This window comes from Barbus barbus (assembly GCF_936440315.1).
Source record: "Barbus barbus genome assembly, chromosome: 6".
NCBI classification, from domain to species: Eukaryota; Metazoa; Chordata; class Actinopteri; order Cypriniformes; family Cyprinidae; genus Barbus; species Barbus barbus.
In genome coordinates this window covers 36078430-36202805 of record NC_136734.1, presented here as the reverse complement: position 1 = coordinate 36202805, position 124376 = coordinate 36078430, and the positions used below count along the sequence as shown (strand labels likewise).

The 124376-nt window shown below is 37.4% G+C and overlaps 1 protein-coding gene and 1 pseudogene across 5 annotated transcripts in view; both read left to right on the top strand.

The window, feature by feature from the left end:
* LOC306871335 (ras/Rap GTPase-activating protein SynGAP-like) overlaps nt 1-16955 on the top strand; it is a 54617-nt pseudogene extending 37662 nt beyond the window's left edge. The window contains exons 3-4 of the transcript in view: nt 3817-3943; nt 16707-16955. The product of the transcript in view is annotated as a ras/Rap GTPase-activating protein SynGAP-like (transcript). The remainder of the gene's footprint in view (nt 1-3816; nt 3944-16706) is intronic.
* A 10157-nt stretch (nt 16956-27112) lies between these two features.
* Nucleotides 27113-123536, top strand: LOC306871319 (disabled homolog 2-interacting protein-like). 4 transcript variants are annotated; one of them, XM_079419141.1, is made up of 16 exons: nt 27113-27285; nt 58129-58241; nt 62868-62986; nt 85970-86123; nt 86911-87009; nt 88803-89357; nt 105106-105250; nt 107130-107274; nt 108406-108642; nt 108911-109112; nt 111406-111584; nt 115189-116074; nt 117821-117943; nt 119052-119254; nt 119762-119849; nt 121100-123536. In XM_079419141.1, exons 2-16 carry the CDS (start codon nt 58164-58166, stop codon nt 121265-121267), a joined length of 3381 nt encoding a protein of 1126 aa, XP_079275267.1. In that variant the 5' UTR covers nt 27113-27285; nt 58129-58163; the 3' UTR covers nt 121268-123536. The 4 variants fall into 4 exon arrangements, with proteins under 4 accessions (XP_079275267.1, XP_079275266.1, XP_079275269.1 ...); XM_079419140.1 differs by lacking the exon at nt 27113-27285 and adding an exon at nt 42101-42535 and having other exon boundaries at nt 121100-123535; XM_079419143.1 differs by lacking the exons at nt 27113-27285; nt 58129-58241; nt 62868-62986 and adding an exon at nt 68710-68876 and having other exon boundaries at nt 121100-123535.
* The last annotated feature ends 840 nt before the right edge of the window (nt 123537-124376 follow it).

Here is a 124376-nt window from a genome sequence, read left to right as displayed (position 1 = left end):
TGGGCCAGAATAAGCCAGTCGTTGAGGTAGTTGAGAATGCGGCTTCCCATCTGCCTTAGAGGGGAAAGGGCCGCGTCCATGCACTTCATAAAAGTGCAGGGGCCAGAGACAATCCAAAGGGGAGGACTGTGTACTGATAAGCCACTCCCTCGAAGGCGAATCTCAAGAATCGTCTGTCATATGGGGATATCTGGATGTGAAAGTATGCATGTTTCAGGTCCAGAGAAAAGAACCAGTCCCCTGTGCGAATCTGCGAGAGGATCTGCTTCAGCGTGATCATCCTGAACGACCTCCTCATGAGGGTGTGATTCAGGCGTCTGAGATCGAGGACGGGCCGGAGGCCACCATCCTTTTTGGGGACGAGGAAGTAACGGCTGTAGAAGCATGATTCGCTCTGAGCCGGAGGGACCTTTTCTATAGCTCCTTTCCCCAGGAGGTGCATCACCTCTGAGTGTAAAATGTGAGCGTTCTTGCTCTGTACCGAGGTGGAGACCACGCCGCTGAAACGCGGGGGTCTTCGAGCGAACTAGAGTGAATAACCTTGCTTTATTATCCCCATGACCCACTCTGACACTCCGGGGATGGCAAGGGCGTGGCAAGGGGTTGGATATACTCGAGAGACTGGCTGCACGGGGGCAGTGTACTCCTGAGGGATGGAAGAGGAAATTTGCTCTCTTTTTGAAAATGTTTTGTTTTATTTTTCCTACTATTACAGCAGGCAGTTGCTTGGGCGCTTGTACGGGCCCTGTATTGGCAGCAAACACATTTACCTCTTCACCCGGAGATGAATGGGGTGAGGAGAGGCTTAAGAGAGGCTGAGCGGGAATGCCCTTGTGTCTGCTGAGTCTTGGCAGGCTGAGGGGCGGGAGCGGCAGGTGCAGGCTTCACAGGCTGCTGAGTCGGCGGAAGCTTGGGGCGGCTAGAAGCAGCTGTGGAGCTAGAGCGCTTCGGCAGGAAGTGTCGCATGGCCTGCGACGACTTCTGCGCTTCCGCTCAGCAAATCCTTCCACCGCAGGTTCAAAGAGGCCGTTAGGGGAAATCGGGCATCAAGAAAGGGGACCTTGTCTGCGTCCTCGATTTCAGTTAGTGTGAGCACCACCAGGCTGGCCATGGACCTCCCTATCGCTTGGGCGGTGGTCTTGGTGGAACGCAGGGCCAGGTCTGTTGCGCTTCTCAGCTCCCTGAGAGTCGCAGGATCAGGCTCAGACTCTTCTATGGTAGAGAGGAGTTTGGCCTGATAGACCTGTAAAACCGCCATTGAATGCAGCGCTGCAGCCAAAGCATAGGAGGGTCCAGCGAGCGCCGAGGTGGTCTTGGACGGATGGACGGCCTTTGCCTTCCAGCTGATAGCAGTGGGTGGGCAGAGGTGCGCAGTCCGGTTTTGGCGGCGCTGGGCATGGGCGCAGCCAAGGGGGTGGGGTCAGTAACCAAGCCCAACAGCTCCTCTGCGTCTGAAGCTGCCAATGACATGCTGTCATCGGCCAGCTCTTTGTCACTTGCACCAAATCGAGACCAGGTCGTGCTAGCAGAGGGACGCTGGTCAGGTTGAGAAAAAAGGACGCGAGAAACCTCTCTTTGCGGCGAGAGCGAGGCACGCGGGATTTGAGCCAACATGAGCTCGCTCTCAGCCGGGCGCTGAGATCCTCTGCCCCGCTGTTATTTCCTCACTGGTCCCTGGGAGGAAGAAATCGGGAGGGCGCGAAAATCAGCTGAAAAGAAAGCTATCCGCGAGCCCAGAGAAGCAAGACTGAAATTCTCACAATGAGAACAGTCAGATCCAGCAATTTCCCCAAGCAAGAAACGCACTTGCTGTGGCCGTCATCGCCGTGCAGGGGAGACCTGCACAAGCCGCAATAACGGCGCGGGATTTGTAAAAATGCCTGGCTCTTTTAGAAAGAAAGAAAAGTAGATCGCCAGATGGCGGCAGCGAACGGTGACCGGAGCTGCTACGAAGCCGGCGCGGAGAAGGCGAATCAGCCGAGCAGGTCTAGTTGCTGGTCCAGCTGCAAGGCGTGTCAACGGCGAGTAAGGCTTCTGGGATCAGCGAAGTCGTCGTCGCTGAAGGAGAAGAAATCTGAGGATCCTATGGCGAAACGGCCGCTTATATAGCTGGATGGCTCCGTCCATTCTGGCGGGCTTTGTCGCCATAGGCTCGTGCAGCTCCGCTGCTGACCCATTGGTTCGTTTTTAACACCCCGCGCAAAACAATAGTCGTGCAGTTTCACTGCGTGATTGAATGAGGCTTCAGTTCAGGAGAAAAAAGCGTCTCCCATAAGCGTCTTTATCAAGACACAGTACGAGTGGAGTATCGACAGGGAACCAAAAATCTAGTGTTAAGAAAAAAGGGAAGAGGCAGAAGGGCAAAGTATTTTGTACTGGTACAAGCACATGAGAGCGAATAGTGTGTTAGCTGTGTGTAGTTTGTCATTGTGACGTGCAGAAGTGCGGTACATCAGCAGGCTTCCAGAGCGCACTTTTCGGCCTGGCAGTCAAGACACACGGCGCTCCACAGGGACAATCAATAGATGGCTCACACTTGCAAAGAATATATGCTGTGTACTGTGGTCGATAAAGAATTTTCCACTCGCCCATATCTCACGCTGTATGTCGAATCCTCTGTTATCAGCCAGAGAGCAGCACTGTAATAAATCTCCACTCTTCTATTACTGGCCAGGCAGAGCAGTGGTGAATGATTCTCTGCTGGAGGCAGACCAAAAGACAGATTCTCTCCTGGCAATACCAGATCTTTAATGCTTAGAGAAATTTGTTTATGTACTTACTGTACTTCTAGGATGATTTTTTTCCCCATTCATTTACCGGTATTTATAAAATCATCCTGGATGTTGCTGCATGAGCCCAACTAACGTACACTTGCCTAGAGCTCTCTTTATTTTTTTTTTTAGAGCTCTCTTTATTACTATGCATGTTAGCCAAAAGTACCATGATAAAGGTGCCTTTGGTAAGTAAAGTAAATGAAGTAATAAACAGTGTTGTCTTTGTCCACAAATAAATCAACAAATAAATAAATCTTTTGCTGGAAATGTATGTGATCAGACACAGCAATTTAATTCATACAGTATAAAGTACATTGCTGTCTTTTAATTAAATTTACTCTATGAAGAAGTAACTCTTCGCTTTTTTTATACAAGTTTTTATACAAGAGGTCAAAATATGATGTAGGTAAATATTTAGGTATTGTGTGTGTACTTAACCATTGTTTGGGAACAAATTTGTAGACATGGCTAAATCTGACAATCTCCTTTTGGGAGTAAGCACTGTAGCACAGTCTCAAGAGAATGCGCGTTCTGAAAGCTTGGTTATAACACCATGAGGGCTGAATGTGTGCTGGAAACATGATTCTGGGAAGGAACACAAGGTAATTTTGGCAGTCAGAGCTGCCCAGATCTGATGCTGAATTCCCCAGTTAAGTTGGTCTCTCTTCCTCTTTCTACTTCTGTATTCCTTTCAATAGAACTTTTTGCCATACCTACCAATAGTGAGTAAATTAAGAAAAAATAGACTGGCCATAAATATTTCTTGCTATCCATAAAAAAAGATGAAGCTTTTAGCTATTTTATTTAGCTATATGAAATAGCATAGCCATATTCAATAAGGAATTTAAGTCGCTAGAAACCCTTTCATATATTCATACTCTGTCCATCTGTGTGCTTGTTTTATTGAATTCTTTGTCTTGCTGCCTCTGATTGTCTGACTTAAATCTGTTCAATTCGGATGGAATATATTAATAATGAGATGAGAGGCAGGCGAATGTGTGCTCAGTTGTCTTTCTTTCTCTTTCTTGTGTTCCGCTGTCACATACACCCTCAGCTCCTACAGGAGAGGAGGCCTGACACCTGCAAATCCAGACTGCTGCGTCGCACCATCAGTGTTCCTGTGGAGGCGCAGTTCCCAGAATTCCTGTGTCATCTGTCAGTGGACAACGGTGAGTATACTACTGTTACTCAACATGTTTACAACTCAGCCAGAGGCCAGGGTCTCTCATGGTCATAGAAAACCTTGGAATATAAGGGGATTTAAAGCTTTTTATTATAGTTTTGTAGTTATGCTCGACGCTGAAAGTATGTCATCTGCTTGAATGAACTCTTTGTGTATTGACTGATTAAGTCTTAGTCAAAATGTTTTCTTTTCTGTTTTCTCCATCCTATACTATAAACCACCATTCATTTGTATCATTTTATTTTATTTTATATTTTAAATATGAAGTATCTGTGAATTGTTTTACACTTTTTTTTGTCACAAACTACCGTTGATACATATTTGCAGAAAAACTCATTTGTTGTGATTAAGAGAGAAAGATGTCATTTTCATTGAGGCCAGCAGGGGAGGATGTTGACTGCAATAATTTTTTCTTCTGTCAAAGGATGTTTCTTTCAGTGCCGCTTTCTTATAGTTTGGACTAACTTTTATAGTAATTGTTTTTATTTTGTTAACATTTTTACCTGTTATCTATGTTGTGTGCATACTTTATTTGGCTGATGTTGTTTTGTGCTATTTTACTGGCCTACTAATGCATCTGTTTTCCAATTAACACTATTTTCTTTCAAAGAGGAACACATAATGTTGAAACTAGAAATGCATCTTATTTCCCTCTATATCAAAACAGTTGCATACAACATACCTGTCCGAGTGCCATAAATATTATTTTTCCAAAGTTTGCGTGCATGTCATTCGTATTAAAGTTATCTTAATATCCTTTTAGACTCTGTTTCCTAATAAACTCTTCTTTATAAATATTAATTTTCAAGGCCCTATATAGTGCCAGAGATATGGGGATCTCAATGTCCAGTTTTTTGAATATCACCCATTTTCAGTGGTTGAAAAACCAAATGTTGATCCCATGCAGCTGATACTTTTGGAACGGAAATGTATGAAGAATAAATGATGTTGAAACTAGAATAGCAGCTTGTTTCTAGTGTCTACATTCTACATTATATTCCTTTTTAAAAGAAATAAGTTTCTATTTATTCTATTAAATCATTTTTCTATTTAGATCTAGTGTTTCGTGAGGGTTACATTTAGATGTATGGGGTCAGGCCAGGTGTGAGAGAATATTAATTACCTGTTGTGAAAACAATGGAAGTTTATTAGGTGACCTTATTAAAGGTGACCCATCCTGAAATTCTGACTTTTTTTTTTTTAAGTGCTATAATCAGGTCCCAGGTGCATCTACTAACCCCCCAGAAAATGTGAAAAAGAACAACCCAGTAAATTCTTTTTGTAAGCCTTTCTCTGCAAGCATGTGAACGAACACATCAGATTTTGCTCCCCCCGTGATGTAGAAAGGGGAACTTATTATAATATTACTGCCCTCATTTTCCACCCACTGTGCCGCCATTCTGTTTTTGCAAGCGAAAACGGTGTAGCAGTTCTAACACCATAACAAATGTTTGAGCAAAGCATGCTAACTATTCTGTCATTGGCTGCACTGATGAGCACAGAACACTGTTTAGAGTGGATTGATTTATATACTGAACATTACACTGCTGCAACACAGCTCTAATATAACGTGATTTATTTCCCGGCTGTTTGCCTTAACAGACATAACTGACTGTTTTTTAACTTATGTGTTTTTAACATTGTGATTTAAGCGCAATAAGCCATGAAAGAGAATTTAGTTCAGTACTCACATTACAGCCACTTTCTGTGTGCGTGCTTCAGATGTGTGCGCTCAAAAAATATATCAGAAGTTTAAACTAATATGGTTTAAAACGCATGATTTCAGTGCTGTAGACAATCAAAACCAAACAGATGTTTTTAGCAGAGTATCTGAGATATGAGCTGTAAAGGTGACGCCTTATTCTGGAAAAGGGGATGGGGAGCAGCAGCTCATTTGCATTTAAAGGGACATCATCATTTTCAAAAAAATATAATAGATGATCTGTGGGGTATTTGGAGCTGAAAATTCACAGACACATTCTGGGGACATCTGAGAATTATATTACATATAATAAAAAGGGGCATAAAATGTAGCGAACCAAATGTGTGTGTGTATGTTTGTAAAGTAAGTTTCCAGATTTATGTATACTGTATAGCTATGTTGGACATACAAGTTTATTTTTTTTTAAATGCATTATTAAGACTTGAGACAACAACACAACTGAATTTAACTAGTGCCCGTTATGAGGCAATACTACTCATTTGACTACTGATTTCATCACATGATAAATAAATAATAATTTTAAACCTTGATAACCAGGCTTTTAAAGGCTCACAAACACATGCAGTAGGGGTGATACAATGTCATGATTTTGCTAATTTTGGTATCTGATATGCTGCTATTCTAAAGTTCACTGCTATGCGGCAGTATTAGCCAAACTGAAGTGAAACAAGGCAAATGTGACAACAGAGGAACAAGCTGGGTCAAACAGATACATATTACTCTACATCATAATTGTGCTGATGATATAATCTTGATATAATATTAATGTTAACAGTAACTGTCAGATGTGATTAAGTTAGTCTGAGTACACTCAACACAGCTGAAAATGCAGGAATTTTAGTATCGCTTCTGTTTTACTGTACAGGAGAATACTGAGAATTATTTATTTTAAACGAGCAACACATTTGTTACTACAGAGTTTCATGCATGCAGTACTCCGGATATCTTTTGAGGATGCTTATTTGTCACCTATGGTATTGATTTAGTACGACACTGAGATAGCAGATTCTGGTACAGTACTGAAGCCAAAATTGTGCTGAGCCTAAAATACAGCTAACAATGAGGCAAATGAAGATTCCAATGCACATCCTCAAAGTCCTCAAGATTCTGATTCTGTTCTGCTTTTAATTGTGCTGTATTTTTGTTCTACTTGACAGGGACATTTAGATTTACTGAGAGTCTTTTTAACTTGGTAAATATTTTTGCTTTCTCAAACTCAAAGACCTGCATTTAAATATTGTCCTGTTTTTGTTCTTTATTTATTTTATTTTAATTATACAGTATTGGGACCATACAGGATGTATATAAATTCTCAATATGATATCTAATGTATAGTTTTTTTATATTGTTATAAGTCTAAATATAAATTGGGAAATATAGTTAATTATTAACTATAGGTATATTGTAAATAATATAAATAATTGTAAATTGTATCGTAAATAAACTCTTGTAAGTAAACTTGTGCTTAACAACGCCCTTCAGCCGTGATTTATTCAAGGTACAGCATGGCCTCGAGTACCTTATTGCTTTTATACCGCACAATAAAAAATGTTAAAACCAAAAATGTATGTATTGAAATGTTACTTTTTTGAAGCAAGTTCGTTAAATGCTAAAAAATAGTTCCTGACAGCAACAGTAAATGGCAAGAGAATGTTCCGAACATGCCTCTCATCTAATGGAGCTTAAAGGGGTCATATGATGCTTTTTTTTTAAAAGATCATTATTTTGCATATTTGGTGTAACAGAATGTGCTGACATGCTTTAATGTTCAAAAAACACATTTTCAAATACTGTACATTATTGTAGGTCCTCTATGCCCCGCCTCTCTCAAACGCGTCGTTTTCTACAAAGTCCTTCCTTCAGACAAGCGCAGTCTGCTCTGATTGGCCAGCTGGCACAGTGCATTGTGATTGGCCGAGCACTCACCACAAGCACTCGTCGGAAATGTAATGTTCCTTTCCATAATCGCGAGCTTCACCTTTCAAAATAAAAGTAAAAGACAGTTAATAATGTCCTTAGTTTTACCATCAGTTCAAGCCCGAAAGGGGAACAGAGTCGTGTGACAGACACAGTGATAAAGCTCGTATGTATTTGCACACAAGCCGCGGTTAAGACAGCTGACTCCACTGTGATGTGACCCGGTCTCTCTCTCTCTCTCTCTCACACTCGCTCACTCACTCACTCACTCACACGCACGCCCACACACACACACGACGCACAAAACTCCGCATTTGAACAGTCAATAGCAAATACAGTAGCTGATTCAGAAGTGCAGACTGTCATAGCAAAGTAAGAATTACCACCTCTCCTAGGTTCACGAACCGGTGGTCCATAAAATGCGTTGCTGTTCTGTTGTAAGTAATCTTAATGATTCCTAAATGCATCTAATTTCGGAAGGCCAAATAAAGTGCTTTTGCTTTTGCATAGAAATGCATAGCGTCTCCCTGACATGACTGCCTGCATCAACACTACTGCGGTTACTGAAACCACGCCTACTTTCTTTGCGTGTACATTTGGACGGCGTTACGCAAATATTTCCACATTGTGACGTAGATGTGGGGGCCGTTTTAGGGGGGCATGGCAGAGTCTTAAACTTTTATAAAGAATATCTCTTTGGTTTTGAGACATTAGTCTTTGCAACTTCAAGGATCTTATATATGCACAAACACCTTGTAACACTCCAAAGAGAAAGTAAAACTTGAAATCGCATCATATGACCCGTTTAAATAAAAACAGAGAATAGGAACTCTTCTTATCCGCTGTCATTTATTTTTTTTAACACCATATATATTTTCTCACACAGGCTACATCTGCTTATCTCTCTGCATGAGAAAAGGTCTGTTTTCTGTCCTTTAGTTTTAAAGTAGACCGATTCGTGGCACAGCGTGAGTTTGCACGCGTCATTACAGTGTAAACTGATGGGAAAATGGACATACACACCCATACCTGAAACAGAAAACGAATAAATACAGTAATATTCCCTCCTCACTTCGGAAACTGTGGACTTTCTCAGAGACGCGCACACACATCAACATATCTCTGTATGAGAAGTGTTTATTAGACCAGGAAGGGCGTGGTCTCAAAATTAAAGATGAAAGATGCAACATAACGCCATCAGGGGTCACTCATACTTCATTAAATAAATAACAAACATTTAATTTTGCCGAAATGCATAATACATGGAATGGTTTTAATGCTATATTATTTCTGTTTTTATGTTGCTAAGGGTGTTGCTCAGTGATGCACAGAACCATTGGGTGAAGAGGTCATAGCCGTGCTGTATCGTGAATAAAACATAGCTGCTGACCAATCAGAATCGAGGAGTGGAACTAACCGTTTTATAAAGTTAATTATAAACTCAGTATAGTTATACTATTGTATAATAGTATAGTTTTTGTATATTGAGTTACATTGTATATTCAGGATATGTTAATATATATTCAGGTTTATAATTTTATATCCAGTATAGTACATTATACTAAAATTCATAATACATAACATTTTCAATTTTATTCATGTATGGTCATTGGTCAGATTTATAACTGTATTTTCAGAATGGCTTTGAAAGTGTTTCTTGTTTGCCCGCACCCCATATTGAATAACTGATAGAAGATAAAAGAGAAACTGAGAACTGGAGCACCTTCTGGGGTTGAAGAGCAGAATACGTATATTGTGCCTCAATACTGCAAATTAAAAGCTTAAATAACCAAATCAATAGGGTACTCATCAGAGAGCCTTTTTAACATATAACAGCTTTTTAACAGATTCTGCACATCACTGTAGTGCTGAATACTACTGACATGTCAAAACACCTTCAAATCACCATTAGTGCATGTAGCTCACAGACAAACATCAAAGTGAGACATAGATTGTAAAGCTGTTGTCCTATTATTCATTCATGTTTAGCAAGGATGCATAGCAAGACTTATGGTATGCTGGTAGCTCATTATCGCTCATACACACTAATGTAGCCTACTAGTGTGCAGTTTGATACTTTATAGTAAATGTCATGGAGAATTTCAGAGTGAAATGTGCATGATTGTGGTTACCTTTAACAGTATAGTGTTTGTTACTTGGCTCAAATTCATTAGTGGCATAAAGTTTCCATAAATATTGGCCGTTTTATTTGTCCTTCTGTAAAGAGACTGAAGACAGAGTGAGTAAAATCTGCAAAAGTCTTGTCACTGATACTGTGTCTTTAAGAAGCATGTGAGAAGTAGGAGTTAAAGAGAGACCACAATTTACAGGAATAGTCAATCTGCATGCGTGCCACATGCATCCATTCTGGCTCTGTTTTTCTCTCTCTGTCTCTCTCTGGAGCAGTAGACAAACACAGAACAACAGTTGGAGCACAGAGCAGTTCTCTATGGATCGGGTGAGGGGAGAACCTCTTCTCTCTCTCCCTCTCTCTGTCCTCTCTTCCTTTCTCCTCCCATCTGTCTCCTTTCAGCACTGTTTTTCAGTTGTTGGACAGCAGTTTAGCACTCTGTGAAGCTATGGAGTCTGAGACGAGCCCTGAGTCGGAGGGTCAGTCCGGTAAGTGCTTGTGAAGGAAGGATGCTCTCGGCCCTTGCCTCAATATTGGTGAACTGGAGATGGATTGCTGGCATAGTGTTTAAAATTTTAAAATGAGTACACGCATGAGTTTGTTGAAAACTATAGTCCCAGGCTCAGACGGCATGCCTACAGACCACCCGTAGTCCATTCTTAACGCCTGATGCATATTGTACAGAAACTAGACAACACTTGCAGATAATCACTGAATGTGCCAAAGTTCACAGTATTAGTGGCTTCACAATCTTTGAAACTGTGGCAAACAGTTTTGCAGAGTTGTGTTTAAAGCATTTCGTAGCATGTAAATGAGATATCCTGGAGCTTGTTTTGCTGTGTTTCTGAGTTTGTGAAATGATATTTTTGGTCAGAAATTCTAAAAGATTCTAAAATTCTAAAAATTCAAACATTTTTCAGCTTTTTTTGTGCTGTCATTCTCTCTCTGTCTTTGTCTCTCTCTTTTTTATTTATCTGTGTGTGTCTGGCAGTCTGTTCTTTTTTCTGTCTATTATTGTGGTATAATAAATTTTAGGTAAACCCAGTGTTAAATGGCCCGTGTGTGTGTGTGTGTGTGAGAGAGAGAGAACTACACCTAACAGTAAATCTTTGGATTCACTATGTTCATTCTAAAGACAGAGATCCATGTAGTTCTTCAGTGTGGTCATAGGGAGACTTTTTTCTTAAGTCTTCTTCACATTGCAGCTTATTTTGTTCAGAAAACACCCACTTAGACAGGAATAGACTAGCTGATAGACGTGCAAATAAAGCCATCAACCATATATACTGTTAGGTGTAGTTCAAGCAGGTAGTGTAATACTGTTATTTTACTATTTTATTATTTTACTTTTTGTCTTTCTTTCTCTGTCCAACTCTACTTTATAGGCACTTATATTTTCTGATTTGACTATTGTATTTCTTGAAGGAGTGTGTGTGACTTGTGGATTGTGGGTGACTGGAGTGTGCTGTGCAGACTTGATTATGTTAGAGGGAGTTTCACATTTTAAAGGAATTGTGTTTCTCTAAATTGTGATTCTCTTGTGACTTTAGTTTGAGAGGGGGAGAGAGTAGATGTGTGTGTGTGTGTGTGTGTGTGTGTGTGTGTGTGTGTGTGTGTGTGTGTGTGGGAGAGAGAGAAAGGGAGACAGAGAGAAAGTGTGAGCGGACAGGACGGGAGGTTGACTTATGTACACAAATCTTTCTTTCTTTCTTCTCTCCTTCACATTCTCCCTCTTCTTTTCCGCTCGCATATTTCAATCTACCCTGTCAGAGCGCTCTAAAAATCGAATGATTAAATTATTATTTGACTATTTTTTCCATTGTCTGTATGCACAGAGATTATGGCGCAGGTCTAGGGAAGGAGCTTTGGAAGAATGTGGTTAGCTGAATGAGCCAACTGCTAAAGTATTTCAGGGAAACAGGACATTCAGGGTCCAACAGTGTCGATATGCTGGACAGAGAGAGATGGAGAGCTTGCAAAGAAAGCTAGCAAGAAAGAAAATGTAAGTCCTGCCAAGGGAACCCAAATCCATGACACAGTAGTTGAGTCCAACATCTGTCTTAAACGCAGGCCAAACCTCAAAATATCCCAGAATAGCCCTAAATAACACAGTACAACCGTCCTGCCCCGGCAGAGTAGGTGCCCTCCCATATATGTAAAAATGTACCATGCGATTCAAAGCAGTTAAACCCTTATACCAAGACCAATTCATAGACAGGACTCTTGATATACCCATAATCAGTTACAGTGTTTCTTTTGAGTATGCAATTTAACAGCCGAATGAAGGAATTAAAAGCTTTAGGATCCAATGAAGCATTTTACGTCATAATGGGATGAGAGATGCACTTATCCTTAAAGATAAATCCATTTACATCAGTGGAGCAAAAACAGCTCTGAATGTTCATACCTGTGTATCTAAACCAATTACAGGAGTTGAAGAAAGAAAACATTTTATGAAAACAGGGATGGAACCTTTCTTGGCATTTGGTGTATCTTTTGTCATCTGCTGCAGTGATGGAGTGGAGGACTATCTCAAATGTAGTGAGCATTCAGACGAGAGTAATTAAAGATAAGAGAGAGCAAGCAACCAGGGCAATGAAAAGGATAGACATCATTTGGATGCTTCTCTCCCCTACCACTCAGGGAATCTCGTCTTCTTTCCTTTATTATTACGAGTGTATGTCAGCAGGGTGCTAATTCCACCCTTTACCATTTGATTCTTAACCTACACTCTTAAAAATTAAGGTGCTTCAAAAGGTTCTTCAAGCGATGCCATAGAAGAACCATTTTTTGTTCCACAAAGAACCATTCAGTCAAAGGTTCTTTAAAGAACCAACTCTTGCTTACCTTTTGATAATCTGAAGAACCTTCTTTTGCCACAAAGAACCTTTTGTGAAACGGAAAGGTTCTTCAGATGTTAAAGGTTCTTTATGGAACCATTTAGACAAAAAGGTTATTCTATAGCATTGTGAAGCACCTTTATTTTTAAGAGTGTACAGGGGCTTATTTAATCCTTTGTGCTGTTTTAAAGTAAACATACCAGTGATCAGGATTAAAGAACTGTTTCTGCACGACCTGACACTTGAACAATATTTTTGTTTTCAGTTTGATTCAGTCATTAACTACTAATTCAGTTAATTTAGATGTTACCACAAGAAGAACATAAATGTATTTGATTTATTCAAGGCAAAAGTATTATAGCTAAATAATTCTAATTAGTTCAGGGGTTTTCAAAGTCAAAGACAGTGGGCTTTTGACACAACATACACAAGGGCACCACCTCACACCACTTTACTAATTTTCATTAGTAAAAAAATACTTTGTGATAATTGTGACATTGTGATAGTTCACAATGTATTTAATTATACAGTGCTGCTTCAAAGTTTGTGAACCCTTTAGAATTTTCTATATTTCTGCAGGAATATGACCCAAAACATCATCAGATTTTCATATAAGTCCTGAAAGTAGACAAAGATAACCGAATCAAACAAGTGAGAGAGAAATTATTTTCATTTATTTGAGAAAAGTGATCCAGTGTTATATATCTGTGCGTTGCAAAGGTATGTGAATCTTTGCTTTCAGTAACTGATGTTGACCCCCTTTTGCTGCAGTAACTGAAGGTAAAGTTTCTTGTAAATGCTGATCAGTCCTGCACAATAACATGTAGGAATTTTAGCCCATTCCTTAGTTCAAAACCACTTAAACTCTGTGATGTTGGTGGGTTTCCTCCTATGAACTGCTTGCTTAGGTCCTTCCACAACATTTTAATTGACTCAGCCATTCCAAAACATTAACTTTGTTCTTCTTTAACCATTCTTTGGTAGAATGACTTGTGTGCGTGGGCTTGTTGTCTTGCTGCATGACCCACGTTCTCTTGAGACTCTGTTCTTAAACAGATGTCCTGACATTTTCCTTTAGTATATGAATTCAGAATTCATTGTTCCATCAATGATGGCAGGCTGTCCTGGCCAAGATGCAGCAAAACAGGCCCAAGCCATGATACTACCACCACCATGTTTCACAGGTGGGATAAGATTCTTAAGCTGAAATGCAGTGTGTTCTTTCCTCCAAACATAATAGCTTCTCATTCAAACCAATAAGTTCTATTTTGGTTTCATCCATCCATTAAACCTTTCTCCAATAGTCCTCTGGCTTGTCTACATGATCTTTAGCAAGCAATTTTCTTTTTGGAGAACAGTGGCTTTCTTTCTGCAACTCTGCCATGCACACCATGGTTGCTCAGTGTTCTCCTGGTGGTGGGCTCATGAACATTAACATTAGCCAATGTGAGAAAGGCCTTTAGTTGCTTAGAAGTTACCCTGGGGACTATTACTAAAATGACATATATCATACATAATAATATACATAATAATGACAAAGAAAATATTTTTGTCTAATTTGTTTGATTGGGTTCTCTTTGTTTTTGTTTATTTTTCTCATTTGTTTGATTGGGTTCTACTTTCAGGACTTGTGTGAAAATGTGATGATGTTTTGGGTCATTTATGCAGAAATATAGAAAATTCTAAAGGGTTCACAAACTTTCCAGCAGCACTGTATAGTGTAAAAACAGAAACCGCAAAAGGAAAAAAAATATATATACATTTGTTTAAAGCAAGTTTAATGCAAAAAGCCCAAGTGAAGCTTGGACAGGAAGACAGGGAGATGGCAAAAGACTGCTAAACCAACCTTGCCTTGAATTGCATACGCTACTATACATTTACATTTACATTTACTATACAGATCCATTCAGAATCACTAAACCCTTGCACACTCTCCTATTCGGCCAGCAGCCATTATAAAAAACATTTGCAGGGCATGAATTTTGATGACTACACGAATATGTTGAAAAATTATGGTGTTGTTTATACGGTTTGTTTACGCATCAGTAATAACGGACTTCTGCATGCCTAGTATATGACTCCTTTATGTCACTGTAATCACTTTTATTTTGATTGCAGTCGTCATCTGTCAAAACTTTACTAGTGTGACACTGGTTTGCTTTATCTAACCAAGGTTTGCATATCATATGCTCATGAAGTGGTTAGCTGCCTAAACATTTTTTTTTTGTTTTTTTCAGGATTTTTTGACAAAGTTCAAAAGAACAGCATTAATTTGCTATAAAAAAAATTGATTTCATTATAAAGGTATTTATCTTTACTTTGTTAAAAAAGGTATAATGTTAAAATGCATGTAATATTTTAAAACCTTGCTTGGACTAAGAAATAGCAGGCCTTCTGCAATCTGATGTAATGGCCTAGCTAATTGAAAAAGGAAGATTTTGCAATTAGCAGTCTCCTGACTGCCCAAATCTCAGTGGTTCATCTTTATTTACAGTACCTGGTTGTGTCTCCTACAGATACAGTATTGACTTAGCATTATTGTTTGTGTTGCATGTATTTGCGTGAGAATTTTACTATGTAATAGTCCTTATCAAAGCCAGGCTCTTGGTTCATATTTTGTTGTGTTCAGCAGGCAAAACATCTGAAGTAAAGCAGTCTTGGCCCTACAGTGGTTGTCGGGAAGTTGTTGAGCAAGTGTTGTTTTTGGCGGCCTGTTTTAATTTTAGTTTTAGTCTAGTCTTTGTTTGAAGCTGTCATTTTAGTTTTTATTAGTTTTAGTCACGTTCATACTCTTTTTAGTCTAGTCTAGTTTTAGTTGACGAAAACTGATGACATTTTAGTCTAGTTTTCGTCAATGAAAATTGTATTTTAGTCTCTTTTTAGTAATGCAATTCTATTTAACCCAGTCAATATAGTATAAGTACCAGTAGTATAGACGAAACCAAAATTTTCTTTCAGCCAAACCCATTTCAAACAAGATTATATTATTGTTACCTTATAGACTCAAGTATACATCCATTCCAGACACGGAAAACGCTCTGATTTGAATTTACAACATTTATTTTACCAACTAAACATGTTAGAAGTACACACACATCTCCCAAAGACGAACCCCGGTTGGCCGGCCATCGGTCCCTTTCTCTGTGTCAGACTTAACTTTGTTTGTTGTTGTCTTCTAAGTAATGCCGCGAGTGGGGCTTGAGGAAGTGATGTCGCCTGCATCTGCGCAGTGCGACCTGAAGTGAGACACCGGAAACAGAAATACTGCAAAATAATAATAACGCGACTAAACGAGACGAAATAACGTTTATAACATTTCGTTTCGTCTCGTTTTAGTCAATGAAAATGAAGAGACATTTTAGCATAGTTTTTATTTTGTAAACCACATTTAGTCTCGTTTTTATTCGTCAACAATATTGCATTATACATTGTTATCGTCATCGTCACATGACCAGCATTTCCATCTCGTCTCGTTTTCATCACGTGATAAAGGTTCGTTAACGACGATATTTAGTCAGAATTTTCGTTGACGAAAGCAACACTACAAGTGCCATAGTGAAATTCCCTGTGTAGCACTGTAATTAAACAATTAGATCTAATTAGCTACTTTATGCAAAATCAGCTCAGGGAGTATTTGGGCTCAATGTATGGATCAGTTCTAGACACCAAGAAATCACTTGATGGCAGTTTGCTATCCTTTGTTAATGCATTTCCTATTGAAAACAAGAGTTTTAAGCTCATAACATTTGGTTCGTGGCTATGCCATGATCCAAAATTTTCTACTTTCTAGTCAGCTGTAGGTGTTATTAGTGGGAGGGACATTCTGTAGAAGGCATTTGATTGGATGAACACCTGTGTAGTGCAGGATGTATAGATCCACAATATTTCATGTCTGTTTTCCTGGAAGACTAAGACACCATTTTTAAATGGAAATATTTCCTTTGCTACTCTTCTGTGCTAAAAGCAACTAAACTCCAACCTCATTGGGTCTTTAAATCGTTTTGGGGTGAGAGTAGAGAGAGAAAGTCATTTCTTATGAGGTAGAACACAGAATCCCTGGCCCTCATTGAGATGGAAATAGGTCTGGATGTTTGTCGTCCTACTTCACTCTTCCTTTTCTTTGAGCAGGGTAGAGGAGAAGAGAGAGCAAGTGGAGCAGGAGAGGGAGGAAGGGAGGGTGAGAGGATTACTACAGTTTTCCCAAAGTGATAAACGAGAATCTCTCAGTCATTCTCTCTGAGTCACTTCTGGCCTATGGGAACTGCATACATGTCTGTTTTGACTGGAGGGGACTCTAATTATTAGACCAAAGACAAAAGAGTATGTGTATGCATGTTCCCATCTAACTGAATAGCTTGTGGGAAGAATGTCTTTATATTATCTTTAGTCTTTTGGGTGTTTGTACGCGAGAAAGTTTCATGATTCATCTTCGTGGGTTCGATACAGAAGCCCATGAATAAGCCCAACAGTAAGGGAGCAGATCAAGTTTGATGTTCTATCCTTCAGCATTTGCTAGCATCTTATTAAGACTCTTGGGGATCCTTTGCCACCATCTGCTTGTCCAGCAGCAATGTCTTTGTATGTGTGCCAAGTATGCTGGTATTTGAAACTTTCAGATATTTTTATGTGTCCATATGTCTGTCTTTATGTGTGTTGCGTGTGCATATTTGCATATGCTGTGCTGCTCGCATTTGTATTCCGAGCGTTTGAAGATCGACCTCAAAAAACTGTGTGAAACAAAAAACTTGTGCGATGTTGCTTAGTAATAAGCTGAGAGAGTGACTGAAAGGGTGAGAAAAAGAGGGGTTTAATCAACACTTCTCTGCTTGAATGTGGCAGTGCTATCTCATTCCTCTTCAGAAACAAATCTAATCTTCTTCTGGGCAACCCTCCATTTATGCAAAGCAGTTTTCATTTCTGGAGAATAACAAACTCAAATACGGGATCAGATTGCATACAATATTGATGGCGAAGCTCCGAAATAATCAAAATGCATTTTTAATAGGTGATTGTAGGATTTATTCAGTAAGAAGTGCACTTTTCACATCAATGAGAAATCCTATTAAATATCTCAGTTTAGGATGATAATTTTGGATTCTTAATGGATAATTTGAAGGGGGTTTTTTCAGTAGTAATTTAGCAAGTTTTTTTATTTTGAGTCAAAATAGTTTTCATTTTATTCAAATTTAAAAAGCGTCGCAACATTTCTGGAATTCGGGTTGTATGTTATTTAAATTCCTCCCTCTTTTGAAAAAAGTTGAATACATGAAAGATTGAGCACTACTTGTTTATGTTTATTACTTATCATTTATTTTGAATTTTCTGCTTTTAGAATCAATATGGCACTTCTGCAATTGCATAGGTCACGAAATCTGGAACTCTGAACCGTTTTGATGTCCATAGACTCTTCTCAGACCCCCACTTGCATAAATGAATGTATGCTATTATAAGATTGGTCTCTCCACATTTTTTTCCACAGCATCCTTTACAGAAACATTTTGTAATAAACCTTTCATATGTAGCCTATGGTGTACTCATATAGTCAGTGTATTTATATTGTATCATAGATGTTGATGTTATTATGAATTGTGAGTTTCAAAATGATTGAATAGATGACCTTCATTTATATTCTGTTGAATTTTAGATTGTAAAAGTTGGCATGAGTCCCAGTTTCATAGTTAGAAATAGCTTAAGAATGAGTGGTGGAAGCAGTGATATATCATTGAAGTGAATTCGAACAGACAAGTTTGTCGGAGAGAAATTTAGTTACAGAACAATGGAGGATTGTGTGTGTCACAGGCTTTTAAATGTCTAGAGGGTTTCGGCATAGAGCTTGTAGAGCTAGTCTGTTTTCTGAAGATGCTCTCTGATCTGAGCACTTATGTGTTTGTTGGTGATGGAAGCCCTGCTGTGTGAGTGGGTGTTTCTGTGTGTGAAGGAGAAGAAAGACTGAGAGTTCATAGGAGATGTGGCTGTCAGATGTTTCCTGCCTTGTATAAAGTAACATTGAGACGAAAATATCGGGAAGAAAAAAGAATACATATTGTTTTCTTTAACTTAAATCTCTGTTAAAGTGGTAACTAAAGTAAATCCAAAACTTTATGGCCTGAAACTCATTAAAATGACAAGCTGCAGCATTTACAGTATAACATCTGTGTCTCAGGATGAGTTGGTCTGTGTTGTACTCTGGCTGTTTCACGTATTCTTACAAGCAAAGTTCATCCAACAAATGTTGGATGAACTTTGAATGTCTCTGTTTTAAAGCTACAGTTCGTAAATGTTTTGGTTAAAAATGATCCGAAATCAATATTTGTGATAGTACATAACCAGCCAGTGTTCAAAACGATCGCCTTACTTTAGCCCGATTCACAACGGTTATCTTATAATAACGTTTTCTAATTTGAGTGGTACGGGTAGGTTTTCGTGGGAAATTCGAGCATGGCACTGCGTCATTACGTCACATCTGTAAACATGAAGTTGTTGTCCCGGCTAGTATGCTATCGCATGTGAGGATCCTGCAGGTGGCAGATCATTTAGCCTTTTCTCACAGCAGCTAGAACAATTAAATGTATCATTTTGTTGGCGGATTGTAATCCAGAAAGGATTGTGTTTATGAAACACATGTGAATGAAATTAAATTATATTCCAGTTTTAAATGTGCTTCTGATTACAGATAGTCTGGGATTACACAAGATTTGTAGTTGAAAGAAAGTTTGAATGGAGCATAATTTGCTTTTTGGGTTAGAAGAATTTCTTAATGAAATTAGAATGGCATGACAATTAGATTAGACGGTAATTTAAATCTACTTGTTAATACAGACTATACTCATAGTCACGCAATGCTGATGTTTATAACATTAATAATTTGAGAATAAAGTATAACAATAATAATTTGCACCGTTTGATGTGATATGAGCCAACTGATCGTTAGATTTAATCACCATTGGTAGCGCAAATTATTGTAATGCTTTTTTCCTCAGTTGGTCAGAACAAACGTGGCAGACTTGTTAGTTACTTTTTCAGATGGCAATATATTGTGAAAATTCTTGTGTCATATGTTCCAAGACGTAGGCTGGAATCTGTGATTGCGAAACACAGTAAACATCCACACTTGTGCGGTGACTGACAGCCACACATACTCCTTAAAACATTAGATTTATCCGCGCTGGAGCCGTGCCAGAGGACATCCCACGCAAGCAAGATAATTCTGCAAGTAACTGCAATTCCAGGTTTTCAAACAGAGATGGCGACAAAGAGGCAAAACTTACGCACTGCAGCTTTAAATAAATGCTGTTCATTTCTGTTCTTTGCTGTTTGTTTGTATTCATCAAAGAATCCTGAAAATGTATCATGGTTTCCACAAAAATAGTATTATTATTGTTGTTGGTACTATTATTTTAATATTGGTAATAATAGTTACTTGAGCACTAAATCAGCATATTAGAGTGATTTCTGAAGGAGACACTGAAGACTGAACAGGGCTCTACTGTGCGACTGAAAACTACTATGATAAAAATATTTAGCAGCACCAGTGCGGCTGACCCGATCAGCATATTTGTGTTTGTGCTGAGGGAGATTCAAAGGTTTCTAACGTGTTTTTGCAGCATTGAGTATTGTATCACAGACGTATTCTCTCATTATAACAAAAAAAAGTGTAGACAGTGTAAATAAGAGATTCATTGTGCAGTGTAAGGAGCTTTGTTGATTATAATGGAGTTTTGTGAGATCGCGATGAACTAAGATAAGTGACAGCTTTTAATGATTATTAAGGCAGTTTGCGAATGTGATATTAATTGTGATACAACAGTTAATTAAACAAGAAATTAATATTGTGACTTATATTGTCTGACTACAACACTATTGCCTTATTTTGCTCTATATCATCAACGAAAATAGTTTCAAACAAAGTCCCAGCCAAGCCGTTGCGCGTGTATTTAAAACATTAACCTCAACATGAATTTATGAAACCTCATTAAACATCTGAAAATACACCCACAAGCCACTTGTGTGTTCTTCTATGCCACCTCTGTAGTACAAATTTATTTCTTAAATCCTGATTTAATTTGATTGGTATCTTATTCTACTTATTTTTATTCTGTTGTTTTAATAAAAATGATAAAAAGCTATCTTTTATCATCTAAATGATAAAAAATTATATATAATTTTTATTTTTTAATGTAGTAATATTTCACAGTATTAGTGTTTTCTTTATCAAATCAATACAGCCTTGATGAGCATGAGAGATTTCTTTCACAAATATTAAAAATAATGAGCACCAAACTTTTGAATGCTTGCTTTAGTTGCAGCATATGATCAAAGGTTGAATTAAATTAGGATAATAGAAAAGGTACTTTGATCACAGGCTTTCCCATCCACATGGGATTAAAGTTCTCTGAAGAACCCAGAGTTGGCGAAAAACAGTACAAACAAGTGCTCTTAATTTTTCTGAGGTTGTGTGTAGAAACAAAGGGTTCAGTTCAGGTGATTTAAAAAGACAAAGTATATAATGAAACCCAAATTTACCTAACCTCCTCCAGGAAAGCTAGTCCCGTTAAAACAAGGCTTTACACTTTGAGCTCTGTAGCTTTGTGTGTATGCGTTTAGAAATGGCATCGCTGCAAGGGACTCTACAAATTCCAATCCGTTGTACATGTTGGGAACAAAAGGCCTGAGAAGACACTTTTGTTAAGCAGTCTAAGCACTGTTGAAAGGAGCAAGCATTGATTTGGATGCTGGTGAAAAGAACATGTATGACTGCTAAGCGCTTCCCAGATGAGAAGCTAATCACTTTTGGTAACAGCAAGCATGCAGAGTCTAAGCCATCTTTCGTCTGGCCTGTTTTCCTTTCTTGTTTAGTTGATGAAAATGCAGAGCTGAGGTGAGAGCTGAGTTACAGAAGCTCACTACTGAAGTCCTTTCATAGATCCAGTATGGAAGTGCCATTTTGCTACTACATTTTTTGACCGTGTCAAGCATGTATCATAAGCCTTGCTGGAAAATGCTAGATCTATTTTCAAATTCAAATTTAGGGTGTTTAAGTCGTGACGTATTGTCAAGTATTGGATGGTGACCCATCCAAGTGCACACACACAGCAGTGAGTAGTGAACAAATGCACACACACACATACACACACACACACCGTGAACACACACCCGGAGCAGTGGGCAGCCATGCTGCGGCGCCCGGGGAGCAGTTGGGGGTTTGGTGCCTTGCTCATGTGCACCTCAGTCGTGGTATTGAGGGTGGAGAGAGCGCTGTACATTCACTCCCCCCACCTACAATCCCTGCTGGCCGGGGACTCGAACCCGCAACCTTTCGATTACGAGTCCGACTCTCTAACCATTAGAGACTCTCCTCTTCTTTGAGGGCTTTTCTGTCTCTCAGGTGGTAAAATGAGGCGGCCTTTTCAGACTCTGGAATGTTGCACTTGTTCATTTCAAGGCAGGAATTCAGGTGCTCTGTCATTTTTCAGCTTTCAGAACAGGCACTCATGGGGACCACTGGCCTTTCTCACACAGGCTCATCCCGGACCTCCCATGAGTCATTCACAGGGAGGACTTTGTCTCTGTGGTGACAGCTGTTAAAATTCGTCCTACATGCTGTGCATGTTTTCTCCAAAACCTGCATTCTGGCTATTGTGTGAGATTTTAGCTATATTAAAATATATTTTTATTACTAAAAGGAGAGAGCAATTTTCAGCAGATTGCAATAAACAATCTTGACAATTTGAATTGTGTTTCTGAACTGTAAGCTGCTTAATTAGCACTTGGTCTAAATGTGGCACTTCGATCTAGAAATAGCTTTTACCCCATCAAAGTAAGTGATTGTGCTGTGACTGTATACTTATAAAGGTCTGTTTTAAAAGGTCTTCCACCTTTAGTGTTAACTCTGTCTGCTGCAGTTGGCATTATATGTTAATTAGTTTCGGTTCCATTACCTCAATGTCATTAAGAGGCATCGTTACAGGTTTATATAGTGTTTACTGTAATATCAAAACATGAAAAACTAAAGCTAGAGTGAAAAGAGGTGATTATTAGTGCTGAGTGCAGAGCTTCTTGAATGAGAGTATGACGTGGTTCTGTAGAAAGACTAGCTCTTTATTTTCATTGTACAGAGGCAACAAAATATTTTGAGAAATGCAGTAACTGAGGTGCAAAGTTGTAAATTAAACAGGTGTATGTTTGTCAAAATATACAAAACTAATTTAGAGTAATTAAAAAATGAAGAGCTGTGATTGTGAAATGAGTTTTATACGTAAATATTAATGCGTTAATATAAAGTTCCTTCCTGTCAATGAGAGACGGGAAATACTGTATAAGACATAACAGAATATTTATGCATGCTTCATAATATAGTCGTAACCACCACCGTCGTGGGTGACTGATTATATGACCTTTCATTTTTTCACAATATCTACTTGGACTCAAGGATGTTGCTGTTTTCTCCGAATACATTTTATTTAGTTAATTAATTGAATTTATTTAGAATTTAGTCTGAAGATACAGTTTTAGATGTTCCATGTGTCTGAATTATTGGGTTAATTTTGAGCAACAAACAAAAGTAAGAAAGACCCTATGAAATCAGATTTATTTATTTTTCTTTGTTTAATGATTTAATTAAATGTTAATCATTTAAAAAGCATGTCTAATCAATTTAAATTGTTAATCATCGTCATTATTTAAATCATTGATATTAATATGCTTAACTTGTACTATTTAATTAACCTTTTTAAATGTAATCAAATAAAAATGTAACAATTCCTTTTATTTTTGGCATAAATGTACTGTACTATAGAGGTTTACTGTTTTAATTAAAACATTGATTTAAAATTGTGTGATATTACTCCATAAATAATGTTGCAGTGATATTATTCTTATTACTTTAAATACAGTTTACTTCACAAATACTGTATATGTCTTAAATTTAAACCAAACTTTAGTTTTGGTGGTTTGTAGTGAAAACCTTTGAGTTTTTATGTGTATAGTTTTATCAAATGCTGGGGTCGACAATATAATTGGCCCGGTGGCCCGGACGTACTTTTAAAACCGTCAGGGCCACAAGATCGCTCCAACCACTAGCCCGGTGGGGCCAGTAAAAATAATGCCTCGATTAAAAAAAGTCTAATTTCACATTAATTACCTGTGGTTCTGTGTTTTGATTTCTGTTTAATCGTCTCGGTAACCACCGCTAACACGTTACGTGATCCCGACAGCCTTACGCTCCGTCTGCACCGCCTTGCTCGCTCCCGCGGTTACGCGCGCAAACTGCACACTGCTGCTCAGCACCTACCTATAGCTAGGCTACATGTTTCTGAAACCCACATCACCTGGCCAAACGCCGGGTAAAAAAGAGAAGGCAAGGAAGAGAAAATCACCAGAGGAATTGAGGGAAAGCGAAAGGGAATACGAAAAGAAAAGGCAGAGAAAGTTTCAGCCCCAGTGGCGAGACCGCTGGAATTGGCTGGGCTTAGGGGTGTGCGATATGATGATTTTTGATCGTGGATGATAAAAATGTCTCCACGATCTGCTTTTGAAGAAAAATGGTAGTATCGTGCTACAGCACACATTATGTCAAATACAGTTCTGGTGCCTCCGTCTCTATATACTGTACAACAGGACATACAGCAGTAGAGTTACTCTGACAGGACACTGCACTTATTCGCGATCGCAAAAGTACATTATTTGCACACAAGCCTTGCTGGTTAAATGTTTCATTCGCGCGCTGGTCTGACGTGCGCTTGTTCTGAGCGGATACACCTGAAGCACGCGCACTAAAAACCCTGTCTAACAGCGCCTGATTACTCAACTAACTTATTTTTTGCTCTATTACTGTCAAAACACACAAGGTTTACATACAGACTGAGTTGGTTATCTCTAAAATAAAAGTAAATAGTTAAGAGAGAAACGGATGCGTGCCTGTATATTAGATGTGTGCAGCTCTTAAAGGGACAGGACACTAAACATGCTGTCGACTGTCATTAAAGGGATAGTTCACCCTAAAATTTAATTTCTGTCATTATTTACTCACTCACATGTTGTCCCAAACCTCTATTAATTTCTTGTGCTGAACCCAAAATAAGATATTTTGAAGAATGAGGGTAACCAAACAGTTGCTGGTCTACATTGACTTTGATAGCAGGAAAGAAAAATCCTATGGAAGTCGACCACCAACTGTTTGGTTTTCCACCTTCTTCAAAATAGCATTTATGTTCAGCAGAAGAAAGAAACTCATTCAGGTTTAAAACAACTTTTGAGTAAATGATGGTATAAAAATAAAACATTATGACAGAATTGACAGACAGATGACAGAATATTTATTTTTGGGGGAACTATTCATTTAACGTTAACAAAACAACAAAACGCAAAGAGAAAAATCACTCACTATTCTTGACTGAAAATCTTTAAAACAGTTGCTTTAGGAATCAGTCTATGTAGTGTTTTATTTTTATATTTGTTCATTCAATTTTATTGAATGCTCTGCTAAATACACCTATTGTACCTGAAAATAAAGCACTGTTTGTTTTATTTGTATATTATGTGTATTTGTAATTTGTATCTTTGTTCTTATTTTTTAATAAGAAAGATAAAATGATGACAAAGATTTTTATCTTCGCCCACTTTGGCCTAAATATCTGCCATGTCTTTTTTTTTTTTTTTTTTGTTACCTTGAAAGGCTTTGTCTTTCTAGTTTGGCTGTAATGCTCAGACAACTTGTAAAACCAACATGACAAAGAATCGTGAAATTTCTAAAAAAAATCGTGATATGATATTTTTCCCATATCGCCCACCCCTAGCTGGGCTACGATCAAGAAAAAAAAAGAGGTTTACTGTGAGCTCTGCAGATCAATGCCCACATATGCAGACAAGTAAGTTAGAGAAAAGTTAACGTGTATGAAACCTATGGTATGAACATAATATAATGAATTGCTGTGTGACTACGGAGAATGAATCCTATGCAAAAGGTTTATTTGCACTTGTTTCATGTTTTTGCACAGTTTTGCTGCACTTTGCACTAAACCTACCTTAAAAAAAATAAATGTTATTCATGTTGTTCAAGCAAACTGTTCTTTTTCGTGATTATTGGGATCAATACCCGACGCGTTGACCTGGGCCAGTGAACTTCAAAAGACACTGGCCCAGAGGGCCAGTGGCAAATTTCCCTTATTGTCTACCCCTGAAATGAAATGGTGAAATGCTGGCGAAGTGACTCTCAGAGCAGCTCTGGAGATTGTTTATATGGGCCGTTCTCATATAGTGAGACGCTGAAATCACCATGAGAATCATACGAGCTTGAGTATGTGTAGTAGACAAACCTGCGCCATTCATTGGAGACCCACAGAACATGCATGCATATTTAAATGGCAGTCTTTTGCAGTATAATTTTTCAGTGCATTTGATTAAGTGTACAGAGCTGCTTTTGATTTCTTTATGCAAAATTTCCAAAGTCTGTGACATTGCATGTTGTGCTGAAAATACAATTTTTATGACTGGACTCTGCAGTCCTGTCTGCTATATAAATAAGACCCTACGAAAGGGTAAAAAAAATAATTCTAATGGTATAATAGGACCTGCATGTCTTCTCTTGCTCTTGATTTCTCACTCTCTCAAACTAAAATCCAAACGGAACCAGAGTGGACTTTAATTTCTTTATTTGCATAGAGTTTAAGTCAGTCATATTAGAACAGCGTTCAAAACATAAGACAGGTAGACTTTTTTTAGCCAACCTTGACCAAAAAATTACCATATTTCGATAGATTTTTCACCTTTTGTTAGATTAAAAATACATAATAGAAAAAAAAAAACAATTTGGGGGTCTTTAAAAAGTTTTTTGGGGCAGGCCCCACTAAAAGAAGCTTAGGTCCCCTGTCCATGAATCTCTAGTGACGTCCCTGCTTCAACTTACTGCTGTGTAGTGTCCTCCACACATTGGTTTCTTCTAAGTTTTATGAGTGTGTAATGATTTTTAATGAGAGGTTGGCTTCTGTTCTGTTCTTTGTGTAGCGCTGCTGCTTCTCGGCTAGTAGAACCCAATCCTGATGTATTTGCCTTCTCGACCACAGCCTGACGTCTGATTGGTCCAGTATCCGTCTGGAATTTTGCTTTCCCTGCTCTTGACCCCACCCTCCCTCTACCCTGAGGGCGTAAATGAACGACAGCATTCCCTTACTCAGCCGCGTGTGCATATGTGTGTGTGTTGTCTATAGTGCTAGAAGGGAAAGGGGAATACAAGTGTTTTTCTTCCTTTAAACAGACATAAATTTACTTAGTCACACCTAATGATGAAAGTTTTTTTTCTGGATATGTCTGCATGTCCTGTTTGTGTGTATATTAGTTGGACTTCTATTATTGTTCTCCACGAAGGAAAGACAATCCTTTTCCTCTTGCTCTCTCATAACATACCTACACATTCTGCCTCTCTTGCTCCTTCTCTCTCTCTCTCTCTGCTCGCATGGCTTAGATCTTGTGTAAAGGGGAGGGTCTGAACTCTGTTTGCAGTGAATGCCCCTGCCAGAGTCTAGTGCTAGCATTCACTCACTCTCACTCACACACAAAGCTGCTATTCCCGCTAGAAAGAGCGTGTGAATGAAGAAACAGGAAAGAGAGAGAGTTTGGATGTAGCTGGACTGTTACTGGACAGGGGGACGTGTAACTGTTGACTCTCCATGGTCTGATGAAGTGATGGTGTAAGGTGTTTCGGCACTGTTGAAGTGATTGAGGTAAGGATTACTTTTCATTCTCCCGCCGCTGTTTGTGGATCGCTGACAGTGTGAGAGTGTGCGTGTATATGTATATGTGGACAGGTGAAAACTTACCAGAACTTACCAGAAACTAGAGCAAGTGCTTTACCATTCTGAGGTACCATTCTATTGTTTTGTTACTGTAAAAATTATCATTCTCATTATAATTGGAAATCTGATAGCGGTAGAAACTCTCATTTTGAAAGTTTTGTATCTGATAAAGTGTTTATCCAAAACTATAACTGATTTTTTTATAAACTTCTAAACTGTGTAGAAGGTCTGCGTCCACTAGCACCAGCAGTGAGCAGTTCAGAAATGGAGATCCTGTATGAAATACATTAAGTATAATTTATAATCAATGAGGTCAATTTATTAATTTATAAAAAAAAATCAGTTTTATTAATAATTGAGTTTGGAATTAATTGCAAATGAGAATTGCTGAGAATAGATGATTCAGAGAGTTTTGGCCGATAAGTAATTTTTTACATTTGAAAAGTGTATTTGAAAGACAGCTAATGATAGAAATCTGATATAAAATGTATTTTATTTTATAGAAGGGCCTGATATTTGTTTTGTGTATCCTTTTATATATTTTAAATAATCACACTAATAGGAATGCTCAACATGTGTAACATTAGGCTTAGATATTCAAATATTTATTCATATCGATCTACGTTGGATATATAGTTTAATTTCTCCTATTTTTACATTTAGATTATCTTTTAACACTCACTTAAAATTAATCTTAAACACAAAATTTTACTGACATTGTTAAATGTAATCTTTGGCAGATTTTAAATTTAATATACATTTTTCATACTGCACTCTGTAATGTTTTGATGCTTATTCGTTTATAGCATTTAAAAAGGTTGATTTTTAGACTTTAGTGTTTAGTGAATTTTTATGTTGACCATTAATCAATATTACCATAGCTTCCCTGTATAACGGAATGTGCACATGCAAGTCTGTGTCAAACTTGAGTGACATGCTTTCAACATGTTCCTACGAATGCACCTAAAATGCAAACTAGTTTGTCGACCATTGCAAGGCACTCCATGCAGGACTGTTTTCACAGATCATTGTTGCTCTATTAATAGCCTAAGACAGGGCAGGGAGTGAGGCTGCAGCTGAAGGGAAGGAAGTGGGCCTGGAGAGCACAGGGATTACCAGGGGTCACTGCACTAGAGGCCCCACACCGGCCATTCCCTGGAACCGGGCTGTTTGGGAATGCTGGAGTGATTGGTAGCAGCCATGCTCCAAAAATGAATCACACTGCAATATTCCTTTACTTTGCATGACTACATGTCTTCAGCTAGGTTCTGTGCCCTTACTGTTATACTGTATAACAGCTGATCCCTAATCTTTGCCTGTCGTACCAGAATAAAACAAAAGAGACCGACAGGGAGCCAAGGAGAAAGAACAACAGTCTCTGTGGCATAATGCAGTACTGTCACAGCTGTGACAATATGTACAGTCAATCACGGTCTGAATAGGCGAAGGTATGAATGAAAATTAATAACTAGATCCTCAGAAAGAGAGACTAGATAAGACAGTCTCATTTCACTTGCAAAACACCCGTCTCGAGCACTTTGCGAGTTTTTTCTTCATGTGAGAGTTTTGACAGTATAGACTCTCTGGGTTTATTCAGTAGGGGACTTTACCTGTGGAATGTTAACTGGCTTCATTTCTGTCCTGTCACACACTCTTTATCCTCCCGCCGGCAAAACTCTCATCCCCTTCTCCACGCATCTGTTTTCAGCAGCGCTTCTGTCAGTCACAGCTCAACCCAGTCACAGCTCAAAAAAAACCCGGAGCTTTGACCCACACCTCTCCTGAAACTTTACTGTGGCTCTGAAGCCTTTGATTGGTCACGTATCCTGCTCCACTTAGACCCCCTTTACACCTGGTATTAATATGTGTTTCCGGTGACTGCATTACATTTTTACTTTTATCCAAAGTAACTGACACTACCGTTCAAAAGTTTGGGGTCAGTAAAAGAAATGAATACTTCAGCAAGACTGCATTCAGTTAATCAAAAGTGAAAGAAACAACTTTTGTGGTTTTTACAAATGAATGCTATTTCAAATAAATGCTGTTTTTTTTAACTTTCTATTCGTCAAGGAATCCTACTGTAGCACAACTGTTTTCAATATTGATAATATGAAATGTTTCTTGAGTCAGCATATTACAGTTATTTCTGAAGGATCATGTGATACTGAAGACTGCAGTAATGGCTGCTGAAAATTCAGTTTTCCCATCACAGGAATAATCCATATGAAAATTGATTTTACAGTATTATAGTTTTCACTGCATTTTTGATCAAATCAATGTATCCTTGGTGAACACAAGACACATCTTTCAAAAAAGATCTTACTGACCCCAGAATTTTTTATTGGTAGTGTACATTACATTCAAAATATATAGCATTGCTATTAGAAGAACTTTAGTCTTTATTGCAGCAACTTCAATCTGTACTTTTTGTTGCAGTACTTAGCTTTTCTTTGTTTTCTGCTTTCCTAATGTGAGAACAGACACTGCATGCTGTTTTGTGATGTGGTCACTCCATTTAATGAACAGTGTCCATTAATGATTTTACTGGATGACATTTCGAAAATCTCATTTCACTCCCCAAATCCTCCCCCACATCCCTCTCCCAGTGTATTTTACAAGGACGCTTAAACTTAATTTTCTCCTCTTAATCCCTTGTTAGCATCCTTTACTGTGGAAATGTTTTTGAGATGCAATGTACATGTTTTTCTCTGAAATAAAGCATTTAGAGTAGGAGATCACTTAATTTTTTTTACATTTTCTGGATGACTAATGCAACCTAATGGAAGGTGTAAAAGCAATCCGCTTAAAAATATCAAGATACTATCTGGATTTGAAGTGCATGTTAATCCTAGGTGTAAATGGGGCCATAGTTTTAATAGTTTACCAGCTGTAATATGTGTTTACATTTTTGTAGTGTGTTTAGACTCACATTGTTAATGTTGGTCGATGAAGAGAATGTGGAATTTGTCATTCTTCAAAATCACTTCTTGAACTACTTATTTAAGATGTGGCTGGAAAAGGCAGTGTGTGTGTGTGTGTGTGTGTGTGTGTGTGTGTGTAAAACAGGATGCTCATTGTTCTCTCCTCGTTACAAACAATCAGTTGGTGATCTGATCCTTTCATGATTGGTCAAACGGAATCTGTTAATGAACTGCCACTAACACACTCACATGCACGCACACAGACGCCGATGATGACAGGCGTATCTGTTTGTATTTAACAAATCATATGCTTTATGATGCGCTCTAAACTAATTTCTATCCAAAACTGTGGTTTTTTGTTGTGGTTGATGAACCCCAATTTGGACCAAAAACCGAGGGACTTTTTACAGACTTTCCCCAGCAGCTGAAGTGCAGATTGTTTGTCATTGTCATGGTAGCAGCGTGTGAGGGAGGCAGAGGAAGCTCTGATCGCTGCTGTGTTGTCATGCTGTGAGTGACGTGTGCTTGACACTTTGACCTGGGCATCCACACACACACAATGCCCAGTGTGTTTGTCCTTGAACAAAACAGGAAAGACATTCACACTTGGTTCATTCTCCTCCACAAATACATATAGCCTTCAACACATGTTTCTGACTTCTGAGTGCTGACTGTGAATTTAGTCTGCTGTTCCTCAAGGAGTGTTTGTACCTAAAAAAAAAAAAATCAAGTACAGTAGGAATTATTTAGGAAAACATACGTCTTCTCACCAAACACACACACACATTATTGTCACAAACATAGGTACTACTGCAAGCACCAGGGACAAGCTCTGACACATGTATGCTGACATATTTTACATTTTATGGCATACACACACATAAACAAAAAACTGTGTGAGGTCACAACAGGAAAACTAAAGAATGTGCATCATTTCCACTGGTGCCCTCAGACTTCCTTCATCGTAGACATACAAACACCCAAACAGGCATTCACATAGAGGCATGCGGTATGCTATGAGCTATGACAGTTACAATAGGCTGAGGAAAAAGCATGTTACTATAGTAAAACAGAGTATGTTCCAGTCGGCCGGTATTAGCCTCATGAAGCAGATTTCACAGGGTGCTTAGCCATTTCTAGTGAGATTCCAAAATGTAGAAAGCATGTATGATTAGTTCAAATGACACAGTATGAGGCGTGTATGATGTTTGACTCAAATTTACATTAAAAAATGTTGATTCATTCTACCTTAAATGTGTTTGCTAGGCAGTCAGTATAGAGGATGTTACCCCCTTTAATGGCATTATTATGATCATGGGTTGCATAGTCATTTATCATTTAATGTAAAATTTAAATTTATATTAATTTAAGCATATAAAAGCATAAAAATCAGTATTTTTATATGGAAGCAATTTTTGATAGATAGATAGACAGACAGATAGATAGATAGATAGATGCCATTCCTCCTTGCAGATCCTCTCCAGTTCTGTCAGGTTGGATGGTAAACGTTGGTGGACAGCCATTTTTAGGTCTCTCCAGAGATGCTCAATTGGGTTTAAGTCAGGGCTCTGGCTGGGCCATTCAAGAACAGTCACGGAGTTGTTGAGAGGCCACTCCTTCGTTATTTTAGCTGTGTGCTTGGGGTCATTGTCTTGTTGGAAGGTAAACCTTCGGCCCAGTCTGAGGTCCTGAGCACTCTGGAGAAGGTTTTCGTCCAGGATATCCCTCTACTTGGCCGCATTCATCTTTCCTTCGATTGCAACCAGTCGTCCTGTCCCTGCAGCTGAAAAACACCCCCACAGCATGATGCTGCCACCACCATGCTTCACTGTTGGGACTGTATTGGACAGGTGATAAGCAGTGCCTGGTTTTCTCCACACATACCGCTTAGAATTAAGGCCAACAAGTTCTATCTTGGTCTCATCAGACCAGAGAATCTTCAGGTGTTTTTTAGCAAACTCCATGCGGGCTTTCATGTGTCTTGCACTGAGGAGAGGCTTCCGTCGGGCCACTCTGCCATAAAGCCTCGACTGGTGGAGGGCTGCAGTGATGGTTGACTTTCTACAACTTTCTCCCATCTCCCGACTGCATCTCTGGAGGTCAGCCACGGTGATCTTTGGGTTCTTCTTTACCTCTCTCACCAAGGCTCTTCTCCCCCGATAGCTCAGTTTGGCCGGACGGCCAGCTCTAAGAAGGGTTCAGGTCGTCCTAAACGTCATCCATTTAAGGATTATGGATGCCACTGTGCTCTTAGGAACCTTAAGTACAGCAGAAATGTTTTTGTAACCTTGGCCAGATCTGTGCCTTGCCACAATTCTGTCTCTGAGCTCTTCAGGCAGTTCCTTTGACCTCATGATTCTCATTTGCTCTGACATGCACTGTGAGCTGTAAGGTCTTATATAGACAGGTGTGTGGCTTTCCTAATTAAGTCCAGTCAGTATAATCAAACACAACTGGACTCAAATGAAGGTGTAGAACCATCTCAAGGATGATCAGAAGAAATGGACAGCACCTGAGTTAAATATATGAGTGTCACAGCAAAGGGTCTGAATACTTAGGACCATGTGATATTTCAGTTTTTCTTTTTTAATAAATCTTCAAAAATGTCAACAATTCTGTGTTTTTCTGTCAATATGGGGTGCTGTGTGTACATTAATGAGGAAAAAAATGAACTTAAATGATTTTAGCAAATGGCTGCAATATAACAAAGAGTGAAAAATGTAAGGGGGTCTGAATACTTTCCGTACCCACTGTATGTATGTGTGTGTATATATATATATATATATATATATGTATATATATATATATATATATATATGTGTGTGTATATATATATATATATATATATATATATATATATATATATATATATATGTGTATATATATATATATATATATATATATATGTGTATATATATATATATATATATATATATATATGTGTATATATATATATATATATATATATATGTGTATATATATATATATATATATATATATGTGTGTATATATATATATGTGTGTATATATGTGTGTATATATATATGTGTGTATATACAGTCACGGCCACAAATATCGGCACCTTTGATAAATATGATCAAAGGAGGCTGTGAAAATTAATCTGCATTGTTAATTCTTTTGATTTAATCATTATTAAATAAATGTTTTTCTCTAATACACATTGGCCACAATTAACGGGACCCTTTAACAGTCTTATATAGTTTAACAGCCAGTTTAACAGCTCAAATTTTCTCCTATAATGCCAGATAATGTTAGAGAACACTTGACAAGAGATCAGAGACCATTCCTTCATCCAGAATCACTCCAGACCCTTTAGATTCCCAGCTCCGTGTTGGTGCTGCTTCTCTTCAGTTCAGTTCACCTCACTCATTTTCACACATCAAGGTGAAATATTTATATGTGGTAGAACTTTTGCTTTTTACTTTAAATAATTTGCAAGACTTTGAAATTTCCTGTGGCAAAAGACACTATATATGAATATTTATCCAAGATTCTGTCTATGATAAACAAACACGGTTGAGATCTCTTTTTCTAATTTAGTTCAAATATTAAACTTACCCAAAGCTGAAATACTTGATTAAGATTTGTGTACAGAGTGCCAAAAAGCAAAGATCATATGTGCTTATTTTTCAGAAAGTATCAGTAACTTTGTCAGTATCTGACTCTTTCATTGCTTGTTTGTGAATACTTTTAACATTGACATCAGAGATCTTGTTGCCTTCATCCATGTGACCAGAGCTCTCTTTCTGCCTGCGCTGCATCAGTGACTCCAGCATGTGACATTGCTGGTCATGAGTGACTCAGTGCTTCTATTCATTCAGTCTGTTATTGTGCAGAGTTTACAGTTCCATCATTTCAGTTTCAACACAACTGTTTCAAGTGTAGTGCAACCTGTTCCTTTTAGATCAAATGTAATTTTCAAATGTAAATTATTTTACTGGATTTTGAAACTTGCAGACAGACATATCTAATGGAAAAAGTCCTAAACATGTCTCTATAAATCTAATATTACATGATGTTAGAAACAATGCAGCAGCATTGTTGCCTGCTAAAAGCACCAAAGTTATAAACTATATTTAAACAATAGTTATAACAGGTAGAAATGGCGTGAAGTCACAAACAAAAATGCTGAACCTGCTAATCTTTTTATAGGCCAATGATACCAAGGATATAAAACTCAACACCTTTGCAACGATACTTTTTTTCTCTTTTTCTGTAATGACAATTTAATGTACTCAAGGATCTGTGTGGGTGATGCAATGTGTCTTTTTGCCTCTGACATGTTTGTATGAGCGTGTTGAGGTGCACGCGAGCGCGTGTGTCTGTGAGCACATGTACAGGATTGTTGCCGTATTGCAGAATATTGCATAACAATCTGTCAGAAATATTGATACATGACTCAGATTATCAAAGCTCTCTATCTCGTCTGCATAAAAGACAGACAGAGGAAAAAACTAAGATAAAAGAACGACTGATTTTGCTCTGGGTAGATAAGTAATTAATTACAAAAATACTGACAAGAGTGAAGGTTTTTGAATAGTGCATGTGCACATTTCATAAAGGTAGACTGCAGCTCAGTGTGTTTAATTAAAGAAGATGAAATGTGTTTGCAACTTCTTTCTCTCTTAGTTTTTTAATAGATTGTTTTCCCTTTAATGTTCCTTTCATAACAACTCTTTGAATATTGCACACATATACAGTAGTACTTCCATGACCACTGTAGACTTTCCACAAAAGTGACATTTTATAAATATGAATTTATGAAATCAATTGTATGCAAGTTTTAAATGTGAAGTGCATCATTCCAGAAAGAATAATAATGGTCAGTCCAACGAGAATAAATAAGAGCACAGTTGTTATTGGTATAACGTGAAGCTGTTTCTGCAAGAGTGTTGAAGTGCTTAGGATTTGGGAACCTAAAAATGTTAACGCCTCCTCAAAACATTGCAGAATCTTTGGGGAGACTGTGCAGGGAAAACTGGGTCAGCTGCTACTGTGAGAATGTCAGTGGATTTGGGGTTTATTGTCATTCTTTCTTTTATATAGAAACACACACATATACTAACAAATGATTACATCATGCTACAGGTTATTCTCTCTGTTTGTATGTTCTGATACACACGTTGCATATACACACGTTCAACTTTTCCTTAGGTAATGGGGATTGATAAACGGATTTGTTTCCTGCTTGACAGAGAGACAACAACAGTGAAGAAACAAACAGGATTATCAAGCAAGGAAGCACATACATCTGTTGCAGATCTCATGAATGTTAAGGAGTTCAGGAGCTCATCACATCACAAAATTGTCAAAATTTAGCAACCCTTTTTTAAAACGCTTCTGTACATCTGAAGAATGTTTGACTAATAATTGATGTCATAAGTAATGGCAACATATATTAAAGGAGACTTTTAAAATCTCTTTTAGGCTAAAGGCCATATGCACTCACTTTAAGCAAGCTGTTAAGAAGCAACAGGGTTTTAATCCATTTACCTTCCCTTTCCAAAGTTTTTTTTTTTTTTTTTTTTTTTTGGAGTCAGGTTTTGGCTTGTCAGGATTGTGCTGATCATGTGTCAAGTTTAGACTTTCTTTGTGAGAGATATACAGCATTATATGATGCAGGTGGAACCGGGATGAGTGTGAACTGATTAAAGGCACAGGTCTAAAAATAAAAGCCTGAGAAAGGAAGGGTGGATTTAAGCTTTATATAAAGGTCAAGAGCAGAGATGAAGATGATTTTTACACTGATAAATTATTCTCTATATCTGATTGTAACAGACAGGCAGTCAGGAGTGTGAAAGGGTCACCTGTGTACATCCTTAGACAAACAGACCAGGCATGCATATTTATACATATACATGCAAGTGTGTTGTAAAAATTAAATAAATAAAAATATAAAACTACTACCAGAGTTGAACCAGTAAAGTCTTAGCAGTTTTTTTATTACAACCTTAAGAGAGCACCATAACATTTAACGTTTGAGTCGAGTTGTTCTGCCTCCACGGTTCTCTCTTCGTGGTTTTGAACTGTGCTTGCCACATCAGTGTGAGTATCACTGTGGTGCTATTGGCAGCTGTTTACCACTGTAACTAGGTAACGACTCAGAAAGAGGAGACACTTGCTGGTACCTTTGTTTTTCGTTCAATAGACCACAATATTATGCTCCATGTGAACACACATTTATAATATCTGGACAAAGCTATCCATTAACATTCCCATTCATCTCAATGGCAGTTGCTCAGCTGGCCATGTCCCCCTGGAACCATACTAACCAAACTCTTGAGTCCTTGGCACACACAGACACACATTTTTCATCGTGCCCTATAGTGGTAAAAGGAACCTTCAGATAGGTGCTTGTATCGCAAGTAAATTTGTTCTAGAGAAGCATTTCACCTTTTCTTTTTAGAGAAATTGGCTTTTTTTTAGTTGTCAATGACAGATTATTAAAAGTTTAGGTATTGGGATCTGATGATACGCTCTTGAGATGAGCTGTTTCTGTAATGTATTTTTACTCTACCGTTCATAAGTTTGGGATCAGTAAGATTTATTTATTTTTTTTATGTTTTTGAAATCATTTTTTGAAAGTCTCTTAAGTCTTATGTTCACCAAGGCTGAATTTATTTGATCAAAAATGCAATAAAAATGTAACGTTGTGAAATATTATTATTAATTTACCTGTTTGAATTTCTAAAATGTACTTTATTCCTGTTATCAAAGCTGAATTTTCAGGGATTATTATTGATTCCTTATTATTATCAATGTTGAAAACAGTTATGCTGCTTTTTGTAGAAACCATAATACAGTAGGCTTACATGTTTTTCAGGATTCTTTGATAAACAGACAATTCAAAAGAACAGCATTAATCTTTTGTAACAGTATACATGCACATGTCTTTACTGTTACTTATGATTAATTTAATGCATCCTTGCTGAATTAATAATGTGTATGTGTATATAACGATAGCGCAGGTTTAGTTGATCATCATACCTGCTCATATGTTGACATAAACAAGCTGTTCAGTGCCAGTCAGAAGTTGGATCAGATCTGGATTGCTCTTGATCATCTTTAGCCTTATTTTTCATCTTCGCTCATCTTCGCTCACACTGGGTGTGTGTGTTTCTATATATGCGTGCATGAGCTAAATCTATACACATTTGAACCTATAATGTCTTGTTCTGTTTTTCATAATAAAACAAGCCAAACAATAAACAGAAAGAGTTGGGTTTAGGGCAATATAATGATGTGCAGGTGTGTTTCTGAGTGTGCATATCTGCTTTGCGTGCGTTTCTTGGCTTAATCAAACTTTTTTTTTTGTCTCCAGAAGATGGCACTGTGTGCACAGTGCAGAATTTGCCAAAATTTTCTCCAGTGATTTAATATAAATATTAAGACAAGAACACACAAACGCCTGTCTATTTAGTACACAAAGGAATGTTTATACTTGTGAGGGCATCCTCACTATTTGAAAGGCTAATGAGTCATGTTTTGCTTCAGATCTAATAATGTCAGCAGAAATGTTTGTGGATTAGTTAGTAATTGTGGTAGTGAGTTACAACCATCACCACCAGTTTGGACTAGCATGAACCTTCATGCTGGTGTAAGCTGGTCTTTCTCTGGAAAGTACGGCCACACACTGCAGCACACACAGGAAGCCATTAGCAGTCAGTGTAAGTAGATACATCCATCTTCTTTCACCTCATTTCCCCAATTCTCTATCTTTCACACTCTTTGAAGACCACATGAGTTATATGTTATCCATACCTCTCCACCACCCCTTTTTCTACCTTTGTTCTTTCCTGTGCAGCAGTTAAATAACATGGTGTGTGGAAGCCCACAGTTTCGGGCTATTTGCAGTGTGTGTGTGTTAGTTAAACGAGAGCTCTTGAAGTTGTCAGTAGAGTGTGTGCTGTTTTTCATTATGGAGTGGGGTGAGCAGAGGAATGCTCTTATAGCACTCCCCACTCTTTCAACCTCTCACCCTCTCATTGCCCCCTTGTTTCTCTCTTTGAACTTCCCCTCTTCTCCACCATCTCACATCTCCGCCTGTCTCTGTTCCTCACGTCTCGCTGTGTGTTTGTGTGCGCAGCTGTGATTTCTCAACAGTCATATCTGAACCTACAGTACATGTGAGGGAACGTGTACTACTTTACCTACAAGATGAAAAAATGCCAAACAGCCTGTTCATCAGTACAAGCATTGCCTTTACGGCAAAGGGATAGCTCACCCAAAAATTTCATACTTAACTCATTAACTATCTTTCTGCTATATTTTGAGAAATTTCAGTTTTGAGTGTGCTATCCCTTTAGTACAGATAAACAAAGTGATTTTTTTGTTTAGTCTATTTGTTCAACTTTTATATAAACATTGAAAAGAGTGAATATGAACGCTGAAGAAAGATTGTGTAAAATCAGATAAATTGAGCAAAAGTTTGAGAGAGTTTTTATCTGTTCTTTTTTCTTTATCCCAAATGTGTCCTACTTTGGATCTTTTGGTGATGTTATGCCCTTTTGTTCCTTCTGTTAGTGTGTGTGGCTGAAACAGACTGTCAATAGAAAGATAAATGGCAAATCATTTTCAGCACAGATTTGTCTTCTCTCTGTCTTCTTTTTCTTTGGTGAGGTAGATCTTTTGATTCTCTTCACATACAAGGTCACTAATCAAACTACTCAAACTTTGCTTACTTTTCTGAACAAAATCCCCTTCCTCAAACACGCACACAAGGATAATAAAGGCACATAAAAAATAAAAGAATCCCATTGACCTTCAGTGAAAAGAAATGTGATCAAAAGTGTGTTGAGTCCTGTATAGTACAGAACACACATACACCAATAAAGTCAGACAGTGTAGAGTAAATCATCGCAAAAAATATAAAATCACTAATAATAACGACTCACTAGTAATAATGTAAACTCACTAATAATAACAACAACTGACATTTAAATAATTATTCACTGATAATCTTCAGCTCCATTGAGCAGTTAGGATTTGGGGGCAGTAAGATTTTTTGTTGTTGCTGTTCTTTTAATGAATCTGGAAGACCGAAATTACTAAAATATGCTGATTTGGTGCTTAGGATTTTCTTGTAAGTGTTAAAAGCAGTTATGCTGCGGGATATGTTTTTTAGAAACCATTATGCATTTTTATGGTTGTTTGATATGTACAAAGTTTAAAAGAACAGCATTTATTTAAAATAGAAATCTTTTGATGCATTATAAATGTTAACTTATCATTTGTATAAACTGTTTTGAGGTGTTTTTTGTATCTTAACGTGGTCACAATGACCTATTGTTCTGTGAAAATTTCTACTTTCACTAACAAAATAAAATAATTATTAATAATCACATCATTTTCCTTTTTGGCCAAACTGTCCCTTTAAGAAAGTTCTCAAAGAGTCTGTCAAATAAAAGCGCGTTCTAGACATGTTGTACTTATCTGTGTGTGTGTGTGTGTGGTGTTGCTATTATGGCATCTGGAAGGGCAAGATTGAGCATGCAAGAGATACAATCCTTTAGTACTTCAGTGTCCATCACTTTTCTCTCACACTCATACTCATGTACACAATCTTAAACTGTGGTGAACGAAATCCCAAGTGTCTAAGTCTAGCAAAGTCATGAGAACAGGAAATGACCTCGATTCTGAGTTTGCCCTCCAAGTGTGACCTCAAGCAAACAGCTTGTGTTCACTGTTCAAGCAAAGAACAGTGGACCTATGTGTGGTGTTGCAAGAGTGCTACATATTTTCAATACGTCTACAGGGACACAAGGGGGGAATATCCGGCCATAATCTTCATGCTAAGGGTTTAACAAGGGCTGAATTGAAGTAATTTGATTCTCAGTTTGACTGCCTTATGGCTTGGGCTTGTTGTCACCTGGAGAGTTACAGCAGTCAAACAGAAGGGGGTTGGGTAGGGAATCATTTGAAAGCAGAGAGATTGAATGGACAACAATAGGCAAATTGAATAGAGTTGAATGTCTGTGTATCCAGATTCCCTGAAAGAGGCTTGATACTCACACAGACGCCCCAACAGGTGGTGCGACGTGTGTTGCGTTGTATTTGCAGAGACTGAGATCCTGATATTGTCTTTCCCTAGAGATGTTAAAGGGATAGTTCACCTAAAAATGAAAATTCACCCTCTTGTCTTTTAAAAATCTAACTATACAGCTTTGGGTTCATGTTTGAGGGTGACTACAGGGTGACAGAATTTTAATTTTTGATGAACCACCTCTTGTACACGCCTGCTGTTATGTCACTCCGTATGTAACCTCTCAATAACTTGTTTAATTTCACATTTTTTAGTCATAATCACTAATTGTTGTTAGTAAATCATTTGCAAATGCGTGTGCATGTGTCTTTGTGTCCATCTGTTCTGCTGTATTCCAGCTGCTTGACCCACACCCTCAGTCCTGGCTCCTGATTGGCTAATGAGACCCATGTCTGGAGAAGCTAGTCTGGGCCCCTTATGAGGATTCACATCTAAAACCTGGACTGGACTTTCTTTAAGAACTTTTCTTTATTTGTGTGTGTTAAATGAATTCAATATGGTTCAAATGGCTCATCTCAAAAATCTGTTGAACGATGCAAAGGTTAATTGGTCATTTTATTTAGAGGTAAAGTGCCCTTTTTGTACCTCTAGTATCACTCAAGGGTTCAGGGTTTGGCTGAATACCATGGCCCTGTTAGCCCCTGCTGGTAGATGCCATACTGTAGCTGAAAAATATACTAGATGGAATATTTTTTTCTCCCCAAGCAACTACTCTAATAGTAGCCGTTTTACCAGTGGGTGTTTTAGGGCTCTAAAAAGCATGAAATTTCTGTGTATTTCCACTGCCTGTCTGCTGCCTGTGCCATCATAACTCATAAATGAAGAGATTTCAGATCGCATGCTTTTGTAGGCATGGTGTCATTGAGATTAATAGGAATTATAATGGTAGGCTTCATGTTCACCTTTAAGCTTTTAAATTCAAATTTGTAGGGAAATAGAATTGGTGCAAAAAGAAAAGAGAGAGGGAAATATTTTAAAACAGAAGTCTGATGAACATCTTTTATTTTTGAATCTCACATAAATACACCTATACGAGTGAAATGTATAAAACCTTACAAACATTTCTCATTGCCAAACAAAATGTATAATTGTATTTATGAAGTTTAAATGTATCATGTATTAATAAAAATGTTTCTTGAGCAGCAAATCAGCATATTAGAATTTTTTTCCCATGGATCATGTGACACAGAAGTCTGAAGTAATGATGAAAATTCAGCATTGCCATCACAGGTGTAAATTATATTTCAGTTACATTTATTTTAAATGTAATGTTTTAAAATCTACTGTATTTTTTTATCAAATAAGTGCAGCCTTGGTAAGCAGAATTTGTTTTCTTTTTTAAAACAGACCTCTATATTTCATGGTAGTATTTATTGTACTACTATAAATTTGATGATTTAAATAAACAATAATTGTATTACAGTATCAAAAATGATACTGAAAAATGACAAATTACACAAGCTCAAAGGTAAAATGCATTATGCTAAAGAGAATTTGATGTCACAATGCAAAATAAAATTTTAGTGGTACTAAAAGTATGCTAGTTGCAATATTATTTCGTATTTGTATTTATATATATATATATTTTTTTTTTTTTACGTGACTGAGAAATGTTCTTGTCAGGTTCTTGACATCCGATTCACCCTATGTTCCACCACCTCCTGATCCAGCCCTGGTTTTCACACAAACTCTTCATACAAACTTTGTCTTCTGGCTCTCTCTCGGTCTTCAATGGCATACCTCTGCCTTCTGGCTACTTAGAGACAGAGTGTGTGTTAGAGAGAGAGAGACAGAGAGCATGTGGCACTGAAGAGCCTTTTGAGCTATTCACCTCTCAGTGAGAAATCAAGCAACAGAGAGAGAGCGAGAAATCAAACTTTCCCTCCTACAGTTGGACTTTTCCCAGACTTGAGTGCTGGAATGGATTTCCTCTGATACTTTCGCTGTCATTGCACAACTGTGGAGTTTATGCACAGAAGGGATCTTTGAAGTTTTGTTGACTAAGCGTGTGTATGTGAGGCGTGTGTGTGTGTGTGTGTGTGTGTGTGTGACGGGAGCGTGCTAAGAGCTATGTCAGGTGTTACACGGAAAGGTTCTGGGAGACCAGGATATTACTACAGACTCCTGGGTCGAACGAGGCTACAGAGACAGCGCAGCCGCTCCAGGAGTAGAAGCAGAGCCACAAACAATAGGGGTAAACATCTTGTTCTAACTTTACTGCATTGTTTCTGAAATATTTCCTCCCACCTTTTAAAATACTTTTATGTGTTGTTAATGGTGCAGTATATATATATTAATTATTCCCATAACAGTTATATTTGTCACACTTACCTGCAGTATGTTAAGTTTGTGTGTGACATTTCTGTTGTTGCCACAGTAGTAAAACATCATAACAGCCCGTCTATTAGAGTGCAACTGCCATAAACACAGTTATTACCACATTGTTTATGGCAGCACTCTTCTGAGTACTTTGCTTTTTAGAAAAGCTGCTTTTTTTTTGCTTGGGGAAAACTTTATTTTAATTCTGAATAAGAATATAATTCAATGAATGAACTCTAAGAAATATAACTCACTTTAATTTGCACTATTTTTTAGATCTAAAAAACTGGATGCAAACACTTCCCTTTTTAACAACGAACCATTTTAGAGTTGCTGTTAATGTGTTTCTGTTGGTATATTGTTTGGTTGTGTGTGTGTGTGTGTGTGTGTATTAATGAGCAAAACTGTGAGTGATGATGTTGTCTAATCATAGTTTGTCAGTTGTCAAAGTGTGAGTTTTTGCATTAGTAGTGGGATTTTTTTTGGAGATTGGAGACTGTTTTTGTGCATCTTTTAAAAGTAATTGACACGTTCACTCAGCCAATTAATTCAGAAACAACTAATTAATACAGTAACCAAGTGTCACTACTGTATGTTGCTTGGCAATGCTGAAAGACTGATTCTTGGACTTTGGAAGTTTTTTCTTTTCTTTTTTTTAATATAATATCAAATTAGACATGTATTTATTCATAACGGAGACACAGTGCTGTGATGTGAAGTAAAGTGTTTAATGTTTCATAGAAATTTTGTATAAAGCAACATCAACATGGAGAGATCATGGTGGCCTCATGTCTGTGGCCTGTGGCTGTTTTAACATTAAGTTCAAAAGCATATTGTATTTAATGCAAAATTTAATTTTGCATATCATTTCTGAATATCGTTTGTTTCCATCTGATCTTGAATAATTAGTTAAGTCCCTTGTATAAGAAACTCAGCCACGCGGTCAGTTTAGTGTTAGTTGTAACACCTTAGTATCACCGGATAAAACCGCAGAAGCCGTAAAGTTAGTTAAAGAGCCCACACACGAGCGGGTGAGGGCTCGTTAAAACTGCAGGTTTGTTGAGAAGCTGTTATTATCAGCTGTAACTTTGTGGTGTAACAAGAAGACAGGTGACCAGCGACAAGTATTGAACCTAACACGCCAAACGCGCTCTTTCTCACACAATTTTCCAAACCAGTCAAGCAGGAACTCCAGTACTTCAGTATGGCCCAACAAGCTCCAGCTCTCTCTTTCTCTCTCTCTCTCTCTCTCTCTCTCTCTCTCTCTCTCTCTCTCTCTCTCTCACACACACACACACGCTGAGTAATTTCAGATGTGATGGCTGAGAATAGCTTCTTTAAACTCTCATCCAGGTTATGCTATCTAGGCTCATTACTCAGGGGATCGACTGAGATCCCGGAGTCATCCATACTTAATTCAGTCACTGAGAGAATCGATTCATGTAGTAGATGAGTTGCTTTGTGATGGGGTTTGGTAATGGCACAGCTGTGTAACTGTAGTAAACTTTTGAAGTAAGAGGTTTGACAAAACAGAAGCAGTGATTTATAGAGAGGTTCTAACCTTTAGGATGAACTCAGTATGTTTGTTTATTTGCTTGAATGATAATCATATTTTCTGTTCAGTGACACGTGGGTTTTACTTTATCAAGATTTTAGTTTGACAGAAAGAGAATCAGGAAGTTTTCCAGTGGGATGATTGTCATAGAAGATTTTGCATGTTTTGTGGGTGTGGATCTACTTAACTGTCAAGCTGTATGTTAAAAGATCAGTTCCTGTTTACTGTTTGGCGCTTATTCCAAAGACCATAGAATCCCCAAGACGTGTCACTCGTATAGTTTTGAATGGGGAAAAATGCAACACTAAATATGGCCGCTCAATCGCAGGAAGCCCCGCCTTCTGAATGAAAGAGCCAATCACTAATCGGTAAAGTCAGCGCGTCACTGCAGCTGCCGTTAGAAGTCCCGGTTGCTATAGAAACTGTCAGCGCTTTGAGACGCGCACTCATGACTGCGCATGCGCACTGGCTGATCTAGCCTGAGAAATAAGCTTTTTATAACGCTATTTGAGCAAAAGAAACAACATTTATGACACAGTTGTTGTCCGATTTCATTGGTGATTTCAAATCTGAAATTTAATTGTAAGTTTAGTGAACAGTTTTGGAGAATTTGATGTTTCCCTATACAAAGTGATAGGAGCTGCTCTTGGATGCCCGAGAGGCATTTCAAAGATGACCGCCGAGTGACATGCCTTGTCTTAAAGAGACTTTGCTTATTCATGTTAAGTAGGGATAATACTGCAATGTCTATCTATTATTGTTGGGCGATATGCTCCATTGTCATATCGTCAGCTTGTGAGATCACGGATGCACGATATAATCGTGCTCATTTGTTTAATTATTTACTTAATTACTTTCTTAGCCGGAGGGTGAACCAATCCAGGGTATGGCTAAAAGCAGCCTAATGTTAGTGTAATCAATTAACTATACATTATATCTTTTTAGTCAAGTAGCATATGGATGTCATATTTTTTATTCATTTAAGTGAAGTGAAGTGACATACTGCCAAGTATGGTGACCCATACTCGGAATTCGTGCTCTGCATTTAACCCATCCAACGTGCACACACACACAGCAGTGAACACACACACACACCGTGAACACACACCCGGAGCAGTGGGCAGCCATTTATGCTGCAGCACCCGGGGAGCAGTTGGGGGTTCGGTGCCTTGCTCAAGGGCACCTCAGTCGTGGTATTGAGGGTGGAGAGAGCGCTGTACATTCACTCCCCCCACCTACAATCCCTGCCGGCCCGAGACTCGAACCCGCAACCTTTGGATTTGAGTCCGACTCTCTAACCATTAGGCCACGACTTCCCCGTAACATGACACATTTAACATGATCACAATATAATAAAAACATTGTAAGCTATTAATTATAATGCTTACATCTCCTCAGTTATTCAGCAGCTACAGAAAACAAGCAAAGAACATTTACATTATCAAAGAACGTCACTCACTTTTGTCTAGTGCGAATTTATGCATTTTTAAAAATCACTGCCGTTATAATCAGTATACTATCTCTTATAGTTGCATACAGTATACTATCTCTTTGTTGTTTATCTTGAGAGAATTCATACGAGAGCAGAATTCAGTCAGAAAGCACACACTCAACAACAAAACTCTAATGGCCTCTAATTGGCCAGTGCCTTCATAAACTCAACAGAATCATGTGTGATTGGTTATAATGCGCAACAATTTAAAAACGCATAAAAAGAAATATGTTGCGACAAATAAGCCCTAATATTAATTAGATACTAATACTAGCCTAATAATAATCATCATCAAGGGCATCAACCACAGGCTATTTTTCTGGCTATTGTCGATACATGATACTATTGTCTATCGGCACAACTCTATAATGTCTTTGTGTGCATGGAACATCACTGTTACTGTTACTATTATTATTGTTATTTCTTATTTATCTTGTCCTCCAGCAAGTAACCAGTATTTCAGAGAGCCGAATAATAAAAAGTAAAACATACACACTCATTATTTCTCGTGTGTCACCGGTGGAATCATGCAAATTGAGTGTACACGGAACAGAATTATGAGCTTTGTTATCTGCGCTGCTTGTTTGGGTTCTGCTGACTGATAGCTTATCAGTTCATGCATGACAGAAGATGGTGGTACTTTGGATCTGAATATTCAAATACTGCACCAGTATGAGGTAATGACGACTCCATGAGCTCACCTGAGCACAACCCTATTACACAACCAATTGCACACACACCTCACATGTGGTGGATAAACACACATACTATTATAACCCTGTTTAAGCACGTTTAAGAACATGCATAGGACTGGAGAGAAAATTGTTGCCTATGTATTTAAATCCGGCACAGCCAGCTGCATGTGAGTGTTTGTGCCATATGTTCTCTGTCTAGCTCTCCCTTCCTTCCTCCCCTCTGTTCATTTTTGATAATACAGCATTACATCACCACTGTATCAGCTGCTAAACGGACAACCTGTGAAACACACACGCACTGACACAGCTGTGTGAGCAATAACCTGTTCTGGGAACAGTTCAGCAACAGCTTTTCCCATAGTCAATGCATTTTGCTATGCTATGGTTTTTAATATCTGATTAGGAAACGCATGGGAACGTAATTAGTGGGCTTAGCAGTGACTGACAGTTGCGTGCAGCTGTGGTTTTCACATTAGTGCTCTGCATTATCTCACAGGAACGCTATGTCAGAAGATTATGGTGGCGAATGTGCTGTACTGCTGATGTAGGACCTGGTACACTGTTTCTTACTCTAGATACGACCAAGAATAAAACTGGGAAATTGGTGACTTTGTTGGAGTCATCAGTGAATCATAGTTTCTCTGTCAGAACAAACGATCGTGTCTGCGTTTGGAGTGTCTGATGCCCATATGTACAAAAACACCACTGATCCTCACAAACGTCTCCAAAACACGCTTCTTCAGCGAGCATCCGTTATAAAACACTCATTGTACGTTCATTTTGACAACTACGTGAATATACTGAACTGTGTTCAAGCAGAAATATTAGTGTGCACATACACAGATTGTTTGTGAATCAAAAATAAGATACACACGAGCCTAATTTATGATTCCTGTACTGTATGTCACTAAAATCATCTTTACCTCCATTAAAATCATCCATAACTTTACTAGCGCAACACTTGCTTGCTTTATCCAGCCAAGAGCTGTAGTTTTCATATCATATGCTCATGCAGTGGTCAGGTGTTTTAAGCCACTGTTCAGTCTATATTTCACACAGCACAATGAGAAACGGCTTACCACAGAATATGTACAGGTGGTGCTGGTATTTTTTTATTTGGTTTGTATTTATTCATGTTAATCATAAAATTAGTGAATTGAATTTTAAGTTTAATTTTTGTCCAGGAGAAATTGCCAACAGAGCAATTTTGTCTTTACTGTTCCAATTCCTATGGAGGGCACTGCATATTGAGCCTTAATGCTCATGTGGGAAATATGAGGTTGAATCCAGCTCACATTACTTTGCAATTCATACCTCTTCTCACCGTCACTTCTGTCAACCGTGGCCTAATAATTGGTGCACGTGATTTGATACATTGCACCATGGTACTAATATGTACAGTGTGAGGTTAAATCTGGCTTGCAATATTTTTGGATACCTTTCCCGTTTTTTCTCCAGTCTTTTCTATCATCTCAGAATTGTTGTCACATCTCTAGAAAACTGTAGCTTAGCAACTGGTGCATGTGATTTGAAACATTCGAAACAGTTGTGCTCTCATAGGCAACTTCCAGCTCCAGAATAAAAAAATACGCATTTATAATCAGAGACAGTTGTTGTAGCATATCAAATGTGTTTTGTGATGTGGACACACAATCTGATATGATTCACTTTCTGCACCCTCAACACGGATGAATTCATCATACTCTGTGCCGAGAAGTGAGGAAATACAGTTGCTTTGCAGAATGCTGTAGGGAATGTTGATGGGTTTGAGCCGGAATTCTGCTGGAGTTTCCATTTAAACGTCACATCTCATCTATTTATACAGGAAACTAGGGTAAATAACACTGTAAAAAAAACATGTCAAGGTTACAGTATGTCAAAGAGTGATCTGATAAAAAAAAGTTTTCATAGGGTGTGTGCATGTCTGAGTTTTACAGTTACAAGCTATAGTGTAATCCAGAGAGTGTAAACTTAACAGAAGATCTAGGTCAGTCTGGAAAGTCAAAACAGACAAAGGAAGAGAGTGAGAAAACGGAAAAAAGAGCTCGATGAAGACAAGAAAGACAGGAAATAAAGAGAACGAGGGAGGTGAAAGGACAACAGAGATAACCGTGATTAAACATGCAGGGAAACAGAATGGTCTGATAGCTGAATGCTGTGCTAGAGTCTGTAAGTCAGTCAAATGTTTTTAACTAGTTCATAGTTGTGTTAGTGATTTGCTATTGCTGGGTCTGCGTGTGTGTGTGTGTGTGTGTGTGTTTTACGTCTTGGAATGTCTGTTTTCTTCAACCTTGTGTACAAAAACAGCAACCTTCTTTTGCTGTGCTCCCCACACATATCACATGTTCACATTCACACTCTCTCGTTCACATGAATATCTGACCAAAATGTAACCAAATAGAGCTAATTTGCATGAGCTGTTTTCAACTTCTCTTTTTGTTGTTCTTTTAGTAACTATTGGCTTGAAAGAGTTGCACTTTCAGTTATCCTTTCCTCCACCGGGCTGCTAATAGAAAGGTTTGAAGTTCAGTCACTTTTTAGGGATGATCCAGGAACTGGGCAGATACTGAGATCACAATTCAGCACTGAGCAAAGCCACTAAACCAGATTCTGCTCCAGATGGATTGGCCCTGTTATTAGTGTTCTGTAAGTTGTTTCGGGCAGAAAGCATGTGGTGAGTGGTTTGTTAATTGGATTCGCTTCAATCGTGAGTAGTCTGACATACCGCAGACCCCTGTAGAGAACAGATCGAGCTCATAATGTGCCGCCTCGCTTCATCTCTGACTCTTTTACTCATTGTGCACTACTACTGTTGACTCGTTTAATCATCTGCACTGCATTGCATAGCAAATGGCCATTACACATACAACTAACCGGATGAGATGAAATCAAATACAGGTGTCTGTGTATGCTAATGCTGCATTGTTAAAATGCACACACTGGACTCTTTGGATAGATTACAACATAGATGTACAACATGTTTGGAGAAAAAAAGGAAACTGGCCTCCTGACAGACAGATGTACCGTCTCATAGTATAATGTTTTACTCTACCATTTTCTATTTTCAAAGAGCTGACAGGTGGTTATCTCTTTTGCGTATTTGCATGGCTGTTAAGTAATTCAAGCACAGTGAGCTTTAGGAGCAGATGCAGAGAGTGTTTGATTAGAAAAAAAATAACTACTGGACTGTAACCACACACCCTTTGCATACAAAAACCATCCCTATTGTTGTTGTTTTTTAAAATAAGGGTGGCACCCCTCAGATGTGCTGCCATGTTGAGAGCACATGATAATGTGCTACTCATCTCAGTAATTCTACTGTTGTTGGACTTTTCCAGTTTTATTTAGCAAGGATGCATTAAATTGGATCAAAAGACATTTGCAATAAAGACATTTATAAAGTGACTATTTCATTATAAAATCGATATACACATTAATGTATTAAATTGTATTATATCCAAATTGTATTATATTTCACAATCAGTGTTGTTTTTGGCGGCCTGTTTTAATTTTAGTTTTAGTCTAGTCTTTGTTTGAACCTGTCATTTTAGTTTTTATTAGTTTTAGTCACGTTCATACTCTTTTTAGTCTAGTCAAGTTTCAGTCAACTAAAGTCTGAGCATTTTAGTCAGAATTATCCATGACTATTTTCGTCTAGTTTTAGTCGACGAATTTGAATTCGAAGACGCTCTGATTTGAATTTACAACATTTATTTGACCAAATAAACATGTTAGAAGTACACACACATAAATTTAAATAAAAACAATAAATAAAATAAAATGGCATCACATGACAATGCCAGAAAAAAATGAATACATTAAAGTTTAACAAAGAGAAACAAGGCGCTTGAATGCTCGAGCTACAATAACATACTAAAAAGTGCAAATAAAATGTGTGTCTGTTACTTGTATTGCTTGTGAACTGAAGTCAGATTTTGCATCAAAAACTATTAAAAGATATAACACTACAAATGGTTTGGACCTTAATTTCATTATGGAATGCCTTGAGATGTCTCTTAAGGTTCGTGGTGTTTTTTCCTGTGATTTTGTGGCCGCATTTCTCCCCATCTTTTTCCACAACACATTCCGTTTTCTTTTCCACTTCTATGTAATGAAAGTTTTTCCAAATGTCGTTTCTTCTTTTTCTCCCAAAAACGAAAGGGCCATCGGTCCCTTTCTCTATGTCAGACTTAACATTGTTTGTTGTCGTCCTAAATAATGCCGTGAGTAGGGCTTGAGGAAGTGACGTCGTCTGCGTCTGCGCAGTGCGACCTGATGCAGCCCCTGAAGTGAGACACAGGAAACAGAAATACTGCAAAATAATAATAATAACGCGACTAAACTAGACAAAATAACATTATAACATTTAGTTTCGTCTTGTTTTGGTCAACGAAAATGAAGAGACATTTTAGCATAGTTTTTATTTTGTAAACCATATTTAGTCTCGTTTTTATTCGTCAACAATATTGCATTATACATTTAATTATAGTCATCGTCACATGACCAGCATTTACGTTTCAGCTCGCCTCGTTTACATCATGTGATAAAGGTTCGTTGCCGACGATATTTAATCATAATTTTAATAATCGTTGACGAAAGCAACACTATTCACAATATTACTTTTTACTGTGTTTTTGATCAAATAAATAATTATTCAAGAAAGAGAGAACATAAAATGATGACTTAAAATGGTGAAGATTACAACTCATATTTACACGTGTCGATAAATTTGTCAGGACTTTTTCCAAGGTTTGCACTTTCCAATTAAATGTACAATAATCCAGTTTGTTGGCACGTAATGGTGTGTTTCAGTTCTTAATGGAGTCAGGTTGCGTTTGATCATGTTCCATAACTTCATTCTCACTCAGGAATGTCCTCTACAGGAAAACCTGGAAACATTGTGTCCCAGCCCAAAGCTCAGGAAGTGTGTTTTCTGACCTGTGTGTGTGTGTGTGCGCACGTGTGTTGATAGTTGGTCTTGCCTCTGTAAGAGAGTATTCTAAGACTGGCTGAATTCTCAGCAGGTCTCAGATGTGGTTGCTATGGGAACAGCAGAGTAAGGCGATTGTCCTGTATGACCACTGGGAAGGTACCTGTCAATCATGATGTTGGCGAGGACAGCTGGGTCTAATGGAAACACATGTTCAGCTCAAGGAGAGAGACCGTTATGCAGGTGTTGGTGTGTGTGTGTGTGTGTGTGTGTGTGTGTGGGTGGTCACATCTTCTTGCCTTATTGCACTGTTCTTCAGAGGTTACATCATGACGCTAGTTGTAATTTTGTTTAGACAACAAAAGATATTCAACAGCAAACACCTTTTTATCAGCATCTAAGGATAAATTAAATCAATTGCTGTTTGACATCTCTGACTGAAAAACTCGACCTCTGGTGAAGGACTTTGATTTTTATTGAAGTAAAAGTAAAACTTGTACATCAATAAAGCAGAATTTTTTTTTTTTTTTTTTTTGACTAATTAGTCACTCTGAAAATTTTGAGTTTTTCTTGACATTGCACCATGGTAAAAAATTTCTAAAATTTTTTTTTTTTTTTTTTTTTATTAAATTTTAATTTAGGATTTTTCTATTTAAATAGTGCAGAAATTAATAGAAACTAATTTTAAATTCTAAAACTTATTTAAAAATAATTTTGTGCCATGTTTTGTCAAATACTTCATGGTTAAAAAAAATATATATACAGTGGGTACGGAAAGTATTCAGACCGCCTTCAATTTTTCACTCTTTGTTATATTGCAGCCATTTGCTAAAATCATTTAAGTTCTTTTTTTTTCTCATTAATGTACACACAGCACCCCATATTGACAGAAAAACACAGAATTATTGACAGTTTTGCAGATTTATTAAAAAAGAAAAACTGAAATATCACATGGTCCTAAGTATTCAGACCCTTTGCTGTGACACTCATATATTTAACTCAGGTGCTGTCCATTTCTTCTGATCATCCTTGAGATGGTTCTACACCTTCATTTGAGTCCAGCTGTGTTTGATTATACTGACTGGACTTGATTAGGAAAGCCACACACCTGTCTATATAAGACCTTACAGCTCACAGTGCATGTCAGAGCAAATGAGAATCATGAGGTCAAAGGAACTGCCTGAAGAGCTCAGAGACAGAATTGTGGCAAGGCACAGATCTGGCCAAGGTTACAAAAAAAATTCTGCTGCACTTAAAGGATTAGTTCACTTTTAAAAAAACTTTTGCTGATAATTTACTCACCCCCATGTCATCCAAGATGTCCATGTCCATGTCTTTCTTCAGTCGAAAAGAAATGAAGGTTTTTGATTAAAACATTTCTCAATATAATGAACTTCAATGGGACCCAAACGGTTCAAGGTCAAAATGACAGTTTCAGTGCAGCTTCAAAGGGCTTTAAACGATGCGCGTTCGTGACGTCACGTAATACACAATTACGTGGAAAAGGTCACGGTTGACTTAGGCGGAAGTGATGCGCGTTCGTATTACGTGACGTCACGAACGCGCATCACAGAACAGAGCAAGGCGAGCATTTGTGCTTATAAAACGTAAACTTTTTTATTTATTTTTGAAATGACCGATCGTTTCGCTAGATAAGACCCTTATTCATCGTCTGGTATCGTTTAAAGCCCTTTGAAGCTGCACTGAAACTGTCATTTGGACCTTGAACCGTTTGGGTCCCATTGAAGTTCATTATATTGAGAAATGTTTTCATCAAAAACCTTCATTTCTTTTCGACTGAAGAAAGAAAGACATGGACATCTTGGATGACATGGGGGTGAGTAAATTATCAGCAAATGTTTTTTTTAAAGTGAACTAATCCTTTAAGGTTCCTAAGAGCACAGTGGCCTCCATAATCCTTAAATGGAAGACGTTTGGGACGACCAGAACCCTTCTTAGAGCTGGCCGTCCGGCCAAACTGAGCTATCGGGGGAGAAGAGCCTTGGTGAGAGAGGTAAAGAAGAACCCAAAGATCACCGTGGCTGACCTCCAGAGATGCAGTCGGGAGATGGGAGAAAGTTGTAGAAAGTCAACCATCACTGCAGCCCTCCACCAGTCGGGGCTTTATGGCAGAGTGGCCCAACGGAAGCCTCTCCTCAGTGCAAGACACAAAAAAACACCTGAAGGACCACAAGATGGTGAGAAATAAGATTCTCTGGTTTGATGAGACCAAGATAGAACTTGTTGGCCTTAATTCTAAGCGGTGTGTGTGGAGAAAACCAGGCACTGCTCATCACCTGTCCAATACAGTCCCAACAGTGAAGCATGGTGGTGGCAGCATCATGCTGTGGGGGTGTTTTTCAGCTGCAGGGACAGGACGACTGGTTGCAATCGAAGGAAAGATGAGTGCGGCCAAGTACAGGGATATCCTGGACGAAAACCTTCTCCAGAGTGCTCAGGACCTCAGACTGGGCTGAAGGTTTACCTTCCAACAAGACAATGACCCCAAGCACACAGCTAAAATAACGAAGGAGTGGCTTCTCAACAACTCCGTGACTGTTCTTGAATGGCCCAGCCAGAGCCCTGACTTAAACCCAATTGAGCATCTCTGGAGAGACCTAAAAATGGCTGTCCACCAACGTTTACCATCCAACCTGACAGAACTGGAGAGGATCTGCAAGGAGGAATGGTAGAGGATCCCCAAATCCAGGTGTGAAAAACTTGTTGCATCTTTCCCAAAAAGACTCATGGCTGTATTAGATCAAAAGGGTGCTTCTACTAAATACTGAGCAAAGGGTCTGAATACTTAGGACCATGTGATATTTCAGTTTTTCTTTTTTAATAAATCTCCAAAAATGTCAACAATTCTGTGTTTTTCTGTCAATATGGGGTGCTGTGTGTACATTGAGGAAAAAAAAATGAACTTAAATGATTTTAGCAAATGGCTGCAATATAACAAAGAGTGAAAAATTGAAGGGGGTCTGAATACTTTCTGTACCCACTGTATATAATCATCATAAATTCTAAAATGCATAGTTTATATTTAAAAATCCTTTTGTCATATTTGTGTCGAATAATTTTAATGAAGTTTAAGGAATTCATTTTCTCGACATGGCACCATGGTAAAATAAAAAAAACTTTAATTCAATTTAAATATAGAATATTTCTATTTAAATAGTGAAAAAATATAATCATGTTTTAAATTCTAAAATGTGTATTTAAAAATAATTGTGTGCCATATTTTGTCAAGTACTTTGTGGTAAACAAACAAAATAAACAAATAAATAAATAAGAATTATAATCATATGATAAATTCCAAAATGCATATTTTATATGTATATTTTAAAAGTTATTTTTTCAAATACTTTTAATTAAATGTAATTATTGAATTAATTTTACCTTTAACAATCCTTTATGATGATAATTAGCAGCCCTGTTTGATGCACATATTCAGTCCTGAACTAAAAACATCTGAAATGTTTTGGTAAATAAATAAAAGTTATAGGTTACGAGTAAGTAAATGTTGTCTTATAAGATCGGTGTGTTTGTTGATGTGTTTGTGCATCTTTTTTTTTTTTTTTCTGAGCATACAGGTTGTTGACACTTGTAGCAGGACTTAATGAAACCTCAGTGATAGTCACACTAATCTAGAACCACACACTTAGTAGCCACGAGGACTGTTTTTTGATTTCAGTTCAAGCAGGCGCTCACTCATTCTCTCACAGCTGCGTTCCTTCACATCTTCTATCTTTATCAAGCAGACACTCACACACTGAGAGAAAGTGAAAGCCATCTCTCCCAGATCAAACTACACGGCTCCTCACTGTTGAATTCTCATTACACATCACCAGTGCCGTATCTACCATTGAGGACACCGAGGTCATGTCCTCGGTATTTTTTCCCGAAATTTCAAATTAGTCAATCCAGCAGTGATGATCAATGCCAAACACAGAACCCGGTCCGTGTCTGAATCCATATATGTCGTCTGTATTTTCTCCCAATTAAATTCACATTCTCCGTCTAATCTCTCAGGTGAAATCTCCGCCTCTATCTGTCTTTGCAGGCAGCGGCACTTGACGTCACGTTACCTAGGCTACAGATTCAGAGAGGCGGGAAAGCCGTATGTTTTTTCACGTAAGCTAGTACATCGATCGTAGTGTGGTCTTGAGCGAAATGCAGACATGAAGAGGAACTTGCATCAAACTAAATTAAGTTTTAAAAAGCCAACAACAGAAGGGCAGGGAAAGAGTAGGAGAGAAGGTGAGCCTGTGTGTGTCAGTGGCAGACTGTTCAGCACTGTCAAGCGCTAAGTTTCATTTGTCATTAGAATCCACTGATCTATAATAGAGAACTGGATAGCTCATGACGTCATAAAAGTGAAGCCACCGCACCGGTGTGTGGGGGGGGGGGGGGGGGGGGGGGGTTAGAAAAAATGACCTCGGTATTTGAAAAATCCTGGCTATGGCCCTGCACATCACCACCGGGCTCGATGGAAGCTGGTTGACTTGATTGAAGTTTAATAATCTGCTGTTGAAAGGGTTTTTAGCAGGATAATGAGACCTTTGCACTTCCACCTGCTTCTTTTTCTTTCAGTTTTGTGTTTTGCATTTTAAAATCTGTTTTAAAAGCAATCTGAGAAGATATATTAAGGCATACTAGGGTAACCAGACGTTTCTTGGGTAACATCCATTTTTTTTTGTGAAATAATACCAAGTAGCTAACAGGGCACTGCTCACTGTAGAGGTTTTGGTAACACTTTTCCACTTAATTACGGCAAGATATAATGTATTACAATGCACATTATGAATAATTATAATGCATTATTCCCATCAATAACCCTTTATAATGGATTATACGTAAGGGCTTTAAGTAAAGTGTTACCAAGGTTTTATGTTGTTACATTCGTCCTTTATTAATTATTACATATTTGTTGCTAATAGTGTATTCATTATTACTAGTTCGCCATTGAAAACTTGACTGAAGTGGTGAATGACTTTCAGGAGCAACCATCATCATCATCATCATCATCATCATGCTATCATTTATGAGAGGGTATCTCAGATTCATCTCAACAAACTTTCCTGTTCATAAATGTGACCCTGGACCGCAAAACCAGTCATAAGGGTCAATTTTTTTAAAATGAATAAATAAGCTTTCCATTGATGTTAGGATAGGGCAATATTTGACCGAGATACAGCTATTTGAAAATCTGGAGTCATAGGTTGCAAAAAAAATAATTTAGAAAATCACCTTTAAAGTTGTCCAGATTCAGTTCTTAGCAATGCATATTACTATTACTAAGTTTTTTGATATTTATGGTAGGACATTTACAAAAAATTGTCATGGAACATGTCCCATAGTATCCTAATGATTTTTGGCATTAAAGAAAAATGATAATTTTGACCTATATAATGTATTGTTGGCTATTGCTACAAATATACCCATGCTACTTATGACTGCTTTTGTGCTCCAGGGTCACAGAGCTTTCACTAAATTTACATTAGTATGACTGAGTATAATATACTGTAGTTCATAGTTGATAATTCATATTCAGTTCAATTCAAGTTTATTTGTATAGCGCTTTTCACAATACAAATTGTTGCAAAGCAGCATTTCTACATTATATTTAGTAGTAGCTTATCAGTGGTGACTGTTCATATGGCAGAAATGTACAGTAAAATTCATGCAGTTAGTTATTGACATGTATTCATATCTCATAGTTGCCATGATCAAAATACACAGAGCAACTTTTTATTTCATAGATAATAATAATAGGCAAACTTTATTCATTGACCACTGTTCTAGAAAAGTTTTTTTTGTTTTCATTTCAAAATTCTGTTTACATTAGTGTGCATTTTTCCAGAATTGTCTTGCAGTGTCACATGCTAAAGTTTGTCTAATTTTGTGTAATACTTTGTTTTGGGCTTTCAAATCTTCATGGAATATTTGTACAAATATTATAATTGTCCAAAATATTGAGCATTACAATGTATTTATCACACTACTAATATATACTGTAAGTGAACTGCAAAAAATGCAGAAAATGAAATGGTCTAATAAATAATGTAATGAATACTTTCCCTATTAATGTGAACTTACAGTAGAATCTTGCACTTGAAGAAAGTTTATGTCCACGTTATTTCCCAGGCCACACAATATACCAGATGGTTGATATTTGGGAAATTGGGTGAAACGATGCTTGAAAGGAATTCATACTCCTTTTCCCCCTCTGTGTGTGTGCGTGCGACTGAAGATTTTGCTCATGCAGTGTCTTGGAGGGGGATCAGTGTGTGATAGTGAGATCAGAGCAAAGCACTTAACATAATCTGTTTCTAGATCTATGTACCTATCCTGACACTTATTGAGTGAGGCAGTCAGTCAGGCTTCACTTTTTCCCAGCATGTCAATTCTGAAGGGCGGTGAGGAACAGTGGGAGGATTTAAGAGCTTTGTATACTGAGGGCACAATGAGGTAGAGATTTGATGACTTTATGAATGGGCTATTAGGACATCTATGACATTCAACTCTTACATTATGAGTGGAAGATCAGTCACTGGCATGGTGATTGTTTATGTGGTATCTGCCTATTTGATTACAAAATACATTGATTTGCTGGGATTTGTGCATGTTGGTTTATTCTTGCTATTATAAAGCTATCTTTAAAAAATAGGTATTTATTCAGTTGCATTTTACAAAAATGTCTGTAAATGTCTGTGTGTTTGGTGTAGAAATTTCTGTATATGGAACAATCGTTTTGTTAATAAATCAATTTCTCCCTGTCCCTCTTGTCTCACAGATTCTCCACCTGAGAAAACAGGGCGGAGACGTAGCATGCCAGGCTCCGCTCCTGACAAAGCCCCGCCCATAATGGAGCCCACTGCCACTGCTGCTACACCCTTCAGGGTCACAGTGAGTATTATGTGTGTGTTTGTCATGTGTAAGAGTGTGTGCGTCTGATCAAACACACTCTGGAATCCAGATGTGATACATACTGTGCCCACATGCATCTTATCTTTATTGCTGCTGCTACTTCAGATCTTTAGTATTAAAACTCTGCAGTACTAATAAACGTTAGCTTTCAAGTCATTTTGTCAAATGCTAATTTCCTACTTAAGGCTATAAATGAGAGCTATGGTGGTGTTTTATAGTTTTAAATCCTGTGCACATTCAACCAACGTAATGTTCAGCCTAATAACCAAACAGCTGAAACTCAAGATGGTGATCCAGCCCAAAACCTCATACCAAGCCTAATATTTTGAATGAATGAATGAATGAATGATGCATTTATATAGCGCTTTATTGTGTATTGCTGTACACCCAAAGCGCTTTACAATCAAGTGGGGGGGGGTCTCTCCTCAACCACCACCAGTGTGCAGCATCCACTTGGATGATGCGACGGCAGCCACAGGACAATGGCGCCAGTGCGCTCACCACACACCAGCTACAGGTGGAGAGGAGAGAGTCATAGACCCAATCAGGTGTATAGGGATTATTAGGAGGCCATGATAGACAAGGGCCAGTAGAGGGAATTTGGCTAGGACACCGGGGTTACACCCCTACTCTTTACGAGAAGTGCCATGGGATTTTTAATGACCACAGAGAGTCAGGACCTCGGTTTAACATCTCATCCGAAAGACGGTGCTTTTTGACAGTATAGTGTCCCCGTCACTATACCGGGGCGTTAGGACCCACACAGACCGCAGGGTGAGCACCCCCTGCTGGCCTCACTAACACCTCTTCCAACAGCAACCCAGTTTTCACCGGAGGTCTCCCATCCAGGTACTGACCAGGCTCAACCCTGCTTAGCTTCAGCGGGCAACCGGTCTTGGGCTGCAGGGTGATATGGCTGTGGTTTAAGTATTAAGTTGAAGTCTGGATCAAGGCTATATTTATAGGCTAGATTAGACATCAGGATATTACATATAAATGAATCCCGAGCAAGCTCCATTTGAAGAGAATGTTTTATTGATGGGCATCAGGGAAGACTTAACAATGTTCGAATGCTCGCTGTAATTGGTATGAAGTTGTAATGATATGTTTATTAGCGTGAGCTCTATTAGCAAGGGATGAAAAAACTTCTCATGATTGAAAAGCAGTCTGTTAGCAATCGTTTCAAATTGAGGCTCACGTTATGTGCCGGTTGCGGAAGTGAATCCTTAGCAATCAACAGCAGGCGGTATACTGTAGTTTCACCCTCTGTATAAAATGCAGTGCATGTGGGCTTTTTATGTGTTTTTGCTGCTTAGCATTTACTGAATGCAGGTGTAATTACATTTAAATGAGATCTCGGAGGTGACTCGAGGGCCACTTGACCTCTGAGCTTCTGCAGATTCACGCCCAATTAATTGACTGACCTAGTGCATAGTTTGCAAATATCTCCTACGAAGTTGAAACATGATCTGTGAACACTGAAATTCCATCACAAATCTTCTCACTGCTGTACATGTTTGAATCGGTTCAAGGCACACAATGGAAGCATTAGTTGTCATTGTTTTGGGTGAATGATGGAAGATACCACATAGATTATTACGTCAAGTCAATGGACAATTAGGGAAGTAATGACAATCCCCCTGCACCCCCTACTGGCAGGCAGTGGTACTGTACCTTTCGGAATCAGGAGCTTGTGAGATTTTTCTCCCTCTCTGTTCTGCTTTTATCCTCCTTTCTGAACTCTTAATCACTGTGCATGAATAACACCATCAATACCAGGTCTGGTTTTGACCATGAGGCATGGACAGATATATTGAAAGACATTGAAGATTCTTATATGAAAGAAATTGTGATTATAATTAATGTGCATGTCTAGAAAGATGGATGAACAGTTTTGTGAATGTGGTATAAAACGTACTCCGTGAACTAATCGGTGCTGTGTGTGTGGTAAAGATGGAGTGTGGGAAAAGCCCAAGAAATTTTCAAGTGTTTTTTTTTTTTTTTTTTAATCGATTAGTTACTCAGTAGCCTCAGGTTTGTTTTGTGTTGAATTGTATCTGACACTTTACTGGATGCCTGATATATACAGTTGACTGGACTGACAAGGCATTGGGAAATGTGTTTATTATATATTATTTAGCTAGATATAATCATAAGTAAATATTTCAGGTCATTTTCCATTGATTTGCTCCAGGCAGGTTTTTTTTTATATATAGGCTTAATTTAATTTCTGACACTTGCACCTAACCCAGGCTTTCTCATCTCCTTTCACGGTATGAAAAGGTGAAATGCATTTCGTAATTTGTTTAGCCAAAGCATCTTTGGGGTTTATCATAGAACTAAGGATGATGGAATCCTGCAAAAATGTGTACCCAAGGGCCTCATGGGACCACGATCCGGCCCTGGATATTGACTGTCAACATCCATGACCTGTTTGACAGACCTGCTCGATAGTTGCTTATTAACACGGTTTGACGTTGCATACCATGACTGAATTATTTACTAGGGCTGCAGTGAACACTGTTTTGATAACTGATTTGATTATTTTTCATTCAATCGGATTTTTCACATCTTTGTACGAATGATATTGTGTTTCAAATAAAATGGTCAAGGCCTGTTTACACCAAGAAAGATAACTATAATGATAAATTTATTGGCGTCCACACCAAGGACGATAATGTTCCGTTTATTATAAGAGTGTGTTGCAGTTATTTCGTTTGCTGCTTTAAATGCTCAAGCTCATTAAGTCACGTGTATTCTGATTGGCTGTCAATGTTTTTATCATTGATCAGCTGGAAAAAAGTTCTGAAAGTCATTGCAACGTTATTGTTGCTCTGTGTGGTTAATGTTGTGTTGTGGACTTTACTATTCTCATAGAATTAGAACAATTATTTAAACTTTGTAGTTATAGTTATCGTCTTTGGTGTGAATGGCTCTTTGCAATAAAAGAGCACGAGAGCAGTTTTTGTATAAATACTGAAAAGGGGAAGAATGTTATGCAGGAATGCACACATTCTTTCCTCGTAGCAACGTATTTCTGTCATCATATGACATTCTTCCCTAAAGTAATTGTGATTTCGGTTATGGTTCATTTAAAAGCATAATTTAATGTTTAACAAAGAGTATTGTTTTGATCCACATGATTGTGCTTCTTGCTGTTGAGCTCTGTTTGATTGACATGGTCTGTGAAGCCTTTTTTTTTATAATGTTAATGACAACAGAGACATTTTTGATCTGATGTTTGCCATCACAACATATGCATTATAAGAACATAACATACAATAATGTGCTGCCTTTTAAGGTGAATGGATTCTTTTATTCGTGGCATTAAAGAAATTTACGTTACAAAATTCTATTTTAAATAAATGCTTTTCTTTTAAAAGAATCCAAAAGTTGCATAAGTGTTTTAAACAATAAACATAATAAGAAATGTTGAGCACCAAATCAGATTGTGAAGCATTGTGTGACACTGAAGACTGACGTAATGGCTGCTGAAAATTCTGCTTAGAAAACAGTTATTGTAAATTGTAATGATATTTTACAGTATTATGGTTTTTGCTGTATTTTGATCAAATAAATGCAGCCTTGGTGAGCATAAGAGACTTCTTTCAAAACATTCAAAAGTCTTACTGAGCCCAAACTTTGAATGGTAGTGTCCTGATTATGTCCAAAATACTGCCATTTATTCTAGTCATTTATAACTAATACTAAGAAACTGAAAATCAATAAATTTAGGAAATACCAGTCAAACCGATTATCAGTTTACTCTCGACTCTATTCAGAGCACTTGACAACCTGGCAACATGAAATTTCAAACTCATAACCTTCTTTGAAGCAAGCTGCATCAATATTTTTGCAATTCATGTTATGTTTGGACAGGGGAGCTTGTTTATTATTCAGATGTCTTCTTGTCATTGTCTCTCTGTCCTCTTCTGATTTGATTTCTTTTTCTTTCGATGCTAGCGAACGGTAGGCTGCAATACTCTGACTGATTACTCTGTGATTAAGAGATGTCTGTGTGTAATAATTTGCATATATTGTGAATAGTAATCAGTAGGGTGCTTTAATTATGTAGAATATGCAGATGTGTTAATTGGTTGGGGGAACGGCCTGCTTTCTGTTTGTTTACTAACACTTTCTTGCCAGAAACTTCATGTCTGCTGACTCACCTCTCTTTTCCTCCAGAAACTCTTTCCACACCGTTTCTGATTCTTTCTCCGTCACGTTCCTCACTTTCTCACATTTGCATTTTCAACAACAGCAGCCTTGCAGTGAGGATGAGCGGATCATATTTTGTCCTTGACTCTCATTCTTTCTTATAATCCTTCACGTTCTCGCTTTCATTTTTTCTTTTTCACTCTTTCTCACTTTATGCCCTCCCTTTCCTTTCCATGCCCTTGATGCCAACCTGCTGTCTCCATGGTAACTGGTACCTAAAGGAAGTTGAGTCTTGAGCTGCAAAAATGTGACAGGTGCTTTCACAGAAAAAGAGTGTATAACGTGGGATAATTAACGAGTGAGTGAATGTATGGTGGTGAAAGATCAATATGAGTCTGCCTGTTATTATTATAATATCTGTCCTATTCTCTGTCATTTCCTCATTAGGGGTTTTTGAGTCGCAGGTTAAAGGGCTCAATAAAGCGGACTAAGAGTCAGCCTAAACTGGACAGGAACAGCAGTTTCAGACACATCCTGCCAGGCTTCAGACCAGTGGACAACGACAGGTAAACAACAACAATTTTCCATCTTTATTAAAGCTGAAGTGTTTAATTTCTACACCGCTAACGTCATCTAGGAGAACCTGCTCTACAGAGGATCTGTGTGTTTGGATAGTTTTAAACCAGTGGTTCTCAAGCTTTCTGACTGCAATGAAAGCTATTTCTGTAATGACATAGCTGCTTGTTTTACAGAAACTAGGAGTGGCAGTATGTTAAAGTAATTCAGAAATAATACAATGAAATAATTATGTTCCATAATTACAAGCTTTACAAGCTGAATAGAGAATTTTTTTTGCAGAATGTTTACTGCCAATTTAAGCCAAATAAAATATTTTAGAACCTGAGAGAACGAGAAAAAAAATCATAATTTAACAATTTAATTTAAAATGAAATTATTTGAAAGAACAAATTAAAATAAGATTTTAATTTTTTTTAACGTCTAATTTTTACAATTTTTAAGCATTTTTGCAGCCCACTTGGAAATGCTCCCTGGTTGTTTTAAACTAGTTAGAATTATCTTAAAAATGGCATTAAAATTACATAATCTTTCAGTCACTGTCCCAATTGGAGATCAGTTGTTACAGTCATGGCACCATGTGTTATTGGAGACAATAAAAAGTTGGCAGTTGGTTCTGACCTATTTTAAAACTTTACTGGATGTGAATGGATATGTACTGTATGAGCGGCTGAATATGACAATTGAGTCTTAGTATAGATACATTTGCATGTGTTTGCATTCTGCGTGCTAATTCCTATGGAATAACACTATATGTAAATGTACGATTTTGCATTTCCTCATGCCCGTGCTGCATAATTTGCTGCACAGTGAACAATGACGTGGGAAGTGTGTGTGTGTGGCCTGAAAGTTTGTGTGTCTGTTTGGCAGACTGGTTATTGAGGTCACTTTTGACATGCCTCTCTTGTCAGTGAAAATCGACAGAGCTTTGCAGTCCAATCTGTCATCTGCCTCTTTCTCGGAGATGCTCCTTCATGCATCTTCTCTTTCCCTTTTCCCATAAATATCCCTCACTTTAAACAGACCGCAGCTGTGCTCTGCTCTTGAGTTTTTGCTCATTTCTATGCAAATTTCTGATTTGGAAAGTTTTGCTGTATTTTATTTTACCGTAAATGTAATACACTTACTGTTATGCTCACAATTTGCAGAACTATAACAGTTTGGTAGTGGTACTAGAAATAGACTGACGTGACAACTTTCTGGTCTAGCTGTTTATTCCTACTTTCTTTTCTAGTTTAAATCTTGAAAGTGGACATTAATTGAGGTATTGTGAGATGGGAGTCTGCTTTAGGACTAAATCATATAGAGAAGTCAGGCTTCCAGGCAGGACAAGAATGCATCGATCGAAGGCCTACTGTCCAATAAACAATTAATAGCTTTTTTTCCCAGTGCAAACAACAGTCATGATAGACTGCCAGTGAAGCACACTCTCCAAGCAAGACTCAAAATGAAATGTTTGGAGCCTCTTGTCCAGTGAACATTTATCTTTGCTCCTATTAAACATTTATATTTGGTGCTTTTAAATCCTATGGATTCCAGAAATGTCTACAGACAGATTCATGTGGCATTACAGTCATTCTGTATGATATTATTTACACTTTTATTTGATAAAATATCACATTTATTAGTATATCAATAAATTACATTTTTGGGAAAACTGGATTCCATTCGGATTTAAAGCAATCATCAGCCCAACCAGCCAGCTGATTAACCATATTGAACCATATTGTATAGAGAGAGATGATATCTAGAGATGTATATAGAGAGAGAGAGATTTTTTTGGTGGGTTTCAATCAGCGCAACCCCAGTTTGTACTTTATCTGTGCTCAGCGTTGATTCCCTCGTTAATCTGGGCACTAGCTGGCAGCGTTTTCCCAGTTTAGCTTTAGCCATTAGCTTAGATCCTAAGAATTCCCAGTCAGTCACAACCCTCGTTTTACCTTATATCAGCAGCATTAACAGCAGCCGCTGCTCTAAATCCACGGCCTGAGCTGCTCATCCATTCTTTACACAAATGAGATTAAATGTGCGGATGCTGCTAATCCCAAAAGCATCTCATTTGATTGGATTAAGTGTAGTAATTGTCTGTGCTTTCAGCATGGCTTGGCTGCAGCAGACTATGGATGGCTGTGCTTGTACAGATAGGGGATGAGTACTCTGGACTTCTGTGGGGCCAAATGGATTTTTGTTGAGTTTGTGTGCCCGATGCCCCGGCTGATGTGAGTGCAGCTTACTTTTGTGCCGCTTACGATCTGTGCATGAATGTTTGTGTGTGTATCTCTCCATTATTACATTCAATTGGCTGAAAATGACCCTGTGTTACCAGACAGTCTGATTGTGGCTTCTATTAGAGTCAAGAGCTGTTAATAGAAATCGACTCTTCTTTTGAAAGCACTTACATTAAGGGATATGTGTATACAAAGGCAGTTACATCTAAATGGACATTTATTATATGCAGCATCGACATGCACACAGTTTTCTCTGTAGCATTTTTGTAGAAAGCCAATTTGTAGGTGAGGTTTAGTTTTACTAATTTCACCCATAATGCACTGAAACATTTAGTTTGCGCTGTTTGTCCTCCTGGCACAGATGGCACTTAGGAGACTTACTGTAGGAAACATGATACCAGCCACAAGTTGAACCATTTACAGTACCAATAAACCAGGCTGTTCTGTTCCGGTGGATGGAGAAAAGCATTGTTCTTAGTGTAAACTGGGTTTCAAGTCAAATCAATGTCAAAAATACACATTATTGGGGGGTGTCTACTGTCCACTAATTCTTGACTGGTTATCTGCTATGTCTACTTTAATTTTATAATTTTTAGTCTTTAGTTTGATATGATGATTTTCTACCCACTGTCTGACCTTAGAAATAATTTATTTATTTGCTACTGTACCATTTTTATTTTTTATGTGTAAATGCCGTCTGTTATGATTGGCTATTGACCTGCAGAATGCTGAATATGGAAGAGGCAATAATATGTAATAATATGTAAGCAGCCATATGCTCAGGGTTGTGATGTCATAACCACAATGATTTTTCAATAGTGTGCATTTGCAGTTTAGTTTTCAGAAATGATTTGTGGAGGATGGACTGAGGAATGAACGCTGTGTTGTCTTCGTACATCTATATCTGCATATAGTACACAAAATAATAAATAAAGCCAAAATTACAATAACTTTTACATTTAAATGATAAAAAGTCCCACAAATAGACATGTGGACAGAATTGGAGCAATTTTTTTTCTCTTTCAATACACACACATTCACAGACACACAACTCGTGTCACTGACACAAACTTCAATAAAGACTTTAATAAAGTTCATAGACTGGCACCGCTTTTTATTTGATGTTCTCAGATGGCGCTAATAGATTCTAATGACTTTACAGGGTCAGATCTAAATTAAAAGCATTTGAACATTTGAAGCAATTTTCCCTACGCTTGTTTTATTGTTCTCTGACGTATCCTTCGTTTTCTCCCTACTGAGCAGGAAAGAGGTGATGTTGTCAAGGAAACTGTCATATCGGGGGAAAAAATCTCAGCGTTGCTTTATTGCTGAGGAAATTTCATTTGGTAAAAAAGTAACTAATTCCTAAGGAAAGACTGAAGTATGAAGATTGAACTAGAGCCACTTTTAATTAAACTGTCAAGCTCAATATGTATGTTTTGTGATGAGTGATTTTAATAAGGCCTCAAAGTTGGCTATTGAGTCTGCTTGGACAAAACAAAATTGGCTGTCTTTATTGAATGTGGAGGCAATAATGCTGTTTTAAATCACTGAAGATGTTTTTGAGACCGTTTTCACGCATTCGTAATGCACTAGATGAATTTGAATTGTTACAGTAATTTACAGTGGCGAACTGAAATGGCTACAACAAATATTTATTATAATTATTAAATTAAAATAACTATTTATTGTAGCCATTTCAGTGAACAATTCTTCTTAACACAGGTATATTTACACAACAGTTAATTATCGTCCTTCAGTTTGATTGGCTAGCAGCACTGGGCATTTTCATTGTGTATCACTCCACTTGTCTGTGTTTGCACGATTCAGACAGATTTAGGTCTGTGTGGTGGGGATTTTTCTGTAGGTTACAGTGTTATGCCAGTAGGTGGCAGTAAGTGAATCATTGAGTCATTCACTCAAACCAACCAATATTCAAAACAATACAGATTCATTCAGAAATGAAGCAAGTGAATGTCTTTAAGTCATTGAATCATTTACCCTAATGATTTGTTCAAAAACGCCAAAGGCAAAAATAGTTCTTACTGATTGGTTTTAACTAGCTCTTCAACACATCTTCTACTTTAATAAAAAATGCAGAAAATTGACCAGTAAAGGCAGTTTAATGTTAACACTTTCAGTTTCAAATAATACAATTTGTTTTAACTTTCTATTTATTAAAAATCCTGAAATAAAATCTATAATGTTTTCCATAAAAAAATATGGCACCACAGCTGTTTTCAATATCGATAGTAAATAGAAATATTCCTTGAGCAATAAATTAGCATATTAGAAAGATGACACACTGAAAACTGAAGTAATGAAAATTCAGCTTTGCTATCAGGGAAAATAATACAAATATATTCATATGTGACCTTGGACCACAAAACCAGTCAAAATTGAGATTTATACATAATCTGAAAACTTTCCATTGGTTTGTTAGGATAGCACAATATTTGGCTGAGATACAATCTGGAATCTGAGGGTGCAAAAAAATCAAAATACAGAGAAAATCGCCTTTAAAGTTGTCCAAATGAAGTTCTTAGCAATGCATATTACAAATCAAAAATTAAGTTTTGATATATTTATAGTAGTTAATTTACAAAATATCTTCATGGAACATGATCTTTACTTAATATCCTAATGATTTTTGGCATAACAAAATCGATAATATTGACTCAAACAATGTATTTTTGGTTATTGCTACAAATAAACCCCAGCGACTTAAGACTGGTTTTGTGATCCAGGGTCACATATATACAAATATATTTCAAAATGTATTCAAATGGGGGAAAAAAGATTAATGCTTTACAGTATTTTTGAACAAGAGACTTCTTTCAAAAACATTTAACAAAATCCTATTCACATTAACCCTTAAATGATCGATTATATGTAGTTTTCATTCTCCAGTTAGCTAAGAGTAAAAAAAAAAAAACCTTTATCACAGGCAGCCTCAGACCTGCTGTGAACATCTCAGACTGTTTACACGCTGATTTCTGAGCTTAAGTCTGGAAGATGACTGTTGACAAAGCCAAGGCTGCTTCTAAAATTGCCCGTTTTATTTTAGTATTGGAGAATTTTGTTTTGGTTGATTATATGCTGTGTACTCTGTCACAGCTATTTGTGAGTATTGATTTGGGATGAAAGGGAGTCATCTGACTAACAAAGACATGCATATGAGATTCATATTTTTGTGCATATCTGGTTTTGTCTGTGGGAGAGAGTAAAGCCATTTATACAAGCACATGCACATCCAAACTCACATCCAGACAGAGAGAGATACAGAGAGCACAGGAAGTAGGACAGTGGAAGGAGAGGAAGGATGAGTAACAGAGAGAGCACAAGAGGGCAGTATAGAGAGAGAAAGAGTGAGGGGGGTGAAAGAAAGGGTTGAACGGGAGAGAGAGAGAGAGTGAGAGAGAGAGATTTTTCTCCGCTCCGCCTTCCCCAGAAAACAACCGGCAGCGGTTGGGCTGCTCAGTGCTGAGCGAGCAAGAGTGAGAAGCAGGGAGAGGGAAGCGCTCAGTGCCGGAAAAGGGAAAAATGGAGCTTTGAGAGCTGCCCAACAGAGCCCTTCCCTTCCAGAGTTATCTTCTGTCCTCTCTCGTTCTCTCCGGTGTCCAACCGCTGCACTGAATTCACAGGATGACTGGTGAGTGATCAGTCTGATTCCTGATCCTTCTTTGGCTCGGAATGTTTTCATGTGGTTCTCACAAATATAATGTGATTATGCAAACTAGAAGTCTCTCTCACTCACACACACACACACTTATATATTCACATTCTGTCATCTGGAACTGTTCAGTAATGTATTCGTTTGTAATTGTTCCTAACACTGTCTGTGATGGGGGATGTTGGTCACATTAGATGTTCTGGGTCACTGGACTCGTGGTTAAATTCTGATGCCGTTTTAGTGTGGAGTCACTATGGCCAGCAGCAGCACATCTGCATTACGATTTTTAAATGGCTGCATCTGATTAAATTAAACTTCAATTGAAAGTTTATTCTGTATGATGGAGGGTGTGTCATTCTTTGAAGTAATTAAAATGATTTGAGGATGATGCCTGTTCATCTCAGGCTGCCTGTCACTTGTGGTTGGTTTTTTTTTTGTTTTTTTTTGATGACTTGAGGTTATGAACTTCTCTCAGCCTGTCGGCTTGTGTATGTGTGTGTCTGTAATTATATTTCAGTTGAACAGCTGCTCGCATTCATGCCACTGAGGCTCACCGTGTCTCACACTATCTAATCTCCCTCCCTGGATTTATAGATTTAAAAATTGATTAATGATGAATTACTTCTGCATGCCATACACGTGAATTATATCGACACTCCATTATCTGGGAAAAGTGAAGGGGTGGTGTTGTTTCACCAAGGAGCTTTTTCTGTCTGATCTGACCCTTACGAATGCCCTGTGGTCATGGAAAACCTACCTAATAATCAGGGGTTTTTAAAGTGTTTTCTATTTATTCTAGGTGAACTTTTCAGTCAGATTTGTTTGTAAGTCTTTCTTGCATGTCCCTTTTTTGAGTGAATCACATTTCACTCGAGTCAGTTCATCTCAATCAAAATCATTTTTGAACATCCTTATTCAGTAATCACAAATGAATGGAACGGTTATGAAAAACTCCCTGGTCGTTCATTGGTTAAACTTTGAGATAATTCAGTCATATTAATATTTGTACTTAAATTAAACTAGTTTTTAATCATTCTATTCTATTCTAATTTCCCACATTTTGTGAATGTAAAAATTTTACTGTTTACATTGTCATATTGAATTATATTATATATATGAATTATATTATATTATAAATGTTTATATATTTACCACAATTTATGAATACATTATTTCGTGTTCAGTTCTACTTTAATTGTATGATAAACACATGGTTAAATTCAATCAAAAAGAAACGCATAAGAAATCAGATTATTTATGGCAAAGTACACATATGGAAAAAGTGAAAGCTCTTGTATTATAGCTGAGAATGTGTAAGGAAAGCCAAATTTATTTATTTGACAAACACTTCTAAACTGAGTAGAGAGCGAATGAGAGATGGTGTGAAAAAAGAGGGAGAAATGAGAGGAGAGTGTCTCAGTACCAGCTGTTGTTCGACGTCTCTTCAGCTGTGCTGGAACAGAAAATTAAAGACGGATAACGGATTTGATTGGAGGATAAAAAAAAGACAGTGTAGCATGCAAAAATGTATTCGAAACTTGCAATAGAGTCTGCAAATCAAGCCCATCTCTCTTTCCCCCTGCCTGGTTTTCTCTCAGTCACTCTCTAATTGCACTGTCATGACCAATCTCTCTCATCTATTGATTTGTTGTGCGCCGCTGAGGCTGCTCTGCTCCCCTGGAACATAAAGAGGATGGTAGGGCATCTTCTCCTCAGGAGAGGGTCACCTCTGAATGCTCAACCTGACCAGAGTGTCTGAGTAAAGATGTCTCAGAGGTGAAAGCTTTCCAGACATTCAGATCAGAACAGGGACATAAACTTTCAATGAACAGAAGGGCTCTGTGTTAGTTGCTGGCACTGGAAGCCTGTTTATTTTCTTTGATCTGTGTTGCATGTAGGACACACTCGGAATGGAATATTACCATATTTGTAAGTGTTATGCATCATGATAAATAAGGAGGAAACTTCATAATGCACTAGATGAATTTGAATTGTTACAGTAATTTACAGTGACATACTGAAATTGCTACAACAAATAGTTATTATAATTATTAGTTATTACTGACTGGTTTTAACTAGCTCTTCAACGCATCTTTTACTTTAATAAAAAATGCAGAAAATTGACCAGTAAAGGCAGTTTAATGTTAACACTTTCAGTTTCAAATAATACAATTTGTTTAACTTTCTATTTATTAAAAATCCTGAAATAAAATCTATAATGGTTTCCATTAAAAAAAAAACAAATATGGCACCACAGCTGTTTTCAATATCGATAGTAAATAGAAATATTCCTTGAGCAATAGCATATTAGAGCGATTTCAGAAGGATCCCTGTTCTGATCTGAATGTCTCGAAAGCATTCACCTCTGAGACATCTTTACTCAGACACTCTGGTCAGGTTGAGCATTCAGAGGTGAAGCTTATAGAGACATTTTAAAACTGTTATTCCTGTCCTACCAGGCAGGAACAAATGTGGCCAGGACAGACAAACCAAGTCCAGGGAACAAAAATTAAAAATGCACAGTTTAAAGTCATTCAGGATGCAGATGGTTTTTATTAATTTTTACAATTTCCTCAATTTTGTTCTCTCTCTTTAAGAAAGCACAGATTTTTCTTCTGAAATGTCTGCTAGTTAAAACAATGAATAGTCATCTTATTAACTGACCAGCTGGAGTCTGAGGTGAGTCAGACCTCTACACACGATGGCAGCACTACCACAAAACCGCTCTTATTTCAGTGTATTCAGTGCAGCTTTCCTATAGGTACAGTACAAGAAACACATTTGCGGCTGTATACTTGTGTTGTGCTGACAGTAACTGGCAGATTGTCATAGTTCCTTCACATTGTGTCTTGTCCCTTTAAGTGGCAACATGAATAAAATATGTGTGTGCTTTGAGTTGAGAGCTTTTCTCTACAGCTGTGCTGCTTCTCCAGTGGTGTTGCTGAGACCCAGATTTGACAATGGACATCAAGTGGTGACCCAAAACTGTACCTTCTCTACTAAAAAGATAAACATGACATTTAATAATATTACTGTGTGAACTGCACAGTGTTGGGTAAGTTACTTTCAAAAAGTAATTAATTACAGATACTAATTACTTCATCAATATTGTATTTAAATTACTTTACTAATTACTCTGTCTGAAAAGGAACTTAGTTACTCAGTAACTTAAATATTCAAATCGCTAATTATGCTACATCTTAAAATCCCTATAAATCTTAATGGAAATTAAACTCTTTATTCTTTCAATTTGAGTCAAACATAAAATAGTTTAGCCTTTTAGCTTTAAAACAACTGTAAACTTTTTTTAAACAAAATGTAACCACCTTTGGTTAACAAATAGAAATACAAAATATCTGAATAACAAAAAAGCTTAAAAGTTACACTACATTTCAGTTTGGCAAGATGTTCAAGAAAAGCCCAAAAATGATGAAAATGAGATGAATCTGACTGCATATAATGAGCTCAGATACGGGAAGGACCTCAGTTTCATACGGATTACATAATCAGATAACATTCGTTTTCGATTTGAATTCTTTCATTTAAAAGTAGACACTTCAGTCTTTCAGATACAGGAAAGACTGTACCTCGCTTTAGTTTCATAGGGATTACATAATCAGGAATATTCGTTTTCAATTTGAAATTGTTCATTTAAAAGTAAACACTTCAAGCTTTTTCGATTCTATTGATTATAGGCTTATATGTATCTGAGTATTTAAGGTTTCTCTAGTCTTTAGTCTTTTTTTTTTTATACCTCGCATACTTTTCTTCATGGTTTTTGGGGATGAGGGCATGTGTCACAATCTGTCTATGCTGGCATATGTGTAATTTGGCTAGTGTCTACCAAGTGACAGATGAATATTTTGTGCCAAAATATTAACAACAACCTAAATGGGAAGCATTTCTCCTCTTTTAAATGTGTATATTTATTTTGCTACCTTAACTATACACAATTATATGGTTAGATGCACTTTATTATTTGTATTTTTCCCCCTGTGGTTTGTGAACAGACCTGTGACCCATTGTCTGAGATCCAAAGCTGTTACAGGAAGCCATGCCACAGACAGCCAGCATTCAGTTGAATATTTACTCAAATTCATCAATAATCCAATCACTTGCACCTCTGGGAATAGATGCCTTTGCTTGTAATGGCCTGTATGTAGATTTTCGATCTGCCCCTGGATGTGTGTGTGTGTGTTGTACATGTGTGTTCTCATGTTAATTTCTCCTTTGGCCTAGTGTATGCAAGCGGCTTTTCCAGGCTGCTAGATATAGTGATGGATGGATGGAAAAGGGAGGAGTGCAATGCTCTTGGTCAATGCTGCAACTTCACATACACACAAAGAAATGGATGCATAATCCGTGTGGGGAAATGTTTTACGGTTATGTACATTCCTGATCATGTTGATTCCTATTGAAATGACTAGGTTTCATAGAGTGCACCCTCCTTGCAAAAAATTAATGAATCTCTTGCTTTCATTGTATGTACATCTGCACTTTGTTCTTATGATGAGAGAATTCAGGAGAGCGCAGAATTCAGTCAGCAAGCGCACACACTGAACAAAATTCTGTGCAAACACTGTGCACACTGTCTGTATCAGCTGATGGCCCTCACAAGCCGAGTATATACATTTCTAAGCTTCTACAGAAGTCAGTCTCCTGTCTTCATATAAAAAGTATGATGGATGAAAAGAAATCCACCTCTTTGTCATGTCTGTTCTTTATATAAGTCCTGTTCTTGTTGAAGGTCATTGAGGACTTTGTGCTTCAACCTCATCACGTCCTGCTTCTCTCTCTCTCTCACTCTCTACCTCTCTCTTTCGTCTTTTATGTTCTCCTTTTTATGTTTTCATGGGCATGAAAGAACTTGTCTAGAATGTTTCCATTCCAAGGTTGCATGTTTGTGCATGTGCTTTGTTTTCATCCATAGAAAAAGTATTTCAGAGAAAAGTGTTTCAGAAAAAGAAACAAATCGCTTAAGTGTGCAAAATGTTTTTACATGAATTTGACAGCAAACATAAACACGTTTACACATTCACACACATGAATGATTCACATGAGAAAACGACGAGAAACACTTTAATTTAAACCCATCTATTCGTATCATAGCCTCTTCACTCTGCAGTCTCGTTGTGTTATTTTAAAATTACATTAGCATAGCAAAATGTAAAAAAAATAAATGAGATGACTGTAATCAGTTAAGTGATTCTCTGTGTAGTTATTCTATATGTAAATGAGCTTCTAAGAGGATTTCCCAATATGTGTAGTTGTTCAAAGCAAAATTGAAGACCAGGGTCATAGATTTGTTTCATAATCTCTTTTAGCTTGGCAAGTCACTGAGTGTGTGTGTGTGTGTGTGTTTATATGGTTTGAAACAAGGAAGCGCCCAGTCCAGAGCAACCTTTGGTTAGCCTTTAACCAGATGCCCAGTAAACACCAAGGGCTCAACTGTTTGCTTGTGATAAGACAAAGGCGTTGTGTGTATGTGTGGTATTGTCTTATTCAGGCAGATTCACTCAGGCCAAGGCTAATTTGTTTGTTGTTTAGCACATTTAGCACATTTCTCTTGAGAATGACAAGTCTTCCTTCAGTCTGTCATTGTGTTGAATTTCCCCAGCATCCTTCACTCTCTGTTTTCCATCCTGGCACCAACTGCATCTTTATTTCCTTTTTTATATGCATATGGAGGTGCTGGCATCTATCGCCTATGTGCTTCCCTGCCATGATATAACTGTGAAATTGATTGTGTGTAAAGCCTTTGCATGAAAGCTAAATCATATCTTCCTTCTCTTACTTTATGCACAAAATGGACTAAAAATTAAATGGTGGAGTTTTTTTTTTTTTCACGACATTCAAAATCCTGATGGAAATATCGGTCCTGTTGCAGGGGTGTGAAATGGGGGTCGGTGGCGGTACTGCAGGGGATCTGCCAAGTATCGTTTGATCTCAAAATAATTGTGCAAAATCCCAAAATATACGTTGTACAAAAATTAAACATTTAATATTTAAGTTAATTGCAACCATGCAAAAAAATAAATGTTCTGCTGTCTCTATCAAGTAAAATTAAAATGTACAAATACATGGTTATTTTAACAGAGTTGCATCATAACAAAAATGTAAATCTTTTCTATGCTCTGCTCGGTTCTCTATCCAACAAGAGCTCCTTAAAAAGATCTGAAACGCCTGCTAGGTATGAATGTGATGTTCTAAAATATCTAACTAGTGTCAGTTAATCTGCGTGTATGTGTGTGTTGTGTGCACCCCAGTGAATTTTGTCTTGTGGTGCTTTTCCCCCTCTTGTCTTGTTCCGCATATTTTGGTCTTGATGTTATGTCCTTTCTTGCTAGGCACAAAATAACAGATCAGGGAATGTTTTATGTCCTGGACTTCCTTTTTTCCTGCTACGTATGTCTATAATGTCTAATCTCAATGTTTAAAAGAAAAAAAAAAAAAGAGTATACTTGCTCAAACAGGTATTTGCATATTTTGCCTTCATATATAGTATTTTTTCTATTAATAGATCATTACCACATGTATTTGTGTACATATTATGTATATAGCTAATAATTTTTATGCGTTAGTACTACATATTTTGGGAAAATACAACTAAGCATGCTTAATAAAAGATATAATCCGGAAAAAAGTGAAACTACGGTCAATGAAAGAGGCATGGGGTGTGGTACTGGAAAGTTCAAATGTTATAGAGTTTGATGTGAGAAAGTGAGCGCTGTCTGTTTAAATGGGCCGTGTGAGTGAGGAGGTGTGTTATCAGTTATCCCATGGGAAGTTCCCTCTCCAGCACACAGCGCGGAAGCCAGAGATCCCACAGAATTCCCCTTAACAGTCCATGTGGCGAAATGCAAGTTCAGATTGGAAACGTGCTTGCATTCGGTAGTGGCATGAGAATGGATTGATGGAGCTGGGTTTAATCACAATTCAATGTAAGTAAATCTGTCCATTCTTTAGACTATGGATTTGAGCTTGTTTTGAACACTGTTCAGTTGACATTCGATGCTGATGTCCATTGTTTTATGAAATTACATATACTGTATGAATGGTTTTGGAATGATGGCTATATTTTGTTTTGGTTTAATAAAAATATTAAAGTAGGGTGTTTTAAAGCACATGTTAAGAGAGGACGTTACATTTGAGGTAGAAAAAGTGCATCTACTCTTTGTAAACTGCTTGTACTCAGTAAAAATAATTCTAATTTGAATATCTAATCAAACTGTAATATTGTATTGCTGCTGTCATTTGCCCTGTTTTATTATTATTTTATGTGCAACAAACATTCATTCTGTCATTCTGTCCCAATTCAATTAATAATAATTGAAGACTTGAATTAGAAGTGAAGTAGATTTTAAACCTTTTAAAAAGTTTTTTTTTTTTTTTTTTTTAATAAATGAAAAATACCGATACTGTCTTTCTTTTATTTCTGTCTCTGACCTCAAATATTTTAGTTAAAATTTTAAATATCCAGTTGGGGGAACCGAATGTGGAAATGAATGACTGAATGAAAATCCCAATGTTAAACCACTAATGTATGTGGTTACTATTTCCACTTCTTGTTGTTTAAGGTCTTCTCATTGTTTTATTGATTTGAACCGCTTAATACAAGTGCAGTACCGAACAGATTTACTGCTTGATAACAATTTACAGACCTGAAGGACAGCTAAAAACTGGATAGATTTATCAAATTTTATTTTTTCATCTTCACTAAATAGGATGATTTCCTGTGCCGTAGATCATTATGGGCTGTGCTCTTTTTTGGTGGGCTAAAATTGTACCTGTCGGCTAGTTGCCATGGAAACACTCACCTTTCTGTAGTTGCGGTCCATTCAAGGGTAGAGCCAAACCCAAGCAACGAAAGAGCCTAGTACATTGATTTCTCTCTCTCTCTCTCTCTCTTTCTCTCTTCCTCTCTCGCTCTCTCTCTCTCTCTCTCTCTCTCTCTCTCTCTCTCTCTCTCTCTCTCTAAATGGGAACACAGTAATGACAGCAAAGCCTCAGACTGCATGATTAATCATATACTGCATTAATTGACATTGTCATTTTAGCCATAGCAGTATGCAATGATTAAAGGCTGTTTTAATGTATTCAATGTCTTATGAAAGCTTCTTCAAACTAGTTGTTTTTCCGTTTTTGTTATGCCAGCTGACATGGCTAAGTGAACCACTCACACAATGTATTTGTTATTTTTTTTTAGCATAAACCATCATTGCTAAAAATATACATTATTTTATTTAAAAAATGTAATTTTGGAAAGAACAACTGTTCTAATAGTTATAATGGCCACTCAATAACATTTGTCAGTCTGTCAGGTGTGACGTTAGATTTACCAGTGACCTCGCATAACTTATCAGACCAGAGAAATGTCTTTATCGTGAGTGTAAAGATGTGTACATATGCGTCTGTAAGGTCGCATTTCAGTCTCCAGCCACCCCGCTAGATGTGTTTGTGTGTGTGTGCGCTCATGACCTTAACTTTTTGTTTCTATGTGAGCTCCATACACCCACACTCCATGCATTTTAAAAAAGCCTGTGATGTGTGCTCTGAAAGGCTGAATTGTGTGTATCAAGCAGTGTGTGTAAGAGCTGTGATGGCCTGTGTGTTTGGGAGCATGTCCCTGCACATCTTCCTGTTTTTCTTTCTCCTCCCATTTCTTTCATGTCGTGTTCCAGGTTGCTTTGATTTGTGAACTGTATTTTGCTGTAAGTGTTTCAACCCTTGCTGTGAGTAGCACTGTGAGTGCAGGGGATGAAGAATTTCTTGATGAACTGAAATGTAACAAACTTAAAGAGCACATTTCCATAGCAACATTTGATTATTGATCTTTTCAGGGTTGTAAATGTAGTACATTTCCACAGTCAGCATCCCTGAACAGTTCAAATGTAAATTCATTGCAGTTAGATATAAATGGATTTTCCTTGCACTGATTAATCCAACTCGTACAATTTTTGACTTCAATGTGGGATCAACTATGCTTCATTGGATTAGCTTGATTTCTTTTTTCAGTGTCTACAAAACTGGCCCTATCGGTTCAACTGGGTTTCCCAAAATGCGATAAAACCGTAAAAGCCCACCCAACTCTTCTAATTCACTTCTTCAGATTCTACTGGGAGGTCAGTGTGGATAACTGGGATTTGTTGCATCAGTACAGTTCATATATTTACTAGTTATTAAGGATACACTTTGCACAACACCAGCGTCATATTGGTTGTCAGCCAGTGTAACAGATTATTTTTCATAATCTGTTTTTTAATATATTTTGAATACCTTCGTCACTGTCTAATGTGAAGATTAATCTTTTAAAACACTACATTTGATAGCACTGTTAAATCTTACAAAATGAAAGTCCATTTTTCATGCTGTACGTTATAATGTTGTGATACCTAAATTAATAATTGTAGTATTTTTCTTGTATTTATTCTCACAAAAAAGTATATAATTTTGAAATATTAATATTTATTATATTTCAGGGTAACTTTTTAATATCGACCATTTATTGGTGATAATTAGTCATTAACAGCTTATCATATTAGTAAAAATTGTAATATCAGCGCATCACTACTGGCTTGTAAATATCTTTGTTAAATGCATATGCAGTAATGGTGCAAAATGCATTTAATATATTTGTGTATGATTTTTTGTATTGACAGTGTTATTAACATTGTGTTTTTTATTTATATGACAGTTCGAGTTGATTAAGAAGAATCAAATCTTAAAATGAATTGATTTTATTTTTGTTTCTTTCCAAGCAGCTCTTGGTGGTATTAAGTTTTGGATAGATTCTTCTAGATTTAGTATTGTTTTTTTGTTTTGTTTTTTGAAATATTAAGATGTTAATTGGCATCACAGGCAGTCTCTAATTTGTCAAATATGTTTAGTCTTCTGATACTTGTGTTCAGTCAGGAAATCTAACATGACTGATCTAATATGGCGACAATGTATTGCCATATTTTTGCCTCATGGGCTATAAATATGTTGTTAAATTTAGAGAACAAGACAAGTGACTCTCTCCTAGTTCTCCTATTTATATAAAGCTACATATTGATTTTGTCTGGTATTGCTGGGTGACCTCATTGCATGTATTTGTTGTTTAGCCACGGGTTGCTATGATTCTTCTCCCTGACTTGGATGAACTGGTTCATTTTAGTACCCTGTAGCTTACAATCTGGCTTGTGATGTTGTACCTAGAGATTTTGAGACTTAAATCAGTGTAGTTACTTAATGAATTATTGAAATTGAATGTTTTTAGTATTTGTTATTGTCATGTATTGTTAGGCCTATTATTAAGTTAAATTTATGCTGCTCTTACAAAAAAAAAGATGTTTTCATTGTCAAAGTAATCTCGTTGTTGGACAATGGAGTTGCATTTCTTTTGTCCAAATATTTCTTCCTCAAAAATACAGAAAGAGTCATAAAAATAATCCAGAATCATTAATTTCCCTACGATTCTGAAACCAAAAATGATCACTTTTAGTTGCAAAGAAGTCTGTAGCCCTGAGAGTGTAGTCTTCTTTCGTTCTATCAGTCTGTCACTTGTATTAATTCAAAATGTTTATTTATAGAGCATCTCTATCTCCGTTCTCCTTTCTTACTTTTACATGCTGTCATGGAAATAAAAAACTAAAAATAATAAAAAGCCATTTGCAGTACGTTTTTATCATGGCACTATCACCTCTATTTTATGTTTATTTTCAGACTCAAATGTCTTTGGTTTATTCCATTGATTTGTTTATTTTTTGAAGATATGGCCTAGGACCAAAAAATTAAGAAGTCTGATTTAAAAAGAGGAACGGAAAAGGGAGGGATGGAGGATGAAGTGTGACTTATGTCTGGTGCAGTGTCTGAAATATTTACAGATAGCTGTGAAGACAGGAAGTGTGTGCGCTGGGGATGAATCCATTTGGGAAGCAGAGGATTCTGGGTAAACGTGGAGCAAAAAATGAGTAAATGAAAGATAAAGAGAGAAAATGGCAAAGTGCTATGAAAAGGATTCTTTTCCTAGGACAAACGGGTCAGTTGCTTCTCAGCAGACTGCATGTGCACGCTTCTCTGTTTGAGGTGACAAGTATTTGGAGGTGAGCTGTTCAGTTCAGTTTTTGTGTTAATACCTCCCTGCCTCAAAAGCACACTTACACATGCTCGCTTTCATTGGTAGGAGATGCATAACATGAAAGAGCTTGTAACACGTGTCATTAAGCATGCACACCACATCACTGAGCGTGCCAACATCACACTAACAGGCTAAAATACATTCTCTCTTTCACACACACAGTGAACACAGTTAGAGTGACTGTATTATCATTCATACGGTGTCGTTCATTGCCTCCAATGCTGACATTAACATTCATTCTGCTAGACTGATGTGACAGTTAACCTTCTAGGGACACACTCCATGTGGAGTAGTGGGTGTGTTTCCATGTGTTGGTGTTCTACATCCATCTCCTTATTAGTCTCACTTGCCTTTAAATCAGACTTATTTCGACATGTAGACAGCCAAGGACGAGTAAACATACATTCCTCACAGGGTACACCTCGGCACGAATCTCTTGTCTGAACATGTCCTTTTTCCTCTCTTAGGCTCACCTCTTAACTCCCAGAATGCACTTCACTCTGATTTGCCAAGTGATAATATTTAGATGATCTAGAATGTGCTGTTACATCTTATTAGTACAAATGAGAAAGTGCTCTTCTTGGGTGTCCTTTAAAAACAATATTTCTAAAATTAGATATGATTCTACTCAGGATAGCATTTTTAATGTGATTTTGACCGGAGACCGACACGGAAGAGATATTGAATGAAGTCATTATTTTTGTTAGGGGTGTCCCTGACTAAGGATTTACAAAGTCGAATCAGAATTTTCGAATCTTGCTGATCAGTCAACTGATAGTTGAATCATATGTTTGGGGGCGGGGGCAAAATACATTACCAAGAGTCAAGTCAGACATTGGACAGTCATAATTACTGACTTTAACACACAGGGAAAATGTGTAACGGATGCCTCGCAGATACAAAAATAATGTTTTATGTTTTGATTAAAAGATAGTTAACATTAAACATCAGTGAAACCCTAAGGCCCCGTTTACACTGGTGTGTTTTCGTTTTAAAACGCATAACTTTTGCTACGGTTACACCTATCGTTTACGTTACTCCGGCGTTTTCGAGGTCAAAAACTGAGACTTTTGAAAATACTGCAGACCCCGTTTTAGTTTGAAAACTCCCTGGTTGCGTTTCAGTGTAAACGGACCAAAACGGAGACTTTTGTAAACTATAGCGTGGCTGCCCACATTCGCTCTGCGTATCCTTGACGACCGTGTTCTCTCATTATAATGTTATGTATATGGCAGTTGTTATTAATGTTCTGCATTTCTGTTTTGAGCTGCACGCGCTGAAGATGATCAGTTGAATGAAGCATCTGATAGCAGGATTTTAATCAATAGGATTTAACTCATTATTTATCTCATATGGAATACGCTTTATACAACATAACGTTAATATTACGACAGATAGGCTATCTGCACAAAATGAGCCAAATACACAAGTGAACGTGTCTGCGCAGCTCTGAATGAACTCCTTTTGTGGACGCATTCTTCACACAATAACATGGCAACTAAACTCTAATAGTGTTCTCATTATAATGTTATGCATATGACAATCCCAATCATAGTTATTAATATTCTGCATAATTGTTTGTCCTACTCGCTCTGTGCGCTGAAGAGATAATCACCGTAGTACTACAATGAAGTGCTTTACTGCAGCGCAACTCAACCAAATGCATCTTATACGAGATAAATAATATACACGATATATATAAACCGGCTGAAATGTTTTGAAATCACTTGTACCTTACCTGATCGAAAAAATCCAGTCTTTCAGTCTTGTCTTGTTGGCCTCTGTTGGTCACGGATCATGGAAAGTGAAACTTAAATCTATAGGGATGGTTGGATTTATTCACGTGCATTAAAATGTTTATTTAATGCTTCTTTCTTTTCAGATTCTTATTTACGGCATTATCTTAATAGGCTGTATATTAACTTATTGGGAGAAAACCGGTAGTTCTGTGTGAAATCAGACATTTGAGCACCTCCATACAGCCAAAATGGCATGATCATAACACCCCACGAATATTTGACTGTGATTGGTAGTCGAATCAGGCTCCTCCTATCGAAGCATCGAATCTTCAACTATTCAGGGTCACCCCTAATTTTTGTTTTGTGTGTTATTTTTGAAAAAAGGATTCTCGTAGCTTCGTAAAACAGTGGTTGAACCACTGATGTCACATGGACTATTTTAACAATTTCCATGAACTTGTCAGATGCATTGCTGTCTATGAAGGGTTTAAAAAGGTCTTGGATTTCATCAAAAATATCTTAATTTGTGTTCTGAAGATGAACAAAGGTCGTCTTTGTTCATCTTTAATTAATGACAGAATTTTCATTTTGGGGTGAACTATTCCTTTAATGCACTGCCGTAGCCCTTCATATTCATGGTTAAAAAGTGGTCGAGTTATTGTCTTGTGTTGCATAGAAAGTTCTGAATGATGAGATATTTCTCATCTTCAAAACAAAAGATAAGCTTTATATGGGCCCATGGAAAGTGCTGAACCGTTTTCTGTTTCAGTGGGACTTGAACCCCTTCTACACTTGCTGACCAAAAAAAAAAAAAAGAGATATAAAAGAGGTATTTTCACTCCTGATCCCTTTTTCTCTCACGATACAGTCTTGAAGAGCTAATATTAAGTCCTGCTCAAGGAAACTGTCGGTTTCATTCAAAACAAAAAGTTCATTTTTAGAACATTCTTTTGATTTTGAAAGTTTTATATCCAGTAACTTAAGTGACTGATGACAGTTCAGATGAACCCCCAACACACAGTTTCTTTAGATTTTTCCTTCTCTCTCTTCTTACATCCTTTCGCTCAAGCTGGTTTTTCACAGCTATTCCCAATACTTCCTGTCAGTGTCATCCCATCAATGTTTCCCGGTCAGGAAAACTGACGTTGGTTTCTCCTCGTTCTGGAACTCAACCTGTCGTTTGGACTGCTAGCTTGATACTCTGTCTTTCTAACGCTGCAAGCATGGATCAATCCCACAATCCCCTCTGCTCCAATTACTCTCAGAGCCCTCTGCTTCGTTTCACCTCAGCCAATCAGAAATAAACCAGTTTGTACACACATACACGCACATACACACACACACACACACACACACACACACACTCACTCACACATTTTGCTCTCTGAAGCCTCAGTGGTTAGGAGACAAGGTTGGTCTCAGGAGTATAGTCTTACCTCTGAAGATCATTCTGGAGGAGAGAAAGAAGGAGAGAGCAAGGAAAGGAAAACAAAGGAGAGGGAGATGGAAGGTAAATAAAGAGTCCATAGAGAATATATAGAGGTGAGATAGAGGTGATAGAGAATAGTAAATAATTTGAGATACACAGCAACAAACTGTTGATGATCATTGTTTATGGAGAGAGATGTGGGTCGCTTCCTAGTAGATTTAATTCTCTCTTCGTGTGGGGGAAATGTAGGTATATGTCGAGAGCATCACCAGCATCACATTTAACAAGAGGTCAAAAATTGACCATGTGTTTCTTACTAAACTGATTAAAAGGGAGAGTTCACCCAAAAATTTGTAATTTATTCACCCCCATGTCATTCCAGTTCTATGTTTGTTTCTCTTTTTTTATGTAACACAAAATTAGATGTTAAGCAGAATGTCCAAGCTGCTCTTTTTTGGCACGCATGCCAGTTTTTTCTGCACACAACAACATTAGTGAGCTGTGATGTCTGATTCAGGTCATTTTAAATGAGTCAGATTCATTTAGTGAACTGTTCAGAGTTCACAACTGACTCCCTTATGGAACCACACTGTAATTTTTTATTATTATTATTATTAATCTAAATTGTAAATAAAACACAGTATGTTTTAGGGTGGAAACTTTTTAAGTCTCTCAACTTCAGTTTTTTTTCTTTTTAAAAATGGTTTCTAAACAAATTCACTTCAGTCTGTTCACTAGTTGTTAATGGGACACTGTGTAATTAAAGATACATATTCACAACGGATATATACCCTTCACCTTCCCCAGCTCCATCTGTATAGATCTGCTACGGTTTAATTTAATGCATGTTGTACATGGGGGTTATTTCATATGTTATAAGTGCAGCAGCAGCATTTCTTACATGCTCACAGCAGCAGGTTTGTGAATGTATTGCCAATTTTATGAATAATGTACACTAAAAAGTATTATGCAAAAAAAAAAAAATTGGTTGTTGAGCTCCAGTTGTAACAAAATTAATACTAAATACAACTAGAAAGCATCCTAGTATATATAAATGTCTAATTCTTTCATGACACCCTAGATGGCGCAGGCTGATGGGTTCTTAACGTAACTGATGATATTCACAGCGTTAAATGACTTGGCACAAACTGATTGGTTCATGTTGCAATGAGCTTGCTGCTTTACATTTAAATGTCTGGTTAGCATCCACTTAAACATTTTGCAGTGTGCTTTCAGAGTTCCTCTGAAACCCTCCTCCTTCCCCAGCTCCACCTGTATAGATCTGCTACGGGTTATTTTAGATGCTATTTTTACAGCAGCAGTATATCTTAAATACTCACAGCACTTATCGCCGTACGCATTGGCAGTAGCAAGTTCCTGTATTTGCTTGCAGTGGCAGCAGTAGCAATCTACAACAGCAGTAACCAACAGCAGCAGCAGCAGCGTAGCAGATCTATTCCACCAAGACCAAATACAATAACATATCCATAGTCATATCCATTACCATGCTAAAATCTTCAGAGAGTTGTCATGATGATAGAATTGAAGCCGTTTTAGTCTGTATTGCCTAATGCCTTACCTAACATACTATACTAAACCGTCATGACATTCAGATGCACAGCAACCCAATTTTTAGGGGGTATACTGCAAAACAACATTGGGGTGTGTAAATAATGACAGAATTTTCATTTTTGTGTGATGTATACCTTGGAGATCAGAAGATGAAGAGTGTTCTGTACACGTCTCTCTCCAGCTGACATGAAGGAATGAGTAGTGGAACTGTTCCCAGATCAGATCTGCTTTGTAGCAAACACTAATTAACATCAGTTCAGACCAACACAGACTTCATCTTAGATGAGATCTCCCACTCTAATTACAGCTGTAAATATGTTGAATTTTCCAATGATATGCTTACTATCTCCCATCACTGTTTATTATGGATGCGGAACGTTTTTGAATTGATGCGACACAAGTGGTATTGGCATCTAAAACGGCTTCATTCTTCACACATGCATGCAAGCACACACAACTTCCTCTATGATCTGGTACCTTTCTGACTTTTTTCTTTGCAAGTTAACAAACATTCAAATGTATGGCAGAGATTTTCTAATCTTTATTTTAGATTATTAAGAGATAATTAACAGTTTGAAAAAGGCACTAATTATCTTGTCAGAGCACTAATCAGTTTCTGTGCGCACTAACATTAACCGACAGCTCAGTTAATGACACCTGTAGTGATCAGATTACATAAGCACTTTGTTCAAACAACACATGCTGAACAGCAAGCCTGTATTCATTCACATTCCTTAATGAGTAATTAATGCCTTTATGCAATATATATGTCTCATAATACAGAACATTTTTATGACCCAGTTCAGATCTTTTCACTCTTGTTTACTGTATTATATTTTCTTAAGTTTAAATTGCAGTGGTATGAAATGAATTTTATTTCTACTGAATTAGGAGTAATATTACAGAAAATTTGCTGTATGACCTCTATGTTATTGCTACTGTCTTCACAGAGACTCAAACTGCTGTGTCCTGTATATCTCTTTAAGGCTGCCTACGGACTCTGTTGTCTCAGCAACTGTCTGTGAATAGGACCAGAACACGTGTCCTCATATTACACCTGCAATTTAGGCAGTGATAGCACTTGCTTTGTGGTTGCCATAAATAAACCCATTCGGTTATCTTGTTTTCAAGATAAACGAGTATGTGTGTATTGAATGTGTGTGTGCAGACGAAAGACACTTGTGTCACTGGTTGGTGTGTGTTCCTGTCTCAGGTCTCATCTGATGCCCAGGCTGAAGGAGTCGCGCTCTCACGAGTCTTTGCTCAGTCCCAGCAGTGCAGTAGAAGCTCTGGACCTCAGCATGGAGGAGGAGGTCCTTATTAAACCAGTGCACAGCTCCATCCTCGGGCAAGATTACTGCTTTGAGGTATAGACACCTCTTTCACTTGTTTTACATTATATGCATCAATAAATTCACTGATCTGATCTCTCTCAACCCCCCTTAGTACATGTTCATTTAAATTCAATATTACAGTACATCATCTTTCATAAGACAGTGGTTCTAACCAGGCAAGTTTCCGGCAAAAAGTAATTTGTCTGATTAAATACATTTCCATTTAATCGTGATCTTAATTGAGCAGTCCCAAAAACGATTTTTAAAATCCCAGTTTTGATTTTGAAGGAATAATTTGAATTTTAGTTCAGAGCTAAATTAAAAAGAGAGAATGAATTGTGCACAATATGGGTATTATAACTGAAATGTATATAAATTATTTAAAATTTAATCAAACCAAAATCAAATCAAGACCTTATGTATTAAGCCAGAATTGAATCAAAATCAGAATCATATCAAATCAAGAGCTTGTGGATTCAACCAGAATATAATCAAATTCAGAATCAAATCAAATGAAGCAATTTTATCAAACGGCAGAATTTATTCAGTTTGGTTCAGTTTTGATTAAATTCAAATCTCTTTTTTATAGCTTCTTTTATGGCTTGTGTTTCATGATTGTCTATATCCAGATTTCTGAAAAAAAACAATTAAAGGCTGTAATTTTACCCAAAATACCTCTCAGTAAATGTGATTCAGTTTTACATTTTGTACCGTATTTTCAAATGACATTAAAACATGGCACAGGTTTGCTTTTGATGTAAGCGAGCTGGGAGCCGTGAAATTGTTGCAGCAAGCTGACAATTATCAACCTTTTTTCCAGGTGAGCACCTCCACAGGTAGTAAGTGCTTTTCCTGTCGTTCAGCCGCAGAGAGAGACAAATGGATGGAGAACCTGCGACGGGCCATCCACCCTAATAAGGTAAACTGCAGAGTTGCTTTTATACCTGCATGGACTAAAATCATACCTGATGCAGATGCTCTGATGTATTACTGAAGTAATGCAACTCAATGCAAAGAAAAAAAGAGACATCAAATAATGTTTCTGCATCTGTAAGAATGATGAAATTCAGGGCAGTTTTTTCCATCGCTCTTTGATATAAGCACATGAGACGCAGGAGAGAAACAGCAAAACATATGGCCGCTTTGAGCGCGCCAAGAAAAAAGATCTCATCCGACAGCTCATTTCACCAATCAATGATTAAGCAAATTAATGATTAATTAGATTGGAACCAAAATTCAAGCACAACCTTCAAGTTATATTTGCCTTCACAGCTTGCCTGGGGATGTGTTTAACGTCTCCCCATCGCTCAGTCTTACATTTTAATTACTCAGTGGGTTTCTGAGGTGAACACCACAGCCAGGCTTTACAGAGCTTTGCCGTGAGCAGATGATGCTTTCAGACCGATGTTGATGCTGTAGTAGTGTGGAGATGATCATAGCTCAGGCATTAGCTGCTGCAGCAGAGGCCCATTTCTGTCTGCCTAATTAGTTCATTATCTGTGATGAGGGCACACAATGGAGCACCTCAATACCGAGATGCGAAATCAGTTGCCTTAGTGGGTGTTTATTTGTGTGGGATTATCCATGAGCACTAGAGCCCTACACAATGCCCAGTGCCTTTAGTACAGTCATCTGCTGTTATAGAGCAATTCATCCGTCAAGCCTTAAAGGCATAGTTCACTCAAAAATGGAAGCTGTATTATTATTTATGTATGTATTATTTATTAGTGTACTGGATCCGTGCATTGTCTTAAAGTTACAGCACTTTTAATGTCAATCAAACAACAAAAACAAGGAAATCACTCACTGCTCTTGATTGAATAGCCTATATAATTTAGACAGTCAAATATGCAATGTGATTACTTTATACTAGTGCTGTCAAATGATTATTGAAAATATTTTCAAAATAATATACTGTGTGTGTGTGTTTATATATACATAATAACTATTTACATTATACACATATATTATGTAAATAAAAATGTTATTTTGGATTTGATTAATTGTTTGACAGCACTACTTTCAATTTCTGTTCCTAAAAACTCGACCTGAAAAGCACTGTTTATTTGATCTGTATCTTTGCTCTATAACGGGTAATAATACAGATGCTTCTGCATGACATCACTAATTGTGGGCGGGGCAGTGTGGAGGGACGAGGATTGCTGTATCCCGCTGGTGAGCGATGGCTTTAGTCTGTTCAGTTCAGTGATTCACGATGGTCTGTGGCCTCAGAAATAACTGACATTTTAGTTTTATTCTGATCTCATCCTTCACTGCCTCCTAAGTTATAAGAGGATGGAGGGATATCTATAAATTAACCTCTATTATAGTCCAACTTAAGCTTAACCTTAACTGGAGCATGATGCAGGTCAACTTTATGGCCGTCCCTCGTATATTAAACCACATGACTTCACACTGGAAAGACTATTCTATTAAAAAAAGGCCAGTGAATGACATTAACTGCTGAATGATGTCACACGGTATTTACAGCACCGTGCTGCTATCTTTATGGGAAGGACATGAAGTGATCTAAAATAAAGGGCCTTTTAATTTCAAGCCAAGGGTGGGTGATCTGAAGCAGAGGGTATTTAATCACGTCATCTCTAAATCACTGACCCTGTTAGATGTCACACTGATGCGGTAATAATCCGTTACAGCCATGACATGGCAGCCTAACTGTCCACTGATCTCACAATGCCCTTCCGTCTCTAGGACAACAGTCGGCGGGTAGAGAATACACTCCAGCTGTGGATCATCGAAGCTAAGGACCTTCCGGCCAAGAAAAAGTACTTCTGTGAGCTCTGCTTGGACGACAGCCTCTATGCCCGCACCACCTGCAAGCTGAAGACGGATAACGTCTTCTGGGGTGAACACTTTGAGTTCAATAACCTCCCTACGGTCCAGAACATCACCGTCCATCTCTATAGGGACTCGGACAAGAAGAAGAAAAAGGACAAGAACAACTACGTGGGGCTGGTGAGCATTCCAGTGGTGAATGTCTTGAGCAGGCAGCTGGTGGAGAAATGGTACCCAGTCAGCCAACCCAATCCAGGGAAAGGGAAAACGGCTGGACCCATGGTCCGTATCAAGGCCCGGTACCAGAGCATGAACATCCTGCCCATGGAGCTCTACAAAGAGTTTGCCGAGTACACCACCAACAACTACATGCTGCTCTGCTCTGTGCTGGAGCCAGTCATCAGCGTCAAGAACAAAGAGGAGATGGCCTGCGCTCTGGTGCACATCTTACAGAGCACCGGCAAAGCAAAGGTATTGTAAAAGTCTGAACAGTTTTTGTCGTTTAACAAATGGTTTTCAAACTGTGCTCCAGGAAAGTACTACGGGGTCTACATAAAAAAAAAACAATCTTAAAGAATATAAAAGGATATAATAATATTAAATTATTTTTCTGCAGTATAAATTGGATCTTTATACATCAAAAATATATAGCTGACTTTTGTATTTAATAAGGAGGTCCATTTTAAACAATCGAGACAGTGATAATAAAGGTGTTAAATGCATTGCTAAAGGATACAGTGGCATTAGTTGACCGTCACAAGGTTCATACCTACAACCTTTAATATTTGAGTATGGAATATTGGATTGTGTATATATTCATCGGGAAAAGCTTGTCACATATGTAATTCTTTATAAAGCGTGACATTATTTTGTAGTTTAGTGAAACCAATTAATAAAACAAAATTTTATTTATATATATGTATGTGTATATATATATATATATATACAGTATGTATATATATATATATATATATATATATATATATATGTATGTATATGTATATATATATGTGTGTGTGTATATGTGTATATATGTGTGTGTGTGTGTATATAATTTTGTAAATTACAAATTCACAATTATTCACATAAATAATCTAAACTTAGCATATAAATGATTGATATAAAACATTATACATACGTAAACTTTTATTAATGAATTATTTAGATTTGTTATTCAAACAAATAACTCATTTTATTGTGTTTTCCCTGTGCATTTTGTTTTCTGAACTTTTCATTGATGCTCTTATTGGACTTCAGAGGTCACGGTGAATCAAAAGCAATCCCATTTCAGTTTATCTCTGCTGTAGTATCCCGCTGTTATTCCTTGCTGTTTGGGTTAACAAAGGGATATTGCATTAAAAAGATTGTGTGTAGTTTGTATTGGCTACATCTGTGAAAGTTTTGTATTTGTGTGTGTCGGATTTCTCATGCTGAGAGGTATTTCAGAGGGATTATCTCCCCCTAGTTCTCACAGCCTACCACAGGATCCAGATAGCAACATAGCAAATCTTCCCATTATACCATAAGGGAGGTATTAATTCGGCTGCTCTTATCTGTATTGGCTGCTTTTAAGTCTGTCTGGCCCTGATTGGCAGATCCAGGGTTGTTGTAAATGCTATGTTTGCAGTGACTCACAGGATGATATAAACACAAAGGCAAAATGACCTTAGATGGAGGTGGATAAGCCTCTAGTATATGTATGGCATTTAGTGAAGAGCGTGTTTAGACTGCACTAATGTCACAGGACAGACAAAAGACAATTTTGCTGGTTACTTTTTTAGATATTTAGTTGAGCCATACATTCTCATTATCATAACCTCTGTGTGGAGTCTAATTAGACAAACTAAGCATGAAACAAGATTTTCAGATAGTAAATCTACCACTATATTTTTAATCAGAGTCTGGGCATAAGGGTAATTTCTCAAGAAACTGAATTTTTTGATTACACAGTGCAGTATTTTAATCTAACGTCTTTCAGTCACCCATCAAGTAGTTATTCTAGTGCCATTACCTCTAGTCATGGAGAATCAGTTAAATGAAGCGTGAAAGGGTTTTTTATACTACAGGGGAGGTCTTCTCTTCATTTGTTCATTTGGGGTGTCAGTGCAAATCTTAAGTTAATTGATACGTATATAAGGTATCCAGCTTCAGCAGAGGTTGGAGGCTTTTGTTGGCATCATTTCAGCAGTACATCAGCAGTCATGGTGGATTGCTTGTGGAGAGATCAGAGGCTCAAAGAGTTTTTTATTAGTCCCTTTGCTTCCAGACTTCAACATCACTTGAGAATAAAAACTTGCAGATGATTTTTGGTAAATTACAGAATGAAAATACGTCAGATTGATCCCTCGGTTTAGGCTGTTGTTGAAATGTGATGTCATGCATTCCTGCCTTAGAGTTTTCTTATGGAATTAGAGGGTTCAATGAAACAGTCAAAGTTTACACCAATCCCTTTAACGCTATACGCAGGTCAAGGAACAGTACGTGGTTTGGTGAACTTTCAACACTTTAAAATAAATAAATAAATACGTACATAAGTAAATAACTTGCCCCTTTTAGACTTGAACTCTATTCGTTTACTAACTGCTTGTTTACTTTAAAAAAAAAAAAAAAAAACTAACACTAGCTTCTCTTATCTTTTTGTATTCTATCCGTTTTCTTTTTTATGTATTATACAATTAACAAAAGAAAAGTACTGCGTTAAGCTAGCTGACACTTGTTATAGCACTTGCATATCATTGCTTATCATTGCTCTTTTGTTGATTTTGATTACTTCCATTGTCCTCATTTGCAAGTTGCTTTAGATAAAAGAGTCTGCTAAATGACCAAATGTAAACTAGATAAATAGTCTGCTAAATGACCAAATGTAAATGTAAACTCCCATTAGTTGTTCTAGCATTTCTGAATAATAGTGTGTATATATTTATATATGCCTCACCATGGCTGGGTGGGCCACATTTCTGAACACCCACATTATTGATGTATAAGTGTCGCCTGTCAGACATTAATTTTCAGTATTGGTAAAGAAAGAGGTTCAAGGATTTTAAACCAAACAAGTTTAATTTTAATAAATGGGCTCTTTTTTGGTGGGAGTTCTGAAAGTTGCAGCACATGCAATTAACTTATCTCTACAGGTAAGGGAAAATTAGATTCTTCATAATAAGACCCCTTTTAGGACCCTGGTAATGACTAGGCCAGTCTTCCCAGTGTCACCCAAAAAGTATCAGGGAAAAGTATTCTGGAATAACTCTTTGATCATGGTAAAGTTATTGAATTTTATTGAGTGAATTATCAATTTTCCGATTTTTCACACTGCTATGAAATATTTTTTCGAGATAAAGATATATCTGCCAGATAGCCTGTTGCTCGTTTAGTATAAAACTTGCTTTTCAATGATGCAACAGTGTACCATTTGTGAGCAAGTTGCTATTTTGAGTCAGTTCCTTTCAATTCATTTGTCAAACTGGTTCACGAACTGTTCTAAATGATTCATTAATGAATCCTTTTCAATCAAAATAATTTTGTAAAAACCTCCATCCAGTATTCACAAATGACTAGGCATTTGTTGGAGATGACACGGGAATTAAATGGTCAGTTTGTAACGGTTCATATCAGCGATGCCATCCTTTATGCTAATATTTTTATTTGACTGAACGGCAGTGTAAGTTGTGAACCACCACAGTGGCATTAGAGATGGTCACTGGTCCACGAGCCACTGACTGATCTGCATCATTATCCTGTGAGTGCTGACTCTGAGATTGGCTGCTTTTTCAATGGCATTATTAAAAGTCATTAGTGTCTTTTACTGGTCAGCTGCACTTCACCTCTGTAACTACTGGATAAAGGGGAACGGGAGGGGGAGTCTGCTAATACTAAACCAACTAGAGGGTTCACAGAGGGTCATCATAACTGGACAGTTATGTCACTCATATCCTATCTGGCCCTCATTCGCTGTCCCCTGGGTCCTGCAGGGGGGATCAGGACTGTTAGTCTGAGGCTGTTAATTACTGATCCTTAATTACTTCGCTTCTCAAAGAAGCCCTGAGGGATATGGGCCGTAAAAACTGTAACACTGATGGAATCATCCAGGCTGTCCAAGGTCATTTGTTTTGAGGACAGCTGTAAAATCCAGCCTAATTGCTTTTTTGAATGTGTTATTTATCAATGTGTAGAATTAAACCAGCTTGATCATATGCACTTCAGTATAGATGCCTTTTATGAGACACAAGTGACAGCTATGCATGCTTTCTGATTTAGTGTTGCATTTGTGCCAAATGGAAAGCAGCTCCAGAGCAGAACCTTATTAGGGGATGGTGGTTTATAAAATAGTCACAATATACTTAAAGTACCATCGATATAAAATTAGGAAACATTGAATATCACAATGATTTTGAAACACTTTTATTTAGTCATTAATTCCCTGTTAAGTATGAGTGTTTAGACAAATGTTTTAAAAAACTAAATATAGTTTGAACTTCGGTAGTAAAAATGACACTAAAGACTGGCAGCTTTGCCATCACAGGAATAAATAGCATTTTAAAATACATTAAAATAAAAAACGTTCAAGTTGTGACAAATAAATATATGTAATAATTAAATGTAGCCTTGGTTAGCAAAAGATTTCTTAAACTTTTTTATATATATATTTCAGTGAAAAGTAGTCCTAATTGATATATTCCCTAGTGAAAATTACCACATACACTCACCTAAAGGATTATTAGGAACACCATACTAATACTGTGTTTGACCCCCTTTCGCCTTCAGAACTGCCTTAATTCTACGTGGCATTGATTCAACAAGGTGCTGAAGTCCAACTATACTTAAGTATATTTGACTGTGCTAAAGTGGAACTACTGCAAGTATACTTTAGGTACACTTTAAATAATACCGTTCTTTAAATGCAAAATATTTAATTATACAATCCTCATCAACATTGACATTAAAACATATTTTAGGCTTAATATTAAGAAATGTGCATTGTGCTCCAAATAAAGTTTAATTACTATTTTATATCAGTAAGTCTCGAGCGATATGTCAGTCAATATGTTAATAGACTGGAACTGCACTTGCATTTGTATTTGCACTTACATTTCAACACTTGCATAAATGCATTTTAAATCGATTACTTTTTTATAGGGTTGCTATATGTACCAGTGAATGAAAATTATGTGTGGAAAACCAGTCATGGCTCCTCTAATTGAAAATAAAACACTACTTTACAAATGAAGATATCAATTTAATATCTCCAAAATGCTGAAAAATATCAAGATATTTTAGCTATATTGCCTAGTTCTGACTTAAAGGGATAGTTCACCCCAAAATGAGTATTTTGTCATCATTTATTCACCCTCACGTTGTTCCAAACCTGTGTAAGTTTCTTTCTTGTTTTGAACATAATTTTGATATTTTGAAGAATGCTGGTAATCAAACAATTGATGGTCCCTATTGACTTGCATAGTATTTCCTTCCCTATGGAAGTTATTGGGGGGCAACAACTGTTTGGTTCTTCAAAATAACTTCTTTTGAAAGAAACGTATACAGCTTTGGAGTGACATGAGGGTGAGTAAATGATGACACAATTTTCATTTTTGGGTGAGCTAATCCTTTAAATGAGCATTTCATACAAGGAATGAAGACTCGGTTTAGCTCTTTACTTTCCTAACATCTGATCTCTGCTTTAAGTCTTGGTGCGATTAAAGCACTCAATTATATTTGAACAGTCATTTTCTGAGTGCTTAAAGCAGATGTAAAAGATGTATTTTAGGAGTTCTTTGTTCTACTTCAGCTGGCTTGTCTGTCTCTGACAGATGCATAAGTTGACAGAAGAAAATTAAATTGGACTAAATTAGGTTCAAATGAAGATGAAGCAGACTCCTCTGTGTGGATAACAGAGCTTGTCTGTTTATGTTCCTTTGAAAAGTTTGGACACGGTTAGTTGAGCTACCAAACTGAGCATGCAGTGACGGATTCACTGGGAAGCATAATCTGATGGAATCTTGACAACTGAACGTCTCTCACTTTGGTAATGCACTCAGTCTGTTAAGGTAATGTTACAGTACAGGCATTACACTTTTCTATCAGTAGATGCAGTCGCTGTATTCCCTCGACTGAACCTGAGACCAGAGTGCTCGTGATGTAAAATATGGAGAAAAGATATCCCATAGAGACCACAAGCCCAAGAGGACACAAAAACACTCATTTATCACTTGGGTGAGTTTCGTGGGGGTGTGATTTTTATCGTACATTCCTTTTTTCTCCACCACTAAATACACTTTGGAAGAAGATGAAATACACAGTCAATTGGGGAGAATTCTATCTCACTCACTTGAAAGGATTCCAACAGTCATGGAAACCTGGGAAAATGTTTTAAAATTCAGACAGTTGTTCTAGCAATGCTTTGTAAATATTTCATCAGCTAGATATAGTTTTTGAAAATGAACTTTCTTGCCACATTAAAATGTCAGGGCATCTTATTAGAGAAATTTGTATGCTTAATTAAACATGTATTCATATTTAAGTATACAAATATAAATATATTTCTTTCTGTTCAAAAGTTTGGTGTCGGTTATTATTATTAAGGGCCAAGCACCAAAGGTGCGTAGGCACCTATTATATCCGTTAGCGTTCTTATTCTATTGCGTGAAAGTTGTAAAATTTGGCACACTGATAGAGGACAGTCTCAATACTAACCACAGTAAATTTGGAGTCTCTAACTCTAACTCTCTAGCGCCACCACTTGTCCAAAATTTTTATTTTGTTATGCTAATAACTTTTGAACCGTAAGCCACAAAATTTAAATTATTTTTCCCTCTGAATCCTTGGCTTAAGCAGAGTCGAATGAAGTCAGGTTTAGTTTTTTTCGCTATATTCAATTGTTCATAAAACCTTTGTTGATAAAAAAAAATTGTTGTCGAACTCGTCCTAGACGGTTCGTCCGATTCTCACCAAAAATGGCTCTGATTATCTACAGACCATGCAGGCAAAAAGTTATGGAATTCATGGATATATATATATCCATGAATTCCATATATAACTCCACAAGGGTTTGACGGATTGAGACAACCATGTGTGTTATAACAACCATGACCTGAAGCTACCTGCAGTGTTTCGGCACTGTGCCACCTAGTGGTCAGGAGATATAAAAAATGCATATTTTTGCTTATAACTTGTGAATGGTTTGGCCAAAAATCATAAAAATGACCTACCATATCAAACCATATTCAACCATATCCAATTTTCCCATGTCAGCCATTTTGGGTGTTGGCCATGTTGAATTTTGTATTAAAATGCTATATTTTACGAACGCATTACTGTATCGTTATGAAACTTGGTATGGGTCATCAGCACGATGCCCTTAAGAAGCCTGAGAAGTTTTGAGGCAGTGCCACCTAGTGGTAAAATCAAATATTCTTTTGATGGGCTAACTTTCGATGGGGTTGACTTATTTTCACGGGAGTCACCTTTTTAGACTCCTGAATCCTTGCCGAGTCCAGCGATACCAAACTTAACAGGTTTTGCCTTATGGTTTGTGCTATGTTCCAGTTTAGCGCTTAAAAAACATTTGCCAATATCTTAGAAACCGTTACTCCGATCGACACAAAACCACCGTAGGAAATTTGGAAACATAGCATCCTGGCTATATGCTAATAACCAATTGCCAAAATTTTGACAGTAAGTGGAGATTTTCACCAAATTTGACACACATATGTATGGGCAAAATTTGGTGGGATTTGCCTCTTGGTGGCGCTATAATTGAACATAACATGAAATTGCCATTGACTATAATAGCGTATTATGATCAAATAAATCCTATATTTTACGAATGCATTGGTGTACCATTACAAAACTTTATATGTTCCATTGAGACCATGACCTGAAAGTACTCAAAACGTTTTGAGACAGTGCCGCCTTGTGGTCAAAGTTTATAATGAAATTTCAAATAAATGCTAATAGATTTCTGTGAATTTTGCCTATTGTAATGAAACTGGCATTAATAGATTCCTTCATTCATGCTGAGAACAGTGATACCAATTTAGCCATAGTCAGCCAAACTTCCTGTCCGGCATTTTGATTTTCTTTAAAAACCTACTTTTTTAAACTCCTCCTAGACTGTTGGTCCGATTTTCACCAAATTCGAATCATACCATCTTCAGACCATGCTGACAAAAAATTATGGATTTTGTGTTGATAGACAAAACAGTTTTCACATACCACAACAACGAATTTGAGGCATGATCCCAAAATGACACTTGAGGCTGTATATCTGCAATGCTTAGGCATATTGATACCAAACTTTGTGTGTGCCACTGTCACCTCACACAGGACACACCACATCGATTTGATAATGGTGCCACCTGTTGGTCAAGCGTGATAAGCCAATAAATCATATTACTAGAGGTTTATTTATGATTTTTCAGCCGTTTTGACTAAAACAATCCTAAATGGCTTCAATTACTGATTTCTGCAGTTGGTCTGATGCTCCATGCTATGCTTAGCTCCTCATTTTGCCACTGATGTGCTTGGCCCCATCATTGCTGCTTGCAGCTATATTTATTATTATATAAAGAACAGTATTTATTTGAAACCTAACCCTAACATAAATGTCCTTTTTATCACTATTAATCAATTTAATGCATGCTTACTAAATACAAGTACAAAAAACAAACTTTAATGGTAATGTTTTGAACTACATTTTTCATAACACATTGATGTACATATTGGATTGTGGCAAAGTTCGACCAGCATCTTCCATCAACTTAGAGACACAAGACAATAATCATTATCTGAATTTTCCTTCAGCACCCTTATCTTTCCTCTCCTCATCCGTCACCCTTTCTTTTTCTTGTTTTCTCCCCATCCTGCCTCTCTCTCCCTCTCTCCATCACCTCTCTATCTCCTTATCTTGTCTTAGACTCATGCTCTGCCATTCTCTCCCTCTCTATCTCGCTTGGCTGCACTTTAAGGCAGCCTGGCTCTGAAAGGATGTCATTTCTGGTCTGAAGCAGCACATTGCCCTGACAGCTATTACAGAAGTCGTGCTTCGCTGTAGATGTGACATCCACTTCAGCGGGCTCTCCATGCACACACACTTTAACACTTTTTCATGCATCTCAAGAGTTTGAGGTTAGACAAAGTATTAATCTGTTTTGTGATATGATGTAAATCTGATTGCAACACATGTGATTATTCCTGGCAAGAGATGATCCCATGGACTGACATTTTTGAGACCCAGTATGCAGATATTGACTTCACAATACAAAACATAGGCCTGTAGCAATCATTACGTAATCACACTTACAATTATTTGATGACATCTGAATTGATCCTCGCACAAAAGTACAAAGTGCTTACAGACCCCATGAAATCTATATTAAAATGTTGTATTTTAGCCCATATAGTATGTGCTAGCTATGAGACTGTATAATGCACTGTACACTAGTGCGGTGGTTTTCAATCCTGGTCCTGGGGACCCACTGCTCTGCACATTTTGTATGTCTCCCTTATTTAACACACCTGATTCAGATCAGGTTGTTAGGAGATAGATCCATGAACTGAATTGAATGTGTCAGATAAGGGAGACATACAAAATGTGCAGAGCAGTGGGTCCCCAGGACCAGGATTGAAAACCACTGCACTAGTGCATTCTTAATTGCGAGAAAACAAGTTACTTTTTGCAGATATATAAAATTGACAGACTTTGCATTCTGGGAAATGGAGCAAAACCTACATATAATACACAAATAACATTAATAAACTATACACAAATAATATGAATCAAATTAATATAAATATAATTGTAATTAGTGCTGTCAAACGATTAATCACATCCAAGTTTTTGTTTGCCTAATATTTACATAATGTGTGTGTACTGTGTAAAAGTACTATGTATATATAAATACACACAAATGCATGTATATATTTAAGAAAAATGTTGTTTATATATTAAATATACTTATGTATGTATGCAAATGCATGTAAATATTTTCAAAATATATACTGTATTTATACTGTGTGTGTATTTATATATACATAATAAATATACACAGTACACACATATATTATGTTAACTAAAACATATTTATTTTGGATGACATTAAGCAGGATTAATCGTTTGATAGCACTAATTCTAATTATGAAATATAAAATAATAAAAAAAATTAAAATGCAAAAATGCTAATGTGTACACATATTTGTCTAAGAATAAATAATCAGGAAAATTTCATGATTGTGACAGCCCTAAAAAATATACGCTATACAGAACATACAATTAAGACAGAATACAGAGTTAAATTAGTTTCTTCTCATTAAATTTAAATCAGTAAAGTGAGATAAAACCTCAAATCAGCCTTTTCGTTTTCTAGGTAGGGTGTGTTGATGAGATGCCGACTGTTTAGCAAGCATAAGAAGGTAGATGTTGAGGACATGTTGTATGATACTTGAAGCAATGTATGTTTGACCCACTTTAGTCATACAGCTCAACAATCAGTCTTATCTCAGAAAGCACGCTGGATAAAGCTGCCCTGCAGCCTTGCATTTCATTAGCAGAGCATTTCTACATTTCACTGAGGGTCGTGAGCGCACACACATCTGCACCGAACAGAATCATACGCGCACATTTGCACACATGCAACAGAGAAAACTCCAGGTTATAGAGTGTGGGTAGATATTTGACTTCTCTTTCTCTCACACATACATTACAGCATTCGGTCTCTCACTTGACCCTCCTGCCGTCTGTCTGCTAAATAGCATCTGACCTTCTCTGACCTCTATTTTTTGAGATGGAGAGGGAGCGAGATAACAACTAGCATTTCAGTTTACAACTTGGCTTCAGATCAAAAGAGAAATGTGCTGAGAATGACACAAGTAATGATGAAATTGGAGGAAAGGTATTCATCTTTGACATTTAATGATTGCTCCCTTTTGTTTTTCAGTAGGTCATGTTGAATTATTGCGTGTCTGACAGAGTTTAGTGCCCATTTCGACTGTGTGGGAGAGAAAAAACTTTCTCACATGGAACACGTGGGATTAAATGGTACCCATGCACTTTGTAAACACACTTTGGACATTTCACATTTGCAATTAAGTAAAACTAATTATTAATTTGTTGCATCATCTAGCACTAACCTAGAGGGACAGCAATTTGACAGATTTAACCCTATCATCTCATTCAGATCACAAGTGAGCAGCACTACTGCGTTAGTTCCTACTTTACATTAATGCGTTTATGCATAACCAACTAGGAAATATAATCTGTTCATCAGCTATTAAACTAATTGAATTAATTGGTAATTATTCAATTAATTATCTTATCTGTATCAGTCAGCATTCCAGTATCCTTACATCCCTAGTAATTTAGAAAACAAGGCTTTGTTCAGCTCTAAAATAATTAAAGGGATGGTTCACCCAAAAATGAGAATTCTTTTATCATTTACTCACCCACATGTTGTTCCAAACTTGTATATTAAGATATTTTAAATGAGTAAATGATGACAATATGATGACCCTCCCCCCATGGAAAAAAGGCATAGGATGTAGCTCTTTTGCAACACTCCCCCTTGTCTGTATTGTCGCTCACTCCCTCGGAATATCTTTACAGAACTGAATGAGTCATCCTGTGTCTGTAGATTAATGAGAGAGAAAGTGTGTGTGTGTGTGTGTGTGTGTGTGTGCGCGTGCGTTTTTGTGACGCATGATGACATAAATTTGTATAATGACACAGGTATTACAAGGTGACTTTTCAGGACATTGACCTATGTCCCCACTTTTCAAAATGCTTATAACTCATACAGAGTGAGGTCTTTTTTGGGAAAGTTGAAATGCACAGTCTCCTGTGAGGGCTAAGTTTAGGTGTAGGGCAGGGTTATTATAGTTTTGCATTTTTCATTAGTTTTTATTTTTATTTCGTTTTGACTTTTTGCTTTCAAATTCAGTTTAGTTTTAATTAGTTTTTAAAGTGAGTTTGCTAGTTTAGTTTAGTTTTTATTTTTTGAAAATGCTTAGTTTTAGTTTAGTTTTTATTAGTTTTAGTGTTAGTTTTAGTCTTTTTTTGTAATTTGGGTTATTTGTCAGGGGCAAGATTAAAAAAGGTCAGAAAAAGTATTGTGTAATAATAACTCAACAAAACCATCATACAATTTTAGAAAATATTTATTCAACAATAACACCAGTACATAAAATGTACATATGGGCACAAATATGTATGTAAACCGTCTCCGCAGTAAGTGCAAAATGTGTAAGTGACGTACGTGTGCCAAGAAAAAAACTAAATAGCCAACAGACTAAAGAAGACATACATGAACCACATGTATTCAACCCATTTTTGAGCCACACAAGACATTTCTGTCAAGGTTGTCAGGGAGCTCAATCTGAGAAAAGAACATAACTAATAAAAATAAAAAATATTTTTGTATCACTTTTTAATGTTTGATTGAAGGTGTTCAAGAGATGGAGATACCAACCTTTCGCGAACTTTCAACGTCGAACTAAGTCGTTCTCATGGAGACGCGGTGTGCACGGAGGGGAGGGGCTGTGTGTGTGTGTGTGTGTGCGCGCGCGCGCATGTGAGAGACACATGAGTGACAGAGAGGCGGAGGGAGAGCAGGGAAAGGAAATGCAGCTGAACGAATACGCTGCATGTTCTAAATAGCGTTAAAAAATTAAAGACCTTGACAAAGACGAAAACTAAGGACATTTACTCTATAATTTTATTTTATTTTAGTTAGTTTTGCCAAACACACATTACAGTTTTAGTTAGTTATCGTTTTTTTGTAATGCCTCGTTTTTATTTTTATTTCAGTTAACGACAATGTTTTTTCCCACCTAGTTTTCGTTTTTTCGTTCGTTTTCGTTAACGATTATAACCTTGGTGTAGGGTAGGTGTAGGGCAATAGCACATACAGATTGTACAGTATAAAAACCATTACGCCTATGGAATGTCCCCACTTTTCACAAAAACAAACGTGTGTGTGTTATAGTCTTAGTGACCTTAAGGTTTATTTAAGGGCCTTTGATAGCAAGTCTCATTCAGCTGTCCTGACACACAGACACACACTGAGATATTCATAGATGTTAGACACAAAGAATGGGCTTTAAAAGGGCCATCACTTTATTTTTTTAAAGCCATTGAACACACTCTTTAAATTAAGTTTAACTTAAGTTAAATATTAATATTATCAATGCTCATTATTATGGTACCATTGAAAGATTTCAATCTACATCCATCCATCCATCGGTTTCAGTCTTTATGCAGAGCTTTTCTAACCCTGAACTTAACCCTGGCACAAAACATTTAGCATTTTTACATTTTCATTATTTAATATGTTTATTAAGCTGTTTTCCAACTGGGGGCCATTGGCTGCTTCCCACAGTGTAGGTGATTCCAGGTTTTACTTTCCTTGTGGGGACGTTTGGTCCAGACAATGTAGTAGGCAAAACCTCTCTTTCTCTCTCCCTCAGCAGAGCACACAAACTGCTGTCTCGGTCAGATGCTTCCTCCTTTATGAGTTTTTGCTTCCAGGGAATGCAGTGAGACCTGAGGGATTTTATCTCTTCTTTTTAATCCCTTCATCCTCGCTTTATAATTTTTTTTTTCTGTGTGCTACAGTACGTATCTTTCTGTTTCCCTCTGTTCCCATGTGCAATGGTTTTGCTTTCCTGTGCACCCGCTGTTTTTACGCACCCGTTTTATTTTTATGCTTTCCTTTCCATTTTAGTTCTATATTTATGTCTTACTGTGCTTAATGTCTTCTTGCTCTCTCTCGTCTCTATCGTTTCCTGTGTTTCTCTCTCGTCTCGTTCTGATTATGGGTGAGCTATAGTCTAGCTGATTAACTCTGACAGTAATGGACAATTTTCTTGGCCTTTTCTTAATAGTGCCCACTACTGTGTGTGCGTGTAAGGGGAGAATCTCAAGGCTTGTGAGATCTCCCTCTCTGTGACTAGTCTCATATCTTAATGGTTCTGAGGGCTTTTTTCCCTCACTCTGCTGATGATTATCCCTTTTACAACTTGACAATTATTATACGTAATTATTAAAATGTGGAAACGCTTGAATTACTGAGGTTTGTTTGTATGCAGCATCCAAAATTAACTTTTTGGCAACACCTGTCATTGGTGAAAGTATTTCTTACTCTGCATATAAAAAAAAAAAAAAATGCGCTATTTTTATTGTTTTAGTTTATTTTAATTTTTTTTTATTGTTATTTATTTATTTATTTTGGAAAGTGAAATTATTTTGCTGTCAATTGCAGCATTCTATATGCGCAATCTGTAAAATGGTACCTCATTTAAAAAATAAATAAATATACATTTTTATAGATAAACTTATGATTGTAAAATAAGATAAAAGTTGTTTGAAGATGAGGACAGGTGGACAAGCATGATGGTAGAGCCACTACTTTAAAATAAGGGTTACCACAATCATGGAAAACCTGGAAATATTCCGGCCCAGTTACCATGGTGATTGTTCCCCGCATCAGCGCTCATGAAGGATTTTTAAGCTCTGAGGTCTCTCTGCAGCCACACTACCCACCTTTTCTCCTGTATCCCAAACAAATGCTTTTGTTTTGACTTCCATAATACCCTATTATCTAGAGTCAACACGTTTTTTGGATTCCTCTAAACTGAAACATTCTCTCTCTTTTCAGTGATTTCTTAAAATAATGCCCAGTGCTGAAATTCTAAACATTGGTGGCCAAATACATATCCACATTTACTATGAATGGAAGGTCTGCTACCTGACCTGAGTTCAAGACTTGGGAAAAAGAAAAAAAAAAACGCTGCTTACCAAGGCTGCATTTATTTGATCAAAAAGTAAAAGCAGTAATGTTATCAAATATTACTTGAATAAAAGTTAATTAAAATAACCGTTTTCTACTTTAATATGTTTTTAAATAAATTTATTCCAATGATAATAAAGCTGATTTTTCATCAGCCATTATCCCAGTCTTCAGTGTCACATGATCCTTTAGAAATCATTCTAATATGCTGATTTGGTTCTCAAGAAACCTTTCTTCTCATTATTACTGTTGAAAAGAAACATTATAAATATATTATATTATATTATAAATATATTTACTTATGTAGATAAATGTATTTTATGTAGTCACTTTGATCATATCCTTGGTAAAAAAAAAAAAAGTATATAAAGTATTTATTGCTTAAAAAAAAAGACTATAACTTTTAATGTAACTTATTTACAGTCAAAGCTCAGTGTGTAAGTTGTTGGTAATGAATGAATTTATCCAAGCATAAGGATCTATAGGGAAGAAAATAATGAGTTTGAGTGCCTTTAAGTTTAGTGTTAAAGTTTGACAGCAGGTGTCTGGTGGGGTTGCAGGGTCTCAATTATGTGCCAGGCTTTTTTCTTTTTAATCCCTGTGCAGACCTCTGTTCTTGTCATCATTTCAACCACATAACTGAATGAATACTAGGCTGAGAGAAGAAGACAGAATGAGAGTAGGGCCCTGTCAAGTATACTCTTTTTCACCCAAATTACATTTTATTTTGTGCACTTTGACACTTTTTGACAGGGTATTTTCACAGGGTTCACTGTTAACAATTTATTTATTTATTTATTTAATTGTTATCCAGTATTGTTTTCACAGAAAAATAACAAATCATGCAGACACAGACCCAAAATTCTATTTTAAATTTAATCCCAATAGTGTCTCAAATAAGAGTCAAATAAGAGAATGACAAAAAAATTAAAATTAGTTTGGGGGTACATTTTTTGTGAAAGAGACGAGAGTTTTGTTACATTATTAGGACATACAGTATGTTCTGTAATGAGAATTATAAGATGATTTTTTACAAGTAAAAGGCTTTCAGTCACAGTCTGCATGGAGCCATGACTCATCGCTGGAAATAGAGACTGAGACACACACACACTCTGAATCGTATTTGGGACGCTGGCCTGAACTCTAGACTGTGTGTGTGCGCACATCAACTGCGGGTAGACTGATTTTTCTGTCTAACTCCCATTTTCTGGTTTTGATAGGCTCCCTGCTTTGATCGGAGCAGCTTTCACTTCAGCACTAGCATCTCTCTTTTCTTGTCTCTTTCTTTTCATTCATGTCCTGACAGACATCAGCAGCACAAGCACTTCGATTACAATGACGGACCCTCCATACAATCGCTCCATCTACTCTGCTCTCTTTCTTTTTTAAAACTAATAGTGCTCACATATCAAAATGTTTTTTTGGATTGTGTGTTTTTGTTATAGGACTTCCTGACAGATCTGATGATGTCTGAGGTGGATCGATGCGGAGAGAATGAGCACCTGATCTTCAGAGAGAACACGCTGGGCACTAAAGCGATCGAGGAGTACCTTAAACTGGTCGGACAGAAGTATCTGCAAGATGCACTGGGTAAGATCTTTGTGTGTGTATGTGTCTGTGCTCAAAAAAAACATTATTTTCTGAAAATGTCTGTACTATTTGTTATGTCCAAGTTGCCAGGTGACTTAAATTAATTACATACTGGTGTTCAGTCTGCAAACTTCAAATAGGAGACACTTTATCAGTGCAAACTTTCTGTCCTGCACACACATTAGAAACATTTCCAAATTTTATTTTGTGCTGAGTTCCCTGTATTCATTTTTAGATAAGATTAAACAGCTGTGAAAACACACACAAACAAACATGCACACACACATCGGACCACCACATTCACTGCTGGCTTACTCTGTGTCCGTTAAGGCTTGTGTTTATTAATACCACTGTATTTTAGGAATAAAATGTGTAAATCGCTGGACTAGCAATTTATCTGCAGAACAAAAATATATGCTGCAAATTTCACACCGTATATAAATATCGACTTTGGGGGATCTGATGAAAGTAGATGTGAATGTGAGTGAGTACACCAAAGAGTGTGAATCTCTCTTTAGATTTGCTTTAAGAAGCCATTTGGTGGTGCTGAATAATGTATAGTTGTTTTTCTTAGATAAATGTGACTTGTGAAGTGCTGCTAAATTATTAAATGGTTCACTCATAAAGACTGACTAAGTCCCTCAGACATCATGGCAAGAGAGCGACAGTAAAGAGAGTGGATTACACCACATGGTTACATAAACAGCATATATGCATGAGGGACAAAGCTTTTGGTCATTTCATTTACTCTAGTTACTACTACATCTACTTGAGAGCAACAGATAGAGTACTTGGGGGGAGTCTTTTTTTTCAGTGTATTATTGTTCAATTGTTTGACTTTAAAAACAAACCTCATTTTCAGATCGGATCACGGGTTACCACTAAAAACAATGGTTTTAACCAGTCATGAAATTAAAAATAAGGATCTTTAGGTGTCATGGTTATTAGATTTTAATTGATGAAAAATGCTGTGAATGCAAGTTAAGTCCTGTGTTTTCTTGATGAGTGCTTAGGTAATCATGCTAATCGCTAATATACACTTGAGTTTGTGTGTGGACTTTTGACACTACTGTGGCGCAACATACTGGTTATTTGAGTGTTTACTTTTGTATTTGTGGCCTTGAATGAGTTTTCAAACTTCTCTTGTTTTACATTGTATTAGGGGTGTAACGACACACAAACATGACGGTTCGGCATGTTTTCGGTACAGCAGGGGAAAAACAGTTCGACAGTGTACATTATAACTGGTTAAATAAATGCAAGATGTTGAGCATAAGATACTTCTTTCAAAAACATTACAAAATCTTATTGAACAGCAGTGTATGTTTTCTGTTGATCTGAAGTCATGTAGTAATGTGGCCACTGAATGTCTCTTTAGTCACTAAGAGGAAGATGAAGAACGAGGACTCCACTTCCATTCTAGATCAGTTGGACGTCCACATAGTTTATGCTACACTAGTTAGATTTTTCCCTGATGCTTTCATGCGCAACAGAACAGAGGGGGGGGGGGGGGGGGGGGGGGATCGACCAGTACCTGCTCTGTGGAGAGGGATCTCGCTGTGCTGTTTGTTTGGGATCAACAAAAAGTTTGTTGTATATTCCCATGACAGCTTCTCTCATTAGTTCCGAGTCAGATAACTAAAGAACTTTCACTGGTTGCCTTATAGTGGAAAGGGATTAGAATGGGGATGAGCTCTTGCTAATAATTGTGAGGCGGTTTGTTTGAATGAAAGATGGCGGGGGAGTTGTACGGCAGGTTGCCTTGCTGACATTTAGGAATGCAAGCGTTCTTGTACCGAATACAGAATAATGTAAAGATTAATCGATAGATGACACTTTAAAACACCAGGGTCTTTAAAGTAGTTTCTCTTTCTTCCAGGTGAGTTTATAAAGGCTCTGTATGAGTCTGATGAGAACTGTGAGGTGGATCCATCCAAATGTTCCTCTAGCGATCTAGCTGAACATCAGAGCAACCTCAGGATGTGCTGTGAGCTGGCTTTCTGCAAGATCATTGAGTCTTACCGGTAACTACAGTGTGCCCTTCACAGCTGTCTGTTGATGTGAACCAGTGATGCAGTTTCATAGCTGCTTATTTCAGTTATCAACTTTGTCTCAGGTGTTTCTCTTAAATTAAAAGAGACGATGTATAATATAAGTATAGAGGTGTAAAATGAAGCAGGGGAGTTAAGCTATAATAGTACTACAACTAATATTATTATTATTATACACAGACTGTTGATCATAGTGATTTGTTTGTGAGTGTTACATTTATACGGTGGCCCAATAGTGCACAATACAACAAAATCTCCAAAACACAGCGATATTAGCACAACACAACGGAAACAAGCTACAAAATGAGCACAACACAATGGAAACAACCCGCAACAAAATTAGCATGACACAAGGGAAACAAGCCACAACACAATAGAATTAGCACAACACAACGGAAACAAGTCACAACACAACGGAAACAAGCTACAAAATGAGCACAACACAATGGAAACAACCCGCAACAAAGTTAGCATGACACAAGGGAAACAAGTCACAACACAACAGAATTAGCACAACACAACGGAAACAAGTCACAACACAACGGAAACAAGCTACAAAATTAGCACAACACAACGGAAACAAGCTACAAAATTAGCACAACACAATGGAAATAACCCGCAACAAAATTAGAACAACACAACGGAAACAAGTCGCAACACAACGTAAACAAGCTACAAAATTAGCACAACACAAGGGAAACGAGCCACAACACAGTAGAATTAGCACAACACAATAGAAACAACCCACAATAAAATTAGCACAACACAACGAAAAGAAGTCGCACCTTAAGGAAATTAGCACAACAAAACAAACAAAACACAACAACAGAACTGAAACAAGCCACAACACAACAAAAGTTTCAGTTTTAGAATTGAAATAAAAGTTGAATCACTGAGATCTAGTACTCTATATTTCAACATGTAGAGCATAATTGTATAATGCATGTAAAAGATAATTAAAAGCCCCCCCCTTCCCTCCCCTTGTTTGCAGAATGATAATAGAATGTGAATTTTGTGAAACGACTTACTAGTAAGAATAACTTTGCAGTTTTCCATCTAAATTCAGTGTTCAATTATTAAAGTGTTCTCTCCACCCCTCAACAGTGTGTTTCCACGGGAACTTAAGGAGGTGTTTGCGTCATGGAGACAGGAATGTGGTAATCGAGGGCGACCGGATATCAGCGAGCGTCTTATCAGCGCCTCGTTGTTTTTGCGTTTTCTGTGTCCGGCAATCATGTCGCCTTCTCTCTTCAACTTGACGCAGGAATACCCAGATGACCGCACTGCACGCACACTCACTCTTATTGCCAAGGTTACACAGAACCTTGCAAACTTTACCAAGTAAGGACTTCATTTACTCTGGTGTGAGTGAATGTGTGTGTGTTTGAGCAGGGAGAGAGTGCTTTACTGTTTCACAATGGAACTGATGAACGGGTTTCAAAACACCTCAGTTTGATAGCTTGTCATGTTGTTATGAGCACAAATACTGTTTATAAGAATGAAATGAAGCTTATAGATATAATTATGATTATAGAGTCATTAGCCATTAGTCATTAATTGAGTTATTAAATGCATCAATGAGTCATTCTTATTCCTGCTTTTTTGTCAGGTTTGGTAATAAGGAGGAGTACATGTCCTTCATGAATCAGTTCTTGGAGCAGGAGTGGACCAACATGCAGCGCTTCCTGCTGGAGATCTCTAACCCAGAGACCATCTCAAATACTGCAGGCTTCGAGGGCTATATTGACCTGGGCCATGAGCTCTCCACCTTACATTCCCTTCTAGCTGAGGTGGTGTCCCAAATGGACCAGGTTAGTCTCTTGACTCTGCCGTTGGTTCCATTTGATTTTATTTGCAGTGTAAGGATTTTGAGCAGGAATGCATTGCGCTGTTCAGGCATGCATAAATACCACAAATTTGGTATTTATGCATGCCTGAACCTCTAATCAATATTTTGGAAGGGAAAAAAAACAATATATTCTACTATATTTTGCATTGGAAACAAATCTAACATATCTATCTATCTATACATACTATATATGTAATAAAAATATGTATACTATTAATAATTATTATAATTTTTTTTTTTCAGAAAAACAAGTTAAAATACTGATTGAAAATTATCTTTTGCCATAATCATTTATTCACTGATGGCCAGACATTCAGATTTCACCATGTCTTCAGTGCAGTGTTTGCCGTAGGTGAACTCAGGATAGCATTGTGACAAGGCAGTTCGTCACTTTGATGCCACAGAAGGTTCTAAAGTTGTGCTCCAGTTTTCCATGTTCTTTGAGTAGGTGGACTGATGTAAGCAATTGCCTTCAGGCTGTAATACTCGGTTTAAAATCCTTCATTTTGTTGTTTTTAATGTTCAGACCCTATATGTTCCCCATGTGTTTGTTTCTTAATATCTTATTTTATACATATTTTTGGAAGAAATAATCTTCTAATCCTCCTCCTCCTCGAATGCTAAATATAGCCTAGCTGTTGTTTTTGCCCAGATTTTCCACGCTAAGAGAAAACTTCCAGTCATGCAAAATTTGTTTAAGCAGAGATGCATTTTTCTGCAACCTGTGCCTGTATACACCACAGACACTGCCTGCAACTATACAAACATTGATTGCTAATTAAATTTGTAAATCTGGGATATTCTCAAAGCAGCACTTTGTTGAATTATTCAGATCACGTTAGGTGGACATGCTCTGAAAGCTCATGTCCTCTCAGTTCTACATGGGAAGTCCATCAGTCCCTAAGGCTGCCACCGACTGATAGTGGTCATATAGTGGTCAGACACCGTTATAAGAACTGTTAATTTATATGTCACTAATAATTTGTAGCCATACATTCATGTTGTGATTATGAAACATAATTATTTTAAAGCCAGAGAGATTCAGCCAACCAGAATGTCACAGAATCAGCCAGAATCATTATAAAAAATGTAAACAAGTCAAATTTGAACTTATCTAGGTCTTGCCTGTTCTGTTATTAAATGCTTTTGGAAAATATGAGAGAGTAAAAAGCTTATGTGCAGAAACTGTGTCTTCTGTTTCTTAAGTTTGTCATATAAATACATGAAGCAGGTTCATTTCCACCCATTTTAATTGGGGCTCCATGAAGTTGTCAAAACACAAATTTACAGAATACAATATAGTTATAGATAAATTATTATCATGGTGAGAATTATGTTACTGTGTATATATTAAGCATTATGGATATATTAGATTATATAAATTATTATCTTGGTGATGCTCAAAAGTTAATGTAAATGTTTTTGAAGGAAGTCTCTTAAGCTCTCCAAGGCTTGATCAAAAATATAATAAAACAGTGTCATTGTGAGTTATTTTTTTACAATTTAAAGTACCTGTTTTCTATTTTAAAATGTCATTTATTCCTTTGATGGCACAGCTGAATTTCTCTAATCTTCAGTATCACTTAAAAAAAAAAAAGCATTCTTTGGTTTAATAGAAAGTTCAAAAGAGTGAAATGGAAATAGAAGTCTTTGCTTTCATATTTGATCAATTTAATGCATGTCTTAATTAAATATTACTGATCCCAAAGCTTTTAACAACAATGCATTTTTGAGGTGTACAAAAATGTGTCATTAATTAGGTTTCATTTTTCACAACTATTACTTAAAATTCACTCTTGAAAATACTTAAAACAGGATGTTTGCATTTCAGGCTTTTATAAATCAGTCGGCAGATACAGCTGTGAGTTATGGCTAAATATTGGTGGATAAATCTGCCTGGTGGGTATATCAGTATATCACTAATATACTGTAGGATTTTAGGAGGTAATTAAGTTTTTCTTTCTTTCTTTTTAGTTTTTATTGAAATATTTTTTAATCCAAAACAGCTTACAGTGCATTAAAGTCGTACTATACATTTTATCAGTAACCGTGTTCCTTGGGAATCAAACCTGTGACCCATTGCTAGAGCCATGCTCTACCAGTTCACCTACATGATGTCATTTCCACACAGTCATTGATGTTCTGTTGTCTTCTACCTCCGTTCTCAGGGGGGCTATTAGGGAGACCTGCACAAATATAAGAGATCTTTGGGGTATGTATTCATTTTCAATGAAATCTTTCATTGGTGTCCTCAGAGTGCTACCTCCAAGCTTGGTCCATTATCTAGAATACTGAAGGATGTACATGGAGCGTTAACAAACCCATCAAATATACAGAAGAGCGTTCCTTCTGATCGTGTGCCGTCCCCTCCAACCCCTGGATGCAGCATCTCCAGTGGATTACAAAAGATGGCCATCGACAGTGACCTACCAGGGTGAGCTATGGATCAGATCCACTGCATCAAATGTGTTAAAATGTATCAGAATCAAGTATGTCCATAATTGTACAAGGCTGTGCAAAAAGCATTCTGTAGATTTCATGAATAAGTATTCTGAAAAATCAGCTTCAAGCTCAATGTTACTTCAGGCAGTTGTGAAGTACAACTATATTGCTTACGTATATTCATCGTTATCTGTCACTTTCAGCCACAAAGACAGTCCTCATTTCTGTTCTTAAGAGTGTGCCCTTACTTAATCGAGCAGAATGCTCTTCTAAAGAGAGTGGCTCATCTTTATCGGTCTAGCTCGCTGCTAATTCCCTACCGACATTTATGAGAGCCAGAGAGAATGAGATGCCTGTAATTGTAGTTCACACACACACATTCAGGGAAGGAGAAATAAATATACTGGGGGATCAAAGGAGATGGAGGCTGCAAGGAGAAAGCATCGAGTGAAGCTTGTTGGTTGGTGTCTGGACAGAGATTATGATTAAATAAATTAGCATTTTTTCCCAGATATCCAGACAATGAGTCTGGGTGGAAGTAAGGACAGAAAGAGACACATAATAACTTTGCATTGTCTCTGATGCTTTATACCTGTCTGGAACGGTCTAGCATGGCATTTATGCCGTTTGAGAAAGACTTGTAGGTTATGAAAGTTTTGTTTCTCAAACACTAACTTATGTATTATGAGGGTCTGACATGTTTGGTCACACTTTATTTTAAGGTACAATTCTCACTATTAACAAACCATTAACTATGACTTTTACCTCAATAAACTCCTAATTTGCTGCTTAGTAATAGTTAGTAAGGTAGTTGTTAAGTTTAGGTTTTGGGTAGGATTAGAGATGTAGAATATGGTCATTTAGAATAAATGTTTTTAAGTACTAATAAACAGCTAATATGTTAATAATATGCATGCTAATAAGCAACTAGTTCCATTGCAGATTTGCACAAAACTTTGGCGTTATTTTATAAATGTCGATAAAAAAAGTATTGCGAAATGACGGCGTTTCCATTAACCAATGTTATGCGACTAAAACTTAACCTTTTGGCTCTTGCGATAAGTCATGGCAACGGATTTTGGCTATATTTATTCAAAGGAGGTGTATGCGTGTATCTTTACAGAAGCAGCATGGAGAGCCACTTCAGAAACGTGCGTGGCTCGGCTGGAATAAACACAAGCATTGACTAGATCAGCTTCAGTGGCCGTATCGGAGCCACTGTCTAAGCATTAATGGCAGGGAAAGCCTTATACTCGAGAGCGGCCATATATGAAGTGTTTCTTGGAGATTATAGTACATTGAAGAATATGACTTTTGATATGACTTTACATACGCCATGTGACCTGTAAATGCCAGAAAAACTAAGTTTCCATTGCAGTTTTGCAAAATATTCCTTTTTCGATTTGCCTGAAAAACCACCAAATGCAAGCATAAAAACTTTTTTGCGATGGATGGGAGTTTTGCGATATTGACGCATTTCCATTAGGCATATTTTCAGTTCGCAATTTTAATTTGCGCAATTTGAAGGGTAATGGAAATGCAGCTAGTGAGAATTGGTCCCTGTACTAAAGTGTTACCACATGTTTATAGATAATAGCTCTGTTTCAAAACTTAGTGCGCTGCCTACAGTAGGTAGGTGGCATTTTAAAGGAAAAGGTGCATTCCTGATGCTGTTCCAAAAGGTCAGCAGCAAAATTATGCTGACTTCTAAGATAACATCTTGGACGGCATCACATGGCATCCTTTGTGGCTGCTGCAATCTCAGAATGTATTGCTATAAGCGCAGTATAAAATCCACAGACTAAGCTCACCAAATGTACAAAATAATGTTAGTCAACAATACTTAAATACAGTCATTGTTGCGTGCTGGCTATTTTGTGCTTGTTAAAGTAAAAAATGTGTTATCTTGGCAACATGCTAACCAGGGTTTGTTAACACATATCAACTAACTAGTCAGTTTTGACAGGGTATGCTTCATAAATGATGTCCTCCTACCAGGAACTTCCAACATTAGCAAAAATAAAAACAGAAAATCTAAACCGGGTTGCACCTTGGATAAAAGTATTTTAACCCTTAAATGCATATCTTGGGTCTTTAGCAACCTGAGACATCATTCACTACCCTCTCCCTCCTTCATTTTCTAAGGTTAGACATCAACTTCCTTAGTATTCCTCAATCTATTCATTATAAACAATTCAACAATAAGAAATAATAAAATATAAAATAATGTCACTAATGACCCGGGGTATGTGTAAGTTTATTTTTCCTGCGCATCAATAATTACATATCTGATGATTCAGTAAGTGAAATTCACCTTTATTCCTCAAGGTGGTACTGTTTGATAGACAATGACGACGTGATGTTTCACTCATAATTACTATGGGCATAAAACAGCAATATTGAACTAGCTTGAATGGCAAAATATTGATTTTGAAGTCATTGAAAACGATAGTTTTGAGAATATAGTTAAGATTGCGAATATGAGCCAGATGCTGAATATACTGGGAAAATGCGTTCTGAGGATGACAGTGATGGTAAAATCATCTGCTCATAATGAACCTTTCTTAGTTTCAAAAGGTAACAAAATATGCTTTATTTAATTCTTTTGTAATTGATGTTAAAATATAAAGAGTTTCGTGCCATTGCAGCAGTTATACCCCCTTTCCACCAGCAGGAACCAGGTGCTAGTTCAGAGCCAGTGCTATTCCCGGTTCTTAGTTGGTTCAACCGGCGAGCCCTTTAAGAACCGGTTGCTTTTCCACAGGCTAGAGAGCCAATACAGAGCCAGGTCTTACGTCACTGAAAACGTTTCATGTTTCGGTTCACTAGCGACCGCGGCAGCGCCAACAGACTTGTTCGAGGTGCTTCGGCGCCACGCAGACCAATCGATTGCCACACAACACACTAAAACACCACGAGAGCGATCCAAAAGCATAAAGAGCCGTCTGCTTTCCAGTCACTCCCGCAGCACCCCGATGCCTCGGTCCGTACAGCGCCGATCCATCCCGAACAAGGCTAAACAATCTATCAACAATGGCGGACGTCGCGTTGCTATTGATGTTCAAGGCTTTGCGAACCTACATCGGCATCCAAACACAACGAATCCAACGTGTTCGTGTTTAGCTGCTATTTCAAATATGGCGGTCAAAAGTTTCTGTCGTCTTGTTGGTCGCGGTAACCCCGCCCCCAGCCCCTGATGCAAGCGGTTCTTCCTTCTAGCCCAGCAATGTTTTGGTGCTACTTACGAACCACTTTTCCTGGTTCGGAGCTGGTGCTTTGGGTGTCGAAAGACAAAGAACCAGTTTGAAACTTGGCTCTGGCTCCGAACGAGCACTGGAACTGCCTTGGTGGAAAAGGGGTATTAGAGATCCATCCGTGTTGGATATGTAGGTCCGGGTTGCTAAAGACCCAAATATGTAATAATAATTGGTGAAACTTTGAAGCTTTTAAGGGTTAAATGTATTTTAAACTTTAATTACAAAATTAAAGAGCAAAATTTTGAACAGAGCTATTTGTGTACTGTTCTCGGATACTCTGCTTTAATAATTTACACTTTTCTCTTTCTGGTCTTTGTCCCCATCTCTTTGCTTTACTAGCCCAATGGACTTCACTCGCCTTCCTTCCCCCACCCCTGAAAACAAAGACCTCTTCTTCGTTACACGCTCTTCTGGCCTCCAGGGCTCTCCTGTCCGCAGCTCTAGCTACTCCGAGGCCAATGAACCCGAGCTGGGCCTGGCAAATGGTGGCAAGAGCCTGTCCATGGTAGACCTGCAGGAAGCGGCCAGGGCATTAGAACCCATCGCCATCACGGTAGGGATCACTTCAGAAGGTTTAGGTGAGGGTGCCATGGTTCCCTGGAATGCACGGACTCCCCAAGGCAACATTGCTGGAGGCCCTACTCTTTACAGGCCAGGACAGACTCCCACTACCCCAGGAGCAGAAGGGGCCCCAGGCAGGCCTACACAGCTTTTGGCCCCGCTATCCTTTCAGAATCCAGTGTACCAGATGGCAGCAGGGTTGCCCGTGTCAGCTAGAGGGAATGCGAGTGGGGATTCTGGGTCGGAGTGTCACAGCTCCGTCAGTTCCCATAGCAACAATGAGGAGGGTCTTGGAGGAATCAAACACACGTTCCTTACCCAGGGGGCTTCGGTGGGGGAGGAGTTCGCAAGGCGTTCGGGAGATTTCTCGAGACGACAGCTATCGCTAACTGATGCGCAACATGTAAACCAGCCTACAGTTCCACGACAGAGCAGTGCTGGTCCTCAGCGTCGGATTGACCAGCCACCACCACCCTCACAGACTGCGTCCAGAGGACGAACTCCACCCAGCCTACTGAACTCCACCCCCTACCCACGTCCTCCTAATAACACTGTGATGTCATCGTCGCCCGACTGGCCTGGAAATGGTGTGCGGCTTCGACAGCAGAGCTCCTCCTCTAAGGGGGACAGTCCAGAAACGAAGCATCGCGCACCACATAAACAGGTACGTATATGTTTGTAGTAGGGGTGGGAGATATGACCAAAATCTTATTTTACGATATGAGTAATTTTATTTCACGATAACGATATATATCACAATATAGTTATTTTTGCTTTAAATAAGGTCTTTATGATATCAAAATATTTGATAACATGGCAATTTCGTAGTTCAAGTTACAAAAGTAATTGTGCCAAGAGCAGTGAGAAATTTTCTCTCTTTTATTGTTTGATTAATATTAATGACTGCTGTCACTTTAAGAGCCGCGTAGCACAGCAAGATCTTGTGAGCGTGTAACCGCGATAGAGACAATAGTAGAAAATCTTTAATGGTTGACAAATTTCTACCGGTTAATCATGTCTCCTGGCATATCGCCCACCCCTAGTTTGTAGAGTTGAAAAATATATACTTCGCTAATGATTCAACATTTGTTTGTTTGGGAATGTTTAAAGTTACCAAGAAATAAAAATTGACTGTTCTTTTTTTATAAATGGAATATTGGCAGTTTATTAGAAGCAATTTATCCATGCACATTAATTTTTTTTTAGACTTCACGTGCTAAATAGCAACCAATCCCATTAATTCCTGATGGAAAAAATACAGTCGGTGTATATCAAAACGGGGAGGAAAAGACAATCACAATTTCCACTTCATGCAAATATGTTTCAGGCAAATCTATCTGCAATCTGGATCATTTATCATGTATCTTTAACCTAGTAATTTTAATGTCTTGCGGCAAGTTGAGTTATTGATTCTAATAAGAATCAGAGGACTAGCTACCAATCATCAACCCCCCGACATTGACTGTTGCCACTGGCATTCATTTTTCTCAACGATTTGACAATGAAGTGGACAGGAAGGGCATTTCTCATATTCACAATGCATTGTTCTCTCTCTTGGGATTTTATTGATTGCTTGAAGTGATTGATGGAAGGGTGTCTATGGAAACCACTTTTTATTACATTGCAGAGCACCTCAAGGCTCTTTCTGACTGTGAAATTCACATTTGTGGACTTCCTGTGAATACTGTAGTTGGTTTTAGAATATACGTTCACTGAAAGATTAACATTAGTTGAGCTTTAGCTTTTCTAACCTCATTGGCAAATTATTTTTGTTTTAAAGTCAAAATGAAACGGAAACAGTGACAGATCTTTTCTTCTGTATTGTGAAGTACATCACAAGACACAGTATTGAAATATTTAAAACACAAAAATGAAAAGCAGGCACTTGGTTCTAATCAATCAACATTCTAATTAAAACGATTAGGTCAAATAAAAAAATTTAACACATGCATGGATATATTGTTCATAATAAAATAAATTATACACTTTATGTTGACTCTTAAGGATAAATCGAACATTAATGAGGTTTATGCTTAAAACAATTAAAAAATGGGGAGATATATGTATTTTATTTTCATGATGTTTTTAAGTATTTTTATTTGGAAAACAAAATGCTGATGAAGAAAATGATTTTTTGCGGTATAGTTGAGGACTATACCATGCCATGATAAACAATTAGCATGAACTAAGCTACTAAAGTATCTTAACTTTGCAGGCTGTTATATATAAAATTACGCTCACGTGTCATACATGTTCTTTTTATTCAGTCTTATGTCATGCTAAATGTCATCATGTTGCCTGGTGAGAATGCGATGCCCCTAGCATGACTTCTTTGTGTGTGTGAATGTGTATCTTGTTTCATCTTTGGTTTATTCATGCGTGTGCGTGTGTTTGTGTGTGTGTCCCATAGGCCCCATCCCCAGTGAACCCCAGTGCATTGGACCGTACCGCTGCCTGGTTGATGAATGTGCCATATATAGAGCAGGAGTCTGAGACAGAGCTTTGCAGAGATGAGCACACACAAGCTGAAAAGGTAACTGACCACCCACACACTATAGCAGCAGAGATTTCGGCTCATGCAAGCACGCTCTAGAAGGGAAGTGAATCATCATCCTGCACTAATTTCACTCAGACAGGAGGATTCTTTTTAGTGTCAGCGATCCAACATTCAGCTATGAGTTGGGTGTTTTTGCATGCAGACTTTAGGGTGAAATGTGTAGGTTTTTTATGTTAAACTAACAGTTTAATGAGCAGAGACTCTTAAGTAAGCCATCTGTAGTATGACCTCCTGAGGAGCCCTGTGATATTTTCAACATTGCTCTGTTTCAGCATTGGCAGATAGGGAATGGGTGGAAGAGGTAGTATGAATGTTCATAATTCCTTTTAATGCCACTTGTAGTGCAGAAATTACACACTTCTTAGAAGCAATTTCTACAAGTGCTCGCAGACTTTTGTATGTGTGTGAAAGAGAAAGAGACATACTCTAATACTCTGCTTCCTTTTTGCTGTTTTAATTCTTTGTACATCTGTCATTCTATTTCCTGTGTCCTATGACTGATATGGAACCGTGTTATTTTAGTATTAATTATTTACTATTATAGTATGTATTAATATTTTAAATTAGCATTTAATAATGAAAAATCATTTATCAAATATTTCTATTTTATTTCAGCTTACTAGTTAACAATATAACACTAGTAACTCTGATTCCAAGTTTGACATTACCTTGTTCCTACACTAACATAACTTTTACAGCATGCATTCTATATCTAGGTTAATGTTGAATTCTACATATATTAATGCATTTTTAACATTGCAGGATTTATACATTAATATTAGTAAATATATTATGAATTAACATAAATTAACAATGAACAAGGATATTTATAAATGCTGTTGAAAATTTAGTTTGTTGTTAATTTATGATACCTAATGCATTTTTTAACTAATGTTAACAAATTGAACCTTACTGTAAAAAGTAGTCATCAATGGTGTACAATTAGCACTCCATATGTGACGCCACAGATACAATACCAAATACATTTCACTCGTAATTCTTTTATTTTTATGACTCGACATTCAGTGCTGACTTCTGGTTAAAATGAGGTGAAAAATGAAAAGATAAATGTTGTCTCTTGCAGTATCAGGCGGAGATCAGTATGCTGCAGGAGCGACTACGTTTGTCAGTGCAGAGGCTGGAGGACTACGAAGCCCGGATCAAGGGACAGGAGGAACAGGCGCAGAAGATGTTGCTGGAGTATCAGGCCCGACTGGACGAGTCTGAGGAGAGATTGAGACGGCAACAGGATGACAAAGATCTGCAGATGAAGGGCATCATAAGCAGGTGGGGAATACTTGTACAGACCGGCTAGTGAGGGGTGATGAGATAAAGCAGAAAGAAAGAAAATCAAAAAACAACAATCATATGTCAGCATTATAATGCCTCAAATCGGCCTGAATGGGGGAAATTGGTGGAAATGAATGACACAAGTTTACCTTTTCTTATAGTCCTCGAGTCAGATAAAAGTAAACTTACCTGGCTTGCGTCAAAACATGAATTTACATTGAACAAGCACAGAGAGGGCACTTTGCCTTTCAGGAGTCTACCACAAGCCTCTGATGCTGAGTGTCATTTTGCTTTCAGCTGATAGTGAATTAGTGGCAATCTGAGAAGACCGAGAGCTTTCAGAAGACTTTTAGCCTTCCTCAAGGCAGAATTTACTGAGAGCTGCTTTCCTCCAAGACTGATGTTTTGGGGCAGCTATTTATGGCCTCGAGCTCTAGATCAAAGACAGAATGGGAGGATGTATGAAGGCTGAACTGAATGTGTGTTTGTTTTGTGTTGATGCAGGCTGATGTCTGTGGAGGAGGAGCTGAAGAAGGATCATGCTGATATGCAGGCAGTGATTGACTCCAAACAGAAGATCATCGATGCACAGGTATGTCTATATATAGATATATATAGTGGTGTGATATCTTAGGTATGTCAATTAAACATTTTGTTTTCCTAAATGTACTTATGTATTCATTTTAAATGTAAACATTTCAACAAATCAAATGAATTTCACAGATCTGAAGGTTGTCAACACACCAAAGTTTCAGTAGTTCAGTAAAATTGCATGATTGCTTAATGTTAATTCAAATAATTAGTTGAATGAACTATATTAATAGCACTATAGTCAATATATCTCATCCTTCCTATTTTCCCTGTCATTCCTGTCTCCTTTTTCACTAAAAAAGCATGTTTATGCTGTATTGGCATTGTCAATACTCCAGTCTCAGTGTCACATGATCCCCACACTTTTGAACGATTTATGTTTTCTTTTCAAATTTCTGTCAGAATGCCCCTTTAGAAAAACGTTTTTGCCATATATGCATCATTAATCATCATTAATGTTTATATTCACTGTCCTACAGTGAGGGCTGTGGTAATCTCTGCTCCGCCGATTAAAATGACACCAGCCGAGCCTAACATCAGTATTCCTGGCTGTTCTCTGAAATCTAAACAACACACCATACGTCCTAATACTACAACACAGTGTGGATCCAAGGAAAATGCATATGCATTTTTATGCTGTATATTTACATCTTAGTTTGTTTCCTCTCCTTTCATGCACATCTATTTTCATCAAGAAATAAGCAATTAAACACTCGAGGTTGAGTGTCTCCACAAATAACATCACAGCTGTGAAAGTCGTGATGTTATTTGTGATTACCCTACAGTTTAATCGATGATCTACAGCAATTTTGCAAAGTAAAATCAATCAGAAATAAACATTTTAGCATCTTCAGTCCCTTTTGCCAAACAGCACATGTTTTCAGTCTACAAAATGATCCACATGAAAAGCATGGGTTAATGCTTCTCATTGTTTTGGTCAGAATTGTTGGCATTGCTTAGCTGGAGATCAAGCATACTCATGTTGAGAAAACATATGCATAATTATACATTCACTTTGAAGATCCTTATGCAGCCGGAAACATGGAGGTGTCAGTTAACCCATATAATATGAGAACCTAAAAGCCGATGACCATAATTTTCGATGACTTGATGCGTCTCCATCTAAGCTGCAGTCTATAGCTGTTAGCATCCAAACAGTTGCTCATGAAAATTCCTTGCTGGAATCGCTGGTGCTGGTATTTTCATAGGATTTCTGATTTGTATGTGCGCTGAAATTGTCTCTCTCTGCAGGAGAAACGAATAGCATCTCTGGACACGGCTAACGCGAGGCTAATGAGCGCCCTGTCACAGCTGAAGGAGCGCTACAGCATGCAGACGCGGAACGGCATCTCTCCCACCAACCCCACCAAGCTACAGATCACAGAGAACGGGGAGTTTCGCAACAGCTCCAACTGCTAAACAAAGACCCCCGGATCCAGAGAGAGAGAGAGAGAGAGACAGAATGAAGACAGAGGACACGAGCAAGTGTGCAGATATTCTGTAAGTGAACACTGAGAGAAATGCTGCAGGTGAGGATACGGAACATTTGCAAAGCGATTGTTGGGAAACATGGAGCAAGATCCACTTTAAACATCCACTGGTGAGACTACTGTTCAAGTACTTCATGTTAGGACACACCACTAGACATTCATTTGTGTTTCACAACAACTAACTGTAAATTAAAAGAAAAAAAATGATAGTTAACACGGTGACATCATACAGATACCAGGACCTTCTAGCCTGCAAAAAAGTCATTTTACTTGCTCTCTATACAGCCTTTAAAAAAAAAAAAAAGAAACTAGATTTTGTCATTAATTTATAATGGTCTCTACTTTAATATAGTATAATAAACGACTGAAGCTACAGAACGAGCGACTCTTTGTGGAGAAATTAGCGCTCTCCTCCATATCTCTCTTCCTGTTTGTTTCTCCCTACATAGTGCACTTTGTCTCTCCATCATGAGAAGCCTTAAAATGTTGCATCTGAAATACCCCTCATTTTAATTTTATTTTTACAGTTCAGATGAACATCTATGATAGACTATAATGTGCGTAGATTTTAAAAAGTATATATTTTACATTCTCCTTCCACATTTCTTTTTTTTTTTTTCTCAGATATGCCAAGATTTTGAATTAGCACAGACTGCTCAGGCAGAGCAGAGTGAATGTTTTAGACACTAAACCGGACTGAAATGATTTTAGTTTGAAGTTTTGAAAACTGCCTTGTGTAGCTCATCTTTTCTTCCTGCATTGTTGGGGAGAGTTGCTTTTTTTGTGCATGTTTTCTTCGTGGGTTTTTCTTCCTCATTCAAATTTTTTTAAGCCGTTTTAAGTCATTTGTACAAGTGTACACATTTTTGTATGTGTTGCCTCATCGGTCCAAATTGCTGCACACTTTACATTTCAGCATTTAGAGTTTGTATATTTTTGTATTTAATAACATATGTAAGGACTCCTCTGCATTTATCATGTCTGGCACTGAGGTGCAGCGTGGAGCTGCTGTTTTCCTTTAATTCATTGGTCTTTGAGGAAGTGATATGCACGCACGTCTTTATTTTGATGCAAAGAGATACATTATAAGACAGCCTGTCATGGGATGTGTAAGATAGAGATGTTATTTTTAAAATAATCCTCTCTGTATATGGGCTCTGTGATGGAGTATTATGTGAGTTTTTAAGCAGGAACTGCGAAGTGAATGACTGCTGAAATGTTGGATCAGACTGAGACGCGGCAATCTAACAAGCACACACCACATCTCTCGCCCCAGGCTCTCAAACGCTTTGAAGACTATGCATTTTCCCTTTATCCTGTCCACTTGGGTTTGCTTCAGTCTACAAACACATAGCAAACTCAAGGTGCTCGTTATTATCATCAAGCCAAGGATGCTTTAATTTAGTTTAATTTGTAGCATTATCATTTGCGCCACTATAGTCATACACTGGTGCACGTGCAGTGTAGACATCATGAGATTAGCAACTGGACTGTGTTATATACCACAACCAATCACATGCTCATTTGATGCCCTGGTAAAGTAGTTTTGCATGTACTAAATGCCTCAGCACTGCCTGCATAAGGCAGATTAGTATCAAGAGTTATTTAAAATTCATTTGATCAACTTTTAAACTGGGCTTGGGGCTCGTGTGGTTGCACAAAAGGGAAGCGATATTTATTTTTCACAAGTTTTCTCGTACAGACGTGGATGTTTTAAATGAGGTCTGAGGTTTTGCAGTCATTACGTCTATTTTCATCCACACGAGAAGCTACTAGTGAATAAGAAATGGTAGTTTAGAGCAGTCGTGAATGAAAGACTTGCTGTCGTCTCGGTTCTTTTCATCAGATGTGTCGTTATCTGGCTTCATTTCAGTTCTCAGAGTATTTGCAAATCTTTTTTTTCTTCTTCTCCAAGCAGTCAATGTGAAATAGTAGCTGTGTGAAATAAATAATATAAAGATATACAAATATATAAATGAATACCTACAATATGTTGTATGTTTTATAATCCTTGTAGAAAATAATTTTGTAAGTATGTTTAAAGTAAAGTATTGGCTGGACTCTTGCCTTGTTTTAGGACAATGACAAGAACAATAATGTACAGAGAAATTTGTCCATGTTAAGAACTATACAATTGTGGCTGTGCAATTTATGTACATTTGCAACTAGAATAATTAAAGTTTTATTTAGTTATTTTATATGCCTGCCTTGTTGTCTTCATTACTGAATCAATCACTTGACAAGTATAATGTGAAGGATCAAGATTTACCAAATGTGACCCTGGACCACAAAATCAGTCTTAATTGACAATTTTTCGAAATTGAGATGTATGCATCATCTGAAAGCTGAATAAATAAGCTAAATAATACATCCATTGATGTATGGTTTGTCAGGATCGGACAATATTTGGAAACTATTTGAAAAGCTGGAATCTGAGGGTGCAAAAAAATCTAAATATTGAGAAAATCACCTTTAAAGTTGTTCAAATGAAGTTCTTAGCAATGCATATTACTAATCAAAAATTAAGTTTTGATATATTTACAGTAATAAATTTACTAGCTTCATGGAACATGATCTTTACTTAATATCCCATTGATTTTTGGCATAAAATTAGATCATTTTGACCCATACAATGTATTTTTGGCTATTGCTACAAATATACCCCAGCGACTTAAAACTGGTTTTGTGGTCCAGGGTCACAAAAGTGCTTGGATATGGTTAACCTACCGATGGTCCATTTCTGAACCCGATGTACAACATCTTATGGGTGGTATTACAAATAAATTAAATGAGTCAACCATAACTATTACAAAAATTGTGCTGTTAAGATCATTACAAAATTTTGGTAACACTTTACAATAAGGTGTCCTTTGTTAACATTAGTTAATATATTAGCCAATATGAACAAACAATGAACAATCCATTTATTACACCATTTCATTGTTCATGTTAGTTCACATGATTTTAATAATGCATTAGTAAATGCTGCAATTAACATTAAGATTAATAAATGCTGTAGAAGTATTCTTTGTTCTTAG

Coding starts and splice junctions, on each gene's coding strand:
- LOC306871319 (XM_079419140.1), top strand. CDS start 42,412: ATGTCAGGTGTTACACGGAAAGGTTCTGGGAGACCAGGATATTACTAC. Junction 89,358..105,105: donor AGAGCACCGGCAAAGCAAAG/GTATTGTAAAAG, acceptor TTTTTGTTATAG/GACTTCCTGACAGATCTGAT. Junction 109,113..111,405: donor TGGTGTCCCAAATGGACCAG/GTTAGTCTCTTG, acceptor TGGTGTCCTCAG/AGTGCTACCTCCAAGCTTGG.